This window comes from Kryptolebias marmoratus, linkage group LG16 (assembly GCF_001649575.2).
Source record: "Kryptolebias marmoratus isolate JLee-2015 linkage group LG16, ASM164957v2, whole genome shotgun sequence".
Taxonomy (NCBI): domain Eukaryota; kingdom Metazoa; phylum Chordata; class Actinopteri; order Cyprinodontiformes; family Rivulidae; genus Kryptolebias; species Kryptolebias marmoratus.
This window is the reverse complement of record NC_051445.1, coordinates 18,520,792-18,664,970: the sequence shown is the minus strand read 5'-3', so window position 1 is coordinate 18,664,970 and position 144,179 is coordinate 18,520,792. Positions and strand designations below refer to the sequence as shown.

The 144,179-nt window shown below is 38.2% G+C and overlaps 4 protein-coding genes and 1 non-coding gene across 8 annotated transcripts in view; 1 reads left to right on the top strand and 4 right to left on the bottom strand.

The window, feature by feature from the left end:
* The window catches only part of adcy2a (adenylate cyclase 2a), a 48,852-nt gene extending 20,737 nt beyond the window's left edge, over positions 1-28,115 (bottom strand). The window contains exons 1-7 of one of the 3 annotated variants that reach the window (XM_025004557.2): positions 27,896-28,114; positions 23,820-24,347; positions 23,674-23,723; positions 21,385-21,582; positions 12,034-12,195; positions 3,638-3,787; positions 24-172 (exon numbers count right to left, since the gene is read on the bottom strand). In XM_025004557.2, coding sequence (XP_024860325.1) covers positions 24-172; positions 3,638-3,787; positions 12,034-12,195; positions 21,385-21,582; positions 23,674-23,723; positions 23,820-24,189 — 1,079 coding nt within the window. In that variant the 5' untranslated portion in view covers positions 24,190-24,347; positions 27,896-28,114. Of the gene's footprint in view, positions 1-23; positions 173-3,637; positions 3,788-12,033; positions 12,196-21,384; positions 21,583-23,673; positions 24,348-27,895 lie in introns of all 3 variants that reach the window. The other 2 variants (XM_025004556.2, XM_017410030.3) reach the window with 2 other exon arrangements.
* A 22,336-nt stretch (positions 28,116-50,451) lies between these two features.
* On the bottom strand, positions 50,452-60,038 carry LOC108232203 (terminal nucleotidyltransferase 4A). Its single transcript, XM_017409826.2, has 12 exons — positions 59,029-60,038; positions 58,824-58,947; positions 57,267-57,313; positions 55,929-56,049; positions 55,686-55,793; positions 55,467-55,595; positions 53,237-53,450; positions 52,641-52,761; positions 52,450-52,553; positions 52,144-52,325; positions 51,818-51,955; positions 50,452-51,690 (listed from the first exon to the last, which is right to left on the bottom strand). The coding sequence occupies exons 1-12, from the start codon at positions 59,793-59,795 to the stop codon at positions 51,283-51,285; spliced, it is 2,463 nt and encodes an 820-aa protein (XP_017265315.1). The 5' UTR covers positions 59,796-60,038; the 3' UTR covers positions 50,452-51,282.
* A 1,564-nt stretch (positions 60,039-61,602) lies between these two features.
* On the bottom strand, positions 61,603-71,296 carry ice1 (KIAA0947-like (H. sapiens)). The gene is made up of 20 exons (XM_017409796.3): positions 71,092-71,296; positions 70,900-70,958; positions 70,170-70,281; positions 69,951-70,027; positions 69,828-69,865; positions 69,649-69,731; positions 69,477-69,553; positions 69,295-69,332; positions 69,093-69,175; positions 68,983-69,019; positions 68,735-68,791; positions 68,536-68,619; positions 68,079-68,419; positions 65,388-67,793; positions 65,078-65,240; positions 64,700-64,860; positions 63,885-64,075; positions 63,642-63,742; positions 63,454-63,552; positions 61,603-62,435 (listed from the first exon to the last, which is right to left on the bottom strand). Exons 1-20 carry the CDS (start codon positions 71,179-71,181, stop codon positions 62,254-62,256), a joined length of 4,479 nt encoding a protein of 1,492 aa, XP_017265285.1. The 5' UTR covers positions 71,182-71,296; the 3' UTR covers positions 61,603-62,253.
* Positions 71,297-72,018: 722 nt separating this feature from the next.
* trnae-cuc lies at positions 72,019-72,090 on the top strand. Its single transcript has one exon. It is a non-coding gene; the product is annotated as a tRNA-Glu (tRNA).
* A 4,371-nt stretch (positions 72,091-76,461) lies between these two features.
* On the bottom strand, positions 76,462-131,407 carry LOC108232201 (A disintegrin and metalloproteinase with thrombospondin motifs 16). Of its 2 annotated transcripts, XM_017409825.3 has the most exons (24): positions 131,055-131,407; positions 130,881-130,950; positions 126,911-127,269; positions 117,225-117,618; positions 115,036-115,238; positions 112,071-112,154; positions 110,999-111,158; positions 108,102-108,207; positions 107,660-107,797; positions 104,005-104,158; positions 101,514-101,609; positions 98,146-98,294; positions 96,958-97,130; positions 96,687-96,817; positions 96,323-96,446; positions 95,784-96,028; positions 95,577-95,703; positions 94,240-94,366; positions 79,840-80,044; positions 78,373-78,567; positions 78,194-78,250; positions 77,515-77,730; positions 77,258-77,405; positions 76,462-77,167 (listed from the first exon to the last, which is right to left on the bottom strand). In XM_017409825.3, exons 1-24 carry the CDS (start codon positions 131,145-131,147, stop codon positions 77,052-77,054), a joined length of 3,870 nt encoding a protein of 1,289 aa, XP_017265314.1. In that variant the 5' UTR covers positions 131,148-131,407; the 3' UTR covers positions 76,462-77,051. The 2 variants fall into 2 exon arrangements, with proteins under 2 accessions (XP_017265314.1, XP_024860361.1); XM_025004593.2 differs by lacking the exons at positions 130,881-130,950; positions 131,055-131,407 and having other exon boundaries at positions 117,225-117,614; positions 126,911-127,067.
* Positions 131,408-144,179: the final 12,772 nt, after the last annotated feature.

Here is a 144,179-nt window from a genome sequence, read left to right as displayed (position 1 = left end):
GAACAGAATAAGTATCTACATGCCTGACATTAGTGTGTCTTTGGACATAGAGGTTGTGAAAATTGTTTGTGTTCTCCATCTGGCCAAAGTTTGGTCCTTTCAGTCTCTGAATAATCTCGGCTTTCATCACACGGGCAATGTGAGCTGGCAGCAAAGACAATAAAAGACGCTCCTGAGGGCACAAAAAATAAAGCAAAGTTTTAGAAAGTTGCTCGTAAAAAATACAGACAAATTAGCAAATTATTAGCAGAGTTAATTTATAGAATATGCTGGTTTTATCATACAATAACACATTTCTGTAAATCATTTCCATCAGCTAGTGTCAAAGATTTATCAATATACTTGCTCAGAGTATAGACTTAATTCAGACAGCCTTCAGAAAACCTCAGATTTTAGGAGGCTATACCTAAAACACTACTTGAATACTTTTTACAGCTAAAATTTTGATAAGTTTATACTCATCTTTGTTTACATCACCCACACTTCCCTTAACATAGCCTCACTCAGTTCATTCAGCTTGAGTCTTTCAATTCCAAGTTATCCCTCGTAACCACTGGAGTGCCACAGGGCTCTGTCCTGGAGCTCCTCCTCTTCATCATTTACCACCTTCCCACATGACATTCATTACCACTGTTATGCAGATGACACGCAGCTCTTCCTTTTCAGCAAAGTCAATTCCTTCCTCCGACACTCCTTCCTTACAAAATGCCTTAATGAACTCAAACCCTGGTTATCTTCGAACTTTCTCAAATTTAAACAGTGGTAAAACTGATTTTTTCTTCATTGGTACAAAATCAACTTTATCCAAAACTGACAGTTCTCCCATATTAATAGACAATACCTTTGTTTGACAATACACTATACCTTGATAGTACACTGTCATTTCAATCCTCCCATCAATAAAATTATCCAATTACTATATTTCCACCTTCCCAATTATAATTACCTCCACCCCTCCCTTGCCCCACATACTACTGTTATCCTTGCTCAAAGTCTTGTTACCTCCTGTATAAACTACTGTAATTCTCTTTTTATAAGCCTTCCTCACAAATCCCTTAATGAATTTCAACTGGTCCGGAATTTGCCAGCTCATACCATCACCAGAACTCCCTCCTTCAGCCATATCACCCCTATCCTGTGCAAGCTTCACTGGTTACCAGTCAAACTTCGTATTGATTTCAGAATTCTTTTGAACACATTTAAAGCCATCCACAATCTCACCCTTCCATATTTGTCTTATTTAATCTCCTTATTGCCAACCCATCCCATTCCCTCAGATCTGCCTCCTCTCTCCAACTCACTGCTCCTTTCACCCGCCTCACCACCACAGGGAGTGGAGCATTCAGCTGCTCTGCTACCCGGTTCTGGAACTCACTGCCCCCAAAAATCAGAAACTCAGACTCTCTCCATCTCTTCAAGGCCAGACTCAAAACTCATATGTTCAGGATTGCTTATCCCAGTTGATTATATATTTGCACTCTCATTCTTATGCTGCTATATTTTCTTTCATATTCTGATGTTTTTATATGCATGTTTTAGTATTTTGATGTTTTTATATATAGGTGTTGCTGAGTGTCAGCAAGGCACCTACAAATAAAATGTAATAATAATATTTTTGAAAGGACAATGCAATCTCCAGCATGACAGATACTGATCATCTTACTTCATTATTATCAAGCCTCAGTATGGTCTATATCAAGGAAAGGTCTGTGGTCTATTGGTAAACAGTCTTGGATTTGTGCATATGATGAATTCACACAGTCTCACATGGAATACTCAAGCCAGCAATCTATGCACTGTACAGAAGTGCACTGTGGTTGAAAGCATGCAGCAAACAGCATATATTATGAGTGCACCGAGCGCTTAAAAGAACTGTCTCTGCACGGTTACTACCATCTGTCACAAGCAAAGCTGCGCCAGCACTCCAGGGCTCCTACGAAATACCTCACCCAAGGCATTTTAAGCTTTACTCATGGCAGTTCAAACAACAGAAACTCAAGTCGCCATAAGCAAAATCAGCTCCACCCCAAGTCTGGGCTTTCAAAACAACAGCTGGATACATGACTATATATCAAAATAGCTCCACAAAAGCTACAATTCTCAAAAAAACAAACAAACACATTTTCAATCAAGTAAGCACTATTTTAACCTTATCAATAATTCCAACAAAGCCGTGTTGCTTAGAAGGACCAGCATCAACACAGCTTAATTGTGTCTTTGTATTTCTGCCTTATATGGAGGCAAGGACATAGCACTTCATTGGATTGAAAGTACTTGGCTGGCTGCATATGAGTCATGAGTAGATAGATTTTCTACTACATGCAGTTTCTCAAGACAACACCAAAACAATTGTGAATGAGTGTAATTCAAAGTCTTGCACACAACAACTCACAAAGATTGTTTCAAGGGAATGATGTACAAATGGTTCTGGGCAAAAAGAAAGAATAAAGAGTAATTCTGAAATGACAAGAACGTGGCAAAACACACATTTTTATATCTTTGTTAATTGAGACTGTCATGGCCTGTGGGTTTTGGAATTTTGGTTCTTTGAAATGTCACACTCCATTTCTCCCGTTCTGATTAGCTTTGTTCTCAACTTTGTTCATAGCTGTTGCCCTGCTCCTGTTCTGTGTTTAATATTTCCATCCTGTTTCCATGTTGGGTTCTGGTCCGCTGTGATTTCCTGTTTTAAATTTTGCATAGTTGGTTCCTTTGTTAGGGCTGCATATGGGCATAATGGCTAGCAGTGTCGCCCCACAGCAAGGAACATGCAATTGGCATGTTTCTTGCTGTGGGGCAAAATTGATCATATTGTGAGTGTTTGCATGTATGGTTGTTCATCTTTATGTGAACTGTGATGGACTGGTGACTTGTCCAGGCTGTAGTCCACCTGTCACCTGTTGACTGCTAGAGATAGGCACCAGCTCCCCATGACCCTGAACAGGATCGAGTGGGTGTAGAAAGTGGATGAATGGATGGTTTCTTTGTTCATTTTAATTAGTTTTGCTTTCTGCCCTTGTCATACATCTGATCTCAATTACTGATTATTGCACCTTTGCTTGTTGTAGGATTCTCTTTTTTGTGTGTCAATCCTGTGTTGCATCAACTCAGTTAACTTGGTTTTCATCTTTTTTGTGGGTAAATAAAGCATTTACATTGGCACTGCTTGCCTGCTAATCCATCCTGTGTTCATTAGTTTAACTGAGACTTCAATTTTTAATCCCAATCAAACGCAACTGTCACGCACATCTGGCCAATCTGTAACACCCAGAGCTGACTGGTCTAAGTAATTCAAGTTTTACATTAAGCAATATAAATCAACAAGCATATTGATGGTTAACGTTTACAGAAGTAAATGCCTAAACAATAAAGTTGTTGAAATCTTGAATGCAAAAATTGGGAGATTAAGCAATATATTCACGGACCATAATGTCCAACAATCCTTAAATGTAACAAGGACTCTACAATACACCAATTCTACATTTGAATTTAAAAGAAAGTCACAATAATATCTGGAATTAATGTTTTATTGTAATTATGAGACAAAACTCAACACCATCATCTCCACCAACACTACAACACAGTCTCTGTTCCAGCCTAACTCTCACAGGCTCACGATTAGGAGTCATTACTTTACCTGTTGTCTCTTTTCGAACTCCAGTTTAATTGGAGACTTGATGCAGTTGCAGGTGTCCAGGTAAGTCTGTTTTAGTGCCAGCTCCATGAGGTGCTTGTGGTATGCCCCAGCCATGTTGCCACACACAAAAATGATAACATTGGCCAAAATCTGTGCAGGTACAAAAAAACAGGGCCAAAATTATTACTCATGTATATATATATATATATATATACACACATATACATATATACACACATATATATATATATATACATATACATATACACATACATATACATATACATATACACATATATATACACATACATATATATATATACACATACACATATATATACACATACATATATATATATACACATATATACACATATATACACATATATACATACATATATACACATATATATATATATATATATATACATATATACATACATATACACATATATATATATATATATATACACATATATACATACATATACACATATATATATATATATATATACACATATATACATACATATACACATATATATATATATATATACATACATATACACATATATGCATATATACATACATACACAAATATTGCAAGTAAAAAATATCAAACAGGTCCATTTTCTTGGCAACTCGTAAACTACACTTCATACATCTTGTTACTATTATACTGTCAAACTGAAGCCTGTAAAATTTGACATTAAGCTCTTGGATTATTACAGACATTAATACAGTCAAATTTAGCTTTTAATTGTAGGAATAACTTCATTTCTAATTTTTTTGTGTGTTTGAATTCTGAGCTTTATGACTTTTGGGGCAAGTTATAATTTAAAAGTCTTTACAATTAAGTACTTCCTCCAACTGCATGTCCTGTGTGCATTCAGTGTCATGGGACCACAAGTTGCCAGGGATCCAGGCCAAGAGATGTAACTGTGAGTCATCTGTTGACCCTGGCTGCCAAGCTCATCCCTGTGGTTAAGAAGCTAACATTGTCTGACTGGTAAACTAAAAAGGGAAAACACATCATGCTATGGTTATTATTAGGTATATTTATCACCTGCCGCCAAAAGATAAAAGGAGGATAATGATATTTTTATCTGGGTGCTCATTTATCTGTCAAGTTATTAGAATACCTTATGAACCGCTGGACAAATTTTACTGAAACACTCAAAAAGTAGTTACTGGATGCACGTCTACAACTGATTCCCTTTTGGAGTAAACCACATTCAAGGACGCTGCCGCAGCTAATCGACCTTAGCAAACACAAAAAGGACTATAAACCAGTCAGAAGTACAGAAATTGAGCTAACATTTGGTGTCAGGGCGTCATCTCTAACACATACTCTTAGGCCTACTTGCTTGAGCAAGATCTGTGTTTAAAACTTTGGCATTAGCTGTTGAAATCAACCCTGTTTGTCTCTGTAAAATATTTAATGAACCACTAGACAGTTTTTAATGAAACTCTCAGAAAGCAACCATTGGATATATTTACAACTGATTCAATTATTAACTTCTGGAATCAAACACATTTTAAAAGTGGCTGCCATAGCTAATCAACCTTTGCAAAACACAAAAAATGACTGACTCAGTATTACAGACAGAGGTAAATTTTGATGTGGTAGTAGCTCCAAGTCATCCCCAACACATACTTTAGGCCCTCACGAATCATGCAAGAGCTCACAATATTGCAGGAGCCCATGCATAATGTTATTCAAGGTTTGACTAAAATAGCTCACCTGTGTCATTTCTCAACAGAAAACGATCTTTGTTTAAACCTCCAGCAAGAAAGGCAGCAAATAATATGCATTTCTTTAAGGAATGCTAGGCCTTTAATCTTCATATGCATTGTCTTTTGCTTGAAACAACGGCAGGACAAGTCTTGGTTGCGAGAAAGAGGCCATCATGCTATGATGAGCTTAGTTTTACTCAGCAAGCTCACTGTTCACTTACTTGCAGTATCAACTGAGATTATCCATTCTCCACTATGAACAAGGTACTGAGCTAAAGTCACATTTTAACTGCTTTTGATACTAATCCATTCTTAAATATAAAAAATGACTAAAGTACAACTAATGAAAGTTGTTTGGAAAAAAAAGGCAAATGTTAAAAGTTTAGTATACGGTGAAAACAAAACCACAGGTGTAGGCAGCAAAGAGAACATGAGATTCTGCATTAGGGTTTCTTATAAACTGGTACCTTGTGTTAATCACACACTCATGTTTGGGGCTAGGCACTGGCAATCCATGCAGACATGGAACCAGTTTATAAAGAACTGGAATCAATTCAACCAAAAGCATGCATTTGGTGTAATTTTCCATCAAACTTTCAGACAAAAAATAAATAAAACAACCACATCCAATTACATAGAAATACTTACAAATGTAACCGTATTTGCTTACACTAGCGACACAGTGCTAATACTTGATACTTAAAACATAAAAAAAATGCCCAAAGGGAAACAGTCAAACGTTCAGCTCAGTTACTCCAGAACACAGACACTGTGACGAGCAACAAAACCTCTTAAGATAACTCCTTCTTTGGGTTACGTACAGGTTTCATTTTGGGTACAGGTTGCATTTATTATGACAATTCATTGCACAACTATCAGAGTTGAGTATTTTATGTATTTATTCAATACAATCAGGTTAAAGTTTAATGAGTATTAAATTTGAAGCAAACCTTTAAGAGATAGGTGAAGCTTTAGACATTCTCTTCTTGTATTGTAAACTGATCATGTAATGAAGTAGAATAATCTGATGACTTCATACTGCAGTTTATATTTGCTCAGAAATTTACCTTCATAACTTGTAGTTCTTTTCAGAATATATTTTTAACTGGCCAACAGAGTAGGTCAAACATGTGCTTCAATATGAGCCGACATCTGCTAGGTAAGGTGCCGGCAGCCTGCAGACCATCTCAAAGGTCACTTGTGTCAGTAGTAGTGTGAATTATTTGAACCTTGCTGGTATCCAATGAGAACAGCAGGTCTCTCAAGTCTTTAATTCATGCTGGTAGCGTCTAGCTTTACCAAAATAACTTTGCAGTAATTCGGAGATTGAAACCACCATCTAGTATACTAAGTGTAACAGTGAATGTTGAAGAATGATGGTTTTATTTTTCCCCATCAGAAAAATAACCACAAACACAAATACCAACTAGATACTAAAGATGATTGATAAATTTTAGCTCTCAATTACAGCATAGGGGGGACTGTTGTGGTTTAAGAGACTGAAAAAAAATGTTAGCATTACTAGAACTTTGTTTGTACTGAAGTTCAGAAATTTCTTACTTAGAGTTTGTCTTACAATGTATGTCTTGTTTAAACATGAGATAAAGTATTTAGTCTGAGAACACTGTCAGAATAGTTGGTCTTTGCAGAACAAAGCAGTAAACGGTAAACAAGAAAAAAAAACTGCCTAAATATAGCAAATTAAGAACTGTGGCATGAAGCTGATCTGTGCACAAATACTAATATATATATATATTCTTACCCAACACTGCTTAATTATTGTTCCAGAAATTAGGAGTAGGATTTTAAAAAGCTAAATAAATAATGTTGTTGTGTCACACACATGCCTAAACAAAGTTGATTTAAATATTTTTAAAAAGTTGCACCCACTCTACTCAAGGCTTTTACCTCTTTAATAATGATGTGGTGGTTCATTAAGTCTCCAATCAGAAAAGTGTAAAGTTTAATGGACTTGGAAAAGACTACGTGCCAGCACAAATTCTTCCCATCTCAAACTCTTTGGGCAATTTGAACGTACATTAACACACACTGAAGTGTAGATATTTATTTCACGCTATGAAGTTGACATCATTTACAAATCTCAGTTGCGTCAGTGAGTGTTGTTTTAGCTCCGCAAAACTGTCATTAAACATATCCAACTAAAGCAAGAGGGCCATTTCTCTAAAACAGAACATTCCACAAACTTAATAAAATGTCTTTACAGTAGCACTTACAGCAGCACCTACACAGTGAACCAATTTTGTATCATATTTGTTACGTATATTCTAATATTCTAATTCAGTGGTTTTCAAACATTTTAGTTTCTGACCCCCAAAATATCAAAAGAAAAAGAAAAAACAGAAAATTATTTTTATAAAAAGTGTTGCATTTGAAAAACAGACAACATATGTTGAAGATTAAGCCAATGACTGATATTTGACAGGCTAAGCAAACTATGAAGAGGTCAGATCTGTACTGATAATGCCGTAGATCAAATTGCAGCGAAGTAGACGACAACAAATCCACATACAGGAGACTTCATTTAACTGTGACTCGGTATCAATTACAGTAATGATGATGGCCGGATATCACTGAAGAGGAAAAAAAAAAGTTTTCTGCTATGAAGATTGCTTTTGTCCGTTTTCTTTTTTTTTTTATACACACACACACACACACACACAAACATCTATACATATACATACACTCTCATGGGAGAAATAGTTATGTTGATGCCCTTCAAAAGTACTTTGCTGTGAGATTAATTTACCCTGAAGTAGGTACCAAAATGAACTATAATCCTCTTCATTTTTATGTGTGTGCAGACATTTTTCTGTACTGCTTTGACAGTTTATACATCTTGATATAAACTAGAGAGAAATCAGTTGTCACATTTTAAATTAAACTTGGGAAAAGGTGTGATTATTTTTACCTCCTGTAAAGTCACTTCTTGCATAGTAAAAAATCAAATAGAGGTTATCCTGAATTATATCAAATTGTTCAGTTTGAAAGGGTTTACTCTAGTAATATGCCAGATATACTGAATCCACTGGGATGGACTCGTAACCTGTCCAGGGTGTACCCTGCCTCTTGCATAATCACAGCTGGAAATAGGCACCTGCTCCAATGTGACCCCAAAAGGAAAAAGCATGTAAACAAAATGGATGGATGGATATTGAAGGCAATTCTGAAATGCAGGTCCACACTCAATGTAAACAAAGCACTCTGCTGAATCCAATGAAAACCACTGGGAAGCTTATCACATGATTCACTTATATTAGGCCGGCTCTAGTCCGAGTAGGTAAACACATATGACCGGTAAGTTTAACGTTTGACCCATTTTTCAGTGACTTTGGTTCTTCCCATAGGTAAACAAAGGCACACAGTAGTTCTCATTAAATAAAACAATTAACTGACAATTCAGCAAGGAGAGAATAAATATTTCTGAGCATTTTCCTCTCAGCTTCTCTTTTTTTCGGGGTATCCACAACCTTAAGATATATTGAAGGACGCGCTCTTTTCTGTCACAGAATTTGTGCTGATGGGCAAACTGAGCTGAAGTGGTGACAGGAGATGACGGACACTGACCAGATAGAATATAACCCCAGGCTGTCCTTTCGCCAGCATTCAAAGGCCAGTTATACACAAACGGAAGCAGACAGACTAATAAATAAAATAAAAAAAAATCTAAAGAGCAGCTCTTTTTCTCGAAGGTTTTAAGAGATGGAGATAAAAATGACATCAAGATAAATAGGATAAATGATTGTTATTGGGCAGTTTATTTTGTAAGTCTGTTGTGAAAATATTTCCAAAAGGAGCTTAGATTTGTAATATTTTGTAAATTGTTTTTCAAAATACACAATTTATAAATCTATTTTTTATGAAATAATAGTCTACCTAACTAAGCTAAAGAAGGTATTTCCACAAAAGATGTTTTATTTTTATTTTTTAAGTTAGAGAGGTAAGTAGATAAGCCCTGTAATGGACCTGTCCAGGATGTACCCTGCCTCTCACACAGTGAAGGCTGGAGATAGGCACCACCTTCCCACGACCCGAAAAGGAAAAAGCAGGAAAAGAAAATGGATGGATAGATGGATGGCTGGAAAATAGATGAATCAGAAACTCAGTGGCATTTATTTCTATAACTCTATAACTATATATATGAGTGTAGTTTGCAACTGTGTACTGTAGAAAAATGCAAGAATTGAATTGAGACATAGCATCAGCAGATAAAAAGGCTAAATCTCTGATTGGATCGAGGACATTAAGTAGTTTGCGGGGAAATTCCTAGTTTATTTTGGCATCTTTTTTCAATAATATAAACTCAGCAACTCAAAAAGACAAAACAAGGTTTTAATTTTGGCAATTTCATTAAAGAAAAAAATAAATCAAAAACTAAAAGCCCTCATAAAAAAGCTGAATATTTTGGGTCAGTACTTTCGTGCTGGGCTTTTCCACAGCGATTACCACTTCAAATCCTCTTGGACATGTCTCCAGAAGCTTCTTAGACTCAGATTTAGGCAGTTTACTCCATTCCTTCAGGCAAATCATGTCAAGCTATAGAAAAGTTGAAGCAAGACTGACTGACTGATTTTGACTGATTAAAAATGCTCCTGTACTTTAGGGAAGGTCTTTTCAACTCTTTGCTCACTTTGTCCAAAATGATTAATTTTATGTCTGAAGACTCTTAAAGATTCTAATAGTCTATGTTCATAACATTTGTTAAATATAGGATGGATCAGTGCCTACCATAACTTTAATGTTTGTTTTTTGTCCCAGCAAGTTGTATACTTTGTATAATTATACACAGTTTGGAGCCTTTACCAGCTATAGTACATTTACCTATAGGACTGGAAGGATTTACCAAGTACATCAACCTAATTATACAAAAATGCTGAACCACAACCTTTTGGATTTGAAGCTTCAATTAATCTACAAAACTTGGTTTGTTTTAAAGGATTTCTGTTCTTCACGCCAAAAATTACTGCACTTTTACTCTAAAAGTGTTAAATTCTTGTGAACTAAAACAAGATACAACTAGCTATCATTTCAATCAATCAAATTTTATTTGTATAGCACATTTCAGCAGCAAGGCATTTCAAGGTGCTTTACATAATTAAAAAACAAAATAAAAACAGCATGTGACAATGAATAAACAGTAAGAAAGAGACAAACATCAAAAACCCGCACTCTAACCCTAATTTAGCCATAAGCAACTCTAAACAGGTGGGTTTTAAGTTGAGATTTAAAAGGCACCCAGTGTTTCAGCTGTTTTACAGTTTTCTGGAAGTTTGTTCCAAATTTGTGGTGCATAGAAACTGAAAGCTGCTTCTCCTCGTTTGGTTCTGGTTCTGGGGATGCAGAGCAGTCCAGAATGTCATTTATAACCCAATGCTTTTAAAAATTAAACTAGCATTCTTTGATAAAGCTGTGGTTAAAGCAGTCGCCCTCCAACGAGAAAGTCGGGGGTTTAATTCCTGGTAGTTTGCAGTCACGTGTTGAAGTATTCCCGGACAAGATATTTCCTTTCATTGCCTCTGATGTGCCCCATTGGTGTATGAATGCGATCTAAAGCACTGATTAGACTCTATAGATGATTTATTCAGATTAGCTTTGTACAGATGTAATTAAGTGCTGCATGAATGTGTGTGTGGATGGGGAAATGAGGGTACGAATCATGTTGTGAAGTGCTTTGAGTAGCCTGGTTTGCAAGAAAGGCGTAATATAAGTACAGTTTCTTTACCCTGAAGTAATGCATATCGCCCGGCACCTTCCATTTTAAATAAAGATCTTAAATGATCCATTAGTGCTCAGAGTATGTGTTAGGGATGACCATCAGCTATTATCACACCAGGTTTCCACTTAATATCTATGTCACTGAGTTATAGCCATTCTTGTGTTGGATAAGGCTGTTTTAGCTGTGGCAGCCATCTTAAATTAGGGTAATCAGTAGACGCACATCGTCCACATTACTTTGAGAGTTTCAATCAAATCCATCCAGTGGTTCATGAGATATTTTGCTAACAAACAAAATAAACAAGAGCGGACACAAACAAAGTTACATTTTTGCCCATCTTCAATGGTAGCAGGTGATAGAGATTCATTATTATTATTATTTCATTAAAGATAAAAGAAACAATCTGAAGTGTTTCTGTAAATTAGAAATGCCCCCTGATTTGGCTGTAAAGTTGATGTTTGTCAGTCTTAGATGCCTGTAATTTAGGGTTGTTCACTCAAACAGGTAAATCCTTCTCCACTGAATGTGATCACACGCAAATTGTTTGAAGAATATAGTAAAGAAATAAATTCTTTGCCAGTAAATAACAACTGCTAGAATATTTTGTAAGCAATTATTGCTGGAAAGAAAGTGACCTAAAAATCACTTTTAAAAAGGAAATAAAAAATAAAATGAAAGGAAACACTGATTTGGAGATAAATTCTTGAAAAAAAAAACAAAAAAAACATTTTATTCTGATTTTGTTAAAAATATTACCATAGCCGTTTTAAAAAAGTTATATAAAAAATGAAACTTTTACCTTTGTTTCTTTTTTTTAAAAAAACCTTTAGTCACTTGTGTACAGATGCACCCTGTGACAATTTTTAATTTTTAACAGTAATGTCCTGTCCACTATAAAACACATTCTTGAGGTCGGTCACCTTACCTGCCACACGACTGCCTCCATGTGAACAGCTGCTGTGGACAGGCAGACGCTCAACACAATGGTGTGAGAGGCAGAGGTCAGAACACTGGCAATGATGGCTTCCCGCATAGAGAACGGCAACATGGTGTAAACCACGAACACAATAAACAGGAAGAAAGACACCTGTGGAGAAAAAGACAATGAATAGAGTAAAGAATAAAAGTTAAAAACTGCAAAAAAATTTTAAAAAGATTAAAAAAATTAAAAGAAAAACAACGACTAAGGAAGAACATGATATCCAAATGCTCAATGGTGTAAAGAAGAACAAAAGAGATTTATTTCAGTGTTTTACAAAGTATGTTTCAGTGCAAAGTACTGAATAACCACTCCATTTTAGCACCGTTAGCATCCCCAGCTTGCTTAAAATTTCTTTACTGCAGGAAGCGAAAACAGGGATCTTCAGCTGCTGCATTTCAAATCTACACGTCTAACGTAACATGAAGTGCTCTTTTATGTTATCCCATCTCTACACATACTGCTTTTCAGTGCACCTCCTGCTGCAGGGTTAAAGTCACTCGTCTGCTGCCATGCACGAATAGAAAGAGGCTCTTGTAGGCTACAGCCAGCTGCCAGTTAACCTTTCAGTTTATTTTTTCAGGCCAGTGGGGAAAGCTGGGATCCAAAGTGAAGATAGTGAGATGGAGAGAGGGAAGGAAAAGGAAGTAAGAGAGGGAAAGTAATTGAAACAAAAATTCTTCTCTTCGTGCTGAGGGGCTGAATATAAACACAGCCACTTCATTTTGCAGCAATTATGGCTGTAAATGCTAATTTCAGCCCACTAAAGACTGTCTGATCCCCTGGAGACAATGCATGTATGAAAATGCAGACACAATCATGCCTGAATATAAGGCAGCTCTAAAGTGAATCTAAATTTTCTGTGCAGATGATCACATAGAATATCGGAATGCAGCAATTTGAAACTAAAAGGTATCAGTAAAAACAAATAGATTTGAAGCCATTCTACTGAAAACAGTAACTAAGCTCAGGACATTGTGTGGCTGAGTTGGCTTTGATCCATTTGTCTGTAGGTTGGCTCAAAATGCATTAAACAGATCTGAATGACTTTTTTTTGTATGTTTTTTAATTAGAAATTAGAGACGACCCACTCAGAAGTGAATGAATACTGATGCGGATACAAATCTTCATCTGTAATTTTTTTTAATAATTCAGCCTTGGTGGTATGCAGCCTTATGCTGCCTTTTAATTTTTTAAGGGATGAGTCATCAACATTTCTTGCACAGTCCTCCAAAAATGAGGACTTTCTTTCAGGTCCAATTTTTGATTATTGTCTAAAAGTCTAAATAGAGAGAGACTGCTACTATAGTAATAGTAAAAGAAATATTTAACATTTTTGTTTGTGTTTTTTTTTCTTATATCTAAAAGCCGTTTTTAAGTATTCCAATTACAAAAAACAAAACAAACAAACAAAAAAAAATAAACAAGAAAAACATCTGAAATTCAAAAGTAAACAGTTTTGATGCTGGTCAGGACAATTATTGCACTTTTAGATATAATATGCAACATCTAAAAATTTACACTTGTAGAAAGTTATAAGACTCAAACTTTTTGAATATGACCAACCTGTTATTTAGACATTTAGGCTACAATATACCCAGGAAACAGGTTTTTAATCCCCATATTAAATACAGAGTTGGACTGTGTTAACCTAAATCCAAACTCATTAGTGGTGGCAATTGCTACAAATTATTACTCAAGAACAAAATTTGCTTAAGGCCCCAAAAAAATCTTTTTTGTAAATTAATGCTCTGAAATCCAGCGCTTCTAATTCAATCATAAAAACATACAAATGAAAATTTGAAAGCTGCAAGGAAGAAGATGTTACGTAATACAGTATCGCAGCGGCACAGGGCTTCCCTCCGTATGGTTAAGAGACCCATAAGTATCTTCTCCTCTAGCACTTAGGTGAAGAACCCCTTCTTGTGGTCCATCCCAGTAAAATCAACTTTGCTTCTGCCCATGAATCATTTCCTTGATAACGACACTGAGGAAGGTTCATAAAACTAATTATGGAGACAAAGTGTCACATTACATCAGGCTTTTAGTCCACAGTCCGTGGCTGTGATTAGTTTACAGGTTAAATTTACAATGTGAAATGTGTGGGTGGTTAGTTTTGTGATCAGACGTTGTGTGTGCCTACCTGCTACTTAAAGGCAAAGTAGACAGATGCTCATTTCATTTACAGACATCCTCACTAAGTTGAGGTAAAAAGACAGATCTATTTAATCACAGTAAACATGTGTGATTAAATGAAACGGAAAAGGAACAATCTGCTAAATTGTTTGGATTGTAATTTTCTATCAATCATGGCATGTTAATTACTAGACTAAATTAGGCAAAAATAAAAAACAAGCCCTTCATTACATCAAATCCTGCATTTACCTTCTACTCTTCCTTTATTATCAGAGTCCCTGTCCTGCTGCCACATACCCATTTCTTCACAGTTTGACTCTGACAGGGACTTTCCTTGACTAAAACCTCCCTCTCTAATGAGATTGGCTGAATACCAAGTTTAAGTGCATCTGGCACATGTATCTGAGAGAGGGGAGAGGAAGCGGAGGAGAAGTGGCAGGGTCTAAACAGGTCTCAGTGAGAGGTAGAGGCTGGACTGCACAGATAAGCTTTTCTACTCGGCATTAGAAGATAGACTGCGCTTTGTGGGGAGAGGATAAGGACCCAATTGATTTCAGATTTTAAAATGGACCATACAAACTAACTTTAGGAGAAAAGTGACATTAGGTGAATCGATACCTCACTGACCATTTTAGCTTTTAGTGCACTGTACCAAAAACACTGACTTGGTACAACACTATCAGGTAATCCAATTTCACCTCACCGCTGTGAAAAGTTTATCGCTATTAGGATCATTAGAAAAGTATAATTACATTCTTGATCAGAAGTCCATTTCAAGTAATACTGTATAAGCACCTTGTTTTTCAGAAGCACATCATGAAGAAGAAACTGAAAAAAAGTCTTAAAGTCTCCATACTGTATATGGAAGACTGAAGCTGCTAAAAAACAAGAGAAAAAAACCTTGATTAATGGGACAGTAAATTAAGTCCACGTGTTTAAAAGGTGACATGAAGTACTTTTATTTTTAGATGTATTTAATAAAAATTTATACTGATAACACACTTTTTTATATTGTTATTTAGTTTTTATTTACAGGTTGAATCAGTTCTTATTTATATAAAATGTATTTATACATACATTTCTTAGCATTGTTCTCACTACTTTTTTGCTATATATTTTTGTATTCATCTTACTTTTTTTTAAAGTTATTGCATTTTTTAATTAATGTTATTTTTCCCCCTCTTTCCTTCCCAAGTATATATATTTTTTATTGTGTTATGTCTAGATTTCCGCATTAGACTCACTCACTGCATTATTTGGGAATTAAAGAGGATGTCAGTTTTTTTCAGTTTTGCAAGGAACATTTGTGCCTGGTCTTGCTGAAACCAAATTTTATCTGCTCACAGTTTGTGGACATCTGATTTTCCTCTTTAGAAGCTGGCAGACAGCTGTGGACACACTGAGTTTGTTCTAGTTACCTATGCTGCATAGACGTTGCGAAAATCTACAAGCTGTGCAAACAAGGCTCGACTGATGCTTAAGTTTTACTTTAAAAAAATTAATATACACAACATAAATAAGCTAAAACTGCATTAAGAAAAAAAAAAACTTATTCCTAATGAATGTGATTTTTGGTTTTCTACTTGGGGGACTGCTGCATTAGTAGGAGCTAAAAGCCTTGAGACTTAAATAACGGGCTGTCATTTGCACATGTAGTGTGCATTTGTTTTGCACATGTACAAAAAAACACTAAAGTAATTTTTCAAGTCCAAGTTAATATTTAAGGGCAGACAACACTATTTTTATTCATTTATTTACAAGTGGTTCTGTGTTAATGAAGTAAAATGAATGAAGAAAAACATGTTAGGGAATTTGTTAAATTTTTAAAAACACAGTTCACTATTTACAATGAAACCAACAAAAACAGATGCAGCATCTCGAGTCAAACTGTACAAAACCAGAATAGGACTTAGAAAAATGTCAATTATGAGCTACAAGGCAGATAAAGTCCAGGAGATTTTGAATTTTTTTTTTTTTTTGAAGGGGGGGTTACACAAAAAAAATCATGAGTGACACTTTTATATTTGAACAGGTATACTGTAGTGAGTTTTAAGCCTACATTTAGTCAAATGTAAATGGCTTGCACTTATATAGCGCTTCATCTAGTCCAAGGACCCCAAAGCGCTTTACACTACAATCATTCACCCTCACATTCACACACTGATGGCGGTAAGCTACATTGTAGCCACAGCTGCCCTGGGGCGGGCTGACAGAAGTGAGGCTGCCATCACACCGGCGCCACCGAGCCCTCTGACCACCACCAGTAGGCAAGAAGGGTGAAGTGTCTTGCCCAAGGACAACGGCTGAGACAGCCGGAGCGGGGGGCTCGAACCAGCAACCCTCCGATTACAGGACAAACCCCTACCTCCTGAGCCACTCTGCCAGCTGAAGGAGGACAACATTTTCCAATGCGCTTCAAATGATTGTCCAGCTCTTTGCATTTAGGTACACTTCTCATTCTCATCAAGGCGTTAGAAACATGATTTCTTTCATAGTTGATGAAATGTGATGATGGCTCACCTAACCTGTAACTGCTTCAAAAGCTTTAGTAAAGTGCTAAAGAAATGCCATTAGGTGTGAAGCAGTAAAAACAAATTTTGTGATCACTTCAATCCCCCAAACCTAATGAGATGCCCTGCATCATCTGTGACTACACCAACATTACATCCGTTGTGCCCCACATCCCTCACCCACGATGGAATCAAGTTACAAAACTCGGGCTGACCAAACATGTCATTTCGGGTTTCACATATGTAGTACATGCAGATGTGTTCAGCTCCTTGACACCCACACACAACCACACACACACACACACAAAACAACAACCACCTTTGACCAGCTGCGACAACTATCCTGACATCTCATTCTTGGACAGAGGTACGCAAGGTCAAGGTGGATGTTAATTTTTATGGAAAAACAAATGCTCCAGCATACATTTGTAAATAAATAAATGATAAATTAGCAAACCGGTATTTCACTATCTGTGCACGACAGCAGATGCAAGAATGTGCATGTGCACAAAAACAGGGGGGATCTCAGGAAACTAAGTTAAGGGTAACTGTTTTATCAGATGTGTATTGCTGCAAGAGCAACTCTGTAGGCAATCTGAATGTTTTAGAGCATCCAAAGATTAATACTTGCCCACAGCTTCTTCTTCCTGATAACTTTAACACTCAGTACAACTGACACGCATAGGAGGCATTTTCAAACAGGAACATTTTGTGTCCTATTAGATTTCTGAATCTGGTTTTTCCACAACCCTGATGGAGGAAATGTCTGTGACAACTTAGGTGCATCTTCACTGATGATTGATGTCTTTTCACTTTATACGTTTTTGGTTGCATTGGGACTGATCTGGAGAGATGAAGAAAGCAGTAATTTACTTTGCAGACATGTGGAGCTCAAAACCTTTGCCTAGTAGTGAATGGTATTTCAGATGGTAAAATAAATACATTTTGCACATCTGTTTTTTGTTCAATACCCTTCTTGCAAAAGCCATACCACTTCCAGATAAATCCATTGCAGATATTCTTCGGAACGAAGACGTTGTATAATCTTAAATTACCATCTCTGAATGCTTGTTAGCTCGCTTGGGGTCTTTACTTTTAGTTTTCTCCATGCTCTCTTTCCCCTCTCCAGATACGGAAATGCTACACACAGCATTATTGCAAGGACAGGGGATCAGCTTTCTGCTATAAGCTGAGTATTAAAAAAATAAAATAAAATAAAGTGTTAAAAAAAAAGAAATCTCAACTCTTAGTGAATACAATGAAGATGACTAAAAATTGTCACTATTTGTACTGGGTGGTTGCAATGTTGTAATTAATACATTTAAACATGGAAAAGGTTTCAGTACAACACAGATTTGAGACCTCGCCCACGCCCACCTCATCAGTTTAAATGTTTGCAATAAAACATATGAAGGCTGAGACTGGGTGTGCAGTAAAGACTACAACAAGCTTGGTACAGCTTCAAGATCCTGGCATATTTCTTCATTTTTTTGTGTGTGTCTAAATAACAAACCAGTACATTTTGTAATTTTAACATTTAAAGAAAAGTATTTACACAACTATGGACATTTCCTAAAGTTCAATGTCCGTGTTATTTGATATTATAAAGAACTTTTGTATTTGTACTTAAAGCTTTTCGTTTTTCTTTTTTGTTTTGTAGAAAATGATCAATAAAAAGGTAAACTGAAATCAAATCAGGAAAGAATGCCTACATCATTTGATTCTGTTTCAGTTTACGAACATCGTGTTTTGTAACAGTTAACTGAAGTTGGTTGTTTTTCCAAAAAGCAACAACTAACCTCTCAGTCATGCTTAGAGAGACTCTGAAATTGTTAGAATTGAAGTTGATGCAGGTATGCGCCTCTTCATAGGAGATAAATCACAAACTGCGTATTTGGCCAGTCTTGATGCAACAACAAGTTTTTTTGAAAATTCAAAAAATTTCAGATGCCTTCTCAAGGAAAAATCTGACACTACATCAGATCGAAGAAGAAAGTTCAATACAGCTCAAGTTATACCATGTCATCGAGGCCAGAAATGCACGGGTCCAAAACTCACATTTCTGTGGTCCATGGTTCAAACTAAGTAAATATAAAAGTGTTTATAGAAAGTAAAAATTGTTGTGGTTCCAGATTTGATATTTTTCCAACTCTGTTCTTAAGTTTATGTCTATTAAAATTACCCTCAATAAATGTTTAATTCAGAACACTGCTTGTCGAATAATTAACTCAGTTTGACCTGGAAATATGCAGATTTAATAAAACATGCACTGGGTTGTAGACATACAATTTTAACTTTTATTTTATTTATCCAGTTTTATAACTGTATTTCTACCCATTTATATATGCTATAACAGGGTCTCCTGTACTACATTTATGGGTGTATCACTCTCCACACTTTCAAACTTTCATCTTATTTCCTGTTTTGAGTGTTTAGCACCTTAGTGATATTCTAAATAGTTGTCAACCAGCTTCTGATAATTTTAAAACAACAAACTTCAGAGCTTGGGAAATGCATATTTCTTTCTCCAGCATGCAAATATAATTTTGGTCCTTAGGTCAGATAAAAACATGGGCAGAAATAGAAAATGTAATTTTGATGGTTTTAAAAGACAGAAATGTTAATGAAGCAAACATGTGAAGAAAATACATTTAAATATTTAAACTGAAACTAAACTTTCAGTAAAACATTTCTTAATTTTATTCACTGACTAGTATGTCTTAAGGGAGGCCTAAAAAGTAGCCTGGGTTATCAGCAAAGAGCACATGTATTATTCAAAGCTTTTTCATGTCTGACTGCATGAAGAGATGAACGGAGTGACTCACTTTTTTTTTTTTTCTTTTACCAATACATGAAGCAAGTTTTTCCATTTTCATTTATGGAAAATTAAAATAATGAATACAGAGTACTAAGATGGACCGATGTAAAAAGGCTATAATGAGTCACTTCTCTCAACCAATAAAATGGCAACAACCTCTTCAAAATGACAGACTGCAGCGGCTGTAAAAAAAAATTACGTCTATTGAAAAAGTGTTAATTAATGTGGCTAAGATGCTGCAGTAAAGAGCAGTAGTGGCATAATGACCTAACATTTGCAGTGCGCACAGAAAGTAATGAATGGTGAGGTGTGTGAATCAGTGCATCTTTAGCTACCTCTTTGTGATCAATGAGTCCACACTAGACATCCGTCTTACTAAGTACAGCTGAATGAGTGCAGATTTCAAATGATGAAGACCTAATATACCGTGGTGTTTCCAAAGAGCCCTCATGAAGGATGCAACTAAGAAACTACTGATTATACATCTTTATACATTTACTTTCAGTCGAGTCAAGATGTAATGTTACGAAACATTGCACTTATACACTGTATGGTACAAATCTCACGGGAGCAAAATTAAACTACTTCATTCAAGAGGCAAGAAATACTCTACAATCAATCTTAGTTAAGAGCAAGCATTTTCTTAACACAATTTCATGCTAGGCTTCATTATATTTTCCCATCTTGTGTATACTGTACAACATATTCATGTCACTGTTGTTAAAAGTAACAGGCAAAGTACTCTCAAAAAAAAAAAAAAAAAATTCTATGCATATTGAAATTGAAGAAGTATGGCATTGGCTCTGTGGGCTATAGTCAACATGCCTAGTATTGGCGAAAAACACCATTCAATGCAAGGACAATGATTCTGCATTTAAACAAATCTGCTATATATTCAAGGATTACTTCTGGTCTGCTAATGGCATTCTTTTCCTACCAATATTCCTACCTAATTGTCTATTTTTTTATTAAGTCGTAATATTCTATTTTGTGGCACTTTTGTACAGCCTCTCCCTACAAGCTACAGGCTACAGGCTACAGGTTAACAGTCACACCACAAAAAACTACTTTGAAAGGCTAGAAGACAAAGAGCTCTGAACAGACACAGCCTCTGAACTGCACAGACTTATCTAGTTTTATAATTCATCCTAATAAGCCCCATGTATAAAAGCATCACACCACAAATCAAACGTTGGGTTGTACGGTTCCAACAAGTGAAGTCCAGAGTCTGAAGTAGATTGCTGCTGTCATAAAACTCCACTCTCAGTGATTTATTAGCAGTTACTACTAATGGTATTATAATGCTTTTCACAACTGTCATATTCAAATTAGTTTTTTTATTCTGGCCAGGATATGCTAATATTTCTACATGAAGTGTCTACAGACAAACACCTGTTTAAACATAACATTTGCATGAACCATTAAAAAAAAACCCACTGAGATTAGAATTGTTCAACAATCCACTTTGGTTTTAACCTCACTCTAACTAGCTGTTGGCTCAATCTAGTCAGAGTTAAATGTTCTTTCTTCAAACTGAGGTTGTTCAAAGAGACATCTACAGCAGGTAAGATTATTTGCTCGAGAACACCACTTCAGAAGAGCTAAACTGTGCTTTAGGTTGTATGTGGGGAACAAACATTTTGAACCCCAACATAACAGTAAGGTATGGTGAATGGAGCATCTTAAAAATCGAGGCTGCGTTGGTGACTTAAGTGCAGGAAAAATATAGAAAGCTACAATGTTTTTCCTAAAGCTGTGAATAGCAAAAATGTGTATGTAATGAACCACCGCATGTATAACAAGTTGACTGCTTAATCATAGACGAGTTCTTACCTGATCCCACGGACAGACGATTCCTCCAGTAAACATAAAAAGGTAGCCCATTGCAACCAAGCAGGCCCAGATGACCAAGGAGAAAACACGCAAAAGCTTCTTGAAGACAGACTCAACGCAGACAAGTACAAACACTGCCAAGAATATAGCCAGTGCTGTGGGCACAGTGATGACAAAGGCCACATGGTCTGCAATGTTCTGAAAGGACAAAATAATAAAATATGAATAAAAACATAAGGAAGAAACAGAGGAACTTGAATATACAATTTGAGGGAAAAGATGCATCTTTTCAAAAAAATTAGAGAATATTTGAAGAGACTTATTTGCAAAATAAAAGTTAAAAGAAAAACTATTTTAGGTGATTTAATTTCAGGCATTTCATGAAGTTAAACATAAGAGAATGCTACAGTAAGATGAGATGCATACTGTCTGATTTTACTATATTTTATATAATCAAACTGGTGCAATGGAGGATGAAAAAAGGTCAGGACAAAGTGATAAAAGCTTCACAGCTACATTTAACTACGCAGACAAAGAGATTTGTTAAAACGAGTGTTTGCTGCAAATATTGGGTTCCTGCAAATTTCAGTGTTTTCTTCAGTTTCAAATTAAGGCAAGCAATCTGCTGACTTTTGCTCAGAATGAGTCAACATTCAGTGACATTCATGTGGCCTATCTCTGCAGACCGTTTCTCATAATTAAAAAGAATATGAATAAACCGATTAGATTGTCTTGTTTTAATTAACTGCGATCACTGAATTATGAAACACTGTTCCCATCTTTTACAGGAGTGAAACTGAAAGAGAAACATCACTCCTCTTTGCACTTGTGCTCTTTGTTTTCGTTGTGTAGCCCTCGCTCCAACCTACTCTGTCTCTTTCTCATACAGAGTCGATGCACTGGGACATGAGAGGATGTTTGTGACTGCAGAAAGCCACACAGAGTTTGTCTTGCCCAGAGCAGGCCTTCAAAACAGCAAAGGATTTAGGTCAGCCATCCAGAAGGATGGAGGGATGAGGGGATAAATGAAAGCCACAGAAAAAAAAAAGAGGTGGGAAATGAAAATGGAACAAAATTGTTGATGTTGATGATGATGATGAAGGGGAGAAAAAAACAATCAAACAGACATACACAGAAATACAATAAATATATTGTATTTTTATGTCAAAAAATAATTTATTCTTAACTAATTGTAATTCTGTCTGGTCTTAAAAGTACTCATGCTTTTAACCTGACATCAGCGCTCAACTTGTATTACAACTTCAGTCAACGCTGACAATTATTTAAAAAGAAAAAACACATTTAGGTTGTAAATGAAGTCAAAAGAATAAAAGATGTTCAATAACAGAAATATGAATAAGCAGGATAAAATTATTTTTGAAATTAGAAATTTCAGAACTTTTCAGCTGTTCAAACTATTCCTAATTTAATCAAAAACAAGGTTGCACCATTTATAAGGATTGTTGAATCCTATTTACTTATTCAAGAGCCAACAATACAAAAAGCTGCTTGTTTTTTTGAGTCTCCAGAAGTAAATAACTGCTTCTCTGCTGCTGTGTCAAGGTGCTCTGTTGTTCATCTTATCTGAAACTGTGTTATGGATTAATTCCCATTTATTAACAGACTGTCAAAAAAGCAAAGAAAAAAACAAAACACAACATCCTCCTTAAGCAATAAAGTGGGCTAGAATAAAGTTGTATTTGAAATTAGAACAAAAAAATAAACAATTAAGTCATTCACAATTTAAAGCAAATAAAAAGGTGCAATTTTGCAATCTACTTTGCAGAGTGCCTTGTTTTTACTGCTTTGCGTTTTAAAACAAAGATAATGTAATCCTGTCAAAATAGTGACAAAGCAAAACAGATCATGCTGCAGTTCAGTCAACCATCAGTTCATACAACAACTGAGCCCTTTATCCTCCTCCTTCATGTTAGTACAGTGATGAAGAGCACATGCTGTGAGACTCTACACAGATTCATATAACTATTGCACAATTGTGTGTTTGTGTATTATTATTATTATTAGGTAATTTTAATTGACAATGTGTATATACCTACAGTAAAAGTACATGAGCACCCATTTCCACAACTGTCCACACACTAAAGAGCTTCCATCCCCTATGATTCCTTACATATTTTAAAGTAATATCTCATTAACAGGGATTTGTAAGATATTATGCTGAAACATAAAGCCAGATTTTAGTTCATTTGTAAAATTATAATTTGCATAATGCGTGCGTGTGTTTGTGCATGCATGTGTGTTTGTGCATGTTGTGAATAAGTAGCTTACCAGCCCCGAAGCAAAGAACACAGTCAGCAGAGCCAGGCAGGCTCCCATCACTATGAGGAGCAAAAATACAATGAGAGGATGCTGCTGGGTCATACAGTAGTAGGATTCATAAAGCCAATCTGGGGATCTTTTTCTTTTCTCTTCACCTCCTCCTCCTTTATCCACTTCACCAGACACCCGGTCAAGAAGGTACCACTTTCTCCTCATTGCCTCTTGCCACATAGATCTTGAAGTCGAGAGGGACGAAAAGGAGGGAGGGAAACCAGAAGAGGAGGAGGTATTAGTAGTTTCCACCACAGAAGAAGAGCATTTGCTGTTCTGTTCTGTTCTTGTGCTGTTGTTCCTGTTGGGGACCCTGGAGTGAGAACTCCTGAGCTCCAGTTTGCTCTTCGGTTCTTCCTGTGCCTCCTCTCTTAAGTCCTTTAGCCGGAGACAACTGAAAGCTGAGGCTGAGTCAGAGGCAGAGTGCGCTGGCTGGAGAGGTGGCAAGAACGCATGAAGAGTGGAGCGCAGCATCCTTCTCTTTCTCCCCTGCCAACATGTTGGGGTGGAAAATGAAGGGAAGCACAGACACAGAGTGCTCTTTAAAGAGAGAGAGAGAGAGAGAGAGAGAGAGAGAGAGAGAGAGAGAGAGAAGTGGGAGGGAAGTAAAGGGAGAGGGGAGGGAGAGAGGACTAAGGGGGAGGGGAGGAGGAGGGGGTAAGGTGCAGGGCAGGGAGAAGTCGGCAAGAGAAAAGTATCAAGAAAAACAGGGCAGAAATTTAAAGATTGAAAATTTTGGAAAAAAGAAACATTTAGTATTAATATCTAAAAAAAGGCTGAACTAATTACTAGTTTTAAATTTTACACTCCAGAAACAATCACAATTTTTGGTTAAACAGAAAAAAATGACTTGGCATTCTTCAGTCATCCCAGTTCCTCTCTATAAACCCTGATGCATGACTCTATACTAGTTTTTATAGACTAATAAAAATAAAAACTGGCACCAAATATACAACAAAAAAAGAAAAACAGGAAAGATTTCCCTTCACCTCCTTTGGTTTAACTGCGTTTCTGAGGATAAGCAGCTGAGAATACAGTGAAAAACAAAAAGTAAATAAATAAAAATGTAGCTCCATGACATTTATTTAAATACCAGAAGCATACATCTGCATAGTTGGACATGCAGTAGAGTCCTCTTTAAAAGATTATTTTATTTGTGTGCTTAGTTTAAATTACTGCAACAACACCATACCAAAAAGGACTATACATGTAAACTAACACATTGAACATATTTGATCTCGCAGAGGAACAAAGTGTTTTCTGAAATTGAGTTTGAGGTTGCAGTCCAACAATTACTCCATTTAAAAATCTAAATTTATGTAAATAGTGACTCAAGTGAACAACTGACAGCATCTGGGGAGGATGCTCCCGCCAAAACGACTTCAAAAGATGTAGTTTTTCCATGTTTTGATTGATGAGCCGTTAAATGAAAAATCTGCTCCACAGAACGGTGGAAAGATGGATGCCACGACTGCCAAAGTCCACTTGCCAAACAGCAACAACACACAACCTTCCAAATAAAACTCAAGAAATATTGTACAAGCAGCACAACATGAACAGAAACACCAGCATAATCTCAAATATGCAATATAGCACTCTTAAATAAAAGAAAAACATCCACTATTCTAATTTGTTTAACACTATATACTGTATCAAGAGAAGGTGTATCTTAAGCAGCGCGTTAGCTTAGCAGATGCCTCAGGCTTCATACGCAGTTATAGGTCAGCAGTGCTGTGCAGAACATTGTTGTTAAACTGTGGACCATGGGCTTAAAGCATAAAACATACTTAGTGAAGAAAACAAACCATTGTCTAGCAGGAATAATTTAAAAAGCATATATGCAAAAACCTCAAAAAACAAGCATTAGTCTTGTGTACCTTTGCATACTTTAATGACAGCCCTTTATATGAGTGATAAGTTTGACTAGACACAAATATGTAAAATAAAAAACCTGCTCTGTAACAGCTTGAATCAATTATCACAATGCATCCTGTTGTAATTTTATTTAAAAAAATTTATCTCATAATTTCCATTGACTAAGGTCTTATCTAAAGTCCTCCCTGTCTCATGGGGGAAACTGGGTCTCAGTAGGAGCCCAGTTTGATCTCATTTTAATTAACATGCTTATCTACTTCTTTTATTTTAGTGCCAATTTGAAACTGAAGCCAATTATTTACAAACAATTGAGCCCTGCATTTTTCACACAACGACGCAAAATGTTCAATTGTAACACGGCAAATTGCTTTAAAATCTGATTTTTTTAAAAAATTTACTTCTACTTTGAGTTAATGGTTCAGATAATGAGAGTAGGAATAATTAGTTCAATATAATTATGAGAGCAGCCATAAAAAAAAGAAAAAAGTGTGACAACCCTTTCTTGCACTACATTTCCTCCCTTCGTCGTCATTGCTTTCTGCCCACTGTAACAGTCTTTTATTTCCTCTTTATTCTTGATTCAACATCAGCTCAAACCCTTCTGATTGTTACAGCATCATCATCCATATTATTAAGATCTCAAAACTCTGCGGCACAAGAAAACTACCCCCCCCACACCCACCCACCCGCAGAAAACCCTTCTATTGAACTGCCTGATATGCCTCTGAGCCCCGGCTCGTCTACATTATTATTTAACACATCTGTTCAATGGCCACCTAGTAGCTACTTCAGCAGGTCTTTAATCACAGCCAGACAGAATTACAGGCTGCGTCACAGGCTGCAACAACTTCCACAGCAGCAAACGCTTCTGACACCCATTGGTTTATTTTTAATTTTAAATATACCAAATAAAAACACTTGTCAAAACAGCAGCCAAAGTAATGAATCCTTCCAGTAGATTTGATTGCAGTCCAGGGTTAGGCTGAATGTAAAAAACCAAGGGACAGTAAGCACCCCTAAAACTCATTTTAAAAGGTCTGGTATGTAATGTTTAATGTTTCCTTTTGTAGCAGTTATTTATGTTAAATTAGCTCAGCCTTTTGAACACGCAAAACAGATCCCCCTGAATAAAGTTTGCTGTGTTACTTTTGAGATAACCAAAAATGGCAAAAAGAAAAACAACTCTATTCAACTGGTCACACTGCAAAAATTGGCACTAGATATTCCTAAACCCTGCACAAACTTCCTCCCCTTAAAACTAATCTGCCTATAATCAAATGATGAGCTCAAAAGTTAACATCCGTCCCTGCAAGAAAGTAACAAATCCATTCGTGCAATGAGACTAGAAGAGTTTAAAACAGCTTCAAATGTCTAAACGTTTTGTTTGGCGCTACAATATGTCTATGACTAAGGTTGCTAAGGACAGAAAAAGCTATTTTGAAATGACAAATATGGCTACATTTTGGACAAACAGTGCTGAGCAGTGCTGCGGGCACAAATCCCACTAATTCTATGCTGCTCAGTCAAGGATAGAGCAGCGCCGCTTTGAGAAGGCTTTTTTGTAGATATACCATGTTGTTCCTGTTAATTACAGCCCAGGACCCAGAGCACAGCAAATGTAACACATCTCAAAGTCAACAACAAAGTATCCCCCAGAATTAGTGCCTCTTGTGCCCAACACCAGGATGAATTCATTCATTTCTGAGCGTTCAGCTGTCAGCAGACGGTAAATAAAAGGCAGGATTTTTTTTCTAAAATTAACTCTAGTTGTGCCATGCCTTAGTGTTGATTCTTGTTTCACAGACCAATTAAAAGTTGTTGTTTTTTTTATATTCAAACATGTTATAGTTTGTATGCCTAAATTAGATCAGGAATAGCTGCTCTTGCACACCTGATACAAATTAATGAATAATTCAATGTCATGTTCAGCAGGTCTCCTAACGACTCATTAATTTAAATCAGGTGTGTTTGATTAGCTTCCAAACAACATCTGACAAAATGCAACTCAAATTTTCAGGCAGAACGGATCTATTTTTTTTAAGACAGCTTAAAATTAGCAGCTCAAAATTGCAACAAACCAAGCTGCGATCCAAGCTTGGGCTGCTAGCCTAAAGCAACCTGAATGCTAACAGCACCCGTTTAAACTCTCACATGCATTTCACATAACATAAACCCTTATTTAATTCCCCTGCTCATTCTGTTTCTAAACATTGGAATTTATTGTAATATTTCCTTTCCACCATCAAACCCTTATGGTTGAATCAATAAACAAGTTCTAATTGGAGATTGCTGCCTGCCATCTTACCTGTTTAGCCGCTGACGTTGATTTTTAGCTCCTATGCCCTGCTCGTTAAAACGCGCCTGCGCAAAAAAGTCACAACGACCAAATAATGATACAGGAAGCGTGTCTGGGTGAATACGTCGGCATTTTAGGCAACGTGACTGTTTCTAAAAAATATTTACGAGCTCTAAAAGCTTTTGCAAGACGGCTTCATATTAATTAACAGCAGTTATTCGGTCCGCAGACGTTCTACCGGAACTTTCCAACACGAAGGGCGCATGCGCCACAGAGCACACGGTGATTGGCTGATCTTAAGACGGCCTGAAATTATGACAGGATTTTTTGATCACAAGGAAATCAAATTTTTCGAAAAAGCAAACAAAAAAAACTAAAGTGTCACGTTTACACGGCGAGATAGTTGTGAGGTTTAATAGTGTTTTTTTTTAGAATTCAATAGCCACAGATTTTCAATAACTAGATAACCTCTTTCCTTTTTTAGCAACATCTTATTGCTATATGTGTATTCAGTTAGACAATTGCAATTTGTTTAATTCTATCCCATACACATGTCCCTTTATATAGTTGCGTTTTAAAAATATTATAAATTTGTCATTTTTTACATTTTTTTTCTACAGTTTTAAGAATGACTTTGCTATCTTTGGATACTCCAATAAAAAATAAAATCCTTTATTATCTGTGCAGAGAAACTAGCAGTGTAACACATCAGTGAGTCATCCTGAGAGCTGTTCCAAGGTTCTTACCCCCACTGCTTCCCTCGGTCACTGGATTGCTCTATTTGAAGCTACTGTTTTTGATGCACCGTTGATGCTTTTGAATAAAGTTGACCACATTACTCATTCCAGAACTAGAACCGAGTGTACTTACATTTTGCACAAGCACAATCACCAAGATCTCCTTCCGTGTACACATACGCATGTCAACCCGTGCCACTGAGAAAACGGAGACTTTCTCCTGTGCAAAGAACGAACTCTGCACATAAGTGTTGTGATTTTCCTTGTGACTGATGCACTTTCAAGCCCTGAAATCTAAAAATAACTACAAGCCTACCCTGTTCCTATTCCCTATCCTATTCTTACCTTTTTTGATTTCCAGCCAAATTAAAACACCTTTTTATGCCTATTTATATTAAAGATATAAGTCACTCTTTGCATCATGTTTGCTATGTGAAATGTGTAGGGAGCAAAAAAACAACAACATTTTGTTCTGTTTTCCATTGCTCAGTTTTTTATTAAAATTGTCTAATTATTCACAGTGTCTGTCTAGCCTAAGACACATTTCTGTTTGTGACATTCTCACTCAGCCCTGTTGCACATTTCATTCTCGATGCACTCTTGACAAGTAATAATGTGCTCGATTTATTTCTTTTACTCCAGTTCCATTTTTGTAAAAAGTTTGATTATGCCACTTTTTTGGCAAAACCCAACACTGAAATTATCCACAAAATGGCATTTTAATGACGATGGGTAAAGGCAAATCACAAAGGACAGTCATAATTCATCATCGGTGTTACTCACTGGATGCACAGATGTACATTAAAGCTTTTTGTCGTGAAATAATGCGACGGGGAAACTAAAAATAACAGAAACAGTCAACAACAGGGACAAAGGGAACAAAGGAAACCAGTGATAATTTACACTGTGGCAGGATAATGACAGACACAGGAAAGGTGAAGTAATTAGGCAACTAGGACCAGATGTGAGCAGAAGCCAAGACTAACTGAAACAAACAGGGAACAGGGCCAGGAAATAATGAAAGCAAGACAAAAAGACAACCAAACACAGAGGAACAAAATATCAAACGGTGGAAATCAGAATAATGAACATGAGAATAACGCAAGAATTCAAAGAACGTAGGAGAACGTAGGAGAAACCATCTTCTCTTTGCTATATGACACTGCACTTGGAAAGAAGCACCCATCTTTAATCATATAAGAAGTTAAATACGAGTTAGCAACAAAAAAGGAGAAGAAGAGAGATGGTATAGATGATTATCTATACCATCTCTCTTCTTCTCCTTTTTTGTTGCTAACTCGTATTTAACTTCTTTATCCGTCCTCTTTCTCCCCTCTCTGTATCTCTCTTCTCACCTCTCTCCTACTGGTTCTCACTGTCATTATTCTTCCTGGCTCTCTCCTTTTCTCATTTTCACGTGTGTGGCCTCCTTTGGTCTCAGCCTGATGGGTGATACAGGTGCATCCACCTTGTTGGCTGAAAACCAACCTCACACGGAGCAACTCCAGCAGTGGTGTTGTGAAATTCTGGATTGGCAATGCTGCCCTTTCTTTTAAATGAACCAGACTGCAGAGTTTGAACAAAATGGCACTAGATGAACTGATAGATTACACAAGGTGCCTTTTCACAAACTTCTACATTTTCTTATGAACTTACTCCAGGGACTAGTAACTTTTGAAGGCTCTTACTACCAGCTTTTTGTGGCCTTATAAAAGCAGGGAAGTGACTTAAAAAAGTTTTTTTTCCACAGTAAACTCTAAATAAAAACAGACTTGAGTTCATATACAATTAAAGGCCTTCCATTCCTTGAAGGAAGGCATATCGCCTGCCGCCTTTCCTGCCAGAGTTTGACTAAGGTCACCTTTTGTTGAGAAACAACAGATTTGTAGCCATTTTGATCAAACCTTGTAAAGGTCTTTATGTGTAATCTCATGCAATATAGCGAGATGTCACGTTCCCAGTGTGTGTAGGGAATGACTCTCAGCTATGAAGTTTTAGCTCAGTGACTGTGAAACTGACTGAATTACAGCATTTTTTTAAGGTAAATTGATTGCAGCTGCCAGCTTGAGTTGGGTTGGCACTAAGAGTTAATCAGACATGCAGGTTTATCCAGTGATTCATTCCTGAAAGTTTCATTTAAAATCCATTCAGTGGCTCATAAGACTTTTTGCTAACAGGCAAACAGAGTTGACTACAAGTAGTTCATGGCAGAATTATTTGTTAGTGCTCAGAATATATGTCAGTCTCAGCTACTACTACACCAAACTTTAGGTTATATATATGTAAATTATTTGTAAAATCTATAGCTATGTTTGTGGTTTTTAAGATCAGTTGGCCTTTACCTTTCATCGGTGGGTGGTAAATATTGCTTTACGCCTTTATTGAAGGGTCTATAACTGTGACCATTGACTCATGGCTCCATGGCCATATAGAAGCATCCCCTCTGGCACTTAAAATGCAATATTGGCTATAAATTATGCACAATGTACTATAACCCAGCGCAGAAAGGGTTAATGACATCAGTGGTCCCCAGCCCTGGTCCTCGTGCTATTTAGATTTATGTCTCACTGTCCTGCATGTTTTAGATGTTTCCCTGCTCCAAGACACCTGACTCACAGCATGTCATCAAGCTCTGCAGAAGCTTGCTAATGACTTATTCATTTATATGATGCGTGTTGAAGTAGGGAGACATCTGAAACATGCAGGAAAGTGGGCCCTGAGCACCCGGGTTGTGGACCACTCTCTCAGCCAATCAGAGAGCTCTAACACAGCCTGGCGAGCGAGCGTGACCTCATATGACAGTCAGACGCTGAGTGAGACACAGCGATGAAGGGATGTGCCGCTGAGTGCTTAAAAGCACAAGCTTGTGGTGCTTGTCTTCATGCATTAATATCATCAAATTCAAAACTCCCGTGTTCGTTCTTTCTTCTATTTATTTCACTGACTTATTTAGCAATTGACATACTTCTGCTTTTTTTAAATTTAATATTTGTTTACAGTGATTCACAGGGAAATCCGTGTCAAAAAAACTTTTTCATCAAACAGGCAAAAAAGGGAAATAGTTTACCACTTGGAAAATAAAAGAGAATAGAGAATGCCATCTGTGTGATAACAAAAACTAAACAGGCAGGGCACAGTCAGCAGAAATCTGGCAAATCAATGGCTCAGCTGCAGTGTCTGCTTCGAAACTGAGTAAATCTTTTGATGCTCTGAGAATGTTGAACATAAAAAAAAATTTAATTTCTTTTTAGAGAAGAAAAAGTAGCAAAAGGTTAGTTAAAAGCTAAAAGTAGCATAGGAACACAAAAACAGAGCAAACACTGTATGCTGAAGCAGATTTCTGCTAAACATTTTGATATATGAATGGCTAAAGTAGCACAAAGTATGCAGAAGTACTTAGACTATATAAAACATAAAAAAACAAATCCAAAAGGAGAAAACACCACCAAAATTACAAAATCAGTGTGTCTGGTGTGTAATAAGTTGTAACATGATACAGGCTCCCATCATTTTAGTACCACTTTTGGATACTTATGATTTTTAAATTTGATCGTGTTCAATCTTAGTGGTTGATTAAACTGTCAAGCTTCCAGTTTGCCAACCTGTTTACTTTGTTTTTAATCCAACTTTTCTGGCGCACAACGTTTCAACACTTTAAGATGACTCTTGTAAGTTAATTTTTTTTAAAAATCAGACACCTCAGATTCTTTTTTACTTCTGGGGCTTATTGTTAGACTGCTGTGAAACTAACCACACAAACCACAGGCTGAAGCAGTCATTTAGTTCTTGAATAAAATGACGGGGTCAAAGGTTTCCATTGTCAAAATGTTGCCTTTCATTTGCTGTTATCTATTTGAAGAAAAAAGGTTCTTCCAAGAAACCTTTCCACAGAAATGGATCCTTCTTAGTATTTCTTCTTGGCACACAACAAGGAGTGGCAAAATGACACCTACAGAAGTGCCGAAATGTAATTTAAAGTTCAGAGAAAATCACAGAGACCATTTGATCACATCAGCGGAGACACTTGTCAACATTGTTTTACATTCTGACCCATAACAGCACTACTAGATGTCCCCCATATTCGACTTCTGTTCCTCTTTTGATTCCAACCCATTTGTGAAGTTTCATTTTTGCTGGCTGCAGAATGAAGATGATGTTGGGGTGGCAACATTTGTCCATAGAAAGACAAACACTTGCCAAATCACTCAAAATTGCTAATGTGGTGGTTCCTGTTATGATTTTCACTCTGATACGCAAACAATGCCAACCAGATGAAAACAATATCAGCAAGAATACGGCACATGGAAAACAGGATCTATTTACTCTTTGGAAATGACTGACAACATGAAACAAACTGAATAGGAAAGATAAAACAAACACAATCTTTTCAGCATTGCAGATCAGCTTGCGCTGAATTAAAATTTCATGTCTTCTTCACAAACAACTCCAGTGGAAAGTTAGTTTGCAGCTGTATTGTTGTTGGCACACTAATTACCTCATTTAGCAAACTGGAGTAGTGGGGAGAATTTATAGTCCAAGTTAGGAGAATCGAGGAGGAATTGTTATGAAGGAGTCAAACAGGCGCTTATGAAAAAATGGACTTTTACCATCTATTATAATTCTAAAATAAAACTTTTTAAAAACAATTTAAGAAATGGGCTCTGCATTTTTACACCTCACTGCATTCAGATGAGATTGTTTGCTTTGTCACTTTAAACCTTTTTTTTGTAGGTTATAAAATCCAAAATAACAAGTCACAGCTGATCAACAAAAGTATACAGCTTTTATGCACACAGTCACACAATCACACACTGAAACACAGGCATTATTTTTGGTTTAACAACCTGAGTGTTTGTTGAAGTGTGGGATTTACTTTATTCTCCCGAATGGACAACTTTATGGATGGATTCTCTCACCGCTGTTTTGATTGTTTGTTACATTTTCTAATCAGAATTAACCAATAAAACATGTGTGAATTGCCTATTTTGAAATGAACTGTAATAACACTGTGTGTGAATGCTGAGTCAGCATATTATTGCTGTCTGACTACTTCTGCACAGTTTTTGCTATATAATTGTTTTATATTATTGCCATTAACATACCAAACATTCTTTTTTTTTTTCAGGTGATGGGTGCTATCACTTTTGGTTTTGTAACTTTTTATACTTTTCAAGAAAATTCACTTTAGGTACAAATATTTTTGTCATAGAAATACATTGCAATCTCCTCAATATGTTCACCAGCTTGTCCATGTGATTTCTGAGGCTGCAGGCAACACGCAGTGAAGTTACCGAGGTGTTTCTGCTGGGAACAACAGGAACTTGTGGCGGGAAACAATAAGGCGCTCCTCAGAACCACGAGGACGTGCAGAGACAGGTAATTTACTGTTGGCTCACCGTACTGTCGCCTTTACGTTAAACGCTTTGGATAAAGTATGACAGAATCCAGTGGAATCATGATTATATGATAAGATCTGATTTCATGCACTAGTTTTTGTGTCTAGTATGAGTGATCACGCAGACAACGTATTGTATTTCCTGCCAATACAATGCTGACATTTCACACGACATGACAATCTGTGGCTGCTGGGTTTTGACAGCAAGAAAAAACAAACAAAAGCAAACCACTGGACAATAAGAAATGCGTGAGGCCATGTGTGTGTGTGTGTGTGTGACAACACATTTCTGATGGAGCAGTTTCCTCCCAATCAGCTCAGAGCAACTTCTCCCCCAGTTTTCCGTTCGTGTCTCAGCGGTAAACTGTGCAAAGAGAAATGACCTCCAAAACGATGCGCTGAGCAGATTTAAAGCGTACAAAAGAATCCGTATTCAGTGCATTCAGGAGAGTTATCTTGTTAAGCTCCCGAGCATCATTGTCCACATGTTTTCTGTACTGCGAGAGTAAACTTGAAAAGGAAAATTAGCAGCTGAGTGCAGCTTAGTTTGGTTATATAAGGCTCACATCTTTTTTTTTCTTTTTTTTTTGTATAAGCCTTTATTCTTATCAGCCTCTGACAAACACGGTCTAACAAAAGAAATCGTTATTCTGTCAGTCCAAGCAAAGACTGGTGTATTAGGGCAATTCTGGGAGCTTTTTTTTCTTCTCCTTTCATGGTTGAGCGATGTTCTGTTCAGGCACCAGACGCTGATTTGAAGGTTTCGATGCCCATATCTAACATTGCCACAATTGGCCGTTCTATAAATGAACTGTTATAAAATGTTGCAAGGGACAAAGTTATTAAAATAGGAACTTTAAAAGAATTTACAATTATAATGATACATAAGGCATTTTGTTAGATTTTTACAATGTACCATAACCTAATAGAAAACAGTTACACAGAGTAGAGTCCCAGTTAACCAAGTTAACTGCAGAGTAGAGTCCAGCAATAAGTTTTTAGAGTTGTCTGGCTCCTGAGGTACCGAGCCTTAAAAGAGGGTCTCACATCACAGCACCTGAGGGGGATCATGCAGCCCCGGCAGAGGTGCAGGGATGGAGGAGATGTGAGAAGTGTGCAGGAGTCAGATTATGGAGAGCTTTTGATGGGACAGTGACAGGAGCTTGTGACGCTTTTTCATGAGTCAGAATGTAAAATATGAGGAAATTAAAGGTTTACTGAATATACGTTCTGTGTGTCCGGTGGGATTGTCTAATCAGCTGATGATTATAAATTACACAAGAAAATAGTTTTCTTTTCCATTTCTGAACACAAAACAGGCTGTCAGCAGAGCAAAGTAAAAATGTGAGTTGATGGAATTCTAGAAAACTGTAGAACTTCCTTATTAAGACTTAATGTTTTTAAAAGAATAGTTCAGATGTCTTGAAGTGGGATTCTATGAAAAAGTTATAAACACTTAATATCTTACCTGTTGTGGAAAGCTCTTTGAATGACCTCATTCTTGTGAACACTATTTCATTAAAAAAACCTTTACATGAGTGTCAGTTTTGCAATACAAAATTATTTAAATAGAATTCTGTGGGTATTTACAAATGCCTGAAGCACTTCTGGCAATAATATTATAATGTTTTTGCTGCCATATCTGTGCAATACATAACTGACAGTGATGTAAAGATGTAAACATTGATATTTGCTTGAACCAAGAAGAAATCCAAATTACATTAAAGTTTATTTAAGACACTAGCAATCCACTTTGGTGTTGGTGCTACTGTAACCAGTTATTAGCTTGTTAAATTCTATTTCTCCAAACTGAAGTCATTCAAAGAGCAATCCACAACAGGTAAGATATTATTAGTTGATAATCTTTCCACAGTATTGTACGCATTAAAATTAAACATATGCATCTTCTGGTAAAACGTCTAAAGTTCATGTAAAAGAAACTGCAAAGTCAAAGTGAAATAGAGCAAATAGAACAGGATCAAATGTCACGTGGGTTACAGTCATAAAGAGAGCGTGATGGAGCACTGACACATGCAAACATAATATGACATATCCTCAAATAGCCTCCTGCACGCCGCTGACAGTCTAGCATGAAAAGCCGAATGTGTTAATGAACAAGATCAGCAATTAAAATCTCGTCAACATTTAAGGGGCACAGCTGCCAGGGGTTATGGTGAGACACGTGTCAGCCTGCGTGAGAAGTTAAGAGGTGTTCGGAAAAAAAAAAAAGAAAAAAAAAAAACGCCTCGTGCGGCTTAAAACTATACTTGGCTTCTGAAGGCGGAGAAAAGCACAAAGTTATCAAAGTTGGATNAAAAAAAAAAAAACGCCTTCAGCCTCCAGCTTTAAACAGGAGCAGAAACTGAGGAGCAAGTCGAGTTCAGGTGAGTCATCCGCTTCTCTGATTTCCATGCTTCCATCTGCAGAGAACTGTTTTACAAAAGGCTTAGAAAGGTGTTTGTTCCTTTCAAATAAGACCTCAGACAAAAATACAACAATGTCCATCATAGGTCACTGACTTATGAATGTATTACACTCGCGCCACACAGAACCTCTTAAAAGTGGAACTTCATGTCAAGAGTCAAGTCACACACACACACACACACCCACACACACACACACACGCACGCACACACACACACACACATGCACACACACACACACACACACACACACACACGCGCACTTTAAAAGCTGTCCTTTCTTATCACCCATGGTCAGAAGTGTGATGTGTGTATCTTATCTTTTAATCTGTTTTCTTGCACGGAGCTGAGTGAATATGAAAATTATGCAATTAAAAGACATCACCCGCTGTCATAAACCCTTTTGTTTTCCAGTGTCACTTGAGAAAGATCTGGATGTTTGCCAAGAAAAATTAATCATCCAGCACACAATTTACCTGTCACTCTCCTCCATTATACTACGGCTGCAGGCTATTTTCAACCCAGACTTCAAACTAAAAATATTCTCTCAGCACTCAATTTATGTTATGATCTTGTCTTATCTGAGACCTTATGAACTTGATATAACTTTAGTCAAGATGGCTGCCACAGCTAACTGACCTTAGAAAGTATATTAAATGGCTTAAACTCAGTCAGTTTAACAGATATTAATAATATTATTAAAATTTGGTTCTGTAGTAGCTAAGACTGATTCACAACATATATTTTGAGCTTCAACATATTGCACAAGATCAAATATTTCATGAGCCACTGAGAAGAAATTAATAGTTTAATAAAACTTTCAGAAAATAATCACTAGATGTACATCTACAGTTGATTAACTTTTGGAGCCAACCCAGTTCAAGATGGCCAACTCAGCTTACTAAAAATGGCTACATTTCAGTCAATTCTACAAATACTGAACTACAAGTTGTTGTGGAAGCAGCTGAGATTCATCTATATCACATACTCTAAATGCTACATATTGTCAAAGATCTTTGCTTGAAACTTTAGCATTAACTGTTGGAGTTAACCCTGCCTGTCTGTTAGCAAAATAACTCATGGCCAGCTGACAGATTTCAATAAAACTTTCAAAAACTAATCACTGAATGATCATCTACATCTGGTTAACTGTTGGAGTCAATCCAATTCAAGATGGCTGCCACAGCTAATACACATTAGCCTACACAAAAATTTCCATAACTGAGTCAATTTTACAGATATTGATCTAAAAGTTTTTTTGATTGTCGCTGAGAGTCATTCATTACACATTTACTTTGGCTCTTTAGGAGAAGCTGTGAATGCAGCACTCATGTATCACATAAAGTAGTAAGCCCAACATGTTTGCTCACACTCGGTGTTTACACTTCCAGCCGATCCATCCTTCACAATGATTTAACATCATGTTTCCAGCTTGTTATAAAATCCTCAACCACCTTGAGAAATTCCTTTGATCTGCGTCAACTCCTGAGGAAAATGTTCAGCTGTCGGATGCAAGAAGCTTTACTATGTTTACAAGGTTTCTGCTGATTTCGGATGCTGTTTGATGTTAAAGTAGTTACTTTTCTTTTAGGGCTAAAAAAAAAAAAACCCAACATGCTGCAGTAAAGATTTGATGAGAGTGGAAAAGCTGAGTGGAGTATTAGTACTTGAGCACGAAAAGAGCACATTTCCATGACGGTTGAGGATGCTTTCATTCTATAAATCATAAATATCTCTAATGTGTGCAACAAAAGCAGGATTAAACTATTATATTTTTTCACACGCTTACCCACCCAATAAACACTGGCAGAATGTCACTGAGGAACTTTTATAATGGTGGTAATTCATTGCTAACACCATTGCTGAAACAGGTTTACAGGCGGACAGTGGCAGTGAGTGAAAGTCTGGTCAATCACAACAGCTGCCAGCTGTTACTGCCAAAATAGTGACAACTCAGTGTTGTACTTATCATGAATCGTGACCGATGCCAGTCGCCTAATGTTGACCTGATTGCTTTGATATTTTAATGATAAACACAATGAGCAGCTCCTGTAGGATTTAGTAGGGAAAGTTGCCTCCAGGTTCTGCTGATCTAATCCACTAATTAATTGATAATCATGAGTCTGATCACCTCTATAAAAGCAGGAGTTCTGACAGTTTGCTGGTCTGGAGCATACAGGTGTGTGTTAACACAGTGTCAATGAAGAAGGGCATCAGCAATGACCTTAGAGCAGTGGTGCTCAATCCTGGTCCTAGAGGGCCACTATCCTGAGTGTTTTAGTTGTTTTCCTGCTCTTCAGAAGGTCTTCAAGTTCTGAAAAAAGGCTGGTAATCACTCGATCAAATCAGGTGTGTCAAAGCAGAGAAACAGCTAAAACGTGCAGGATAGCGACCCTCGAGGACTAGGATTGGACACCACCGCCTGAGAGAAATAACTGTTGCTGCCCATCAATCTGGAAAGGGTTATAATGTCATTTCTAAACAAATTGAAGCCCATCTATGTACAATGAGAAAAAATAAAGAAAAAAACACAAGTGGAAAACATTTTAAAAAGCTGACAATCTTCCCAGGAATGGATGTCCAACAAATTCACTCCAAGGTCAGACCATGCAATGCTTACATAAATTACAAAAAAAACAAACTCAAGAGCTCCATCTTAGACTCTACTGGCCTCAGTTAGCTTGTTAAAGGTTAAAGGTCATGACATTACTATTAGAAAAAGACTGAACAGGTATGGCTTGTTTGGAAAGGTTGCCAGGAGAAAGTATTTTCTCTTTAAAAGGAACCTGGCACCACAACTGAGGTCTGCAAAGTTGCATCTGAATGAACCTCAAAACTTCTGGAGCAATGTCTTTTTGACAGGTGAGACCAACAGAGATGCTTACCCATATCTCACTTCAGCACATTTGGCAAAAAGCAAACACAAAATATGAGCACAAAAACCTCACACCAACTGTCAGGCATGGTGGTGAAGGGCTGATGATGTGGGCTTGTTTTACAGCAACATGTCTTGGGCGCCTTGCGCCAAGAACTCCTCCAAAGACTCCTAGAGACAAATGTAAGGCCATCTGTTCGACAGCTGAAGACTGGACCAAAATATTGGGTCATTGTGCAACAGAGCAACGATTCCAAACACAGCAGCAAACCTGCATCAGAATGGCTGAAAAAGAAAAGAGTCAGGATGTTGCAGTAGTCCAGTCAAAGTCCAGATCTCGGCCTGATTCAAATGCTGTGATGACACCTTAAGAGAGCTGAGCAGAAATAAATCTACAAACCTCAATGAACTGAAGAAGAGTGTGAGAGTTCCACAGAAAGTTCCACAGAACCACTTCCAGTTATCGCTGCTGAAGGTGGTTCTACAAGCTGCTGAATCCTGTGGCGTGTTTAGTTCTTCCATAAACAACTTTTCCATTTTGGCTTTGCTTCATGATTGATACGTAATAACATGGTGAATGTTATTGTGTTTTTGTACTCTCGAGGTCAGGTTTGAATAATGTTAATACCTGGTACAGATCAATTTATGTTATTATGTCCTGATACATAAATAAAACCCTAGAACTGAAAGGCTACATTCAGAGTTTTTCTTTCTCTTAAGGTCATAGAAAAGAGTGGGTTTTGCAGACATACAACAAATGTTGGAAAAAAAAAAGTAATTTTTATTTGATTTTCTCAGGCATTTTAAAATTAAAATAAATTCTAATTAAAAACATAGATATATTTGAAAAACTTTGATTCTACTTCTGCATATGTGTGCAACTTTTGAAGACCTGCTTCTGTTTGTGTTATATTAGCAACCAGATCAGCCAAAGCAGCCACCAACAGTCCCTGCTCTCAGGGATTACATCTGGTCCCGGACAGTTATGGTGCTGCTTCAGAAAAAAAATAAAAATAAAATGCACAATATTTCTTTTCTAATCATATGCACTTTGGACAAAAGCCAACCCTTTTATTGAAAACTGTGCGCTCAGACTGTACTACATCACCCCTCTCTCCTCCACACGCTCGCACTGTTTGACACCCAGTCCAATATTTATGCATGAACGCTGCAGCACGCGACGCATGATCTTTCTTATTAAATCCAAATCTCCCTTTGATAATCCACCCGTCCTGTTATTGCCCCGGGCGCAGATGTTTTGATCATTTTGCTCCCTGACTGTGCATCTGTCCCCTCCAGATTCCCTTTTTAGTCTCAGCTTTGCAACAACCACTCTGCATCCCTTCAGTCATTATAATAGCGTATCAATAAACCTCACACTTTTCTCCCTGTGTTTAAAAAATATTAATCAGTGCTGATGCTGTGTGCCTTGCTGCTGACACGGAAAAAAATAAGATAAAAATAATAAAAAAAAAACACTTTACTGTCTGCGGCAACTGTGGCAGAAATTCTTCTTCGGCATGCTCTTGTGTTTCCCATTCAAACAAATGTACACACACACACACAAATGCAAAAAAAAAAAAGAAAATTAAATCACATTATCATAAAAACCATTAAGCTCTGTCTATTTAGTTTTGTATAAAAACATTACTGCAGATGGTACAAATGATTTCTTTTAAGTAATTTTCTGGATCAGCAGGACTTTGTAGAGCTTGTTTGATGGGAGCGTTTGAAAAAGGTTGCGTAGTGGATGTGAGGCGTCCTCGGTGACAAGGGTGGCTTCACTGGTCATTGAGCAGAAGTCTGACAGGGAAGCGTTGAGGTGAGCCAGTTGTTGCACTTGATTGTTTAATTGGTCTATGCAACGTTGATTTCTGTTTTACGTCATGGAAGTTGAAATTTAAAATAGACTCAATCAGGGATTGGTAAATCGGTGTGCTCCTGCTGACATGAAAAGCCATTGTTGGGCCTTCTCATAAACAGGGAAGTGTGATGTGACAAAGACAGGTTTGTATCTATCTCTGTACCAAGGTACTTTAAAGACTCCACCTGCTCCACCTGCTGGCCCTGGGTAATCAGTGGCTGGAGCAAAGGTTCTGGTGTTTTGGCTCAACCCCCACAGCACAGCTTCTTCGATTTTAAGAAGATCTGTTCTAACGAGTTGTGGAAAAATGGCGGGAGGAGATCGTGGACTGTCTGCTGACAGCAGGACAGAGCATCAGGTCCAGTCAGGTGTGACACCAGAGCCAGGTCATCTGCATATTTAAGAAGAAACATTCCTTCACTGCTGCAGGAAACAGAATTTGTACAAAAAGAGAAGAGAATGGGAGCTAAAACACATCCTCGGGGGAATCCTGTATTTAAAACTGGTTTGCTTGATTTAAAACCTTTTAAAAGCATGTGTTGCAGTCCATCCAAAAAAATAAAATAATAATAATACTCAGACTTAAATTAACCTGATAATCAGGCAGATATTGTAGCAGGTTATTAATATCAACAGTGTTAAAAGCAGAGTAGGGTGTACAGAGTCCAGGATCTTTGTGACCATGTCTAAAGGACCATTGCCTACAATACATCTTGGTTTGTAAGGAAACTGTAGTGGATACAGTCTGTCTGGCACCATGTCAGTCAGGTGTTCACACAACACTGTCTCCATACATTTACTCAAACTGATGTTAATGTTTGTGGTCCTTCGGGTCTTTTCAATGAGTCTTTTTGGGGATTGGGAGTATGTGGGATTCCCTGTAGACACAGCCAGAGAGTGGTGTAGGGAGTTTGAGGGATCCAGTTGGTTGGAGTGCAACTGCTGTTAATTCTGCTGAAAAATCAGTTCAGTTCCTCCACAAAAAGGAGGTTGGATCCAGGCAGTCAACTGCTGCAGGCTTAGAGACTCTACCCATCGTGGTGTTCAGATCCTGCCGTGCTCTCCCTTGGGTTTCCAGAAGTTAACTTCAGTTTTATTCTGTTCTTTTATTTTATTTTTGCTACCACATTCTTCACGTTAAGCTCCTTTTGAAATTACCTCACCAGTTGCATGTCTCCTTTTAAAAAGGCTTTCCTCTTTAGAACTAGGCAGCTTGCCATGTCCTTGGATATCTGCTTTTTGTTATTTGGATAGATTGTTATTTGTGTGATTTTAATTGAGCGTGTTGGAGTTACTAGAGGTGTCTTTTGTTGCTTCATTTAACTTTTAGCAGCCACTGAAAACATTAGCAAAAAAAACTTTAATTTATTTTATTTTTATTTTATCAAACATTCTCATATGAACATCGCAACTCAAAGCATGACTTTTATGCAAATATTTCATTCTACATTTCAAAAATCCTATGTTTTATTATTTGTTGTCCCTTTATTTTTTATATAAAGAACTGCTTATGGGGTTCTGTTTTAAACCCACATATAAAACCCAAACAGTCATTTTAATGTCATTAATTGCAGACAAGAGCACTGAAGGGTGTCAGCTTCATTCTCTGTTTTGTTCACTCTTAATGTGTCAGTCTGTAAAGAAAAAAAGCAATGCATTTGAGACTGCTTTTCGGTTCTGTGACCTATTTCTTGCATATATGAGCAATAAAAACATACTATTCAAATGAGTGAGTGAAGTGAATAGAGGCACATTGTGCTCTTTTCTTTCTTGAATAAAACTGAATAGGCAAGAAACAAAAAGGTGTCCATCTGATGAGATAGGCACATGCAATAACAAGCTGAAGCACCGGCTAATCAGAAAGGGAATTTGGAAAAAAAATAAGAGCACAGCTGCAATAAAACTCCCCAACAGGTTGCAAGAGAGAAAAATAAATAAATAAATAAAACAACATTGACAGAAGCTACAAGGATTGCAGTCAACATTCTAAGATGGATTTATTTAATCATGCATGAAAGTGAATGACAGAAAAAATAATCAACATCTTTTGAAAAGTTCTGGCTAACATTCAATTTTATAGATATGCAAGACAAAAAAATATATAGCAAAGGATGCTGGAAAAAAAAACACAAAAAGCTTATGTCACTGTGACTCACTTGTTCTGTTCAATATTATATTATAGAGAATAACAGTCTTTGGCTATCATTTTGGTTGAGAGATTACAGACATGTTTCCTGATTCTTCTCTCTGACCAAACATAATGACTTTGCTATTTTCTCCCAGAATAAAGAAAGAAGGAAAAATAACCTCAAATAAAAAAAGTTAACCTATTAGTCATCCAGTGGGACATAGTAAAAAATGAGAGATGCAAGATTTTTATTTTATTGTTTTATAATTTACTTAAAAACATATTGATGGCCTTCTACAAACTGGTATTTTCGGTCTTGTTTCTGGAGTTCCACAGGGGTCAGCTCTTGGTCCACTTTTTCTACGATCTTTACATTTCTTGTGCAGTCATAAACAGGTTATGGTCCTTTCCAACATTCAAATGTGGATGACATATAGTTGGACATTTCCTTTTTCTGATAATCATTTTTGGTCACAAACTGAGCTGATGGTTATAATTTCTGGATGTGCAGAAAACCAACATCCAGCCAGAATAAAATGCCTGTTTTTAGTATAAATACCTAAAGTCTTTTAATAACTAGCTGCCACTCCTAAACAGAGCAAGTATTCTTGGGACACTGAGTTTAGCTTTGATAATCACACTTCCCGCATCAAAAATATATGTAATAATCTGCAAAAAAGACTGTTCTTGAAGCTGCAGAAAAACTAACACCCACTACTGGAAGAAAAAAAAAGGCTGTGTGTGAAGCACCTGAATACTTGTGTCTGTGGGTCATTAGTGGGTTTTTTTATCCTGGAAAATAATATAAATAGCCCCTTTTTTTAACAGAGGATACAAAAGGCCTCTTTGAGCTAGAGAAGAAAGAACACATCAAGTGAGAACATTAGACGAGTCTGTGAACAAGCCAGAAGCTGAAAAGGAGGATACATATAATCCAGGAGGTTATGGATGTTGGTGTGGAATCATGTTTCAAGTTCATACTCTACGCTGAAAATGGAAATTTTTTTTTGGAGTATTTTCTATGTAAACAGAAAATGGATGTGCATGATCATACGGTTTCAAAATTATTGGACTTTGACTTTAAAACCTTTTAAAATCTTTAAGTGAAACAGGAAACGGTGGTACAGTCTGCACCACATGTCCAAAAATTCAAGACTCTTGGACCAAATTTGGCCCATGATACAATTTTATCTGACCCATGAGATAATGTCTTAAATGTTTCAGGACTAGCCTGCTAATCCATGACAGATCACTGGTAGCAGCTAACGTTGAAGGAGAGGAAATCTGCTTTGAAATTCTCCAAAATCTGTTTGATTTTACCATAGAAAAAGCAAGTTTATGGTCAGATAGAACCGATCAGGCTTTTGCAGATTAACTTGCAGTCCAAAACAATGCCAGATATGTGGCCTGAGCTAATATGCATTAGAGCAACATAGTCTGCTTAAATTTACAATTAATTTTTATGTACTCTCCAGTAATTAAAAAAAAGAGTAGCTGTATGTTTAGATTTTACTTGAGGGATCTTTTTTTTCTGATTTGATGGACTGTGATAATATTTATCATTGAAAATACTGAATAACAAACAGCTGACAGAGAGCAAGGTTTAAGAAATTAATGCTGCTGCTGCTGCAGACAAGACCTCGATTCGTTAAACCATTGCCCACTCCATCTTACCATCACTCATGAACAAAACTCAGAATAACTTGATCTCCTCTTGAGGGAACATTCCACCTGTTTCAAGTTGAAAACCAAAGCTTCAGATGTACAGTGTGGAAAATAAGTATTTGATACACTTGCAAGTTTTTTCCGCCTACAAAGAATGGAGAGGTCTGTAATTGTTTTGTCGTAGGTACACTTCAACTGTGGGAGACAGAATCTAAGAAAAAAAAATCCAGAAAAACAAATAGAATGATTTTTAAATGATTAACTTGCATTTTTAAGCATGAAATAAGTATTTGATATAATGGAAAAACAGAACTTAATATTTGATACAGAAACCTTTGTTTGCAACTGCAGAGGGCAAACGTTTCCTGTAGTTCTTGACCAAGTTTGCACACACTGCAGCAGGGATTTTGGCCCACTCCTCCATACAGATCTTCTCCAGATCTTTCAGGTTGTCACTGGACAACATTGAGTGTCAGCTAATCTCCAAAGGTTTTCTATTGGGTTCCGTTCTGGAGACTGGCTAGGCCACTTCCAGGACCTTGAAATGCTTCTTACGGAGCCACTCCTTAGTTGCCCTTTGTTTTCTCCCTTACTCCACTGATACAACAGTGTGTCAGCTATCTCTGTTTGGCACATCTCAGGATCATCATCGCTGTCTTGTTGGCCACATTTTGCAAATTACATAATAGGAAAAAAATGTGCCTTCTATATGTCTGGCGTACACAACAAACAAGACCTGTAAGCAGAAACTTTGATCACATGATTATGTCCATTCCAGAAAGATACAAAAGAAGAGTCGTGAAGACAGGCAGGCTTAAAGAGCATTTGGCAGAAAAAAAGAAAAAGGCTTGTTAATACTGGTAATTATTAGAGGTAAGACTAAACATATGTTCCTACAACAAATCCCAGTAAGCATACCTGTGTTATGGGACCTCCTGACTTACATTCACATAAAGTCTTTAAACCTGACCAAGACATGGACTTGTAGCTTTTCAAAAATACATAATCTAGCCCTCAAGCAGCATTCAGATGTCCAACATGTCGGCCTCATTCATCATTAACAATTTTAAATAATTTCTCTGTGACACAGTTATTCTGTCAGACGCCAAGTAACACGAAAAGTGCCATGGAGTTCTTCCTTTAGGGTAAAATTTTAAATCAGGCCAGCTAGTACAGACAGTGAAACCACAGAGTACTACCTTTGTTCTCATACTTATTAGTTTTTCTAAATCCTTTGGTCTGGCCCAAGTGAGAACAAACAATAATGTTGCCCATGTATGTGTGTGTGTCTCTTACTAAAATATCTAATGAACCACTGATTTTTCTTTTTCTTTTTTACAAAACTTGAAGAAAGTCATAATTTGGGGTACACCTATGGCTGATTAACATTTAGAGTCAACCTGAATCAAGTGTAGACATTAGTCTACACAAAAATGGCATTAACTCAGTCAGTTTTACAGCTGTTGAACTAGAAACTGCTGTAGTAGTAGCCGAGAGTCATTTACAACACATACCCTGGGTAACATCACGGGAGCTCACGCATAATGTCATTTACAAGGTTGGACTAAAACGGCTACAACGCCATCATTTCTCAATGTAAGATGAGTTTAGTTTAAAACTCTGCCATGAAAGGTGACGGGTGATATGCATTCCTTCAAGAAATTTAGGGAGTTTCCTGACATGAGACATCTCCTTTGTTCTTTTGTTCTTTTTTTTTTTTTTTAAATTTGAACAGCTTCGTTTGCAAAAACTTGTTGTATATCACATTATGGAAGACCTGAGTGGGCTCGAATGGAAGGAAGAGCCAAGAGATTTAAAACAAAAACAAAAAAAAAACAGCCCAGAACTATTGATCTTTTCTCAGAAGAAACCTATTTTTAATGCCAGTTGGATAAAGATGAAAAAAGGAAAGAAAAAAAAAAGAAAATCTCAGCTTGTTTCATGCTGCCATGGTTTTCACACTTTTGCATTGTATTGATTGAGGAGAAAAGTCCCAAAAAGGCTACATTTCACCTCTCAGAAGTCAGGTCAAAGCAATTAAGTCTTTTTTTTTTTAAAGAGGTGACATTTAGCACAGTTATGTTCTGATTTCTGATACTTGCGATTTGGGGGGGGCTGCTGTGAAGCAACAATCCTGCTGCTGCAGATCTCAGAAGCCGGATTATTGCTGCAGGCGACTCCTTTCTCCCCTCAGGTCTCGGCGTACGTCATCCGTTTGAAGTGGACATGCAACTGAAGCTGCGGGGGTAAACAAGGTGTGCAGTAGCAGCAGAATGTCTCATTGGTGCATCAACATGACTGCCTCCCTGTTAGCGTGGTGGTTTTTTTTCCCTCTGCAGATACCCAATAATATTAGGCTCCGGTGCTGTTCTGTGCTCATCTAATCAGGATATTATATCCATCAGGACAGAGAGACAGCTTTTAACTATATTATGAGCTGTAGCTCTGCCAAATATTACTGCTGTGGAACCATCAAGGTAGACAGTGAAAGGAAGTTAATTTATGGCTCTGTTTCCCTTACTCAGCAGGTCTAAATAAAGAAAGGGGTCAAATAAAGGTTCAAAACACCAGCTCATAATGTGTGATCAGATCTTCTGTGATTTATTTTATTGAATACTTGTCATGTTCTACTCTCCCGGATGCTGCTGGTTTAGTGAAAACAGAGGATGTGATGCAGCGACAGCAGACCTCCAGTGCCCCCCTCAGACAGCAGGAGGGATTAATGTGCAAGAAAGGAAGCAATAAATACTTCTCAGTCCACGATCAACTACATTCCTGAATGTGAAGAAGAAAGAAGAACAACTAAAATAGGAGGCAGGACTCTGTGAAATACTTGTTTTAAAAAGTGACTCCATTTAAAAAAAAAATATCGATCAGGATCCGAGACCTGAAACTGAACATAACTGACATTTTTAACTAACAATAATCATAATTTAATTTTTAATAAACTGAATAATCATCATTTCAGGTGTTTTGCTTCTCCTTTACATAAATGAAAAGGGGGGTTTCTGATTATGGTCCCTTAAATTTTGAAAATGTGAATGCAGAATCAATATCAAACACATTGAAAGACTAAAACGACAGTTCCTAAAGAATTGCACAATTCAGTGTGACATCTACGCTGCCTCCGCTTTAAGATTTTGTCAGTTGGGGTCAACTCTGTCTGTCAGCGTATCGACAGGACGACAGGGCAGATTTGAATGAAACTTCCAGAAAACATTCATTAGATGTACGTCTAGAACTGAGAAACTTTTGGAATCAACCTGAATCAACATGGCCGTCACAGCCAACTGATCTTAGGAAATGCATATAGCAGGGGTGTCCAACCCTGGTCCTGGAAGGCCACTATCCTGCATGTTTTCCTTGTTTCCCTGCTCCAACACACCTGATTCAGTGGTTTAATCACCTCTTTGTGTTCTGCAGAAGCCTGTTAATCACCCATTGATTCAAATCAGGTGTGTTGGAGCAGAGAAACAAGGAAAACATGCAGGATGGTGGCCTTCCAGGACCAGGGTTGGCCACCCCTGCCATATAGGAATATATCAGCCAATGTTACTAAAATTTTGTAACGTTGCAACTCCTCCTAAAACAGTTACAAGAAGTCTCACCACAGATTTATCCAGTGAAACATTTCAACTTGTTCAAAACTGTCCACACATTTTTGAGGAAAGTGCATTTTTCAGTAATGTGTGCAGAAAGTAGTTTAGTATTGTCTCAAATACATATACAGAGAGTAAGACTATCCTGGAAATGTCTCAAAGGCAGCATATGTTACTCTGAAATACCATGGTACTTTTCTGCATTAATGCTGCCATCACAGAAAGACACAATCTGTCCCAGAATCCCAGTTATCACAAGACTTTTTTTTGTTTGGTACTATAAAGATTTAAGCCACATTTCCCCATGAGACCTTGCATTGTCATACTTCACAAAAGGTTTCCCCCCAAAAAAACCTTACCCTAGTGATTAAATCAGATTTGACAAATGATGGTTATTTATGCTGCATCGTCTGTGAGATTGGTGATAACATGCGTCCCAGTTACGTCTCTGCCCCTCACACACTGAAATCACTGCAGAGTCCATTAATCTTCAACATGATGTGCTGGAAAGGGGAAATATGCAGATAGTTTCCAGTGTTTGTTTAAAAGCTTTCCCCAATTTTATTACTGGCCGCAAATTGCCCGTTTAATTCATTTTGCAGTGTCACGAGCCTAAAATGCAGCAAATCTTGCCAGTAACAGATGAAATACAGGCAACTGACAAAACAGGAATTTTCTTGGGTTCAATACATCTTTAGGAAATGCAAACTGACAAGTCTTATATACCCACAAGTCCACTGGAGACAAATAAATTTTACATTAAACTGAAGATGTGAGTTTTAAAATGTTTATTTAAAAAAATAGAAAACTTACATTAAAAAAAAACAAGATATACATCTAAATGCGACTTGTTTACACGTTACAACCCATCCTTCACTTCACCGATATAACCTGGGGGTTTGGTGAGCTGCAATACAGTAACAAACCACATCAACATCTTCAAAACAAGGTGCTGAAAAGCTGGAAAAAAAAATTAAAAAGAAAGGGATGATGCCAAAAAAATACTAAGCTCGATTTGACGTGCAGAGAGTCAATATTATTAGACTTTTGAAACACCAGATTTTGGTTGCGGTTTCTAGCCTCCACCAAAACTAAAAAGTGGGAATCTATGGCATCCCGAGCTTCAGACCTCTTGTGGTTTGCTGTGTAAACCAAGTGGCTGTAAAATCTTGTTTTTAAAAATACAAACTTTAAATATAGCAGAGCAAAATCCTCAGAAATATAAGGACCTCTTATGATTTAGAATTTCGCTTATTGAATTAAAAAAAAAAAAGGATTTGACATGATGCCAGTTCTAACAATCACCGACTGTAAAGGTAATCTAGGAGGTGGCACGTATAATAAACACTATGTAAACCTTAGCAGTACAAATACAGGAAGCTCTGGTTATCTACCAAAATAAAAAAAATAAAATAAAAAAGAGAGCAAACTTGGCCAGTAATGGAAGTCAACCTTTTGCTTTAACAAAATCAAAGCATATATAGGCAAAAAAAAGACACTTTGCTGGTATAAATAGCACCAACTAGTTTTGAAATGACGTGTAAACATGGCTAATGGTGCTTCCCCCCCTAACCTGGGCTGTCAAGGGGGAAAAACTTAAACCTCTGGATGTTTAAGGTTTAAAATGAGATCTTTTGGAAAATATCTGGACAGATAGTTGGCACAATGTCAAGTGATCCCAATACAACAAGAAAATTAAACTGAAGTAAAAAGGTTGGCATTATTGATGAANGGGGGGGGGGGGTTGGCACATTTCTAATGTTATACCATAGCTCCCCCTTCTGGAAAATTGGAAACCCCCAATCACTCACTCATATGCACACACACCCCATCCCACCCACCCACACACATACAATTTGTCTAGGCCCTTGAATCCATCTATTGCACAGATCAATGCAGTAATAAAAAAACAAAAAAAAAAAACTAAAATTAAACTAAAATGTGAAATAAATTAAATAAAAACAAATAATTGCACACAAATGCAAACAAACATAAAATAAAGTGTCAATGTTTACAGTACAGAACAAAATAATAGTGTCAATGTTGAAAAACTAAAAAAAAAAATACTGTGATTAAAACAAGAAAACGGAAAAGTCTGACCAACACTCACATTCAAACAAAAATATTTGTACATTCAAACCAGTCGTCACAGTGTAAGCACTTGAGACATTGTCTGTTTTGTGCCGTCACATCCAAAACATTGTCAGCTTTGCGCTGCATAGGTAGAAAGGTAAAGCAGTGCTTTGCTTTAGTTTAGAGTACAGTTTGCAAGAAATACTCCAAACCTTAAGAGCTGTGATTAGAGCTGAGAAACAGATGCATTCAGGAAACCAGATGAGGCTAAAACCTGATGAGCAAAGCTCAGTAAGAAACAAAAGTTCAAGAGATGAACCATGTCAGCACTATGGCACATGATGTTTGAGACGTTCAAGTTGCACGGACAATCAATACATCACAGGAGGTGACGCTGTGGAGGAAGGCCCAGGACCACCAATTCATCGATCGACTTTGTGCTGGTGTGCATCCAGTTCAGAGGGAGGGTCAGGGCTTTTCAGAGTGATGGTACAAAATAAGCACAGTTAAGACCTGAAGCCTTTCGCAGGTTTTCAACAAGCAATGGGGAAACAGCTAGAGTTGACTCGTGAATGTCAACACGGTGGAGACGCTTTCACAACAGGACACGGCGAGTTCTTTAGCTCTTTCATTGGCTCTAGTTGGGAGCGGGGACACTGTCCTTCTTCCTGCGTCTCCAGGTGTTGCAGTTGTACTGCTGCTGGTTTCGGAAACTTGACACCACGTGCGGACTCTGGGAAACCAGCCTGTGCTGGGGACTAAAGTTGCCTTGGAGGTTACAGGCAGCTTGGTTCTGCTTGAAGCCGAACTTCTGCAGCTCGATGGAGCTGTGGGACTTGGATCTCATGGCGTATGTGTAGGTATGCTGCCCACCTACCTGAGGGTAGTGCAGGGGGCTGAGGAGGGGGCTCGTGGGCTTAGCGGGCTGAGGGACTTGTATGGCTTGCGTTGTGTGGCGGTGCACGGCACTGATGGAAGGAGGATTCTCGTGGTAGAACTGACAATCAGACAGAGTGGGGAAGGTGACATTTTCTGGAAGAGCCATCTGAACATAGAAAAACAAAAACAACAAGCAGTGAGAATCCAAGAATATTTTGTTTTGTAAGATATTAGCTGTTCATAATCACACAGAGCCCCAGTTCATAAGATCTGAGAAAACCTTCTGGTCTAACCTGATGCATGGCGTGGATAAAGTTTGCTGATTGTGTGGCTCCCAGGTCAGCAGCCATCTGGATCATCGAGTGAATTGAAGCCAAGGCCAGAGGGTAGAGCTGGATAGCAGCACTGTTGCTTTGTGGAGAATCAGACTCCTGGAAAGTATTTACAAAAAAAAAAAAAGACCTTCAAACTCTTTATCAGCATCGTGGTGTCTATGATGACAATATTCTGACGACAATCTTCGGCGTGGCAACAGAGTAAACTCACCGTACATGTAAATTTGTTATAGGCTCAGGTTTTACTTATGGAAAAAGGAAAGAAAACAATAGCGTGGCCTTACAATGTCACTTCCAGAGGAGGAGGAAGAAAGTGAGCATGCAGAAGATGATGACGAATGGTGCTGAGGGCTGGGAGGAAAGACTGGAGAAGGTGAGGAGGAGTCAGCGCTGAGGGGGGAGGAAGAGTCCCTTTGATCCTCAACCACCATCAGCCGGGCGAGATCCTGCTCACAGGCCTCCACATCTAAAAACCACACAGGATACTCGCACTGAGAAAAGGCTGCATAACTTGGCAGCTGCTGGCTCATCACTTCAGATTTAACATTCAAACAAAGTAAGTTTTCGCCAAAAGAGGAGCGCAAGCTTGCCTTGGTTCTCCAGCTTGGCACACTGCTTGGCGCCCCACTTCTTGATTGTCCATTCCCTGTAGGCCAGCACCTCGGGGCTAACTCTAATGATCCGACCTAAAGTGCTGCAACAAAGAAAGGACGATGATATGCCTCCAGAAAACTCCCATTTGTGAGCAAGAAAAGGCAGCAGTAGTGTCAGAGCAACCAACCTGTCGTACTCTTTGTTTGGATAAGAGCGTGCAAACACGCTGTGGCTCAGCACCATGTAGGCGAAGTCGAAAACTTGTTTCACCTGCAGGACTCCGTATGAACTCCTGCCCACATCGTTATCTGGGAGAAATAAGAACATTGAGATCACGCACCGGACAACCTAACGCTCCAGCTCAAAACACCATGTAGGTGTGGAACAGTTAAAAAAAAAAAAAAAAAATGAAAAAAAATAATTAAAAAAAAATCTCAAAAGCACTTCACATGTGCAGAGCGCAATTAAAAGGAAATTGAGATTAAATGCTTAAAAAAGGTCAAAAGCATAATGATTAGTTTCACACGTTCACACACTTGACATAATGGCAACAACTTCCACCAGAAATTAATGCTCCCGCTGAATTACAGAAACACAGGATTTGGCCTTTTTCACATCTTTTATGCTTCAAAGTTTAATATTCACATCTCCACTTGACTGCACTGACAACAGATTTTGGATGTTTTAGTGTTTTCTTCTGTAGTTAAGCCACATGCACATCATCTGATCAGAGGAGTGATTTGAGTGTAGTAAACATATTCATAATTTCCTAATAAAGCCGACCTGGCTGGACTGGATCCTCGATGCAGAGCATGGATGGCCTGTTTCCGTTCCCCATGGCTTTCAGCACGTCTTCCTTGGACAGGTAGGCGCCGTCGTTCCTCACCCGGATGCCCGTTTTCATGTAGTTGAAGTCACGACCGTAGAGCTCGAAGAACTCAATGAGCAGGATGCCCAGGTTAATGTTGGTGCGTCGCGTGTCAATCCGAGGGTGTAACTGATTAACAAGGCAGGGAGAGGGCAAATTTGAGGACAAATCCAGTTTAAAACATCCTGATCTGATGGACAGCACAACACAGCAGCAAAATACATTTAATGCTAATTATTTTAAAATAATTAGGTAAAAAACATATTTTCCTTTAGGGCAAGTTTGACTTATTGAACTATTTAAATATACTAATACAATACCTACATTTTAGGGTCCCATTTTATTAATTTATTTTTAAATTAATTAAACTTAACCAACACTTTCCCACATTACTCATTATTTAATGGATGGATCTGTCAGCTTTACAATAAAAATCTTCTTTAAAATATGCAGTTTCTGATTTCATTTAGCTGCAAATCACTACAAAATTATGAATCTACTTTTTTTGTCTAATATTTTGCTGACATACCAAAAAAATGCTTCAGCACATTTGAAATGTTATGCTACAACTATATTCAAATAAACACATGAAATTTTAAATTTGAAACAAATCTTTAGATTGCCTCCATCTTCTTTCAATTGTGTTTCAGCAAGTCTATATTCTTATGCTAATTATTAGAGCAAATGACTACAACCTCATTATTGGTTCATAGACAGGGATTTTTTAAAATTAACTAAATTTAACGTTGTTGTTCTCATGAGACAGAAGTTCTTACACCTCCTTCATACATGAATCAATCAGGCACAACATCTAAATGTTCAGTCAGTGTCCTGTCCTCCCAGAGTTAAAGAGCAACAGTGACACCTGGTGGTGACTGGAGGGACTTTTTGTCCTGTTGAAAATGTTGCTGTTGAACTCAACCTTGTCTGACTTGCTTGTTTGAAGGTGCCTCACAGTAAAAACCCTGATAAATATTTGCAAAACATGTTTTACCACCCGTTACTGAATACTTTTTCAATAAGAAAAAGTTACAAATATTAGCATCCCTGCCTGAAAACATCTGAAACGAATGGATTCGTTCACTTAATGTTGAGCTAAAACTCAGTTTTCTGGGTCACTAAAGCAGCTTTAGTTTAAAACAAGCTAGATCACCATGGCAACACTACCTGAGGATAATCCAGAAAGAAAAGTCAGACCTATTATAACCAATTAAAATTCTCTATATTAATGCCAAATTAACATTAATTAGTCAAATACCTCACAAAATAAAGTACTGCTTTTAGTCGTCAATTTAAAGCATTTAGATGTTTACCAAACACTGACATAAGAAATCTCCAAATTTAACAACAACAGTGTTGATTCACTGACAGTCTTTCATTATTTAATCTAACAATTTTAACAAAAAATAATTTGTTTGTCCAAACACTATTTTTCAATTTACCAGCTGACACGACTCAGAGAGAATCTGATATAAACGCTCATTAACCGGACACACAGATGGACCTGCAGGTTTATCAACGCTCCTACTTCATGCTGACTGAAAAGCTTTGCTGTTGGGCTCCAGTCAGAACAACAAACTGGGAGTTGAGCACATCAGCACCATAAATTCAGCACATAATATGAGCATTTCATATTGGATTTGCTGAAAAGTCATTAAACTGCTGATACTGGATTAATTAGAAAATTTGTCTCCATCTGGACATGAGACAAAATTCTAATTTTTACTTGAGCAAATCAGTGAAATGATTTGCACATTAATATGAAACAGACAGATAAATAAATCTTAAATAACTCAATTCTGAGATCAGGACCTAAATGACTTTTCTTGTCTTAATTATAGCCTCTGTATTTTAAAATAGCATTATTTGTTATAATTTTCACACTTTTGTCTTTATGCAACTTTGAATTCTTATGAATTATCAAGGTGATCAGTATATTTGAGACTGAAAAGGCCTTTAAATGACATGTATAATGGTAATTCTTATGAATATTTTCAGAACCTGAAGAAAACCTAAATTAACCAGATGAATGAAACCACCACTGTAGTGCTTGTAGGTTTCTGAACTGAGACTGCATAGAACTGGCCTGTATGATACCTGGCCTACAGGTTAACATCACACACTGCATGGCATGATTATGAGCACCTGCAGGAAGCTGATGGCCATCAGTATAAGGCTGTATGAGCTGATGCCTCCAGTAAAGACTTCATTGAGATCCCTCTGCAAAAGAAACTGCTTCAGGACGAAGATCAGGGGTGGAAGAACAGTGTACATCTACAAAACAAAGGAGACAAGGAAAAAATGAACAACAAGCGAACAACGCAGCGTTAGTACCACCTAAAAATATTGCTGTCTGAGGCTTACCTTTAGGTAGCTCTTGATGAACTGCGCTGCTTTGACTGCAGTCTCCACATTAAAGCTGATGTCCACTTTTACCTTCGTTTCATGGTCAGTGAGTTTAATAATGGGTACCTGATGGCAGAACAAGAATTCATTAAACAGAAAAAGCGCACGCCAGACAACATTTTATGGCTTTATGATGAGCTAACAGTGACGCTCTCTTTTAGAACAGTTATTTAAAAAAGGCGCTGGCTTTTGTCGACCCACCGTAGCTTTGTCCAGGACTTTGATGGGGTAATTGCCGGCCACATTGTGTTTTTTCAGGGCTTGCTCAAGTTCCTGCAGTGGCGGATGGTCCCAGTTTCCAAACACCACCAGATCGATGTCACTGTAGACAGAAACAATAAAAAAAGTGAAACATTTTTAAGAACTGTCGACAACCAAGGTTACATAGCAAACATCTTCCTGTTCAGTGAGCTGGGGTACGACCCAGCTGGAAGTGATGACAAGCAGCAAAGGAGGAGGGGTCTGCTTAAACCGGGAACAACTCGTCACAGCGATTCAAGCTTACTATGTCATTAACAGCTGACAACATAAAAGTAAATTAACGCCTGGGTGTACGTTCAGCAGGGTCACTAACTCAACCCCGTCAGCCACAGGGTCGGCGTGGCCATACGCTGCTCTCACGTCTGGACTGAGTGGGACATCTGGTCGATCTGCTGCTGCAAACTCCACCTACCCCACACCACGCTTTGGGACACGGTGTGGAGCCACTGATGCTCAGGCCTCAGAAAGCACATCAAGGTAGAGCCATAATGTTTGGACTTTTAATAACTTACAAGCCACAAATTGCATTCACATCCTTAGCTGCTGTGCTGCTCTTTGTTCACGTCGCAATTCATTACAACCTACTAAGGTCACATCAAAGGTCACATAACTTTTACAACTTTTTACAGCCCGTAAATTTGAAACCCTTTTTTTTTTACTAAAAAAAAAAATGACCATTTTAAAAAAGGTACTCAATGCAATAAAGAATGATCACCCAAAAGAAATTAAACAAAATTCCTCCCTCGTATCAATGGTTAAGGTGTTCTTAAATTTAAAATTTGTAAGCGAAACAGGTCAACAATTGTAACATGATGAAAGCGCTGTTTGGGATGGAGAAGTCAGACAATTTTGATGTAGTGCTGGTTTGTTTACAGTGAGTGTGGACCCTCATTTCAAATCTGCATATCAATATACGTGAGTAAACTCTTTTAAACGGCACCATTAGATATAGTTCAGGATTAACCTGGGTTTATGGTTGATTTCATACTTTGCAATGAGTACCTTTAACAAAATAACCGTGCAGACACCCAAATAAACATGAATTCATTTATACATATTCTTCTTGTCCGTTTCCTCAACAAATGTTAAACTTCGACCTTTTGCTGCCTCTACTTTGCCTCTTTCCACAATGACAAGCACTAAATATTATGATTTATTAATTCACACACACAAAAGGATCGATAAACCCCGGCTAGAATTATATATTAGGTTTTCCCACGGTCAGACCTACAAAACAAGAAGCCTGTGTGAGTTCAGAGTGGACAAAGCAAACGTTACCTTGTAGGAAGATACAGTCCTGTGCTGAAGCTGCCAAATATCTCCACCTGCAGACAACATGGTGAAATCAAAAGTTTAGTTTAACTTATGATACAGTTGAACTTTTAACAAGATGACCAACATGCTGACAGTGTCTCCATACTTATCATTAACTTTGCCAATATTGTAGCTTGAATACACGTGTGCTGTGAGATTTAAACTCAGTGATTGTTCGATGTCCTAAAACACTAGAAAGCAGCATGTATTAAAAAAAAAGAGACACTGATCAATGTGAAGAAAACATTATTAATACATAAGCCTTTGGCCTTATTCATTGAGGAAAAATCTTAATGTTTTTTTAAAAAGATGGAAAGAAATGCAGCAGAAATTTTTTTTAAAGGTCTAGTATTCTTTAAAGGAATGCATATCGCCCTCCACTCTTCATGTCAGAGTCTTAGCTGTTTAGGACAAACCTTGACTTCAGCTACCAACGAACAAAAAGTTTAGCACAATATGTGCAAAACTGACCGAATGACAGCAATTTTGTGCCCTCTAAGATAAGTTGGCTGTGGCGGCCATCTTGAATTGGATTGGCTCCACAAGGTAATTTGGTTGTAGAGGTACAAACAATGATTATTTCCTAATAGTGTCACTAAAAGCCAACCTGTTATGAGACAGTTTTCCGACAGACAACAGCTGACGTCACATGGTTATTTGCAAAATGTTAAACAAGGATCCTGCATAAGGAGAATATCTGTTGGAGATCGGTCTCTGCTCCTGCCGCACCGAAACTTAGCTCAAAAGATTAACAGCGTTATAGCCGCCGTTGTGTTTTCTAAGGTCAGTTAGCTGCGGTAACCAACCCATCTACTTAGTTGTCTGCCTTTCAAGCACTAACCCACAGTCCAGTGTGTGGAACCTCTGGTGGCCGGGGATGCTTCACAGAAAAACAACAAAACTGACATGAATTAGGACAATTAAAGAGGCAAAACCTGCTGAAGATAATTTTTTTTTAAGTAAGCAAGGCCCTAATGTGTACTGTACTATTACCCTTTTAAACAGCTCAGCTTCTCAGCTATGAACTCAAAGTGTGCTATGAAATCGCTCATCAGCATTAACAAAGTAAACATTTAAAATCACCAGCCATCAACGGCCACGTTTAGCTCTGAGGACTGGGGCAGGAGCGGTTCCAGGGCCCACACACTGAGTGGCACCTGCTAATGTAAAAAAAAAAAGAAAAAAACCCCCTCTATTGTGCCACCCTATTTGTAGGCTAGTTAACGCTGTATAATTCTGTACATTTTGTACAATGCAGAATGCCGTGCTCCTGGAGCAGCAGGTGAGGAGTAAAGTGTAATAATTTCATTGCATGATTAAAGCTGCAATCAAATTTGCTCTCCTGCTGGAATGTCACGTCACACCTTTACCACCTTAAAATAAAACAAACAAAAAAAAAAAGGAATGTGTAAATCCACTTTCACCCACCATGGCAGAGTAAAGATCAAACATCTACCCACCATCCCCCACAGCCATAAATCCCTGCAGGAGTCAGGTACCCCTCTGTCCGGCCACACTCACCCGTGCTGTGGGCCACAGATCTTTAATGACCCCCTCTATTCTGTTCACAACATCCCTCCTCATGGCCTCCTCTTCGGGTCTTGGGGACATGAAGTTGAAAAAGTCCACGATCTCCTCGTGCAGACTTGACAACAACAGGGGGAGGAGATAAATGCGAGCATTTTAGAGCTTGTGATCGGTATGTTGTGCTTGGTTGGTTTCTTACCCATTAATGCCCTGGCTGTAGCGCCTGGTTTTCCACAGGCTACAGGAGGAGTCTCCATGATGATGATGATGATGGTGGTGGTGGTGGTGATGGTGAGGGGGAGGATGGTGGCCATTGAAGCCGTAGGACAGCAGCGGGTTGAAGCCGTGGAAGGTGTTGGCCCGGTTCAGGTGCCTCCTGCGGCCGGATGAGTGGGACTGGTGGTGGTGGTGGTGGTGCTTGCCGCCTCCGGGCTGGTTTTTCACCCCGGTGGGGGTGTGGCCGCCGGACTGGAGCACGCTGCGACAGTGCTGCTGCTGGGCGGCGTGGAAAGCAGCGGGCGGCGGGGCCGGGTGCTGCTGTCGGACACAGTTCTCGTTCTGCTTGCGCTCGCCGAGGTGGGAGAACTGCCCGCCGTCGTCCGCCGCGTTCAGCGTGTCCATGTGGAGCGAGGAGCCGGAGGGCGAGGTGCTCTCGGCCTCCGAATCCAGCGAGGACGAGGACGGCGACAGCGAGCCTTTCCTCCGGACACTTCCCCGCTCCCCGGCGCCGTCTCGCCGCGGCAGTTTCCCGAACACAACCCCCGGCGGCGGCGATACGTGTCTGCAGCTCTCACCGCAAGAGTCCGCCGAGTTCGCATTCTGCACCGCGAAGTTGCGCTGCTGGTGAAGGTGGTTGTCAACGCCGGAATGTGCACCTAATCCCTGCGAGGTCCTCCAAAAATGCACCCACGGGGAATTGACCGGTCCCTTCTGCTCCGGCTGGATCCAAGCGGTCCTGAGATCCATTTGGATTCGAGTTGGCAGATAACCGTACCACGAAAAATGAACGCAACTTTGCAAATGAACACTTTTGCACTCCAGGACACTTGAGAATTTAACGACAGAGTGCCAATTTACTCGTTACCTTCGAGGATTTTCATGTCTGGAAACTGGCTTGATTTTGTCAGGCGGCTTAGGACGACTCCACTCCCCATGAAAGACGACGGCCAGTATGACGCACCCAGCTAGCAGCACGGATCAGCTTCTGCGCATGTGCGAGGGATTTAAATCTTTAGACACGCCCCTCGGCGCTGAACGGAGCGTCAGGAGCAACAGCCCACGCAAAATACAGGAAGTTGACTGTTAAAATAAAAGTAATTGAAAGCTTTGATAACTACGTTCAGAAAGATTAAATACAACCCCGATAATGATAATAATAATTAATATTAATAATAAATAATCTAAAAGCTAATACTAAATGTCTAATATATTATTACCATTACTATTATAATATTTTTCATCACTATTAACATTGAATTCTGAATCTATCTATCTATCTATCTATCTATCTATCTATCTATCTATCTATCTATCTATCTATCTATCTATCTATCTATCTATCTATCTATCTATCTATTTTTAAAATAGTGAGATAAAGTACGTAAATATATTTATTATTACAAAATTATATACACACACACATATAAAATGTTGTACAAACAGTTTCATTAGCCGAAGTGTTCATTTACTGCTTGCTGTGTCATAAATAATTGATATACTGTATGATTGATTAAAAAAATAATAATAATAAAATGAAGGGTTTTATTGTGGTGGCCCAACCAGGAAATAACAGCTTTTGCAATTATCTAAAATTGACGCCAATAAATCCGGGCAGCTCTCAACATAAATGTGTAAAATCTAGATATTACTTAAGTGTTTCTGTCTCAAAAAATGGAATTTCTAATAAACCAAAACAAAAGACTTAAAGTGAAAATGAAATAAACTGTTTGTGACTATTTTTTGTCCTGCCTGCAGAAGCAAGATGTGTCTGTGAGTGTTTGAATGAATGGGCTTGAGTGTTTCCTACTCCATTGAACTTGCCTATTTAAGGAGACATATTTTATACAGTTTTTCCACAAGTTGAAACATCTGAAAAAGTCTTAATGCAATATTTGTGATAAGGTATGGTCAGGAACATAAGATTAAAGGACAGAACCTTGTTTTTCGGTGCTGTCTTGAGGGCTTTTCTTTGCAGCCCTTTTCAGAAATATGACTTTCCTGATGTGTATTTCCAGTTCTTACAAATAACTCAATAACGTTACCTGAAAATAAGAGCTACACTGCCAGACATGGATGGATATTTATTTATTCTTAAAGAACATACTCATCAGTAGTTGAGCCATTTTGTATAGGTTTTAATAGCTTTATGTTCATAACTGTTTATATGATAATCCTAAAAATTACGGTAGTTTATTTTGGGACTGTGCATTCACTGACAATACAAAAAGTAGAAATTCAACCTTCTGGCGGTGAAAAAAACAGTGGAAAGACACCAAGATTCATCTTTTATTTCCTAACAAGAAAATCAAAGAGCAACACTTGCCATGCCCTGTGTGTGTGTGTTGGTGCAGTCATTTTGTTGGTATGCTATAAATCTGAAAAAGCAGTGAAGTATTTTCAAAAACCAACAACAGTGAAAATATTTACGACCCAATCTATTGTTGCCATGCAATTTCATTGTTGTATACTGTTGATTTTAAGCTCATTTGTTGTTAAAAGTAAATAAAACTATATTGAAATTGTTTGTTTTTTTTCTCACCACTGTCTCAGTCACATCAGAACATTTTGGCAAATTCTGTTTCATCATTCTGAGGTAAAATCTCAGGGATATATGGAGTTAAAGAAAAGCCAAGGATTAAAAATGACAAAAATAAAAAACATAATTTAACTTAGTATGTGTAAATTTTAATTAGAAAAAATAAGTCTTTGAAACAAACTGTACAAAACATTCACTTTTTCCAATCTGACTTGTTTAGAACACAAGTGCTGACACTACATATTTACAGTAGCTCCACAAATAAGGCTTTAACACACGTCCGTGTTAACAATAATTCACAGCGTTACCTGAGAATAGAAAAGAGGCAAGAAGTTATGCTAGTGCATTCCTTACAGGATACGGTTGAATAAAACTTCATCAAAAACTCATTTCTGCATCTCCTTTTAAAAACAGGTTTGCTACAATAGCAGTAAACACTGACTTATGAAAGACAGGTACATTAAAAAAAACAGACACTAAAGAAGTCTGATTTGAAACAATTGAGTTATAATTAAGATGCTAAAAATGATGACACTCCAGACTTCCTGTATTAGAATAGGCACAGATGGTACTTATAAGATAAACCACTGCATCTAAGGCTGTAAATTAAAATACTGAGGTAGCGGTCCTGTCTTTAAAATAGTCACACGCTGAAATCCTGGTACATTTTCAGCTCTTGACCTGTCTACTAATAGATGCTATCTGATTAATGCAGCTAGTGACAGCAGGAGGGACGTGCTGAGTCGTCTCCCCTCTCCACCCTGCCAGGGCATTGAGGGCTTGTTTAGGGTTACAGGGAGACAGGTCGTAGGTGCAGTAGACGGCTGCTAACTGGACCTCCCATGGTACACCTGCAGGCAGAAAACATGCTAGAATTAAAATGATGAGAGAAAATTTACTCTTAGGATAGCCCTTTGTTTTGTGTGTGTGTATTTTTTTATAGTTTCAGACCTATTTGGCACAATAAATACAACCCAAATATAGAAATGTATATATTTTAAATAAACTATTTTGGCTACATGATATATATGAGAAAAATATGGACTTTGTTTAAAGCGATAGTTCAGATCTTTTGAAGTGGGGTTCTGTGGTAACAATAACTATCTTACCTTTTGCAGACAGCTCTTTGACTGGCTTCTGTTTAGAGAAACTGAGTTTAATTATGGCCACATCAACAAGCTAATTGCTAGTCTGGGAAGGGTTAGAGCAAAATGGATTGCTGTCTTTTTAAACATCAGTTTTAAAACTTTGGAGATTAACACAAATATTTGTTTCTAAACATTCCCAGAGCCATCAATTTAGCATTACATTGTTCTTTATAAAGAATTCTAGGATTATTTACAAACGCGTATAGTGGCAGCAGTAGCAACAAGCTGTAGTACTTCCTCTGCAGTCTGGGACACTGTAGACAGCAATTATCATAATATTTATGATGAATATTTGTGTACTCCAAAGCTGACAGTGACGTAAAGGTTTATACAAGTTGCTTGGAAATATTTTGAAATTGGAGTTGTTTAAAGGTGGCAGCAACCCACTTTTGTCTTGGCTTCACTTGGACTAGCCATTAGCTCATCAATCTTGTCAGAAAAAAAAATCTCTATTTCTCCAAACTGAGGTTGTTCAAAGTGCTATGTGTACAGTTTCATAATCTTTTGACAGAACCCCACTTAAAAGTTCTGAACTACCTCTTTCCAAAACATATAGACAGACATACCTACAAATTTAAAACCAATATGATTAGAAAATTTTGATCCATTAGGGCAAACGTCTGAAACTGGAAAGACTACAAAAAAAAAAAAAAAAAAGAAGAAGAACTAAACAAAAAAACCTGTTTTAGATACAGTCTGTGTTTTGGCTGTAGTGTCATACCTTCAGTCTGTCCGTGTCTTATGAATGTGTTGATGATGTTAGCCACAGTGACCACAGAGGAAATAAAAGTCTCTTTAAGGCCCAGCTGACAGAGGCGGCCTGATGAAACAAAACCATCAAATTCACCACTTGTAGTTAAAATTACACACTTTGCTAAAAATACCAGAAATAAAGGAACAACAACTGACCTATGAGTCGGAGTACAGTCGCGACAGTCACATCTGAGACGGGTTTTTGTTGATCTCTTGGCTGTGTTACCCAAGTGTTCATTAATGGCCACAACTCATTGCTGCCAATTTAAAAGGAAAACGTAAGCACAGGTATACAGCTGCCATGCCAATAACTTCTTTAGTAGACAAAGGAAATATGACTAAACATGGAAGAACAAGGAAAGCTGACATACATTTTACAAACAAAACAAGAAAACATACCTCAGTACGTGTTCGTAGGTCCATTTCCATTTTTTGTGTGAACACAGAAGATGCAGTGTGAAAATCTGCTCCCAGCCTTCAGTTCCCAGGTCTTCTCCATAACGACTGTGTTTAGTAAAAGGCTGATTTGAACCTGACCGGAGCTCAGACAGTGTTCTGAAGATCAGCTGCTCGATGTCGCAGGGAGGATTCTACAACGAAAAAGCAGAAACAAGGTTTCAAAAGGTGCAAGCCACCTAATTTTAAAAGCCAAGATTAGGACATGTGGGCATGAGGAGATAAGATGATTGTATGATGCTATTAACTCCATCTAAACCCATTAAGATAATTCAAATGAAATGCATATATCCCTTCAGAAGTGGACCGACATCAGTGATTTTGTTGCATAAAGCTTGTTCACATTCAAATCATGTTTAAAGACAGATTTGTTTAGTAACAATAAACACAAAAGCAAAGCCAGTAGCTAAAAATATAAGCTGAAAATTTAACCTCTTTTACTTAGCATATATTATGTTTCAAATTTTTCAAAAATTCCTCATTTTATTAGGATGGCTTTAAGAAAATGCACCAAAAGTCTGAAAAGGTTATAATTATATAACTTAGAAACAAGCCCAAGTAAAAACATCCTAACAAAGATTTTAAATGAGATGCAGAAGTATGTTTCCATTTGTGAACTTGCATGACACCAGTGTGCTCATTTAGCAACTTTAGCACAATATTCCTGTATGGACACTTACTGATTATAGGCTTAAAAAACAGTATTAGATTAATATTATACTCAGATGACAAATATCAAACTTTATGTAAAAAAATACCTTTTCCCATCCAAGAAATGTTGAAAGGCAGCTGAGAAGGCCTTCTTGTGCTTTCAGTTTGGTGACGGTGTGAATGGCCTGGCACAGCAAGCTGCTGTGTTTAAGAACAGTGGGCCATGTTGTCACTATAAATAAGACTAGCTTGGCCGAATCTGGAACATCTGAAGGAAAAGACAAAAAACAACTAAATAAAAAGAAAATAATCACTTGAATTAAGTTCATGAGTTAGGAAGTGTAAGAAAAGAGATTTCAGGCTACATTTCTAACTCCATCTCATTGTTGCTTTTATTTTAAAATGCCAAATAAAAAAGCATAATAGCTGCGTTCTATTTGTGTCAATGTATCAAAGATGAGTAAAGGCCTTTAGTTTAATAGTACCTTCAGTAAGGATGCTGTAGGCCAGGATGTGAGCCTTCTCCCAGTATTTCTTCTGTCTACACACACCTGTGTAGACTCGGCAGAGGGCCTGCATGTAGTTTGAGCTGAGAAGAGTTTTCTCAGCTTTTAGTTTGTTCAAGATGGCCATAATTATATCATCAACCTGTGGATGAGGAGAAAATAAGCTAACAAATAAAGTGCACAATAAAATGTACAGTCAATTGATGCACAGACAAACAAACTAAACATCTATGGCTGTGAAATTACAGCCAAAGTATTAAATGTGTAAGAAGATTAAAGATATACTAACCAAGCTAGATTCACAAATCTCTGAGATGACCTCCTTCTCTTTATCTCTCAGAACAGGCTTCTTGGGCAGATTGCCAACATAAAGGTGGCTCTGGACAACAGGCAGCAAATCAAAGCATTGGTTCTTAATTTTCTCTAAAGCAGTAGGTAGAAGGTCTTGTTCAGCTGCTTCTGCAGATGGAGGGGTTGTTCTACTTTTGAACTGGTCAGTCCGTGGAGTGTGAGGTGAGGTGGTCTTTTCTCCACTGCTTGAGGTCGGAGGAGGCACGTGCTCATGAGCAACGTCAGCGGAACTGGTTTCAAGCTTTGAGCATTTACTCTTTTCAGGCTGAGGCAAACTGACGGCTGGCCTTTTTTCCCCCCTCATCTCGGTCTTTGTGAAGGCCGTCGAAGTGGAGCTGATGGTTTTAAAGCCCGACACCTGATTGTCAGATGTTGTGGGCAGCGTTCCACTCTCTGATGAACAAATGCCGAGGCCGACATTCCCTCTGAGAATGCTCAGAGTCCTGGCACGAGCTGAGAGCTCGGGATACATGGTGTCAAGGATCCTCATTGAGTTTTCCTGCGGTGGACTGGCGGAAGACGATGGGGAAGAATTATTTGCTTTAGTGGCCAAGCGACCGGGAACCGGCAAAGCATGTTTTGGAGTGGCAGAGCCGAACTGTAGAGGAGATGAGGGGACTCCGTTAGAAGGGGTGGGGCTGTTTAGGGAGGAGGAACTAAGCTGTTGACTGTTGGGTACAAAGAGGGCCTTGGTGGGAGTGGTAGGCGAAGCCACACAATCCATGGGTGAAGGAAATGACAGTTTTCCTATTGCATGCCTTGGGTTGATTGATTTGCCTGCCTTTGGAGGTGTGCTCAGAGGGGTCAGGACAGGAGGAAGTGGGGGACCCATTTCTGAGAGAACGTGCCCAAAAAACTCTGGTGTTTGGGCTGCAGTTGGACTTCCTTTCGAGCTACATTTTTCTTCATTAATCGTCTGTGAATTTTGCATTTCATGCACTGTGCCACACGTGTCTGAACATTCAGGCTGTCCCTCTGTGGCAGAAGCATCTTTATTAAATGAGGTAGTACAACGGGATTCTGTTTCGCCCCGAGAAAGCTCTTTGGCAGCCACCTTTTCCATCATGTCTCCGTGTGGATTGGGACTCTCTTCGTTTTTCACAGAATGTTCTGTGTCAGCATCTGTGTTAGATTTTTCTGGGTCAGTTTTCAAAATCTGCATTTTTACAGAAGGCAAAAGACACGTCGGACTCGGCTGTCTACATACAAGATGTGTATTTTTCTCCATAATTTTACAGTTGACAGTAGTTTTTTCTGGTGAATCAGAAACTAAAGGTGCACTATAAGAAACTACTTTGCTGTCCGCTTTCTCAATCTCAACATCCACTGTTAAATGAGTTTCAGAACTGGAGTCAACATATTCCTTGTCGGAAAGGAGCCCATCATCGTCCCTCTTCAACACTGGAGATTTGGTGAAACTTGTAAGTTTAGTGTTGGAGTCAGAGGCTACAACATCAATTTTTACAGTTTTTTGGGCTGCAATTCCATCCTTCTCCCCACAAACCTGGGTAAGAGCAGCGATTTCCAGGCTCTCGTCGAGATTTATATTAGAGACACCACTCGTGCTGTCACTGCTGCTTGATCGAGTGCACTCTGGCACTTCTGTATTTTCCTGGAGTTTAAATGCAGTGGTATCGGTACTGCTCTGACAAGAATCCAGATTACTTTTTTCAACTTCAAAGACAGTTTTTGTCAGACTGTTGTCCTTCAAAGACTCGCTGCTTTTTGAAACCACGACACCTTCTGTATCTCCTGAGATTTCAACTGCATCACTTCCTCCAAGCGGCTCTGCGCCATCAGCGCTGTCTCCTGTGGTATTGGGAGCATCACTCATGCTTGGATCAACATCCATATTTGTATTTTTGTCCCTGATATCTTGTTCTGCCTCTTCAAAAGAATTTTTAGTTTCAGCACCAATGCTGTTGGTATCCCCAATACAGGAATCTATTATATTTTCAGCATTTAATTGGGATTCCTCAGCTAAAACATTACTCCTTGATGTTGAAGGGGATGATGATAATGATGCTGTCTCTTCCTTTGACAATGTGTCTTTTTCAGAATGACTTTCTTCACAATCTTTATGGGGTTTGTTTGTCAGATTAGCAACAGCACATATCCTATTTTGTCCCGAGTCTTTTTCTTTGGAAACTTGTTGGAATTCCTGCGTTGTAACATCCATTGAGTCCACATGCTCCTCTCTCTGAAGTACAGATTTTGGACCGTCCTTTGATGGTGATGTGATGTTTAAGGATTCTTCTGTTTTAAGAATATGGGAATCCTCAGAGGGTCCAGCATGGGATTTCTTTTCTCCAATGGCCATCTCCGTAACTTCTGTCTCATTTTCCTAAAAGAAGTTTCAAAAGCAAATAAGTAAACAGCAAACAAATTAACTAAACCCCTACATACTAAAACTAACAAATAAAATTTTGTTTTACTATACATATTTGGGATACAATGCCATAAAAATTTGTACTCTGCAAGTTACTAAACACTCAAATGTTAACTTTAACTAGTAAACTTCCTTAGTATCTTTCATAACTTTTGGCTTAACATTACAAATATAAACACTGAAAGTGAACATAACTCTCATCCACAACAAAACAAACATCAAACATAGCCAAATTCTCACCAGGTCTGGTAGTGGAGATATGCAGGGAAGCATTGGCTTAAACAATTCCATTATTGCATCAAAAGAAATTTCAGGTCTGTTACTTTTGGGAGTTGAATCTTCAGATTTTCGTTGCCTTGGCGATCGTTTTCTCTTTTTGCAATCGAATGCTTCCTTCTTGCCACTCAAGCGCTGAGGAGACACTTGGTGTTTGGTGATGTCCTGTGCCTGAGGAGACGGTTTTAACGGTGAGTAACTGTTGGAGCCACCGATCCTCTGAGAAGCAGAGGGTGACATTTTACTTGGATTAGATTTCTGTTTGGTTTGTGGAGAAGAGGGAAGGACGTGTTTGGAACTAGGCTCTGAAACAAAACAAACAAAAACAAAAGGGGAAAGCTGAGAAAGTGTCACCTTGTAAAAATGAGAATTTTATCAATAATAACAGCAAAATATGTAAAAGGAGTTAATGATAACTCACCAGGCAAGTGGAACAGGTCTGCTGACTGCTTCGTCTCTGGCTCCACACACGCCCATAAACTCTGCAACAGCATCCGCACCTTTTCTGAAAAATTCACCAAAAAACAAAACAACATGAAGAAAAGTTCAATTTTAGTCTGCTTTCAGGATTAAAACAAACTAATCAAATACATTTTTACAAAGTGTTACCAACACCATACCTTTGTCTACTTTCGGCTCTCTGGGTGCACTTGTTTGAGTTGTTGTGCTCCTGTATTCTTGTTGAGAAACAATTCAAATGTTACTTAGATTGAAAACATATTTTAACTCAGTAATATAAAAGATGGTGCTCCTGTTGAACAGCAACTGTTCAGAGGTCGTATATTTTTTACAAATATAATGTCCAGTTTGGTTTGACTTCTTTATGATCCCACAAACAGTTTTAACCAAATGTTTAACTTGGTTTTACCTTTACATCTCTCTCTTTCCAGTTTCTTTAGTCTCTCCTGCAAAAATGCAAACACAAAGGGTCAGTTCAAAACTTTATTTAGTATGCATTTTTAAAAGCCCTTACTATACCTGGAGGTCAAAAATATTTTTCTCTAGCAGGAGCTTCTCCTTGGTCAGTTGGTCAATCTGATGATTTTTTTGACCAATTGAGTCTGAAATAAAGTTAAGAAAAACTTCTGTTAAGCAAATAAACCAGTAGCCTCACACAAACACAGATTCAAGACATCAGAGGATTATGTTCCAGACCAAGAAGATGATCTCTAAAACTCACGTTTAAGCAGTCCAACTTTGTTTTCAAGATTATCCTTTCTGAAAACAAGAATGCATAGATTGTTATGGAAAATAAACATTTACCAAAATAAACCTACTAAATATACTCCCAATAAAACAAAAAGAATAATGAAAATAAAAAATACATTAATGTAATAAAATAAAATTCAAAATAAGACTTACATGTTTGTCATTTGGGCATTCTCTTCCCTCAATTTTTCAGCTTTCTCCACTTCTGCTTGAGATTTCTTTAAAGATGCCTGAACAGATAAAACATGCAGTAAGTGACAAATAAGGAACACACTTTTGTCAAAAGTAAATTTATATTAGGTTCTAATAGAGCTTTTTTTGTTACCAGAGATTTTAAAAGATCATTTTCAATAGCAGACTTTTCTCTCCTCAGCTGGGCATTTTCCAGTGACTGTTTTTCTGTCAAATCTAAGAGTCAAAAAACGATCTTAAAATATTATAAATTGCTGTTTATAAATTTCACAAGTTTCTAAGGAGAATGTGCAGAATACGTGTGCAAATTACCATTCAAACACTGCAACTGGTCTTCAAGCTTCTTATTTCTGAAAGGTTAGGAAAAGTAACTTTAACAATTTGCTGAAGTGACAAACACCCCGTTCTAAAATCTAAATTGGGAAAGTAACTTACTTTGCTACAGTGTTGCTGTTTTCCTGCTTTAATTCTTCCATCTCTTTAGACAGCTGTTCATAAGCCTTCACAGCATGCTATACCAGTCAGAAGAAAAGGTAAAGTTGTTACAGCTATTTAAAGAGAAGTGGGTTTTGTAACTAAGCAACCAGAATAAGTGGCATGAAAAGAAAAAAGAAAAAAGAAAGTACAGCAATGTCCTGTGAGGACATAACATACCCTCTTTTCGTCCAGCTCTGCCTGTACAGAATCATAATCTGCAGTCTTCTTCTCCAGAGCAAACAACTGGATCTGCAGTTCTTTCAGCTGCTGTTGAAGCCTGACAGTGTCACTGCAGAGACAAAATGAGAGAAGATCAATTTACATACATCACATTTTATAATTTATTAGTCATTTTTTATTTTCATGTCACCATACAATCCATTGACATTGGTGGTTACTTCCATTTAAAATAATAACACCCTTGTTTTATCATTTTCCAGTCATGTGTTCTTATGTTCTTAAAGCCTTTATGAAAATATCTACACATCAAGATCATTTCAAAAATGTATCTTTAATAAATGATAGTGTGATGTCATTTTAAAATCTTACTAATGAATGGTAAACAAATTACTTTTTAAATTAAATCTTACGTTTGTTAGCTGAACATCATTGCAGTTCTTACATGAAAAAAGGAGTGTGTAATTAAATATTTTGTTAACGCTACTCATTTAAAAAGCTAGAAGTTAGCTAGCATGTTGGCAGTAATACCTCTCCGTTGGTCAGGGAAGCCAGTGTTGATAAGTGCAGCATCTTAGTGTGTTGTTTTAAAAATCTAATCAAAGAGTAGTACCAAACTCAAAATATTAGAAAATATTTGCTCTAGACTATTTTCGCACCTACTTAAACGGAGTTTGACAACATTCAAAAATAACGTTACCATGACAACTCGTCACTCGTTGATACTCACTCTGACACTGTTATCTTCTGTTTTAGTGCCAGGAACGACGATACATATTCTGTCAGGCTCTGTGAGAGTAAAATAAAAAAGACTTTAAAACAACTCAAAACGAGTGAATTCATGGTTAACAACATGCTCATTCGAGCGTATTACGAAAAGGTGAGCTTTTTCCAACACTGCTAAAAGACAAGACTGTCTGACCTGATGCAAAATAGAGCAGTTTTGGCAGCTTCCAACGGCCGCGTCCGCAGCAATTGCTGCCGTTTTGGACTGACTGTCTCCCGGCATCATGGTAGTACGCTCAAGTCCACAACTATCAATAAATAGCGTAAAAAATGACCACCGTTTCTCGGTGTCACATACTCAAATGGTTCAAAACAACATCACATTTTCGTGTCTCCCACGTTGATCAAGGACCCAAGAAGAACTGGACCGAAAGAGGAGGCTCTACGAATGCCTGTAGCAAATGTAAATAAAATATGTTAATTTCTGCTTCGTTGCAATAACATCTCAAAATATGCATGTATTCAGATCCATATAAATATTTTTACATAAATAAGCTGAATGCGTAATTTTACTCAAGCTAAAAGGTATATTTTTTAAGTCATGGAAATTTGTCTCAGGCAGTGTCTGTTGATGGCGGAAGGGCTCGTAGATAAACCTGCACTTTAGCTTGTATCCAGTAGAGGGCGGGCTGGAAGTAGTGCTTTGTGATTTTTTTGCACTAGCGAACTTTAGCAACAAAAGTAAGGGATCCATACTCCGCTTACTCATAGGAAAAAAATATTAATTAACTACATTGAAAATAGTTCTCTGTCTATGTTAAAAAACTCCACCAGCAAGCAACTTTAAACCGCTCTAGATGAAACCACTGCCTTTGGTTGTCAGGGTTAAAAATGGCTAGTTTAATTAAGACCCGGAAGGAAGAAGTTGCTTCATTACTCATGAAGATTTTAATGGGACAGGTTTGTTATCTTAAGCTCGAAGATTGTCACAGTTTTTTTTTTTTCAGAATAGCTGTAACCTAAAAGTTTCATAAACAAGACCAGATTCAGTCTCCCACAGCAACCATGTTCTTTTCTTTACTTGAAACCCTTAATTGCGTATTTCATGACCTATCATGCAGCGTCCCTGGTGGTCTAGTGGTTAGGATTCGGCGCTCTCACCGCCGCGGCCCGGGTTCGATTCCCGGTCAGGGAACATTCGTTTTTCTTCCAAGTCATCTTGTTTAAATTATAAATCGTTATGGTATTTAAAGTCATCGTTTTGTGGTTGAAAGCAAGTTGTATTTCAAAAATATAAAGTTCTAACCATTCTGAAATTCATTTGGTGACATATCCATTTTCTTTCTTAGTATTCTATGGGTTTAATTTAAAATCTTATTGTATAGCCAGTAGAGGGTGATGTTGGACTGGTTGTTTTTTTAACCTCTCTCTCTCTCTCTCTCTCTCTCTCTTTTTCTGTCCTTTAACATCCACACAAACACATCAACACAGGCAGATCTATTTCTATTTGGCTCGATTAAGAATGACTCAAACGGTACAAATTAGACATGCAAACATATTGAATTGTTGTCAATTTTGAGCAACTAAAAATGAACACTATTAGCTTAATGGAAGTTTTAAATAGCATAATTTTACCTGTCCGCAAATGTTGTGGAACTGAACCATTTTTACACATAAATCTCTGGGCTGTTTCTGTCCTGACATTGTCTGCAGCAGCTCAATTCATACGTGAACTCAGCAACAGGACATCTTTCTGTGAGACAGACATCAGCTGAAGAAGCCATGCAACTCATCAGTGACTGTTATCAGAATCCTATATACTGCAAAAAAAAAAAATAGAAAGCATTATTACAATATATGCATACCTGCCAGTTAACTGTTTGCTGTTTAGCAAAAACGCACGATAAACAGCAAACAAGCAGCTGGTAGATACATATCTGACCACAGCAGCTCGACCAACTAATTTCTGACATTTGTCTTCCTACATACAGCTCATTCAGATGATGTCAAGATAATTTTAAAAGATGAGTGCCTGTGTGAAAATGACTCATGGCTTGGTAACTCTGTCATACACTGAGCTGTGGGTTTTTGTGCATTTATTTACAACCTTCACTGCTGCTGATATTACAAAACAGACCCACATTTATGTAGTTCTGATTTAGATTGAGGACAAACTGAGATGGATAACCTTTAATCCATTTAGGCCAACAACAGTAATTTAGTCACTTTTAGACTATTTACTCCTAAAAATGAAGCTATGCTGGAAAAATTCAGTTTTTTTGTCACATATTTTGTTTCCATAGTAGTCTTGAATGGTGTGGCAGCAGGTTTGGATCCCAGTAGCTGGGTGGAAAGTTTGTAGGTGCATCCTGATGGAATGATAATAGGCCTGTAACTTCAGATGAACCTTTCTGTCTGAGTGCTGCCTCGAGGCTAAAGAACCACCTCTCTCCAAACAGATGCAGTGAAGAGATAGCCTGACTCCTTTAAAGTTGGAAAGGTGAGTGCTGTGTAAGCTTTTCTATCTTCCTGTCTGCCCCTCGCAGATAATCTGTTTGTGTTACCGGACATGAGAAAGGTAACATTTTGGATGTGGCCAGATTTGTATCTGCCACCTTTGTTATCTACAGGAAGCCATTGTCTGATCTGTATCTCTGTATAAACAAAATGCTTCAAACCTGAACATGTCCTTCTTGTGTGGTTAGAGCTTCTTTTGTTTTGTCAGCAAACTAACGTTAAAAAAGTAATTTTTTTTGGTTTTTGCATCTTGGAAAATCTTGCATACATTTCCCTTTAAAAGAACAAACAACACTCAGAGTTGGCCAACTTCAAGTCGACTACAGAGAGGTAGTTGAGAAAGATTAATGGCTTGTTCTTGTGCTTGTTTACTGTATACATGTCCTCTTCCCCTCTTCCCCCTCTACTCTCCATCTGACGGCCTCAGGACTGTGCCCCCAGGATTACCACAATGTTTTTTTTTTGTTTTAACCATCTGTGTCTCTGTGCCTAGCAATGAGATGACTAAAGAGAGGAGCCCAGACCCGATATGTCATAAGTGTTGAAATGGCTAATACCACGTTGGCATGACTGCGAGTCAGAGCCTTGGATTAGGTTTTCACACAGTTCACCGATTCTTTGTTTGAAAACACGTCATAAACGTTGTAAAAAAGTTTCCTCCTTGTAGCTGTGTTTTTTTTTTTTAAATGATCAGATTTTTGTTAGAGGGCGCTCAAAGTGGAACTGTGGCATCGTTCATTTTACAGCTCCATTTTATCCACTTAATGATCGTAAAGGGTTAGTTCAGGTGTTTTTGAAGTGGGGTTCTTTGGAAAGGTTATGAACGAATGATAGCTCACATGTTGTAGCTGTAGCTCTTTGAATTACCACAGTTTGGAGAAACAGAGTTTAATTCTGACCGGATTGACAAGCTAACAGCTAGTCTGAGACTAAACCATACCATACCATACCAGCTTTATTTACAAAGCACTTTAAACAACCACATGACTAAAGTGCTGTACAAAGGAATAAATTAAAGACAAAACAGTGGTCACACAAGACAAAATAAGAATAAAACAAAAGACATAAAACCAAGCATGATTATTCCAGCAGAAATTTTATGATTATTTTATGATTCTGATAAGTTTCCCATGCTTCTATTTTTTGTAAATAACTACAGAATTCAATAATGGGAGTGAAGTAAGGGTTTCTAAAATAACATTTGCACAAACAGTAGACAGTAACTTTGTTCTCAACTCTTCTCAGATGAATCAATAGGTTGCCAGTCCGGTCAGAATCAAATAACGAATCCAAGAGCTATCTACAACAGGTAAGATAGTAAAATTTCATCCCCTTTTTACAAAACCCCACTTGGAAAGATCTAAACTACCCCTTTAAGTCTCAGACAGTAACTCAGTGTATGAATGTGTGTAGAACGGTGGAGCTGTCGCCTCACAGTAACAGGGCTGCGAGTTCAAAACTTAACCGCGACCTTTCTGTGTGGAGTTGGCAGGTTTTCCCTGTGCATGTGTGTGGGTTTTCTCTGTTTTCCTCCCACAGACCAAAAAACATGCACGTTAGGTTAATCGACAACTCTAAGCTGTGAATGTAGCAGAAACGAAGCCGTGACAGCGTGAATGGTTGTCTGTCTGGTTGGTCTCCTTGTGGTCCTGTGATGAACCGGCCTCTTGTCCAGGGCGTCCCCCACCTCTCACCCAGTGGCCCCTGGAGATAAACACCAGCTCCCCACAACTTTGTACAGAGAATTGGGTAAAGAAAATGGATGGATGGACTGTATTTAAGTGGAACACTTAGTTATTAAGTAAAACCTAAAATCAGGTCAGAAAGCTGCAGGTTCCAAGATCAATATGTTTTGAGACAAAATGTGTTGAAGCAATGAGGAAAGCGGATTAGTTATCACAACTTAATGTTTCTTTATCACTTTCACTTTTCAACTTGACAAACCCGGAACTGCAAATTGATACTACATACTTATACTGCAAACTTTATTAGTCCGTTCTGGTTCACTCCCATTGAAGGGTTCAGTCTCTCGACGCTTGTTTGAAAAACAAAAAAACACCAAAACAATCATAAGAAGCCTGATCGAATACATCAGGTGGGTTTAAAATGTGCAAAACAGAGAATACACCTTGTGAGCTGCAGGCAGACAATAAAAGACGAAGACTAGAGTCGGGGCATGTTTAAACTTACAAACGTACAATACAGCTGTTAAATCTCAAAGTTACAAAGCGGAGTAATAAAACCACGGAAGCACAAGACAACAGTCTAGCCCTTATGATGAAGCTAAAAATATGGAACAACAGCGATAGGGATGCTAATAACTCGTGGAAAGGCAAACCTGTTGTCAGGGTGTGATGACAGCACCTATCCCAGTTGAACACTTCATCCAGAAAGAAATTCGACTGAGGAGATTACATTTCCATCTTGAGCCTTTTTCCATTTAGCACGTATCCGTTTACAGTTTAAAAGTTTCTTCTCTGCGGAAGACGACATTCGGTCACATTTAAAGTCAAACAGAATGACTTCAGGACTCACGCTGCAGCTCGGTCGCTGTCATGACGCACATGTGTTAATGCTGTTTGGTTTACATTATAAAAAGTCACAATGCAACAGAAAAAAATCATCACCTGCAAGTTCTTTTGTGAAATGTAATGCATTTCTGTGCATATTCAACACGTGACTTCCCTTGTATAACAACGTAGCACAAACTGGTGGCTTTTTAAATAACACACTAATAGTTACTGTTAAAGGTTTCCACTTAACAGCTGCGTTTTCATCTAAAGAAAACATTTTTTTTGTCATATTTTTTAATACACAACATTCAGCTAGGTTTAAAAATGCTATTTTTATGTGGCTTATTAATACAGTCTTCCAGCAATGCTGTCTTGTAAAGCAAATAAATAAAACAAACAATACTGTACATACGTAACACAATTCTTTCCTGAATCCTGAAAATACCCCGCTGCTTTCTGTAAAAATCAAAGTGACGAACTGTAGCACCAATATGTATGAACACCTGTTCACGCAACCTGTTTCTGTCTCAAAATAGCTCTCAAGTTGGTTAATGTTTTTTTTTTTTTTTTTTTAACGGCCTCTTATTGTACTGCACTTCAGGAGTTGCAGTTTGCCTAGCTGATTTTAGTTGGTAAAGCTTAGGGCAAGTTCATAACTATTTCATTGCCTACTTGAAGCATCCCTTTTCATCGTTGACCTCAGATTCACAACAAGAACAGCACAGATCAGAGCATGACACTTGTCGTTGTGTGGCAGTGCTTGAACCCTCGCCTGCAGTTGGTTTGCCACGAGAAGCTGCTGTTTGGACACACCAGTGCTGTTAGCTTTCATCAAGTTTGCAATTTTCATAGTTCCTTCCCATAATGCTCCACCTTACTTGCTCTTTTCTGATCACATTCCTTCAGTCTGATCAGATTCTCATGTCCAGATGTCCGGCATCGCAGAGAGAAGAAAGGGCTCGGCAACACTCTTGCACATCCATAGAAATGTTTTTTTGTTTTTTTTTCAGTGCTCACCACTCGCTTAGGACAAAAATCTCATCTTACCAAGCATGGACACCAAATATAGTCTTTTGACTATCTTAGCTACATATGTGCCTGTGTCAAAGACAGTCGCTCTGGATGATTATAGGTTTGAATTTGAACAGGAGTGGCAGCACTGCTTGCCATAGAACTTGTGGTTGCAGACTCCGTGCTGGGGCACCAGGTAGCACCAGTTAAAGTAATCCCTACAAGTGAGATCTGTGGAACAAGAGGGGGAAAAAAAAGAAAAGTAAACAATTTGGGAAATCTTATCCCTAATTTGAAGGCATCATGTAAAAGCTTTGGTACCTTTCTTCTCTGGCTGAGGGCAGAAGTTGGTGTTACAGGCCTGAGATGTTGGCGGTTTAGGACGGAGGCTGCAGCCGGAGGAAAGTTTACCCTGAACCTGACATTGGACCGCCCTGGTCTGAACTCCTCCTCCGCATGTTACCGAGCACTGCGCGAGGAAACAAAGTCTCTGTGATGGCGATAATCCTGTCAGCTGTCAAAACTTGATGCACGCCTAAAACAGGTCAGCTAGGAAACCCCACTTTGCTTGAACTCACCTGAGACCAGGGGGACGAGTTCCACTTTGGTGAAAGTGGAGCGCGAGGGAGCGGCGGCGATGGATAGGAGTGATGGGGCGTCCTCCAGCGATGCACTGGGGGCGTTGGGCGGGTCGGACACTCGGCCAAGATGCAGGGCCTCTGGAGCTCCACAGTGGGCTTGGGAACATGGAAGCACTTCTTGGCGGCCAGCTCTCTGTATTTCCCTGCAGTGTCCTTTAAAGTCCGACATTCAGTCAAAATCATCAAATGCCATCAAGAAGGCTGTCACAGTCTACTACACAAAAACAACTCTGTGTGTGTTTTATACTAAAGTAAGTGGCAGAATTAAAAACAAATCTCACAAAAACAGGGATTCAGGTGGATACGCATTCATGCTGATTGTCATAATGTTCACAATAAGTTGTTCAATACTTAGAAATGCCAATTCTACAAAACCAGGGGTCTCCAATCCTGGTCCTTGAGGGCCACTCTCCTGCATGTTTTACTTGTTTCCCTGCTCCAACACACCTGATTCAGAGGTTAAATCACCTCTTCATGTTCTGCAGAAGCCTGTTAATCACCCATTGATTCAAATCAGGTGTTTTGGAGCAGAGAAACAAGGAAAACATGCAGGATGGCGGTCCTCCAGGACCAGGATTGGAGACCACTATACAAAAGAAACAAACCAGATACAGACCTTCTCTGCACACTTGATGAGGCGTGCCTGATAGCCACGACCACATGTTGCTGAGCACTGCACATAAAAAACAGAACAAAACTAATTGATTTACTTTAACACTAAACTAAATACATATCATGCATACTGCTTCACCTTTACGGTTCACAATCTCTGCCCACCTTTATCACTGAATTTACCTGTTGCCACGTGGAGACGAACCACTGGAGCTTGCGTTGTTTCTGGCAGCGTTTGAGGAAGCAGGATTCCTGGCTGGCAGGTTTCTGCAGACCTGCACACTCGCCGTCTGGCAGCGTGCGAGTCTGAGCACCTGCGCCGTTGCTCGTACATAGAACGGTTCTCTTCTTCAGGCCGTTGCCACACTTACGGGAACACTGCAAATAAAACAAAAAGAAGAGGACGTGAGGACGTGAGGATGATGTGTTATGTTTTATGGCAAGACACTGCATGCACAACTATTATTATTTCAACAATTCAGACGTTTTTGGAGCATAGTTGTTACCACAACGGATTTGCTTTTAGACTAATTGACAAAAAGCATCAAAAATACATAGTTGAGTATACAACGTTTTATATACTAATCATTAATTCAAACCAGTGGGAATGCAATAGGTGTTTTTTTGTATGCGCACACGTTTGATATTCATAATTTAAAAAGATTTGTAATGCAAAACTTTTAAAACAAAAGCATTGCTTTCTTATTTAGTTTCGCAGTGATATCTATTCAATAAATGTTTAACTTGTAAGTAGTTTTCATAAAAATATGCCTTTTTGTCTTTAAGGCTGTTTTCTCCATTTTCCATGCACAATTCCTACACTGGTGGCACTTGCATACAACTAACATTTAAAAAAGTCAAGAAATTTACCCCTACACATTAATGGGATTTTGACAAAAAGAGTGAAACCAGCACTCTTCGGAGCTCTATAGCTTGGACATATTTTGGTGTAGAAACATCCTTCAAAGTTTGAACAGGTCAAAAAGAGTTAGACTTTACATTACTGTATGGGCATTTTGATTTCTTTAACAATGTTTACACAATCACAGTTTACATTTTATGATTTTGGGAGATTTTCCACTGAGATTTGTCCAACTGACAGCTGATGATGTCTCACACTAACGTTTGAGCTGTCTTAAACTTTTCAAACTTTTTGGAAAACAAAATCTTCTTACTCCCACAACTTTTTTTTTACTGCATACACAAATTATACATCAAAATATAGACATTTTGTATTTTTTTCACCCGGTGTGTCTTTCACTACTATAGGACACATGGTTTCCAAGGCAACGATGCACTAAACTGTGCCACAACGTACGAGAGAAAAAGGAAACTGGACACCAGTGTTCGGTGTGAAATTTTCGTGGCAAATGTTTAACAGTGAGACAAATTACCAAACACATCGTAAAGGAACTAAACCAGAACAAAAAGCGAGAAGTCTCAGTGGGATCATTCATGGTTCAGAGCTGCTGAGATCACTGTCATAAAAAGTGTTGAAGCCAACAAAGCAAAGTTCCACTTAACAGCACATGTAGAGAGGCCGAATGGGTAGCTTTATATTATTTCCCAGCTTTGCTTCTACAAAACTCTGTTCCTACATCAATAAATGGATTATTCTCGCACGATGGATGCGCTGCTTTACACGCTTACCTGTGACCACGGCCCGGCAGTCCAGACTGGTGGACAGCTGTGCGTGCTGCAGGCCTGCCTTCTAACTGGTGTGAACTGGGCACAGCCAGAGTCGGATAGGACATCTGTCTTGGTCTGGCTGCTTTTCTGGACACACCGGACCAGCCGCGCCTGCTCCCCTCCTCCACAGGTCCGGCTGCATGCCCCCCACTCTCCGACAGACCAGCTGGGACAACACAACACAAGCCTGCTGAGTAAACATTTGCAGCTCCTCCATAACTCATTCAGACAAGCCTGAAGGACCTCATGATAACTGTACATTTATAGCTGCTGTAGATGGATCCCCCATGTTACATCGAAGGTGTTTTTTCTTTTTCATTTTGGTGACCCATGTGGAGGTATCAGAGAAAAAAGGGACTAATTCCAAAAACGTGTATGTGTAGCTCATTTTATATGTCTATGTATAATAAACTAAATCAGCTTCATTCTAATAGTCACACTTCAGATTTGTCAGACTTCAAGCCCATTGGCTCTGCAGGGTTTTAGCTATTTGTTCATGGATGATGAGCAGATCCAAACAGCTGAAACACCAGATGGATAAGCTGTAACCTGAACCACATTTCAAAAACTTCAACCTCCCCGCCTGTCAAAACCTAGCCCGCATTACCTCTAAAACTAAACATCAACACATAATTCTTTTGTTAAAAAACCCAAAACAAAAGAAAAACTAACAAACAACTGAAAAACATCTTCTGGTAGAAGATATGGTGCATGTTTAGCTCCCTTCAGAGTGCAATTTCTCAGATTCTGACAGTGAAGTTTACATTTTTTTTTTTTTTCAAAGTCAGTACAGTATCATAAGTCAGCTAATCCCCAAGCCTTCTCGCTTCTGTAAAGTTTATTGAATCTGTTCAATCAGCTCGAACCTTTGTCACACACACTATACCGTCTTCCTCCAAAACACACCTTGATTTACCTGAAAGACCTCTAAAGGGTGCTAAAAAAGCAGTACTGAATCTAAAATATAACAAGAGATAGTCCATTTGGATTGGACTTAAATTTGTTGGGGCTTGTCAGAAGGAAGCATCATCAAAGGAGGATTTTATAGAAGATTAGGGGGCTGTAGAGATTAAAGTTTCAATATGTCTGCTCATTTCATACGACTCACCAAGTGAGCAGAGTCTGCACAGTTTGTGACATTTATGCTGACATTTTTTTGAGCTTTTGGCAAAAACAAGGGGCTGCCCCTTGTGGTAGTAGCCACAACTAATATGTGGTATAAAAACAAAAAACATTAAAGGCCTAGCATTCCTTGAAAGAATGCATATTGCCCACTGCCTTTTGTTAAATGAAGATCATTTCAAAACAGAGTTAAAACCATTTTGGTCAAACCTCGTAAATGATGTAATTTTGTGATCTGCAACATTCCAAGATCTCACAGTACATGTTGGGGATGATTGTCCCACTACCACACCAAGTTTTAGCTCAATATCTTTAAAACTGACTGAGGTATAGTCTTTTTTTGTGTTTGCTAAGGTCGGTCAACTGTGCAAGGTATTATTATTTATATCAGTTACATCATTTATTAATGTGTGTGTAACTTTCCGTGTTCTTCATATAACTTTTCCAAGTTCTGTATTCGGAATAATTTAACCAAACCTTTAGGGAATTACCTTCTTACTAGTTGTTAAATAAATGTAGTGGGGTAAAATGAACAATCATTTTGCAGAGTAGAATTATTATGCAGCAGAATATGGCAACTTCCAGCACAGGTAACTCAAAATTATATTTTGCTACTGTATTTGAGTAAATGTCCTTAGTAGACAAGTCCTTAATGTGATGGAACATGTAGATAAGATACCAGAGCTTCAACATAGAAGACTTGTGCCATGAATCTATCCCTATAATCACTTCAGAGGAACAGCGATTTACATATTAAAGCCACATCATCATGGAGGTGTTTTTGTCCTCTTGGCTGCTATGAGTAATGGTCTCAGTATTACACTCTCTGGACAGGAACACGAGGGTCAGATGTCCATGTAAAGATGGACGCTCGTGGCATTAATAACCTCTGACTAGTGTTAATACCTTAACCCTGTATGTATGCTTGAACTTTCACGCTGCCACTGTGAGATGTTTTTTTTTTCTTTGCTCGCCTTTGTGTAGACCCAAACTATGAAATGATACGATATCAGGTTATAATTAAAAGCAGGCACTGGAAACCTTTTTCCATGATGTAATGCACGTTTAGTCCAACGCACCGGGTGCAGACACAGCAAAATGAAATAACTAGGCCTCAAAATAGTATGACGTGCAGAGATGGACTGACCACCGCCAGCTAGTCCAGTCTAGCATGTTATGCTGCGGTCGACCCAGCATATGTTTCATATCTGCTCACAGTTTATACAGAGAGGGGTTATATGGGTTGTAAAAACTTGATGTGCTTTAAAATATCTGTCCAAGTTGTCGTGATTTGAGGTTTTTGAACCCAGGGATGCAGACAAACTTATGGTCTCTCAGAAAAAAGAAAAAAAAAAAGAATTATTTACAAAGTCCCAAACTCAAAATCCTGGCATGGCAGCACACCAGCCACATAATATATTTCATTTTTCTCTGTCACTTAAGACTAAATATTTTTCTTAATTAAGGATAATTGTTAAAGAATTTACTGCACTGTAAGACACTAAATTTAACCAAGTGATGGATCTCTTACAGGAAGGTGTCCAGCAAAACTGGCAAGAAGAACTTCAATGCAAAACTGAATTTGTCTAACTAAATTAAACTGCAGCTAAATGCAGGTTATCTCATTTAAACAAAATGAAGTAAACTGTAGTTTTTAGAGTCAACTTAATTCAAGATGGCTCAGTGCTGCACTCGAGCAAAACAGTCAAACTCCAACTATACCTGAGTCAAAACCAAACATGAAACTTGAGTTGAAACTCATAAAATAAATCATAAAGTCCAAGTTCTTGGTAAAGGCTGAACTAAATGGATTCAAATATGTGGGATTTTCAATGAACGAGCACCACAAACGTTGGTCACTCCGACAAAGAAACACATTTACGATCATACACGTAAAAATATGAGCTTATGAGGAAGAAATACAAAAAGCACACAAAGGCCAAGTGGAGAGGTTGCTCTGGTAAAGACATCAATTATTCTTCATGTAACAAATATTCTACATTGTAATTTTAAATGTAAAACTAACTCCCTATAGTTGACTGGGGAAAGAAAATCACGTACAGACATTTGTTAAAGTAAAGATGGTATGTTTTTATAACATTTTTGTTCATACTTACGTGTTAAAGCTACACCGTATGTCTAAACTCTTGACTAAAATCTGTAAATACAATATATGTTGATAACATGTAGCAGATAAATGTGTGTAGTTTACAGTGAGTACAGTACACATTCTTCAATAAAACCATCAGAAATTTACACAACATGACTTTAGAGACAATTTATGAATATTTTATAATTAGAGGTCTTGGATCCTCTGCAATGGTCTAAAAGCTTTACTGAGGAAAAAAAAAAACATACACTGACATCTCTTCATTGCAAATCAACTTTTAGGATTCATAACTGATTATGGAGTCTGTTCTTTATGTTTCCAATAACAATAACTGTATGAGATGTAGTAAAGTATTATTTTCTTTTCCTAATCAGTGATCTCATTTATTTTAAAAACATATTACTGAATGCAAAGGCCCTAAACTGACAAACAGTCTGTAGGTTAACTAACAATACATTTCGCAAGTGTTTACATGCACACTCTGTATAAACACAGATGCATGTGCAAGCACACCTAAGCAGCTAAAGCTGTAGATGATGAAGAAGATAAGCTCCACAAGTCGAGTGTAAACACTTGTGAGATTACTTTACAGGCACTATCACTGTTCCCTCGAGTCAGTGTAAACACACACATCCATTAGTGAGTAAATGCTGATCGGAGGGGTTTCTAACTTTCTTCTCGGCGGGATGTGTCTGAGGGAAAGGAAAACAAAGTGGAAAAGAGAAACTACTTCGACACGCACGAATGAAAAGAGGTCGCCGAGACGGTTTATGTGAAAATGGGGACTGTGAATCTAAAAGAGAAGTTTAAATGAAACGCAGACAGAATCAGGCTGAGTTTTGAGTGAAGCCAAAATGCCACAAATCACCTGCAGAGATTAGAAAAGCTGTGACAGGAGCACAACTTTGACTGAATGACGGCTCTCCCTGGCTGAATGTTGGGTGGTTGTGTGTGTGTGTGTGTGTAGTTGGACAGAGAGAAACTCCACATCAAAGAGTCCCGGCCATTAGACTTATGTTTACAGCTGAGACTTAAGCCACCCAGGTAATGCACATAACAGTGGGGGTCTGACAACAGTGTGTGTCTGTGGATGAGGTGGAGGGTGTCTCCCAGCTGACCTCAAAGGCTTCTCCTGTGCCTCTGTACGGTTTAACAGTGACGTAAAGAAATGCAAACCAAATATGCGTGCTCTCGTCTCCTGAAACATTTCGTTTCACATCTCCACAGCGCTCCATTTACCAATAAGAGCCAAATTAAATTTTCCACTGCGAGCGAGGCACAGAAACACAATACGCTACATGAAATCGGTTCATGTACAAAGAATATTCCTGCATCGACTTGTCAGGCTGCATTATTCGATCTATATAAGGGTGTAATTGACCAACATAGTTGAGGGAAGTCCATTATTCCTGCTTCAACACCACAATTAAAAAAAAAAACTATAGTAATAAATGAGTATTTAAAGCTTGATATGAGATTTTTTTAGAAGCAATATATTTAAATTATTCTAGTTGAAGAGTGTAAGAGGAAATATCAAAACTCACTGAGCTAATTTTAAGTTAACCCAGTGATTCTCAGACATTTCTAAGGTTTGAATGTTATTTAAAAAGAAACTTTTACATCAGGGCTATTCAACTTCCGTTGCAAGAGGGTCATATATAAAAAGTACTGGGGCTTTGAGGGCCACAGGCAATTTTTCAAAACTTTTTTTAGTTAATCACAACTTTGTTAAGGACAGCAAACATTTTGTCTCTTATGGCTTTAAGCTGTTCAGTTAATCTCAGAGCTACTTCCAGAGATGCTGTCATAACTCTCTCCTGTTTGGGGCAAACGTGGCAGATGGCCACTTGACTCATTGTGAAAAGATGTGAGCAGCCTCACTACTTTACCTTCTAGTTTTTTTTTGCAATTTTTCTAGAATACTCACAGAAGATGAGGCATGATTTCACATTTATTGTCTTTTCACATTGTATTCTATAATAAAGCCAAAGCTGCCGTAAACTCTGGTTCCTGCTGGCAAAGTAAACAAAATAATTTTCAGCTTCACTTGTTGCACTTGTTAAAATGAGATTTTCTTAATCTAATTTTTGTCTCTTTGCCTTAAAAATAGATATTTTTAAGCTTGTAGTGTGCTTAGTTAATGTGAATTGTGCTGTTGTCTTCTGTCTGTACTGCTGCCTTACCACCTTTTTCACAGCTCAGATGGCTGGGCCAATCAGACAACAGCTTACAGATGCATATGTTTACCCACCCCTGCCCACTTTGTTGTCACGGTTTACCAAAGATTGTTTGACAGATGCAATCTTCTACTAGCTTAAAAAGAGGCCCAAGGTGTGGAAGTAGCTTTGATATGTATTACATACGTATAGCATCATATTCATATTGAGATCCTGGCAGCTACTGCAGGTAAGATATTGAATACTGATAACATCTCCACAGAACAGCACAGAGGTAAAAATAACTCTGTCCCCCCCACACATCTGATTGGTAGTTGTGCTCTGAAACATGAATATGTAAACACAAATGTTGCATTATCACATGCTGGAAATGCTCAGGTCATATAATAGGATTTAAAATATTTCTATCTATTAAGGGAGGTCACAATATTTGGTTGAAAGCTTTGCAAATAAGTTGGACAGAGAACTTTGAGTTATTCATATTTTTTTTGATTGCATCCTGCACCAGAGTGTTTTTTTTTCTTTTTTCTCTGTTTTAATTAGGTCATCCTGTCAATTAAGGGCTTGTGGGTTAGAACCTGTTTTTGCTAAAATGTGTTTTCATTGCAGAGCTTCATAAAGCAAGTGAGAAGAATGTTTGTATTAAAATAAATCCTTAGTAACAGTAATTGCACAGTACTACAGTTAATTATGTCAACTGAAGATGAGTAAAGCAGTAGGCATTCTAACATTTGGCAAACACTTTTAACCAAAAGAGCCTAACAACTCTGACATTTTTCATCAGGGTGGGAATCATCTCATGTGCTGGTAGAGGTGTGCCAAGTTCACAGAAGCCAGTTTTTTTTTTGTTATTCTTTTATAAGCAATGATGAAAAATTTGCAGTGACTGCATAATATACAACATATAACTACACATGATGATACAATAAACCACAAGCTTGCCATTAGTACTTAAAATGTCTGATCTAACAAAGCTCAGGAGAATGTGGTCGCCATTTCAGAGTGCCTAATATATTTACATTTTCTTTCAGCATGACCACTACTCCAATTCATCTCTTTTTGTCAGAGAGTATGAGACAGCTCTCTGGTTGTGCAGCATTTTCCTAGGATACTTGTTCCAAAATGGAGACATACACACGCTGCCTAAGATGGAAATATTCAGCTGGTCGCAGTGCTCTGCAGGATGATAGAAATCCCCCTTTTCGAACAGCTGTTTGGTCCTATAAAACAAGCGCTAACTGCATAATCTAAAGGAATTCCACAACTTCTGTGCCCATTACATAATACTGACATTGTATGCTTCAGATTTTTCCCAAAGGGTTTATTTTGAAACAGCAGGTCTTCAACAGGTGTTGGGAAACCACCGGAGCAGTGCAGATTAAGAAAGAGATTACTCAAAAGCAAGACAGGGCATTCGGAAAAGAAAAATAACGACTGCTTTACTATTAAACATGACAACACGTTGTCATTTTGCACACTGATAACTGTCCTGATTATGCAGTGGGCCACAGTAAGGTTACTTAAAACTGAATAGATGAGAGGGTGACAGAGTTTGGGTCAGAGTAATGGGACACCACCACCATACCTCTCCTGCCCTGTCTTTTTCTCTAACTCTGTGTGAGTGTATTTGTGTGCCAAAAAGAAGCTGATAGCAAATCAAATATTTTTTTTTTACTGGCATCCCTAATTGCCTGCTGCCATTAAACCATTGGCTTTGAATCCCATTTGACATTGACATTGTTTATGTAAGTGTTAGCTTTTGTGCTCATTTTACATAGATTTTATTCTTGTCCATGTTTTTTTTTCATTTATTATTATGTGTTGTATTTATCTTAATTGTAATTTACTGCAGTGTATGTACAGACCTTTAGGATATCAAGGTGTTGATTGGAAATGTGCTTTCTCCCAGGAATGCTAGTTTCATCCTCAATATTAACATGCCCCTTCAGTTTTCTTTCTTTTTCTCTGGTTAACAAGCATCAACACAAAAGAATAGCAAGCAAAGTATGTTGTTTGTTTTTTATTTCACCAATGATGACATGATGAAAGCCTTGTTACTCATGTATTGCATGTTTGAACACTAAGTTTTAAAAGCCAGTGGACAAAGTGACATTTGGACAGACAACAACAGAATATTTCTTGACATGCACACAGTGCACTGACTGAGATGAGGTCAGTGTCTCGACTGGACCACTTTCTGCTCATAAATCAAGGCACCACTTGTCAGCAGTGTCCCTTTCATTTGCAAGAAGTTGGCTGATATTTCATACCACTGCTAAGGGTGTATGTGGGATTACTTAGAATAGAGGCACAGAGAAACTGAAGTCCTAACAACAGCTGTCAAAAACCTTTGGATATATTCTCGTTTTGTTCCTTTTAATACTGGCATCTCCATAAGTCTGCAACTTTCATCTAAATTGTAGTCCACATTGAGAAACTAACTTGCACATGATCTTAATCTTTGTATCCCCTAAACAAAAACTTTTAGGTGGCACGGGACAAATGTGTGCCATTGTGCAAAACATTTTGACTTTTCCTGTATTTAGTTTTCAGCTTCTGTCTACAACCTCAACAAACTGTGTCCAAATTAGGGATGGCGTCAATTAGATAGTGGACAGTACAAACAAAAAGGATGTGAAAAGCAATTTGCAGAAGTAATTTTAACAATTACCAAAATTTTGGTACGATTAGTCTGTCAGATACTTTATTGAAGGAATGCATATTTCTCTTGCATTTCATGCCAGAACTTTAAACTATAACCATCTTAAAAAATACAGTTATAGCTGTTTTTGAATCAGATCTAAAAACAAGTTATGCAATATTGCAAAAACAAAGTATGTGTTGGGGATGACGGTCAGCTACTACCACACCAAATTTTAGCTCAGTATATGTCAATTAACTGAATTATAGCTATATTTGTGCTTGCTAAGATCAACAGGCTGTGGTGGCCATCTTGAAGTGGGTTGACTCCAAAAATTAATTTAGCTGCAGATGTACATCCAATTATTACTTTTTCGGCATTTCATTAAAAGTCGTCTAGTGGTTCATGAATTTTGGCCAACATGACAGTCAAACGGACATGCAACACAGACACAGACAAAGTCAGATCCAGTATCACCCACTGTCACGAAATGCAGGAGATAAAAACTAAACAGTACAGCTAATTATCTGAGTGGCATTTTCTGAAGAAGGCTCCAAATCTCAGCTGAGCTTTTCTGTCTTTGTATCAGCATGAGATTTCTCTATATGTTCTGGCTTTCTTTCAGACTCGACCATAGGCATGAAGGTGTTTCTTTCTCGTTTAGCCTCTTTGATAGACTTTGACAGCCAGGATAGACTCCAGCCACCTGAAACCCTGACCAAGACAGAGCTTGTGTACTAAATAGATGAACAGTATAGTATAAACTCAGGAGAATTAACAATTATTCACTTTTACCATATGTTGCACTTGCTAAGCTTTTACGTGAGTTCTGCAGGTCCAACAGACTGGGTCTGCGTCATACCTTAGAAATGATTACTTCAACTCCTTATGCACTCAGGAGATCTCATGCCCTAACCACAGCAGCTGTTCCACAAATGACCTGCTACATCTCAGCTGGTTTCTGCACTAAAATTGACTAATATTTATAAATTCTGTGGTCAATAATTTGTAGTAAATGTTTGTACAACCTCAAAATGCTTAACAAACTTTTTTGTAGATTTTATACAGTTTCAACTTTCAGTATGTGGATATCAAAGTTTCAAGAGGACCAAATAATTCCATCATGAAACCACATCATTACCCACAAATATCTCACATTACCTCCCTCATTAAGACCACTGTTATCCCATGAGGCTCTTACACTGATATGCTTTCTGTCCATGACTTTACTCTACATGAAACTGTCCAGAGCAGCACAGACAAGGGAGGAGAATTCTTCATGTGTGTGTGTGCGTGTGTGTCTGGGTGTGTGTTGTGTGTGTGCTCATTTATGTCCTGCCTGTCATTTAGCAAACCACTCCCTATGATGTCTGCCTCATCAAACCACGCTGACTGATCCTCAGCCTCAGCCCTAGAGTGTCAGGGATAAACAGTGACCAAAAAACGGATTTTCTTTTGCCAAGATCCAGCAGAACCACACCCTGAAAACCACACAATCATACATAGGTCTTGCTCCCAATCCTGCTCTGTCATATATCCCCGTTTGTCAAAGAGAAACTCAAACTGACACACACTCATGACATTTTACAACATCAGGGAACACCTGCTTCCCCTCAGCAATTTTCAAAGTGCACTTCAGCGTGTCTGATCATCAGAGATTGGAAATGAATCAACATGTTGCATCAAGCTAAACTGCCCATGCAATCTGCATGCACACATTGCCACACATATCTAAAATGGTGAGAAGGCCAGCGCGATAGACTACTGTGAGCTTGCAACCTATTATGATGCGCCATGTGACGAGAATTATAGGTCCTTGGCCTGCAGTTTCAAACAAAAGCTTAAACTAAGTATTGCTGACAGTTGATGAGGTATCATGTTGGACTTGACAAAGATGCAAACAAAATGTCAAAGGAAAGTTTCTGATCATTCATCTCGCACATGTTTTTTCGGCCAGATGGTAAGTTATTTTTTTAATAAGAGAAAGGAAAAATGCTGTAATCCCAGAACAGGTGCTTCAATGGGTTAGAAAAGGGTGGAGAATACAGTCAGTTCTGCCTGACACCTTTCATTTGCTTTACTATCAGGAGACAGTATCTGGGAAGATTGGAATAGTTGATTCAGCCAATAAATAGCTCTTTCGACATTGCACGTCAAGAAATTACAGATGTGAAGGTGTTTCAGGCCAATAATACATACCAGTCAGAAAGAATGGGGTAAGGACAGATGAATAGTAAAACAAAAGACTAGACTTCATATGGTAAAGTGGGTGGGAGACAGTGGGATAGTTGACTAATCCTGAAGAAAAAATATGATTGTTGTAGAAGTCTGGTTGATTAGAAAAAGTATAATTGTAGTATGAAAATAGAATTGGAAAGGCAATAAAACAATTGAGTATTGAGGTAGAATATTTAATAAAAACTGCATAAGGTGGGCAAATAATGAAGCCGATATTGACTGTACTAATTTAACTGATGGCATAGTATTGGTATGAAAAACATACCAATGTTACTGCTAATACACTCACTGACAAAAAAGTTAAGCACTCAAAAGTATCCAATATGGACATACTTATTTAATAAATAATAATTTAATTTGCAAGTAGCTAGCACAATTAAAATGGGCAACAAAGGGAATAGGTGGTAGCATCACAACTGGAGTGATAGTCAGCAAACACAGAGGATGCCTTGCAGACTAATTACACAGTATTAACAGCACTTAACGTAGTTTTATGAGTCACATTGTTGGTTTGCATGAGGACTGATGGACGTATAGTGTCACTGCCTGGCATGTAGGGTGTACAGATTGTACTGCCTGACGTTGGATCTAATGGGTATGAGAGGGCACTCACACATGTTGTGTCAGCCCTGGTCACTGAAAACAGAAGACACCACAACAAGGGAGGATCACTGCACTGAGTGTTAAGCATTATAGAACCCCATGACATTTGCCATAATGTGTAAGGATTCATATCACTGCAGGTCACCTGTGGAAATGATTCAGGGGACCCTGACCCTATAACAGTGACATCCTGAGTGTACATGTCTTACCCTTTTTTAGACATCACTCTGGTCCAGTCTTTCAACAAAATAACGTTCGTCCATACACAGCACATGTCTATATGAACTGCCTGTATCATGTTGAGGCCAAAGTTTTCCCTAATCAAACATCTGAATAAGATACAAAGGCTGTATGGCTGTGTTCTGCACTGAATCATTACTTAAATTCATGCCTGAGGGGAGCCGCAGACTACTGACATGGGACCAGGAGTGTGTCCGTACTAACCACCCCATTATTCATTTGATTTCGTAATATTTGCTACACAGTCACATGACTTGTCATCATGTGCAGTTTAAATTCACAGATGCTTAACTGTTTCTGTCAGTGAGTGTAGATGGAAAATTAACAACAACAACAATAAAAGCAATAAAATGCAGAGAATACTTGTTATGCTGCCCATAAGAAATTCCCCCTGCATGTTTAGCTAGAAAACTTGATTCCAGTTATTTTGCCATAAAGCTGATCAACGGGCTCCTCAGTTTTCAAGGATGGATATGTACATATAAAATATTAAACTGATACAAATTTGGTTGTCACACAGTCTACAGAACATTAAACAACTGTTCCAGGCTAACCCTGAAATCCAAAGGGACCAAACTGATCACTTCCAATCCAGAAAATTTATCATGGAAATATGTGGGCATGCCAGAACAATTCAAATACTATTTATAGTGACATTCAGACTGAGAGCCAGTAAAAACCTTAGATCTTATATATCACTGAAGTAATACACAAACTTTAGACACATCATGCATGAGTAAAGCTAAACTGAGTTTAATGAACTGTGATGGTTTAATCACATAAATTCATTCTAACAAAAAGAATTGTAGCAATGCTGCCATGTTTTATTTTCAAAAGTTGTATTTTTGTGCACATATGATAGATTATTTCCAATGACCTGATTATTATCACTGATATGGTTTTCCCACCTACCTATTCTCATGTGCATTTATACTCCCCTTATTTTTGCTCTTTATAACTTTGTATTTTAAGGGTCCCCTTTTGCCTTTGGTTTGTGCTACTAATGACTTTTGTGTGTTTCATTTTTGTCTGTTTCTGAAGCTTTTTAAACTCAAAACCAGCTTGATGTCCTGAAAACATTAAGTCTGCTTTAAAACTGTCATTAAGACTGTTTTTGAGTCAAAATCAACTGACATGAGCCAAGCTCTAAAGCTGATCAGATTAACTGTCTTCATACCTTTCTCTCTACAACCAAAGTTAAATTTTGATAAGTTTTCTTCTGACTTTGACTTCATATCTCCACTCCACAAATTCATTGTCTATTGGGTTCAAGAAACAGACATTTACAAATAAGATGCTGAAGAAGCTCAAGTTAAAGCTGATTTATGTTTCTTATTTCATGCATGGAAACAGCTGGTTTCTGCCACCTTCTTAGCTCTCATACACTATGGAGATATTGTGTATATGAATGCTTCTGCCAGGTCTTTATGCCTGCTGGACACTGTCTACCACGGAGCTTTGAGATTCGTTACAGGCAGTAAACCTCTCACTCATCATTACACTTTATACTCTCTGGTTAAATGGTCATCGCTACACATCTGCAGACTTTTACATTGATAAACATTCATCACAGATCCATCCTCTGCCGAGTTTCATTGTATTTCTCTTGTTCTAGGACTTGTAAACAGCACTGTCGCAGACTTTTATGTCCTTCAGTGTTCCACAAGTGCGTCCTGAGCTGGGTAAGAAGGCGTTCTCATACTCTGGCCCCTCCAGCTGGAACACACTTCAGCAGGATCAGAAGCTGTCCAGGCTTGTTACGCTTGAGAAATTTAAACTTTTAATGAAAGAATTTCAGATCACATCTACAAACACTCGCTGCTGTTTTTAATGAGTTTTTGATTGTTGTTACTTTGATCAGTGCAACTTATATTTAAAAGAAATGAATATACTTGTATTTATAATTTATTCTATTTTCTTTTATTGATTGTATTGTTTCATTTGTGCATAACAGGTCTCATTGAGACATTTTTGTCTCAATTAGACTAACTTGTATAAATACAGGAAATGAAATAGGCATCCCTGCTGTCAATGAAACACCACTGAACATTTAGGGCATTTACAAACATCAGTTGGGGATGGCCTGGTGTGTCTGGTAGTTTGATGTTAGCAACAGTTTTTTTTGTTCAGTGAGTTGTGAAGTAAGCTCTTTGTCATGTGTTCGCTGCATGTATTTCATCAGGTTTCATCAGATTAGTATCTGGGAAATTTTGAGGTCATGAACTTCTTAAGACTCTTTGTTAGGTTCTTGAAACTCTTCCTAACTAAATTTTACAGGGTGCATTGTTGCAGTGAATGTCCTTGCCCTTGCACTGGGGTCTTTGTTGACCTGTAGCCTATGGAGCATCCATCTGCCTTCTCTGAGCCTGCCAGGTGCCCTACAGCTCAGGTTTCCTGCCTTCTGTGAGACTTGCTTTGAACCTAGAGCTTTGCCTAGCCTCTGCCAAGCTTCTGGCCTCTTGACTAGTCTTGTCTAAGCTTTATGAGCCTGGGCTGTCTTCCTAATGGAAGATTCCCTGGTATTTTAAGTATATTAGATAAGTGTTTACTAAGAAAAAGAGTTCTAAAGGGGCCAATTTTTCATTATTCTATATTCACCTGATGGTGTTGCTTGCAAGAGAAAATATGAAAATCAAGACTTGATCACAGTTCTTTTTGAAAGTAACTGAAAATAAGGATTTATCATTCCAGTGCTGATTGTTGGAACACAAGTGGAACAACTGTGACTGGAGCCCTTTTCAGAAATCCAAGCCAGATACTGTTTAGTTGTTCTTTGGTGTTCTGTGTAAAAGTACAGAGTTACTCCTCTGAGCTGGCAATGGATGAAGTCACAGAGCAGAGTAGGTGAGTATGTTTAAAGTGGATAGTGACAAATGTGCAGCACACCACTCTAACCAAAGGTGTTGCTGTCAGTCCACTAATTCTGTGATATACACTAACAACACAGAGCCGTCACTGTTTGGCATGTGAGATTTCTGAAAGAGAACAGAGGGTCTCAGAGATCTTGAAGGTGTCTCTTTTTCAACAATAAGACCCAACCGATGTATGACGAGGACTTGAGGTTTTATACTTTTCATCAAAATAACACCCTGCTTGAGAAAAATAAGATTTTTTTTTGCCTTTAACAACAGTAAAAACATTCATGGTGGATTTGTATAAATTCCTTCATAAAACAGTAACAGTTTTAAAATTATTGGATTAATGTATAGGAAAATAAACACTACACTGACCTGGCTGGGCATGGTTGGGTGTTGCAAGGCATCGCTCCAGTAGCCGGTCTGGATCTGGGATTGCAGTATGATGTGTTCACTTGCACTCTCAAGTCTTTGTAGCATGCTGACTTGGTGCTCATGTGGCCTATTTGAGAGCATAGATAATTAGTTACATTATCATTTTAAAGAGAAATGATCTATCAATTGGACAATAATGCTTAAACTAAACTGATAGTTCATGCACAAATTTCCTCTGCAAGTCTTAAAACACGTTTCAGGAAATTGGACAGTGTATGCCAACATTTAAAAAAGTTTCAGATTGACAAAAGAATACCCTCAACAAAAGAGGATGAATAAAGAATAATAGATATTAATCTGCAAGTGATCTCTCACAGAGACACTTCCCTTGACACATGTCATGAGAAGACACGATTTTGTCAAACATTTAAACAGTTTATTTTTTCCTTGAAACTGTATTAATTACAACGTATCTTCAAATGTTATGACTTGTGCTTTTGTGACCTTCAACAAAAATTAAATTCTGATAGTGTTAGGTGAAACGTTAATCCACAATTTGGTTAGTCTTTGGCCTAAGGCAAGGTCTGTCTGCACCATCTTCACTCAAACAGGGTCAGCTAGTCAGTCACACTCTTTAATAAAGACCCCAACCCCATCCCCACCCCCACCAACCCATCATGGCCTCCAATCAGAAAATGAAGAGATGGCGGTGGTTAAGGTGGACTGCCACCTAGAGGTTCAATCAGTGGAAACCCTACACTGGGTGCTTTGTTCACAATTATTAAGCAAACTCAGAGAATAGGCACCTCTACACTCATTGGTATACAACAGATGCAAAGAAAAGTGTGCATGTGCAAAGATACATGACAAGGCATACACACCGTTGTCCTTTAACCTCTGACCACAAATTACGTGCCCAGTCAATTACAACGGACTCTGCAGTTGTGGGTGTATTTGTGTGCAATACCAGGTCTCAGGAGTGACTTCAGTCACTGATCTCAGGGATGCATGTGTGTGCTTGCTTGCTGCTTGTGTGTGTTTAATAGAGGGTCTTCAGCAGAACAATAGGAGGTCCCTTCCTCTTCCTCTCATGTCCCCTCAGTAATGATGGGAGACACTCTCCTCTTCATTTAACCTACAGCTAGAGGCCTTATTACAGGTCAGTGTGGCCAGTTTGAGTTTAAGTGTTCGTCTCCTTATCTACAAACCATCCCCTCAATTTTCTGTCTGACCCAGATTAGGATTAAAGTGAGCCGCCTTTTTTCATCTTTCACAGACATTGTAACATGTTTTGAAAACTGTATATTTCTAAGCAAAAAGAAATCTATTTTCCGTACCTCCAGCACAAGTTGCTGAACACTGAGAGCGTATAATGGCCCATGTGTAATTGTGTTTGATCTTCTCATCAGTTTTCTTTAGAGTGTATTCCCAACGCACACCTGGATTCCAGCCCTGCAACAATATCTAAAAATAGAAGCACAAAATCTGTTAAAGTAGTAAATTATCAGTGACCAAAAGAATACCTGTTTTAAGTGATTGCTTACTTCTAGCACGAGTGTTTCATTTGTAGGGCCAGCTGATATGAGGCTCTCTGGTCTGTTGTATGGTCTCTTATACTCAAACATTGTTCCAGCGATTGGGTGTCGGCCTGGCCAATCCACCGTCCACAGGCCATTGAGGTAGTAGTGTCTCTTGGTGTCCCTGACTGCCAGGTAGGAGCTTGAAGTATTCAGTTCCATCACACGGATACTCCGAGCTCCTGCTGGAATGGTTACCACCCCATAGTACTCTGAGAAATCAAAAAGCATTCTTTGAACAATCACTTTGAGTTTCTTAAAATTTAAATTAAATTAAAAGAAATCTAAACTTCAAAAGTAGTATTGCTAAAAGGAAAAAAAAGCTTGTATCTAGAATACAAGAACGAATCCATAGCTTTTACAGACGTGACAATCATATTTTTTCCTCCCTTGTGTATGTTTGAGGCTTGTTTTGTTAAAATAAAATCATTTCAAATTTGTTTGACGTATTCTTACATAATTTATTTGGTATCATTGTCGATCTTAATTTGTAAAAAATGACATACGGTTTGTAAAATGCTGCTTTATGTACTGTCCTTTGTAGATTTTGCAGGTGGAATTGTCTCCTTTACACACTCCACAAACATCAGGCACAGCTGTGGAGCCTAAAACACGGTCGCAGCCCACTCTCTGTGAAAGGAAGGTACCATTACATTTCATGCCAGTGGGATTATGTACATAAACTGCTATATTACAGGACAGATGACAGTGTAAAAACAACAATCATTCACAGCGGAGGTGCTGATAGTTAACTTTTCAAGGAAATAAAAGAAGTGACTCAATAACGTGTAGTAGGTTCACAAGTCTTCACTCTTAAGATCAGTCTTCAAAAAAAGGTCAAAGCCAACTCTCTAAATTAAAAAAAATTACCTCACACAGTCCATCAATACAGACATTGAAGCTGTCTTTGGAACAAAGTGTCCCATCTTTAACTTTGCTGGCCAGGGCAAAGAAGAAATCATAACCTTCAGCAAAGCAGTAGAGCTTGCAAACATCTTGATCTAGAAGGGGAAAAAATGCATATGAACCATAGTAAAGATGCAAATTGTTTTCTACACTGCTTTGTGAGCAAAGCAATTCTTAAGTGCACGTGTTAGTTATTTCTTTGAGTAACATAAACTGAAGGGGCTCACACCCTCACCGTCAACTCTGGTGTATGGTCTCCAGGTGTAGTACCATCCTCTGAACTGTTTGCTGTTATATTCAGCGCACTGTTGTGCTCTGTAATCAGCGGTGTTGGGAGGACAATCCTCAGTCTTACAAAGCTTGTATGACCTCGACGAGCCATCACAGAACTTGCCACCATTTGCAGGTCTGCAAAGATAAATGAAAACGTTCAGCTTGTAGCTTAATGTTGCATGTTTAATATTCCGTATTTTTACTTGGCAAAATTCAAGCAGGAATTTAAAAAGAGCACTTTGGATTTCATTGCCCTGTCATGACTAGTGTGTGAGAGTATTGTGTGTGTGTGTGTGTGTGTGTGTGTGTGTGTGTGTGTGTGTGTGTGTGTGTGTGTGTGTGCGCGCGCCTTTGTCAGGGTAACTATCACAGGTGTATATCCTAGGGCTACCCTTAGAAAAAGCAACAAAAAAAAACTCCCTTCTATGGTTCAATTACAACTTTTATCAGCTGTAAAATCCCATTGCCACTTATCTCTTTCTCAATCTCAAGCTCTGTCCTTTTATATCTCTACATTTCATCTTTTACTTTTTTAACCATTTCTCTGACTCCACACCTCCCTTACCTCTTCTCAGTTACCTGTCTCACTCTCATTTCTTATCTTTGGCCTCATCCCTCTCAACCATCTGTCTTCTCCTCCATCTTTTCCTCGTCATCATTCTCTGTCTCATATAAATAGCTCACCTCTTGTCAGGATCGTGGCATGATAAAGAAGAGGTCCTGACATTTTGGGAAGAAGCCACTGACTGACTGATGGTGCTATTAACCCTGTTATTGATGGATGGGTAAAGAACTAAGTAAACCAATAAGTAATGAAGTAACCAACTTGACAGACCTTTATTTTAGTAACATACCTACATTATACACTCTTGGTCCTACACTGCACATATGTATTAGGGAAATAGATAACAATATTCATTTTGTAGTGGTAATGATTTCATTCCACCATTATCTCAAAATAACAAGGGGCCTTTGTTGAAAGATTTTTGAAATCTTTAGTTATTTTGACTAAGAAGTATTGTTTTTTTGATACAGACAAAGACTTTCTTTGTTTACAATTGCTAGAAGACTTTGGTTTTATATATTTATGTTTTCTTATTAAACACTGCATTGTGTCTTTATTAGGGACCATAACTGTGAATTTGTTTACCTGGGGTTGTTGCACTGTCTCTCTCGATAGGTGACTCCGCTCTCACAGCTTCGAGAGCAGATTGACCACGAAGACCATGAGGACCAGTGACCGTGCTGAGGCCTGGGGCCCTCGTCGCCCTGTTTAACACACTGACCCCTACGACACCACTGAGGAGAAAGAAAAAAAAAGAATAATGAATTGGTAAAGGGAGGAGGCAGAAGGATGGAATCCCAAAACTATCATGGTGTGTCAGGCAAGACCCTTCTTTCCAGATAAATGAAATTTGATCATGGACAATGTAGAAAATCTGTGGCGCAGTCACGGTTAAACATTAACTTATTAATAAAATTCAGGTTTTCTTTAGTTTGAACTAATGAACCATAGTTTTGAAAAAGAACAAAAGAAATAACAGCAAAACATCCCACGAACAAATACATATAAGGATTTGACATAATTTGCCTTTTTTATTGGTTGTTTCATTACTTTTTTATAGTGCAAATAAAATTTAAAAGTGGAGTGTCTGCCTTTTATGATATTTCACACAAAAAATAATTTAGCACTTTAGATTCCAAACCATATCTCGGTTTTGGATTCACCATTTAGCTTCAGATTTTCCTACAGAACAAATTAACCTGCAGTTTTTGCAGTAACACAAGCCTTTAAAGATAATAGAGATGGCTCAGTATCATAACCTCTTTTTGTACCAAACTGTGACAATTATGCCTTAATGCAATGTTATGAAAACTCTTCATTTGTGAAGTATTCAGTAAGGCAACTTGGCAAGACAAAATAAGGATTTATGTCAAATTACTTAAGTACTTGAGTTTCTTACAGTGCTCTGCATGAGATCATCTGTATGAGATGGGAAAGAATGTGTCACATAAATAGGACATATTATACAACACAACACTCAAAAAGGCCAAATCTATAACCAACTAAGCAATCCCGAGTTCCAAATTTAGCAGGACTTCACTTTAAATGCCCCAAGCTGCAAACACACACCCACACACACCACACAAAGAAACACAGACAGATGCCTCCAAATATTCTCATAGTCTTCGGCTAAGAACTAGAACAGCTGATTTCCTCTCTGGGGTTTTCCCCTCCAGCTAAGTACCAAAGATTCCTATCTGAGCCTGTCAATGTTTGTGTTTAGCTAATTGATTAAACCATCAAATTATTTATCTTCAGAAGTAAATGATGGGTTGTCAGGGGAGCAGGCCTTGGGGGAGAATCTTCTTGAAAGAAGAAAAAAAATAAGACAAAGCCAAAGCATGAATAAAGACCAAAAGTTGCTTTTTTTTTGGCCACAACCCCAATGGCTTACTTCTGCCAAATCAGCAACAAACCAGCTGCTCCTTCAGGTGAAAACAAAGAATAAGACACTGTTACTTCTATCAGTGACTGAGACTTCATTCACACTGCACAACAACTCCAACATAACAAAGTGAAGCTGCTCTAAAATCTTAGCTTGCATGCAAGTTTATAAGTTCACCTCGGAGAACAAGGATGGTGTCACTAAGTTCAAGCCTTTTGTTTTCAAATGGCAAGACTCAGTGGTATTATTTGCACCAAATAACTCTTAGAGGCTCAATAAATTTTGCTTTTATTATGGTATCGACTTAGACTGTCCATAGCCTAAAATACTGTCAGTCTTTGTCTCATGTAATTTAGGTCTGTGGTGTCCTTTGGAGGAGGAATGTGCTTCTCTCTGTATGAGACATTGCGTTTTACAAGCTTTACCCTCAACTAAATGTTACACAGTTCATTATGTTTCAGCAGCGCACGAACAAAAGAAAAACTCATGCCTCCAAAGAAAAATCTACTCTTGAATCAGTCTTTTAATACTGAGTGGAGAACTGTAAAACCGCCACTTTTATTGTTCTTGTTTGATTGGTGCTGCACTGATGGAAGACCCCCTCCCCTTTCCCGACTAAAACCACAGGACAAAGATTGCGAGAAGATCTTGTCTGGTGACTTTTATTAGAGGATCTGTTTTGGTAAAATGTTGCCATGAAACAGTGAACTAAAACCAGTAAATAAAAAAAAAGAAGAAAAAGTCCTGTTTTGATAAAACAAAGCATTCTCACGGTCATTTTAGCTCCTAAGATGGAACAAATGTTATTTGGCATTAACTATTAAAGGTATGGTTCAATCTTTCAAAATGGGGTTCTGTGGAAATGGATGGGAAGTGATCTCTAAATATTCAAAATCTAATAAAAAAGTTGCATTTGAAGAATTCACGCAACGGTCACAGGCGTCTTTTTTTTTACACTGGCTCCTGGTAGTGACATGTCATGTTTTCTAATGGTGCTTTTTTTGTTGCTGTGCTTTTTTCTTTGACAGACCCCCCACCCCACCTCCCAAAAGAAAAAAAAAATAACAGAAAAGTAACTTGGAGTGTTCCCAGTGTCTTTGTGCCATTGTTGTTTGTTTTGAAAGGATTATAAAATGTAAACTATGGTCAGAGGTGAGCTCAGCTTTTCTGACAGGATGCATGCATCCCACTCCATGTTGAGCCACTGGACTGTGGAAAATGAAGGACAGTCAAGATTCCTGGCTAGAAGGATTAGCGGTAGCACAAGTCTTTGTTTCATTAGAGAGTTTTCAGCTAAGGGACTGAAGTTGAGGAAAGGAACTTTTGATTTAACTGCGTGAACATGGTCATTTTTCAGTAAAAATGTTAAACATGCAATGGTCCTAAATAATAAAGTAAGTAGGAGGTTGAATAGTCAAAGGAAAATCTTAGAATTACCAGACAAACTTGAAGTGTTTTTGGTAAAAATGCACATTCCTTTATCTTACCTGTTTTAGATAGCTCTTTGAACAGCCTCACTTTGAAAAAACTGATCGGATTGACGAGCTAATGGCTAGTCTGAGCAAAGCCAAGCTCAAAGTGGATTGCTGCTGTCCTAATCAACTACAGTCTGAAAAGGTTCATGGAAATGCTACTTTGCACTACATTGTTTTTCTGGCAGAAATATTATAATAGGCCACCCAAAAGTGCCCCCAGACTTCAATGGAAGTGGAACCAGCTGTCAGTTCTCGGGTCTTTTGTTTACTCATAAAGTAAATAACTCACAACGAGAGCTATCTGTTGGAGGTAAGATATTAATTGTTCATATCCTTTCCACAGAACCTCACACAAGCCTTGGGGGAAAGATCCTTTTTTTCCAAACTTACCAAAAGTTACATATTCTGTAATTCCTCAGAGGCAACAGATTAAACAAAAATCTATAAATAAAATAAACAAAACCAAAAAATAAACTTTAAAAATGCTTCCTAATTAAATTATGTGATGCGACTTTTGAAGTTAAAAGAAAAAGATTGGGCATATAATGGAAATCCCCCTCATCTGATACAAGCACAAAGTTGTGTTCAGTCACCATGTTGGGACCGCAGGCAGAGCCTTCAGCAGCTGGCATGAACTTAGTCTCACACTTCCTCCCAACACGGTGGCACCACAGAGCCTTGCAGATATCCTGGAACAACATGAGAGTAAATAAGTGAGAGGGATTAATCAGGATCCTCCTCACAGCAGCTGTAAACCAAGCTCACAACTGGAGGAACATTTAATTCAAAACACTGTTAGTTTGCCTCCTGGGAGCTATAAAAACCTGCTGATGAAAGCTTGCTGAAACTGAAATTGTCTCAATAATGATTATTTGGCAAGCTTTCCCTGTGCAGCAGTCGCGTATCTCCAAAATATTTATGCTTCTGTAACTAGTATGACAACCAAGAAAAATGGTCCAAATTGTTTGCATTAATTGCTTTTGTTGAAGAGGGACAAAAATTATACAGCCTGTATGTTTAATTTTTTATTCTCACTTACCTGGCAAAACATCTTGAAAAAAAGACAAACAAACCCAGAACATACAAATAACAGGATTCAGTGGTCTTACCAAGCTTACATGTTGTCAAGACTGTGCTTCTTGGCATTGCTTAAAAGATTCCCATTGGAGCACCAGGTGGTTTCCCTGCTCACACTGCCTGAGAAACACAGCCTGCTACTTTTTAAAGTCCACTCTGTTTTCATCTCAATGACTTTATCAGACTTTGACAACTCAGTGCAGATGCTGACAAGCACCTCGGCCTCGGCTCACTACTGCCAAGAGCCACCATGGAATTCATCCCAAGACCTATTTGTCCAGCTGTTTTGCTTGCTAAGAACTTTTCGAACAGTGAAACTGCCTGACAGTGTTTGTAATGGAATGAGTAGATGCACACAGAGACAGACAGAAGGTGATGGAACCTGAGAAAGATAGACAAAACACCTACACACATTATTTGCCTCATTTTGGGGATAACTCATCTGTACCTTACTTCACATACCATGGAGAGTATATTTTGTCTTCTCTGGTGCTAACAAATTTTGATAAGACTTGCCAAAAAACGTTTTTGACATATGAACTTCACAGATGAGCCTGTTTCTTGTAAGTTTTTCCTCTTTCCTGCTTTGGGATCTTTCAGCCCTGTGCACCTTGTTGCTACCAAAGCACACAGACTGCTGAAAATAAACACAGATATTGCAGTGATTGCCAGACCTCAGGCATTTCTGATTGTTTCTTTCATTACTTTGGACTAAGAATCTGCACTGTTACTTCCTTGCAAACAATCAGGCAGGATGTGCGCAAATAAAACCAGACATAAAACCAGACAACTGGCGTAGGTTTGTAAACTGAAGCAACTAGAAAGTGATGTTTCTTTTTGTTTTGTTTTGTTTTTCAGGTCATGTACTGTACGTACACAGAATGCAAGAACACATTTATTGTCTTTATCTGGTTGGTATGATCTGGTTTGTGTGTGTTCACCATTGAAAACAGATTATTAGTGCTTAAATTAGTTTGCAAACAGATTATTTTTTCTTTTGTTTTTGTTTCTCAAAAATGCACATACTCACAAGGCTAGAAGTTCAGAGACAACCACTTTTTCTGATACCGAGACTAAAGACAAAGGTAAAATGTACAAAAAAAGAGTAAGGACATTGGGAAAGAAGAAAATTTAGTTGAGATGCATTAGCAAAAGCCTTGGATAATGACATACAAGTTGATATCATGGTTACATATCATGGTTAGGATGTAGCATGAAAAGGCAAAAAATAAGATGAATTTTAAAAATGTGCCATGACTTGTGACTTAGAAGGTAGTATACATACTGTCCATTCAACATGTTGCTCCAAAATTTACTTTATTAACATGCAATCAAACTATACACAGTGCTGCCTGCAATAAACATTTAGAATCGTTTCATTCTCAGTATCTAGGTGCCTTTTTAAATAAAATAAATATCACAGTTTCAAGACTAACAAATCTTGACTGACGCATTCCTCTGGAGAGGGTATGTGCCTTCTTTGAGTTTCAGGCAGTGTAATATAAATCGGATCCCCGAGAATCCCACAACCAACAATCTAATATACTTTTTACTGGGATTTAATTTCAAAATGAATTAAATTTTATATGGAATATTTAACACAGAGTACACTAAACATCAGCAGTTACAGGACAAGAGGAGAGCAACAAGAAGAGATTCCCACTGGCAAAGGTCCAGCATATATTTAGTCATCTGTCCCACAAGGATAGCATTATAACTCTTACTGTTTGTTTTGTGTCAGTGTGTGTGTGTCTGTTAGAGATACAGAGCCAAAATGTATGAGTGCATGTCATGAGGACATGTAACCCTAACCCGCTTCTCTCTTCCTCCCTTTCTTCTTTCATCCCTTTTTTTCCTCTACCTCATTTATCCCATCTCACTCTCTAGTTCTCTGCTTTTCCAATAAAACAATTTAGATTTATTTTTAAAGCAATCCAGCTCTTGGGTGTTTGCTAACAAAATGTATTGAAAAACTGCAGAATACACAAAAATCAAAGTCATCCTTACCTTCTTAAAATCAAGGGTGCAGAGTTTGGCCTTCTCCCCAAACTGCCACTTGCACTGTGTGTCTGCGTCGTACAACTCTCCTGGCAGCTTCTCTGGGTACCGATACTCTTTGACTGCTTTGGGTTCATCTGATAGGCACAAGGCCTGAGCAGTGCTGGAGATGGGATTAAACAGGAAAAGTAAGAAGAGTTCGAGAGTTTAGGGAAAAGGAAGAATAATGGCAATTGTATAGGCACTAAAATACATTTTAAAAGACAAAGAAGAGCAGTGATGATGAATAAGAAATGAAATATTTTCTCTAATATGAATTGTGATTTATAATAAGTGAACAGACAAGAGATTGTCACTTGTGCCATCCTGTGAAGCTGCTGGTTTATAAAAGACTCACTGCTGGGCACAAACAAATTCCACAAAAGCGAGCATCCACATGTTCCTACTGACACTAGGGGCAACCTTCAAGTGTTGCCACGGCAACATAACATGTTGCCAAACACAAAACCTGGGAGTGATGGCTTTCACGCATCAGGCACTCAATTCCGATCAACATAAAAGGTCTGTGCCCATATCGCTCGTATTCTAACACCAGCAGGGGGCTTTCCAATGTTAACTGATATCAAGGGTTTCTTTAACGCGATGTTTTACAGCTTAAACACTGCAGTCGGGGGAATATAAACCAAAAATATGGTGGAAAGAGCACAGAAAGGCAAAATATGATGGAATGGTCCATTCTGTTAGAGAGTGGTCCTGATTGCTTTAACAGAATCTGTGTGTGTGAGGGATTTTATAGGCCCTATGTGTCTACAGAGAACAGTAACTGCTCTGCAAGTGTAATATGCTGATGTTCTACATGATTCACAGAATAAGGATCCTGAAAAATAGATTATGTACACAGTGTAATTCAGTTACACACATCTGTGGTCATTTAAATAGGTAGTGTAGTCAAAGATGCACAGTCACTCAACTATTTTGCCAACATCAAATGCTGTTAACAGAACTTATTTTGTTCTGTTTCAGGATTTCATGACAAACTCTCTTAGCACATCTTTTGATATTTACTGAAAAAGGCTTAAGACGAAATGTTTTCCCCAAATTTTAGGCTACAGGCACATTACACAAGTTCAACATCAGCAGGAGATAAAAAGTGTGGGGCATGTAAAAAGGATCCATTGTTATTTAGGATTCCCCAGAGATCATCTGACTCATCTCTGCCAGACAGAAATTACTGAGCTTATTCTTTATACCATGGTTACTTGGTACATGACACACAATGACATCTGTAATGTGGAAAATGAAACTTAAAGGTCTTGACTACAGATCACAACTGCAAGACTGCTCGATTAGACATAAACTGGATTTCCTTACTTTTACTTCCTTCCTTTCTGTTAGGCTAAAGGATTACCATGACTGAGATAACTCGATCAGTTTTACAGATATTGGTCTAAAATTTGGTGCGGTAGTAGCTGAGAGTCATTCCCAACACATATTTTAAGCTTTAACAGATTGCGTAAGCTCTTCCGATATCCATGCAATCATGCACAACACTACAGTCAAGATTTGACCAAAATGTTGATACTTTGTCAATTTTCAAAATAAGATGATCATCTTCACATAAGACTTTGTCATGAAAGGCAGTGGGCGATATGCATAGCTTCAAGGAATGCTAGCTTTTAATTACATACATTTTTAAGCAAAAGGGCCATGTATTAAAGGAAACTTTGTAGGAGCTGTCATGTGATTTATTACTCTGAAATTATACTAAAAAGCTATGTTTGCACTGATCACGTTTTATATTCAGTCTGCTATGAATAAAACTCATTAGGGTAATGGGACTAAGAACATCTGTTTTACACTGAAATAAAACCTAATAACAAAAATCTGTGTGCATGTACCATTTGCTGCTTTGAAATAAAAGTTGTGGTTAATGGCATGGGAAGTTGATTTTGCATTTTGGAACTTTGAGGATAATTTCAGTTTATGTGGTTATACATTTTTCTGAAAGTTGTCTCTTTAAAAAACTCATGGCATGATCACAGTAAATTAAACCTAATTCAAAAGTATATATATATATATACTGTATATATATGTTGAATGTATCAAAATACTTTTGAAAAGCTAAAATATTGTTGTTGTGTTGTGGTTGTACTGTAGCCTCTTTCAAAGACATGTAAACCAGATCTGTAAATACCATATGATGCCACTTTATTTCTAACGCATTTAAAAGCAACGTAACAGCTGACCAAAGTGTTGTACGAAACAGTGTAAAAGAGAAAAGAAATGAAACAACATCAAAGCATTTTTGTATATTCAATATTATCCCATGAGTCAATTTATTAATTGTAAATTGACAACAAAAAGCCAAAATACCTTAAAATAACAATTATTGGCATTGTTAGCTTTAGCTTTATAATCATGATACATTAAATGTCACTTTTTAATCCCTCTCTGACATGGAGAAGTCAACAAACAATAAAGAAAAAAAATCGAACAAAAACCTACTATTATATAAAATACAGCATCATTTTAAGCAAACTGCTTAAACTACGGCTACCATATTTATAGAATTGATTGTGCCCATGTATGCCATTTATTTTAGGTAAAACAAAGCTTTTAAATAAAAAAACCTGATGAGACATGCAGCACCAGCACAGACCTCTTAGCACATCCAAGCACATCAAAAAAACATTTAGGAGTCTCATCTAACTTAGTCAGAGACATTTAACCCAGAATAGTTATGTATCAGAACATTTTATTGATTGGAACTAGGAAAATAATCTGCAGCTCAGTAATTTTGCGTAAAGAAGATCCAAAACACTCAGCTGTGCAGAAGTCCTCTCCACGTGGTCTTTAGAAGTGATGGGAGTTTAATTTGAGGCTGACAGGCCTAACAAGGTTGAGGTCATCCCTGCTCTAATAACTCAGGGAGGAAATATACGGTCTGTCTCCACCACTCTGAGATGGGAGACCTGACAGTTCAGTTAACACATTGGTAAATTTAGTGGAGGGCACTGACTCTGAGCTATCTAGTTTCTAGAACACAAACACCCCCCCACACACACATACACACATACCCTAGCACATTCACAGACACAGAAACACAGCCAGACATAAGGACGCTGCAGCAGTGATGGTTGTTTTCTCGCTTGGCCGAACAGACTGTTTGCTTGGAAATGCAGTCACTGCACAAAAACACATACTATTTTTCCTCCTGAAAACCTACACCAACATGTAGCTTGGCACATAATAAATATCCTTCCTGAAAATAGCACTCAAAGGTGAAAACCTGCACCCCATACCAGTGAAAGTAGACATTATTCTAGCTCCTTTGTCTTTTCAGTCTCTGTGTCACACAAGCAGGCAATAATTTGACCAACAGTTCTTTAAGTAGCACTATTTAGATGATAGTTTCATTATTACCTAAAATATCTGCCATGTTTTTTTTTTTACAACACATGCTTATGCACCTTAAATGTGCATTGTTTCCCGCATAAGACATAACAAAGGCTGAAAAGACGAGTTATTCATTGCCCAACAATACAATGAACTGTCACATAATGTAGCTCCTGAGTTCTAAAAACTAACAAACACTTTTCAACGGAAGTTACCCTTCATAAATCAAGTAACTTAGCACTGATTATCACTAAAAATCATAACTTACTTGAGAAAGCGGCTGAGATACTGACGACTGCAAGGAGACCAAGAGAAGATACCATTGTGACCGGCTAACGTGGGAGACATGATGTTGCCCTCTGACTTTTTGCAAACGTTTCCCTCACCATCATGGACCATTCCAAAGCTGGAGGAAAAAATGTGCAAAACATTTTTTTTATTATGACAGTTTTTTTTTCCCCCTCATAACATCGTCTTTTTCTAAAGGAACAGAAGACATCTTCCCAAAAAGACGTTTTTCATCATGCGAGAGAAACTTAAAAAAAAGTGCACCAAAGAACCCCATCATCAATTAGCAAATTCTTGTAAAGTACTTACATGTTTCATTGTTTAGCTTTATGTGCATGATGCACTTATTTATTTTAGCTAATATTATGAACATCTACATGTTTCATAGTTGTGCCATCAGGTGAGGTAAAAGAGAGCCCTACTTGTGTCCAGATTCGTGGGCGATGGTGAATGCCAGACCCAGGCCAGTGTCTTCATTAACGGTGCAGCTTCGATACTTGCTGCACATCCCGCTAATTGGCGCAAAGCCTGCAAAACCATTGTTGCACATTGTCAGTTTATTTGATGGGTTTTACGTAGCAAAGGTCTGTGGATGCAATAAGTGCTGAAAAGTTGTGTCTCTCTGCAACACAGCTTAGCAGTTCTTTAATCTCAATGAAAGCCAAGTCTCTAAAATCATAGGAAGAACGCTTGCAATAATTTGAACTGTCAGTGGCTACATGTATACTTAAAAAATGAGAGCATTGCATAGCAAAAATCCCTTCCATATGTTGAAACGAACCTTTTACTTCATACAAAAAAATTCCTCTGTCCCCACATCTTTCTCCTATCTCTCATCCTCTATTATCATTTTACTATTCAACTTCCCCTGTGATCTTCTCTGTCCACTCTCCTTTTGTCTCTTTTCCCTTGACACACATGCACACGCGCATGTACACACACACACACACACACACACTACAACCCGGGCTGTGAATCAGAAAGGATAATACACATGGGGCCCTCCCTTAACGTTTTTGTCCCACTGTCTCATGGAGAACTTATCCTTGGGTTTTACTTAATTTATGACTCAAAGTCATTTGCTTTCGAGTTCAAACCTCCCCTGAAGTAATGCTCTCGTGTAAATAACTAATGTGAGTAATGATATTAAACATAACCAGGCAGATTGACTGTGAGAACTAACATGTAGTTAATTTTCTGTGTCAGCAGGGAGGAGGGTCATATATTATATATCAGTTTTGAAATATGGGTGAAAACATTAAGGGATAGGGCTGTAATGGCAATGCAAATAAACGGTGTTATATAATGACTGGTTGTTCTAATGGCCGTATTACCTTGCACCTTTGGGAATTAGTCAACCGTAAGTTTTTATGACTGTAAATGGTCACGCACAAAAACACATTTACACACCTTTTAACAAGACCTTAATGGCAATGATTTAGGTAATGCTAGCCCTCACAGTTTCAGGTCAAAACTTGTGTCACAGCATTTTAGGCTAGTGTGTGTGTGTTCATTTGTGGTTGTGTTTCAGCATGTGTTATTGTCGGAGTGTGTTTATTGTTCACAAAAAAAGGTTCTCGAAGAGTGGAAGATAATAGGTTAGGAAATGAGGTGTTGTTAGATTGTTAGTTGGGAAATGCTCATATGAGTGTGTCTAAAATGCTACGCTCTGTCTCTTCTCTTTCACAAAGGGGTGGTGTTTATTTTTAAAGGGATATTTTGACTTAGTATAAAAAACTGAAGGAGCTCACATCTTGTTTCTGCTGGTTCCCTTAGGGGTAGCCAGAGTGGATCATCTGCCTTCATGTCACCCTCCTCCTTTGCCACTCCATCCATGAACCTTCTCTGTGGTCTTCCTCTTTTCCTCACTGGCAACATCATTAGTCCAATATATTCTAATATATCCGCTACCCTTCCTCTGCATAACCAAACCAAACCACCTCAGCTTTGTCTCCAAACTGCTCAACCTGAGCTGTCCCTCTAAAACTGCTGATTCCTAGCCCTGTCCATTTTGGTCAGTTCTAATAAAAATCAACATGGCTCTTGTCGATCAGCTTCCTACTCTCACCATTCTCACTTTCAGTCATACATAAAATCACACCAGCTTTTAAAAACACAGTCAGACAAAGTTTTTCTCTGTTTTGTTTGTATGGCAGCCAGCCTTTGTTACAGTTTTGGTGATGTTGGACTGCTTTGAGAATTAAAAAAAAAAACAGCTGACACTTAAAGGGTTCCACTAATAAAACCACTTACTCTATCTTCTTTAGCAACAACAAGTTTAGACCTATTTAAGTCAAAACATAGACAGCATTCTTTGTTGGAAACATGCAAAATGTTCAGAATGAGCTTTATTTTTATTTGCCTTAATGTTTAGTAAAAAACAAAACAAAAAACTGTTTCTTTATTTATGTTATAATAAGTTGTTTTGTTGTTTTTTGAGGCCTAGGACAGATTTTTTTTCCCATGAGGGTGTTAAATATTCAGTGTGTTCTTTTTATTTCTAAAGATTTCTTATCTTATTAGAGATATGTTCCTCAGACAATGTTCTTCACTGCTTTACATCTGATATTAAACTTCCCATTATTCCATAAGACTTTAGAAAAACACTGGAGAGCACACTGGAAAAGGAAACCTGCAGATCATTTAACATCTGGTACGGCTGGTGTCACCCGAGGTCACGCTGAGTGGGGGAGAGAAAAGGAGCTTATCCCAGACAATGTCATAGCAGGTTTCCAATGGTAGGCTGGACGATGCAGTGTCAATTACATTTACATTTGTTTAACGATGATATTTGAAAAAATAATGCATTCAGACAGATAGTGTCAGCTGCCTGTGAACAGCTCCTTTCCAGTCTGTCAAACTTCTCAGCACTTTTTTATTCAAAAACGGTTTTCAAAGCATTTCTTCAGCCCCCCAGAAAGCCCCTTCTGTTTTAATATTTTTCAAAGGTCATTGCAATTGACAATAAGAACAATCTATAATACCACAAAACTATGAAGCAGTGATAGTTTTTGAAATGTACTGTAAAAATTCCAACCCTATGTTGCAATGTTTTCACTTCTTATTATCTCAATCTCTGTCCTGCACCGCGTCATTGTATCCGTTAAATTTTTTTTACTTGCATTCTGAATTTCAGGAACTTGAGATTGCAACAAAGTGAAGATTCAACCCAATCTGCTGTCTTCCTTAGAAAGATAACTTTTACTAACTGTCTTTCTGCTATGTATGCAAATGTTTTTGTACAGTGTCCTGAAATGACTTTTGTTGTGAACCGGCTCTATATAAATAAACTGAATTGAACAGCGTGGTAAAGTCTTACCAAGGGTATCACAGGGTTCATTTTTCCAAGAGCAGATGTCTAGTCCCGTGAGGAGGATGGCGTGGTCATGGTGCCGGCCCTCTCTGCCCCCCAGAGTTGACTGCCAGCGGCAGAAGCTGTTCAGTGTGTGATCAGCATGGTGGTTGATCACCAAACCATCCTGTGAGGCAGACAGAGAAACAATGTTGTCTTTTAGAACTAAGGCTACCAGATTTTTGCGCACATTTTGGATCCTTGCTTGAACCAGAGTTTCCACGAAAATGGGATTTTCTTGTCTTTTCCTATGAAAAACGTGAACTAAGGATTCCTCTGCTTTGACTGATCAGTTCCACCTGCCTGAGCTGGTACTGTCCACTGTTCGGCATTGTCTTTGATAAAATCCCACATTTGCAAAAGTGTTTTTTTGCATGTCAAGTTAGTGTACATCTCTGAGCACAAGATAAAAACATTTAAAGAAAACATTTGTTATTTGTTGTTGTCAGGCACTGTCAATAATAATTCTGATAATATCTGTAATGGCAGAATTTACTATAGGGTAACACCTGTTGTTTATAAGTCCTGATAATGTTATGACTTCTGTTCCAAGTCCCATGGGAACCAGACTGACTTGCCTTTCTCTAACTCCTCCTTCTGGTTCAGTATTTCAATATCTTTAATAAAAGCACCTGTGTTGATTGGGAGAACCAGAGCTTTGATTTGGAGCTTCCCTGTTCAGAACTGCTCTCTATATTCTGTGCACATTATATAAATAAACCTGCTTGAGTGATTTCATCTGACAGTGCCTGGAAATTCATTTATTGCTGCCACAACATATCCCACTTGCTTTTGTGACATGCTATTTCTTGTTTTTAACTACTGCACTCCCAAAAAATATTGTTCTTCTGATAAATATCAAAAAAGCCATACACTTTATAAACAGAAAACCCAGCAGAAGTCTTCGGCAGTTAGGACGAGCCGTTTCTTCGAACGCTCATTCTCTGCGTTTTGGAGGCTCAGTGGAGGATGTACATCGTTATTGAGTGGAGGCTGATTTTTGTGTGAACATATGAGGACCTGACGCCTAGATCCTCACCTGCTCTTCATCCAAAAGGACAAGACCCACTATGATGATGTTGATGTTCCCTCCAATTGTTCCATCCTTGAACAGGCTGGAAACCTACAGAGATAACACAAACATTTAATGTTACTGATGCTGCTTTTACATACTTTTTATTTATCTACAACTGGAATTACATTAACAGTTGATGTTTGTACCATTCCACATAAAAATAAGGTCTATCCCAAGTAAAAAATATGACACACCTTGACAGCTTTGTAGACATAACTCACAAAGCTCTTTTGATGGTATTACTAAGGCCTGACAACCACAACTGCTGTTTTCAATTCAGCTTCTTGTACCGACATCTGATAAGTCATAACAGTTTATGTTCTCAGAGACGACTCATAATCTTTTGTTCCTGTTTGCTATCTCTCCGTCTCTCAGGCCTTGTGAACACATCAGGTGCCACTCACAGAACCTTTTTTCTCCTTTTATACTCTCATTCATTCCTTATGTTCCTCATGTTTGCTCTTACTTTGCACTGACACACGGGAAGATACACGGCTGTTGAAAAAAAGATGTTCTGAGGTCAAAGAGGGAATCAAAGCTTTGTGCTTTATGTTAAATGCACAATGTTTGACAGAGTGTCAGATTTGCACATCCTGCTCTGATCAAAAGAGTTCCAGTGAGTCACCATGTTTTCACTGCCACATGGAGGAAGCAGTTTCCATGGAGCTTCAGTGTTTTGGAGTACACAACGTATATTGTGTTTTTTCTTTAAATTAGTAACTACAAAATGCCCCTTTTTGAATGTCTTTTTCTGTCTGCCTCAGGGAAATCATAAATCTATGCAAATACTAGATAGCTTTATTTAATTACAATCTCAACAAATACCGCTCTGGAGTACGGGCAGGTGGCGTTAAGGATTTGTTGGTTTTTTTCTCAGTGAAACCCCATATTGTATTTATGTGACTCCTCAGTGGTGAGCTGAGACATTTCCAACTGGGTTTCTCACTAGAAGGCACTATGTTTTCAAAATAGACAGATTATCTTTGGATTTGTCAGTCCATCATTAAGTAGCCAAACGAGCGTGACAGAATTTGCTCGCAGATCATCTTAGGGGATAAGGAGGGACGCTGCGAGTGCTTCACCAGTGATCTCACTCACATATCAGTTTCATGTTTGCAGACGTGCTCTTTCTGATCACTACCCATGTCTTTTAGACTTTATCTCAAAGACATGGATATCAACTTACTAAAGCCTTAGTTATGGCACATCCTAAATAAACTGCGGCTGATGTTACTTTTTGTATAACAACACATCTTGATAGGAATCTTGAAATAACAGGCCTCAAAAAAGGAAAAAAAAAACACTGCCAGCTCATGATTGATGATCTGTAAAACACAGTATTTAATTGCAAAAAGTTCAGAAAATTTATGTTCATTTTAAATTTTATATTAGTTAAAAAATGGAGCCCTGACTTTCTCAGTCATTATAAGATTATTTTCAATTATACAATTATCCTGGTGCTTATACTATGATTATTAACCTCTTTGACAGGTTAATTCTCATTTTAATGAATAATTGTATCTTTTTTTTTTATTAAAGTCTTATGATTCTCACAAGGCATACCTTGATTTTCTTGGCAACACCTGAGGCTTTGACTAATTCAAGTAATTGTTGCCATCTTATAATGTTCTAAAGTGATGGAAACATTTCCCTCCCTTCCAGTAAATAGAAGAAAAGATTTACATTTAACTTGGTCACGGTAAATTTATCCAGTAGTCTGCTCAACTCATGAAGCATTTGAGCTCTGCTGTGAGCCAGAAAAGTATTCTTAGCAAGGTTATAAGCCAATAACGTTATAAACTAAGAACAAAAATTGAATATGACAGTATGTTTATTAATAAAATTAGCCACCAATCCAGCCATAACATTGTTTCCCAAAAAAGGTCCAAGACTTTTAGGGAAAAAATGATGGGCCATGTTAACTGCAGCTTGAGCAGTATAGGAAACAAAAATCTAAATAGATTAGGAAAAACAGTGCAGCACTTGATGCTCGTGTATTACAGTTTATATCTTCGGTTATTTAAAGAGAATTGGGCAATGAACGACAACACATTGTGTTATAAATGAGATATTCAGAGGTTTGTTTCATTTGAAGTAAAGCTGCACTGTATATTTAAGCTGTATCATCATTGCAGTATCAATGTGCACAATATCAATATTGCAAAGGATTAATAATTTACAAAGACAAACTGCTCTCCAAATTGCATGGTGGTGCTATTAGCACTGTTGTCTCACAGCAAGAGAAGGTTGCAGGTTTGACTCCAAGCTGTGGTATTTTTCTGCACACAGTTTGCCTGTTCTCCTTGTGCATGTGTGCACTCTAGTCCATCTCTGTGTGTCCCTGTGATGGACTTGCAACTTGTCCAGGGTGTACTCCGCCTCTCGCACAATGAGCGCTGGAAATTGGCACCCCTGCAACCCCTGCAACCCTGAATGGAACAAGTGGGTAAAGATAAAGGATGGATGGAAACTGTCCCTAGGTATAAATGTGAACAGATGTCTGTTCAGGGTGTTCACTGCCAGGCACCAGCTCCTGTGACCCAGGACAGAAACAAACTGGTAAAGACAATGGATGGATGAATAGATAGAAACTGGTTTCCAATAATATGTTTGGCAATCAAATGGACCCCTCTAGTGCTCTAAATGTCCACAGCTAATTTAGATGGTTGTGGCTGAAATGCTGAAGCACATGGTGAGTTTGGTGAGTGCCAAGATGATAGATGTGGATTTATAGCAACTGATATCATCATTGCTATATTCAACAATAACAATAACATATTGAGCAGCTCTAATTTGTAGTGCATCTAATGTTCAGTTCTCTGCAGCAACTAGATTCAGATACTTAGGACAATACACAGATAGCCAATTGGTAGCAGCCTACACACACACACACACACACACCAGCTGGTATGATATGTATTTCTCTCACCATGTTGAGAACAGTAAGGACATATGTGGTGATGTTCTCATGACCGTGGTTGTCCATCATCTTTCTGTCCACCACCACCAGTGTCTCCACATTGAGCTTCTGATTGTGTTGACTCTTCATCAGCACTGCTCGTTTGTGCCTGGGGATTAACTTGTACTCGTCTGGAAGAATAAAAACGTCCTCCTCTGGAGGTTTGGGCATATCTGTGAACATAGTTTGAGGCAAATAGAAAGAGGTAGAACAAATAAAGTGATTAATATAGTTGTTTTAACTGTTTACCGGTGCTAAAGCGGCAGCAGGCTTTCAAACATGTTTTAGAATAAAGTCATTTTTGGTGACTGAGGACAGAAACAGTGGTTTAACTGACACACCATCCCTTCCATGTATGATACTGTTTGTGGCAAAAATTTTAATAAGTGTGGAACCACAATATGTACTTTTCATTAGTAACAAGAAGCCATAAAATGATAGCAGAAAGATATAATGCAATGCAAGACAGCAAGGGCCAATGATAAGTTTTAATTTGTTGCAGGAGATATAATTAATTTATCTATCAATCTATTCATTTTGGTTACTTACATTTTGATGCAAGTTTTTTCAGTCAATTCAATTTAGAGTAGAACAGAATATTTTGCCAGTAGGTCATAAAAAATACTTGCTTTCCCCCCCAAGAAAGTTGCATAAAAAATATCAGCTCTAGTTTTTTCAGTTTAAAAAAAATTTCACATATAGACATAACCTTTAAAAAGCCAGCTTTGATATATATATATATATATATATATTTAAATTTGCATTTGTGAAAATTAAAGCACTTTCTCAAAACTATATTTGCATACTGACAGAAAGTCGTCTATATACCTGTCATTTAAAAAAGGCACAGCAGATATCAATTTGGCCCTGACTTTACTGCTCCAAGTCATCATTTCTGTGGTTCCAGGTTATCTAAACCTTCACCTTTTAATGCCTAACTGAGATCACCTTCAATGACCTCAGTTTGCTTAAATAGGCAGACAGCAGGTGATCAGTACCCAGCACAGGTGTTCAGTGATGTCAGCTCAGGGAAATGTAAACAGCACATGCAGCTGGGGTTCTGCAGGATTAGAGCAGTACCAGTCCAGTTCCTGAACAAGCAGTGTTAACAGACCTCAAAGTAATTTTCTTATGAACAATGATTTCACAGAGAAAACTTATTTTAAATAATTACCCCTAACCCTAACCCACAGATTAATACACTAATAAAGTCAACTGACTTGTAAACTGAGACTGAACTTTTTTGTCAACAAGAAAATTAATAAAGAAAACTTAATTTTCTGAGATGAATCCAGCAAGAACATCCACTAAACGATTCCCAATGTTTGAGTCTAAACGTTCCTTGCATCTTTAATTAAACAATTTCTGATAACTTCGTGCAGTGCTGTTTTCCTCTCAAATAGAAAAGGGATAATGATGCATTCATGCATGTTAACATAAACTCTGCAACCTTTATCAGATTTTATACATTTGCATGAACTGAACAAATACAAAGTGTCTGAAACATTTGCTGAGTTCCTATAATGTTTTGTCATCCTAAATCAATAATAAAATCTAAGAACTTATTTTAAAAGTGTTTCTTTCCCTTTGCACCAAGCAAACACACTCTTCTAAGGCCAGCGGCTAACAAAGTTCAACAGAAATGGTAATGAATGCATTTGGCACGTCATATGTGTTTTATTTTTGTGCATTAAGTTATAAGTGATGTGATACTTCCACACAGGGCCTAAATTTAATTTGAGAGCTTATATCTAGAAATTTAAAAATATTATGACAATGTGGGAATATGTCTAAGTGAAAACAATGTTATTTAAAGTTTCCTCATTTAGAAAATTACACAAGCCAAAAATGAAATCTTTAAATCTCTTTATAATCTAATTTTGCTCGTAAAAGTCAAACAGTATCCAAAAGCAAATGTCTCTTTAGTGAAAAAAAAATCTATATGACTAATTTTACCCTCATAATAACATGCAGCTACATCATCAGTGCCGAAAAAGGCTAATGCTGTGTTTTCCCAGTGCCTCTTTCCAAGCACTCTGTTTGACTGTTTACTTAACTTGTGGCGAGGAAACAGTTGCAGAAATGTTTAATGCATCCAGACAAAATGAGGAGTGTTAGTGTGCTGGTGGGGATTAAAATGAGAAATTGCCCTTACATACATTTCTTCCTTCTTCCACAGAAGTGCTGCCTTTGCTTGTCCCCGTGCCTGTAATCGCTGTGGTGATGGTGGGTTCCATGATGCTTCAGTGAGTCACTGTGGTCCGAGCTGTTTCTGTTGTCATGGGAATGAACACTTTGTTGTTTTTGTTTTAATTGATCTTCATTATCTGCTGTAGACTCTGTCTTTAAATGGAAACTTCTGTGGGAATCTGTCGATCTCTTCTGAAGCAGCCGAGGCTCGAGATGTCTCTCTTTTGTCCAGGTGTCTCCGACGTTCTTGTAGAGAATATGTGGTTGGTGGCTGTCAGGAGCTGTGAAGTTCTCCCTCCGTGCAAGGCTCCGTGCCACTGGTCTCAGGAAGTAGTCTGCATCCGGTGTTCGAATCAAACCTGACTAGAGGCAAAACAAAATGTCCAATGAGTCTGACTGCACTTGAGTTTAGGCTTACTTGAACATAAAATCACATTCTAAAAAACTCTTGTTCTAATATCCAAAAGGATTAAAAATACTGGATTTTAAAGCAAGAGTTCAGATTTTTGAAGTGGGACTTTGTAGAAAGGTTACAAAAAGGTAACCTTTCTACAATTACCTCAGTTTGAAAAAATGGAGCTTAATTCTGAGCAGATTGATGATGTTACAGCTAGGTCAAAACCAAAATCAACTGCTTAAAACAACACTAATCTTAAAAATTTTACAGTGGTTAATCCACATGTTATTTTATATACAATTACATAGTTGTCAATATCACAATACATGGCTTTTTGCATAAATTTCTAGTTATTTGCAAGCACAGATATTGGCACCAGCAGCAAGCTTTAGCTTTTCTGGTGTAGCTTAGGGCACTTTTAACAGGAATTTCACAATATTTCTACCAGAATGACTGTGATGCAAAACTGACACTGATGAAAGGTTTTACTAAAAAGCATTCCCATGAACTGACTTTGAAATTATTAAGACTGAAGTTGTTTCAAGATAACATCAATCACTTCAGTCTTGTCACGTGGACTATAGCATTAGCTTGTCAGTTCGGTCAGAATTAAACTCTGTTTTCCCATACTTAGGCAGATCAGAAAACAATTATATTCGGTAAGATACATATGTCACACATCAGGAGCTGATGTAGTCTCTTAAACTGAATGTAAACTGAGGTACTGGACTCTCAAAATGCCAACAATACCAAACCTGCTTCAGCTATTTGTAGAGTTTCTTGCTTCTGTCAGCAATTAGGCAGGACCTGACCTTTGGTCACAGCAAACCTGAACACACGAAACTTCTGTGCAGCTCAATTATGAACCATGTTTCTTCACCTTTAGCATCTGTTTTGCTGCTCAGGGTCAGCTGGTAGTTATCCGCTAAATCTAACTAGGATTTGTTTATACAGATGGGTTCCAGAGAGCTCTGGGGATCATTCTTGTAGACACAATACTTGTGTAAGAAATATTGTAAATACCCACATTACCTTACTATAAATAAATCCCTACATGATATTTATAATTTTTTTCTTGAAACTGCAGTCATGGATCATAATGCGTGTTTTTATTTGATGGGGGAAACGTTACCTCTAAATATTCTAAAACTGACTTCAGTTGATTGTCTCTCCATTCCAGATCATTTCTCCTTCTGCTCCAAAAACACACTCAGAAAATTCAGCTTTTATGTTCTATTTTTAATCAGATTTGATAAACCCGTCACATCCAGAGATTTGGAGAAAATTTCCTTGCTCTCTGCCTCTTTTCAGTCTCTTTCAGTCCCTCTAAACATGCACTACATCTATGCTGACAGTCAGCTGGCGTGGAAGGTTTGGACTTTTACCGCACTTGGTTATTTCTGTGGTTTTTGAAAATATATTTAATTGACTGCAGTCATTCCTCTTTTTTTCACTGTGAGGGGAGTGTGAGGTCTCTTGTTGCACCAGCCAAATATATATTGAAACAGACAGGATATGTCTGACCCAGAGTGTGCAGATTGTGTGCGAGTATATATGACAGTCTTAGCATTGTTAAACGTATGTTATTATGTGAGGGGGGAGATAATGTCTGCTGGAAATAATGTGTGCCTTTAGGACAGGAGTAGGCAACCCTGGTGCCACTATCCTGCATGTTTCCCTGCTCCAACACAGCTGATTTGAATCAATGGGTGATTAACAGGCTTCTGCAGAACACGAAGATGTAATTTAACCACTGAATCATATGCTTCAAATCTAACTGTTAATTTTATGCCCTTACTGTAGATCAGCTGATGTTTACAGGTGTTGCTATAGGGCGATGTTGAAGAATGCTGTCAGGAACGGTGGAGACAGAGGCGAACCCAGAACGCAGACTCATAGTTATAAACAGAAAACTAATTTATTAAACTAAGAAACAAAACGAAAACAAAAAAGCTGATGTGGTAGCAAAACGAAAAGAAAAACAGAGCATGAACATGGAGCAAAAGAATCGGGACAAGACGGCAAAAAACAACAAGCAACCAACGACAAACATGAGACAAAACTTAGACAATGGACCAGCGAGGTATGGAGAGAAATGACCGTTTTTAAAGACCGGTTTTAAAGACTGGGGATAACGAGGTGAGTGGGAACAGGTGGAATGATTGCTGAGTCGGGACAGGTGAAGATGGCCGTGTCTGACAGAGAAGTGAATGACTGGGGGAGAGTGAGAATGAACATGAACATGAGACAAAACGAAAAGCAAGTACAACCAAATAACACAAAATAAAACAAAACAAAAACCAAAGAACTAAAATCAAAATAAAACAAAAACAAAACCCAGAAAAAAGCCAAATCACCACAAATGCCTTGCAATAGTATTCATGTCTTTGACATTTTTCCTATTATCATGCCTTACTGTCTAGAAAAAAAATTGAAGTTTCATCTGCAGAACATACCTAACACATGAGTACACCCTACAAAATGTATCATTTGTTGTTCCACCTTTTGTAGCATTTACAACTTTTGACTTTCTAATGAGGTATACCTGCGGCTTTAACACATATAGCAACTCTATTTGTTGTCCATGTCAGGGAGAAAACTCCTTCTGTGACCTCAAGTTAAGCCACACCACAGATGGGCTTTGAATTAGTCATTTCAAAAAATTAAGTGTCCCCTGAAGAATGCTCGGAGTTGTCACATGTCCTCTTTTATCTGTTGGCACTGGTCACTTTCTATGAAAAAGAAAAAAACTAACTGCACAGTATTGTGATGATGTGCAGTAAAAATACCGTAACATTATTCCAGAACCTTAGTAACTTTTATGCAGCCAGAGCTTTGAAAAAAGCCAGATCCATCTTTGTTGATTTTAGTCATCCATTCAGAAATTAGTTCAATATGCTTCCATCAGGGCGAAGACACTCTTTGCCACGGTGTAGAACAAACCAGTTCAAGAAATCTTCTTTTCCATCTGCTATCAGCCTTTTAAATGTAATATGTAATTGTTAATGTGTTTGTAATTGTGTTGTTATTTATGTTCCATGTTATACTGCTAGCTGTAACTCTAACTACCCCTTGGGGGGGAAAAAAAAACTACCTCGAATCACAATTCACTGAAAAATGAACCTCTGTTTCAGTTTCAGTCCAGGGTCTCCATAAGTATTTGTCTTTATTTAAAAACATTCATAATTACTTTAATCTGAGCTCTTTTTACAAACCTAGTGGCAAGCATCCCTTCAGGATGATGCCGCCACCACCATGCTTTATTTAAAAAATGGTCTGAGAAGATCAAGATACTGTTTGCTGAATGCTTGGAGAGTCTTCTAAATAGCTTAATGTCTTTTCTTTTCTCAAGCAAAGTACAATCTTTTTGGCCACTCTCATACAGAGTCCATCCTAAAAACTAAAAACTGAAGCTCTATCTCCGCTGTGGACCTTTGGAGCTTTTACGGGTTACCTTTGATATTTTGTCTCTAATTATTACCTTCTTGCTTGTAAAGTGTTGTTTTAAAAAAAAAACAAAACAAAACAAATATCTGCTCTACCTGGACAGGTTTTAGTGCGGTGCAACACTGATTGTTGTTTCTGTGTTGTAAAGCACTTTGGATCGCCTTGTTGCTGGAAAGTGCTATATAAATAAATTTCACTTCACTTCACTTCACTGTTCATTTTCTAATAACAGTTTTAATTGTGTGATAAACTCAAATTCATCCGCCTTCATTACAACCCTTGATCTTGTTCAGGATCACAGGCTAAACCTTGCATAAAATGCCAATCCATCACAGGGCAACAGAAACAAATGAAACAGCCATTCCTGCATACAGTGACACCTAGGAGCAATTTAGAATCCCAGATCAATCCAATGTGAATGGTTTTGGACTAGGAGAAAACCAGAGTACCCACAAAAACCCACACATTCATTAGTAGAACATGCTAACTCCACACAGAAAGACCCCCGGCCAGGTTTCAAACCCAGGACCTTTTTGCAGCTAGGCAACGTTGCTAACCATCTGCATCACCCTGCACCCCCATGTTCAAATCATTATTCTAAATTACCCTATCCCAGTCTGAACTTTGAACTTGTTTGGAGAGCTTCTTGATTTTCCTTGGGCTGCTTGCTTTGTGGTGCCCTTTCAGGATGTAGTGTAGAGGACTCTAGTGGCTTTCAGAACAGATACACACATTCAGAAAATATGTAACAAAAAGAGTGTAAGTAAAGGAGCTGGACTTCAGAATTATCTCATTTTTGAAGATTATTGGCAGCATTAAATCTTATTTTTGGTATTTAAAACAAATTGTATACAGTAGTTTTGTTCTTATTTTTATTTTAAAACACTGTTTTCACTTTACCACATGTGGTGTAGGGAGGAGGATCAATTAATGAGCACGAACAAGAGGAAGGAAATTAAAGAGTGGATTACTAATGCATTAACACTTTTAACTGTTACTTGCCGGCCAATGGTCAAGAAATACTCCACTCGGGGTTGTTACTTTTCATCAAATGTGACAAGCGGTGCATGAATCCACATGGTACCCCTACAACACCCCACCGAAGTGCAATCACAAGCAATTGTCATCATTTGGTTTGAAGACACGATGAGGTCTATGACCAGAGCAGGGCTGCTGTCAGCTTTCAAAACTTCACATGCAATGCATTTATTCTGTCTGGGTGGCTGGTTGTGAGAAAGTGGAGGCTTAGGGCTTTTGGAGAACAAAAGAAAAGAAAAAAAAGAATAAAAGAATAAAAGACAATGTTCCTTCTGTTTTTCTTTTTGTCACATGGGGTCCTGTTTGGTGAGCTCATATTGGCAGGAAACCCAGATGGAAAAGACAAAAAAAAAGAGGAAATCCATAATAGCACAAGACAGCCATGGGGCTCACACCTGCAGCCTGAGGATGAAAATATTTAGCTATAAGTTGTCATAGCAACTGCCATATTGTGATATATATATTCAACAGCAGGTCGGAGTGCTGTGAGTAATCTGGCTGAGTTACCTCTACAAAACTGGAAGCAGCTACAGAGCTGTTAGATCAATATGGCCAGTGGTGCATTTAGTGTCACATTACTGTAATTCTGGTTCACTATTAAAAGTGATGCACGTCAACAAGCATAAACATCATCATAGTTAAAACTCAAAATGACTCTGACTGCTACTTACAGCTCTTTACTTTCAGCACCACAGAAATGTGTTAGATTTAAATAAAACTTTCAGAAAGTTATGACCGTATGCATAGCTATAACTGATTTCTCAATAGATTCAAGATGGCTGCCACAGCAAAGCAACTTTAGTGAACACAAAAATTGGTATAACTCAGCTAATTTTACTGATACTGAGCCAAACTTAGGTATGGTCATAGCTGAGAGTCATCCCAAACACATCCTCTGAATGATAAGAAAACAGGCAAGATATTTGTTGAAAACTCTGGTGTTGACTCTTAAAATCAACCAACAACTGAGAAAGACGCACTTTAAAAGCACAGCTAATAAATGCTTGTTATGCTAATTCTAAGCACAGATTGTGGATAACAAGTTAGGGCTTGAAAACAAAACAAAACAAAACAATAAAAACCAGAATAGACATTTTATGAAGAAACACGGGCCAGTGTGTTAGGAGATTAGGGCAGCAAACAGCAAAGTCATCAGATTACACACTGTGCTCTACAAGGTGCAAATAGCAGTCATAAAATGCTGAAACACTTCTTGGGAGGGCGCAAACAGCTGGACTCTCTGGAGTCGAGACTCATCCAGACAAGCAGCAACAGGAATAGGGTGGGCGGGTAAAACAGAGCAACGGAAACGGGGGAGGTGAGGGGCATTCAGTGCATTACAAGGTGCACCTGAATGTGAGCAGTACGTGGCTCTCTTATTTATTTTTCCATAAGATTCATGCTTTTCAAACCGTAAGCCTATCAATATAGAAAAATGATGCAAACTGAAATAAATTCATCCGATCTGTTTTTTTTTATCAGACAGTTTAATTTAAATAGTTTTTGATATCTGCACCTGATAAAAATACATACAATTTTTACAACTTTCTTGACAAATCTTACGTTGAAAATGGATGCATGGACCACACTGTTTGCTCTTCAAAGCCCTATCACATCAATCCCTTATTTAGTTTTTGGAAATCCCAGAGGTGGAACAAGTGTGCAGCATTCTATTATCACTACTGCTACTAGCCTGAAGGCAAGAAACATACCCGTCTTTTTACAAGAAGAATAAAACAAAACAAAACACATGCCAGTCGACTGGTTTGTAGTGGCAGGACCTTTAGCAAGTTTTTGTGATGTAAGGTTTGCTTGACAAGTATGAGTGAAATTAGGATGAATGAAAAATAGAGAAGAAATTGAAAATGAAAAACAAATTAAATATGAACCAGAGATTTTAAGACTAAATGTTTTTGGTGACTGTCTGTCTGACTGTCTGTCTGTCTATCCTAGCTTAAATTCACACTAGATTACTATAAAACTAAAAATAAAACAAAAATTGCTGTACCAAACTGAAACAATGTCTACGAAACACTCTGCTAACCCTAAAACACCCTCACCCCAATGAAAGCCTGACTAAAGTTCATTATGCAGTAACATAAAGTCTACGCAGAACAGGAACAGTTTTATGATCTTTCATTTCACATATGTGCGACTGTAAGGAGTATGAACCCATTTGGCAGGTGAGTTGTGAACTTAGCGGGACTGGCATGGTACTTTTGTTCCACCAGTTCCTTCCTTCTATGTACAGGATTCTTATATTTGGTCTCCCTACTGTCATCAAAGCTGGGTTGACCACTCTATGGGCTGCCAGAAAAGGAGAGATGAAAAGGGAACTTATTTTACAACATCGAACTCCCTACAAAGGGGGTTTCAGTGCTCAGGATGCCAAAGAGGGAATAAAAGACCCTTATAATCTTCAGTTCATTTTGATTTTTCTCTAGTTTTCTCATTGCCTCTGTCAGCCAGCCTTTGTGTGGCAGAGTATGTTTCAGTCACTCTAAGTTCAGACAGAAAATGTTGATATTCTCAGAGGAATCGTTATCCTGGAGCATACAGCAGCACATTATTTTAAGACAAAGTTCATGTAAATTTCTATAATATATTTGCTGATCGGTTAGATGTTGCTGTGAGACAATAAGAACGTGCAGCAAGAAACATTAGGGCATTTTTGAGAAATGGTTACTATCTTTCCCATGGAGTCTAAACATCTGACTGCTGATAAAGCTTTAGCAGGTCCCTAATTCCCAGCAGAAAAAGTGGAATTCCCACTGATGCACTACCCCAGCCTGTGCTAACCAGCATGACCCGTGAGAACCATGTTTGCAACCCTGGACTTTCCTGGTTTAATCTTTTATTAGGAACTAATCTGAAGACACACACATACAATCAAAGACAAAGAACCAATTCTCATGCACAATTTTATTTTTCTGTTATACAAATATAAACAGTAAATTAGCTAGGGAGAGCTGGGCATTTATTCTGCTAAAAAAACACCAAAAGACAGGCTAAGGTGAAAGGTAGTCATATGTGTGTGTGTTTTAATAACTGCCTTGCTAAACCTGAGAATAATATAGATGGGATTTTAAGACTGAGAGGATTAAATATGAATTCATAAAGTCCTTTGTTCTCTTGTTCAGTCAGCTAAGAGGGCTTGATAAGCAGTTGGGGTCTTTGGGTGGGAGGCAGGCCTTTCTTTGGTTTCCCAATTGTAATTCTTACAGTAGTGTTTTTTTAATGCTTATGGATCAGAAAAAGACCACCAAGGCAAGAACTGAAATGCAGCCAACTTTCTCTAAAAAGACAAACCAGAATAAGAGCAAAAAAATTGCATTTTAGCAGAAAATGCAGTGTGAATGCTGAGTGCTGAATGACTTTGGCTAAAAGCTAAAATTAGCTAGTTAAAAGCTTAAATTTGCAAAACAGTAGCTACAAACTGAAACCTACGCAAGAGTAGCTAAAAGCTACAATTAGCAAGACGGTCGCTGAAAGCTAAAAATGAAACAAGTAGGCTTAAGTAGAATTCAAAGAGCACAAAGTTTTTTAAGCAATTTCCATTCATTTCAAGGGGAAAAAACTTGTAAATTAAACTGAAATACTCAAAAAAAAGTCTAAAAACCCCCCAAAAGTCATAGCTGTACTGTCCTGAATGAGTTAAATGGTGACATATGAATAATCATATAGCTAAAGGAATGCTGAAGTAGCTACAGTCTGATCATTGCAATAAATCAACACAATTTGGATGTGGATAAAAGTGGAGTGACCATGTTTTGGTATCTCAAACAGAAGGCTAATATATTTTATTATTAATTATTATATATACTTTTATTCTTTTGTCATCAGTTCAGTCTCGCAGCTCAGTTTTAATGTGCTAAAAGTGAGTTAAATTATATTTACCATGAATAATATGCGCTCAGCTAACGTGCGATTGAGAACCTAAATAATACCGCTTGCATACATATGTAAGGAATATCAGATAACATTTTATATCTCGCTACTGAACTGCATGTACTATAGGACAATGAATAGATGCTTAGCCATCTGTTTAGCATTTCCCATTCTTACAAATCAAACGTGACAGGGTGAAATGCCTCACGTGTCCTCGCATTTGGTACTCTTGCAGGTTTAGGTTAAAGTACAGTAAAGACAGAATAAGTTAGGGAAATAACACAAATACCATCAAGGCTTGCCTGCGTTATCAGTAGAAATTTAATTCAAATAAAGTCGGCTGCAAACTTCCTGGCCACACTGGTTAGGCAGTTTACTGCTTGGGTGCTTTGTGGAGAGCAGCCTCACTGACGCAAAATAAAACTGATGACAGGAGCAATGTTTTAAATAAGCATACTTGTCTTTACAGTCACTGAGTTGTAGTTTTATCTAGCTCTTCTGGTTGCCTGTAATCTACCCCACCCACCCACCTTCTTACCTTTCAAGTTTTACCACTTCTCAGTGTTGATTTAGTTTATTCTTACTGTTAATTCAGAGTTTCTAATGTTTATACTATCACATTATAAGAATAAGTCAAATTTCTATGGCTCTCAGGATCTAAATTGCCTCTAAATCTGGTAGTGCAACTGCAGCTCTGCCTAAACAATCTAAATGTTTCCATAACTAAACTAAAAGAAGATCATCCGAGACACATGCTTTCAGTTGGAGTGACCTTCAAATGTTCTGACACAAAAACACACACCAGCTCCTCTAACTCGACTGATCTGCTCCCTCCTTCTTGCTCAGCTCCCTCTGCAACCCGATTCTGTGCATGTTCAGACTCACCATCCCCAAGCATGTGGACAGAGCCACCGAGGAGTTGACCCCCGACCTCAGTGACCCCTGGTAAAAGCAGTGGTCGTCTTGGTGGTAGGCCCTCAGGCTTTTGGTGCCGTTCTTTCCCAGGACCTGGATTGTAAAGCCAGGTGCGATCAGGCTCTGGGATGCCTCCCTCAGCTCCATGTGGAAGTCCTGACCCAAGCCCCTGAGCCGGAAGTGGACCGTTTCACTGCTGCCGCCGGTGTTTGACGAGCCAGCATCAGGAGTTAGGGACCTACGGCGTCTTCTGCGCTGGTGGTGCACGATTTCATGAGAGATGTACGCGCCTTGGTGGTTGACTTCATATGGAGTTACTATTTCATATTCTAGGAAGAAAACAGAATGACAAGCCTAAAATAACACAAGATAAAATGTGCATAGATGTTTATATGTGCAAATGGTCAATAAAACATTGAGTTAGGATACAGCCGTCTAAAAGTAATGATTTTCACACATATAAAAAAAGCAGAACCATGTGAAAGAAATAGGTGCCTTTTGTTACGCCTTTGATTTAAGGCAGCCAAAAAGGAATGTCTTGAAGCCAGCAACATATTTAGATACCTTCACAACTTTTTTTGAAGTAATGTGATGTTTTTTCCAGATATTTTGCCAGTGATGATGTGATCCTGTTGTGCAGCAGTAACTTAAATTAAACATTTCTGGTGACTACTCATCAGTCGTGCAGGAATTACGGCCTATTGTTCCTAAAAGAGCAGCTTCAGCCTTAGGATGTTGGTGAGTTTCCTCAAATGAACCTCTTGTTTTAAGTGCTTGCACAATATTCGTATTTGTTTTAAGATATTGAGTCATTCTTGATCAATATTTATATTATTCCAAAATCGTTCTGTGTTTGAATGACTATGCTTGTGCAATTGGTTCAGTACATGCAGGCACAATTAGCTGCTGTGGTAACTCAAACGACTCCAACCCATAACACTGTCACCACGAGCATAAGGTATGATGTGAGCTACATTTCGCTCTTTGTGTGTCTATGAATCACTTTGGAAAGATAAAAAGAAACTTGGATCTCAACAGATTAAAGTATCTTTTTCTGTTATTCTACAGTCTAATTGTTATGTTCACCAGAAAATCAACCCTTTTTTTTCTTAATTAGCCTCACAAATACCAATAATTGCTTATCTTAAGGACTTGCAGTGCTTACATTTTCCATCCTCTCTGTTCTCTTTGCATTGTGCAAGTGGAAATACTTTTGCATAAATGAGCAATCCTTACCATGAATGTAAATGTTTATTATTATTTAAACACATTACTAAAAGTGTTCAAGCAATTTAAGATTCAAGACTATCCCTTTGTGTTTTAGGTTGTTCCTAACCTAATTTTAGTGGTTTCAGCAATCTCCCTTGCTTTTTTTTGCTTTCTACAGAGCAATAATTTGACCCTCTTAGCACATTTTCAAGGTCAACACAATGCACCTTTTGAAAACAGGACCACTCACTGCATTAGTTAGCGTTAATTAGCTTAGTGCCGTCTAAATTAATCACTGCAACATTTCTCCATTAGCAGGCTGTTACCTAGCAGGCATCATTTTCTTGGTCAGGCAGTATATGCAGAAATAAAGCCTAGACAAACATCCAAGCAAAAACCTTACTGGTTTTATAAGTTAAGATGGAGAGATTGCGCAAAGAAAACTGCAGTACGCAACGTTATGTAAAGTGTGCTGTTCTCGTGGTCACTCTGCACTAACTTGGTTGCGTCAACATAATTTATTACAGTATATTAAATACTCAGCCAACTGTTCGCTTGGCTTCATCACATCCAGAATAAAAACATAGCTTTCCTTTCTGAAGTTGATCTGACTCATGGACGGGTCCAGATACAATTACAGGAAAAGGAAGGCTTCTACATCACACCAGCAGGCCTGTCTGTGGAGAGTGAATTGTGTTTGATCTAGTCATGTACAGAACTTCAAGCTGGATAATGGCACAGAGTGGCAGGTCACTAGCTTGGCCTACTCATACACATAAACTCATACTGGCACTTTGGCAAGAGAAAAAAAAATCTACAAATTGATGTATTAGGAGAAATTATGACAACACTTCAGAGGGGTTCAGAATCAACCCTGTGCTTTCTTTAAACATAATTTTTCCCAAGATGTTACGCGCTGTGCATCTTGTATAAAGTGTGTTCAAACACACACATGTCCTCAGAGGTGGATTATTAGTAGAACAGATTGTGTGCTATTGGAAACCTCCTCGTCTTTCAGTAAGTTAGGTCATGTTTTGTCTCTTTGTCAAGTTAAATTTCACAGTAATATTAGCAACCTCGAACACAGGCAGCCTCAGCTGATGTACAGCGTGACCTGCTCTAATAATGAGTAAATATAGAGCAGACACATGGCTTAGCTGGGAGAAAATCGTGCAGGCTGGCAGACGGTGTGTCATCTCTGGCCACGAGAATGCCTGGGGTTTGAACTTTGTCGTGTGGCGACAAAAAAGCCCCTGTCCAAACACGAAATGCTCATTAGCAGACGCATTTATTTAAAGCACCTTGTTTTACAACGACTGCATGTGTTTTAAGATGGGTGGCCGCGGAGCAAAACTAAACTCCAGTCTTGAAAATGTCTCGAGAGGGATTAGTGTGAGAGTTCGACTGCAAAGATATACAAGGAGGCAGGTAGTAAAGCCTGAAAGAAAAGTCCTTTCTATCTTTGTGGCTTTGCTCTGCTCCCTCAACACACATGCACACACACACACACACACACACACACACACACACACACACACACACACACACACATGTTTAGTGGACTGTCCCACTCCCACCCTAACTAAAAAAAACAGCTGCACTGACCCATGTTGGACAATATACAAACAAAGAGTCTGCGGGAACATATCTTTCTCGCTCTCACACACACACATGCTCACACACACATGCACATTCTGTCTGCTGATGTCTACTGAACTAAAGCAGGACTCCGCAGTTGTTAGTTTGTTAGTTTAGTGGCTCTTGACTACCATTAGAACTGATCAAACAGTAGATACTCTGGTTTGAAGTTAATGTCAGCTTGAAGACCTCAGTACAGATTCCACACACGACTGTTTAAACACTAATTACACAGAAGAAAAGGTGAAAAATCCTTTAATTCCTGTAGGGGGCTAACCCTTCAATTCTGTTCTGGAGCATTTGCAGAAATCTCCAAGAAAATTATTATTTTTTTTTGATTATTACTTTTTTGTTGTTGTTCTTCATGTGTGTCTGTTTCCTTTGTTAAAGTAAGCTCTTCATAGTAACACCACCACCAACAACAAAAACAGTGTGTGGAGGAGAACGCACAGCCAAAGAAACTGCTGACTCAGCGCTTGGATCCAAAACAAAGGACAAGTGAGAGTCTCTTAGACTCACTGAACCTCTTGCTTGCAGTAATAGTTGACTGAGCATCAGTGCACCATCGCTTAAGACTCTGATCACTCTCCTTTGCAATATTAAAAATATAAAAAAGTTTGAATAGTATATTTAGAAGTCATAATGTAAATTGTTTTAGCCTCTTTTTCGAGGGTTCATTAAAAACTAACACTCAATGTTTCTTAGATAATTTATTTTACCTACTTATTTTTTTTCCTAACATCATTATTATTATTATTATTTTATTTTTTTTATGGATTCCAGTTAGAGGTCTGTTGCTGGCCCATACAACATTGAGGCTATTTTCTGTCAGGTTGCGTGTCGCCCCCAAGCGGTGAAGAGAGGTATAGCACACAGCACAGGTGAGCGCTGTTTGATGCTGCGGGGCGTTTCAGTGATGCGTAATGGAAAAGAAAAAAAAGAAAAAAGAAAAGAAAAAGAAAACACTCTCATTCAGAAATGGTATCTGCATATACCTGTAGATGACCGTGCAGGGCATCACCACACTGAAAAGCTGCAGTTTTAATTTTTTTTAATGAAATAAATCGGACATTTAATGGAAGCATCGGCTTACCTGTGTGCGGAGGTAAATTGAGTGAGAGAAGAAGAGCCGATGCGCCTGCTTCAGGACAACAAGGTTCGCTCTGAATAAAATGGAAGAGCAAATGTGACATTTTTTTTTGGTTGTTGCTTGCTGTTGCAGTTTGCTCTTTGACAGTGTGATCATGCCTGAGACAGACGGACTTACTTTGCTCGAAGTGGCGGAGCAGAAGAAGTGCAACAAGACCAACCACCGCGTCCAGTTTCTCCACTGTGCGCGCAAAAGGCGCAGGAAAGCCATGTCTGCGGATCACCTTTGAGGCAGCTGAAGCCAAAACGAGAAACACAGAGAAAGACTCCCCCGGCAGCTTTTACATGAGAAGTCGGGAACGGGGCAGCGGCTCTGCTCCTTGTTAACGAAGCATCAACGAGTTTCAGCTGCGGGCTTCTTCACATTCGCCACTTTGGTCCCCATTCGTGTCCAATAAAGTGCCTGAACTCAAGTCCTGATCTCTCGGCAAGTCATTTTCTCTCTCTCCCCCCCACCACACACACACACTCAGAGAGCCGACTACAATCACCCCCCTCCCCTCACCCCAGCTCTCTGTCTGTCTCTCCCCAGTGACCCCCGCCGACCACTTTGACTCCCAATGAAATCATGTGATTGTCTCAAACAGGCTGCGGTTCGTCCTGACAAGAACCGACTCAAGTCGCACTGAGTCTGTTTTTTTTTTTTTTTTTTCCTCCGAGGGGGCACTGAATATAACACTGTGTGAGTGAATGCTGGGGGGAGCCATCTGCTTGTAGCCAATCACATTTCACACCTGTGTTTGGACGTACCCATTCATCTTGGGGTCCTGTCAGAGGACAAAGGGTCGGTGTAGGTGGAAAAAACACAAAGAAACTAAAAAAAGAACAGGAAGGCTTTTTTTTCCCCTTAATATTCCTAAAAAGTTAAGATTTTTTTTTAGATAGAATCAAACAGAATTATCATCTTACACTGAAAACATCATAAAACACCATGCAAAACATTACAACCAAGGCAATGTTAAAGCTCATTAAAGCTTTTATTGTACAATTGTTCTAGGTGTTAGTACTGTGACGTGCATACATCATAAAGTTGCTTAGATACCAGATATCCTTTAAGAACAGTTTGCCCTAAGTATTGATGCCATTTATTTCCAAAAGAAGCTTATGAAGTTTCATTCAGGGGGAAAGGGAATGTCACCACAGAGAGAGAGTTGTGTAGTGGAAAATGTCACTATTCAAAGCAGCAAGTCCTTCGGATGTAAAGATGGGCAGGTTTTAGTCTTTTTGTGAAAGACTGCGTGCAAATAAAGGTTTTATGAAACATGTGTGAATGAGCGGGAGGCAGGTGGATTAGTGAGGCTACAGGGGGCAGAGGTCACAAAGGTGCAGGACTTCAAGTACTTAGGGCCGCCTGTCCAGGAAAACGGGGAGTGTGGTAAAAAGGTGAAGAAGAGAGACCAGGCAGGTTGGAGAAAAGTTTCAGGACTGATTTGTGACAAAAAGGTGGCAGCAAAGGTCAAAGGAAATATTTTTACCAGACAGTGGTGAGAGCAGCTAGGTTGTATGGTTTGGAGACAGTGGGATTGAGAAAAAAGACACAAGACAGAGCTGGAAGTGGCAGAGCTGAAGATGTTGAGGTTCTCCTTGGGAGGGACAAGGATGGACAGGATTAGGAATGAGGTCCTCGGAGGTACAGCACAGGTTGAACGACTGGGAGATAAAGTTAGAGAGGTCAGATTAGGTTAGAGATGGTTTGAACATGTGCAGAGGAAGGACAGTGGGTATATTGGTAGAAGGATGTTAGAGATACAGCTGGCAGGAAAAAGACAAAGAGGAGATATATGGATGCAGTTGGAGGACAAAGAGGTAGTTGGCGTGAGGACAGAGGACGCAGAAGACAGAATTAGATAGAAGAGAACGACTCGCTGTGGCGATCCCTGAAAAGGGAACAGCTGAAAGAAAAAGAAGATGCAATTGCTGTACACAAAGTTGCCTTGGTTTTTAGGTCACTTATTGCTCAACAGATTGAGTCAAAGCAATAAATTGTCTTGGAGTCTGACAACATTTTTAAACATGTTTTAAATTGAATTTACCTATGGTGCATGAATGGAGACAAATCAACAAAATAATAACTAAAACTTTATCAAAGAAAAGGGCTGATTTGGCAGCAAATAACAAAACTACAAATCACGATAGGGAGCAAACAAAAACTCAACTACAGCCTAAACTCAGAGCGGGAACTGATGCTGATGTAGCAGTCCAATCTGATGATGAACTGAAGAATCTGTGGAGTATATAAGCAGGGTGGGGTTAGGACTGGAATCAGGAGCAGGTGAGCTTATCGAGCAGATAAGGTGCAGCTGTGAGGTATGGAGAAGCCAGAAATGAGGGAGTTAAAATAAGTCAGTTTAACAGAATATAGTTTTTAATTATTATTTTTATTAAAATCTAATGCATTAGCAGTACGGTATGTGTCAGTATCTTAAGCTGGTATTGTAAACACAAAGAAGATGGACAAAAACATACTGAACTTATGGAAAGTTCTAAAAACAGCCAGAAAAAAATTATAACTAGACCATAATGAACACAAACAACAAATAAAACTAACCCCAAAAACAAAACAATCATGGCAAATTTCTTTTAGAAAATTAAAGGCCTAGCATTCTTTTGAGGAATGCATATTGATCATTTGTTAAAGTTTTAAACTTTGATCGTCGGGTTTGGCAGTTGGTGGATGGTTGGACCCAAATACAGGCAGTACACAGAGGAATTCAAAGAAAAACTAATTTATTAAATAACAAAAAATTAAATAACAAAAACCAGATTGCAATGAATACGAGGGGCGAGACACGAGGAAAACAAGACAGCACATAAGAGTGACAATGAGCCAGTGGGGACGAGAAGAAGATGAACTAGTTTTAAAGGCAGATGGTGATTGGGAAGTGGACACAGGTGACAGATTCCAAATGAGGGACAGGCGCAGATGGGTGTGGCAGGCTGACAAATAATGAGCTAAGGGAAAGTGATTATGTGAATATGACAGGGAACACAAAACAAAACAAAAAACAAAAACAAATAACAAAACTGAACACAGGAACCAAATAACAGATTTGAAGAAACAATAAACTTAATACAAAATAAACTAAAAAAATAACTCAACCCAAACCCAAATCCTGACAATGATGACAAGTGAAGGAGTTGTAGTTGCTTCGGTCAAAATTCTCACTGAATTTTGACTCATTGCGAGATCTCGCAAGATCTGTTAGCACTCAGAATATGTATTGAGGATGACTCTCAGCTCGTACCACATCAAATTTTAGTTCAATAGCAGTAAATTTAACTAAGTTATAACCATTTTAGTGTCGGCTAAGGTCAATTAGATGAAGTGGCCATCTCCAATTGGATTGGCACAAAATGTTAACTAGTTGTAAATATATACCTAATTAATACTTTCCGAGTGGTTTGGATGTTGAGCAGTCTGTAGTGTGAATTACTCTAAGCTACTACCACACCGAATTTTAGCTCAATAACTGTAAAACTGACTTGAGTTTTAGCCACATTTGTGATTTCTAAAGTTGTTTAGGTACAATAGCCATCGTGAATTGGGCGGACTTCAGAAGTTAATAATTTATAGATGAACATCCAATGATTACTTTTTGAAAGTTCTATTAAAATCTGTCAACTGGTTCATGAGATACTTTGCTAATGCTACAGAAAACACACACATGTACACACACAGGCAAAAGCAACGGATTTCATGAAAGGATATTTCAGATTTTTTGAAGTGTGGTTCTTTGAAAAGATTTTTTTTTTTATCTGCTTCCTTCTGCAGGGCTTGCCTCACCAAGCAAACCCACACAGATGGATTGGCAATTGTTTTACGCCGGATGCTCTTCCTAACAGAAGCTGGGCTTGAACCCACAGCCTCAGGATTGCAAGACCGTGGCACTAACCACAGAGGTACTGCAGCCCCCTTTTGTGAAAAGATTAAGAACATTAAAAATCTTACCTGTTGTAGACAGCTCTTTGTACAGCCTCAGTTTAGAGAAATTAAGTGTAATTGTGACTAAATTCATGAGCTAATGGCTAGTTTAAGTGGGGCCAAAACCAAAGAGGATGGCTGCCATCTTAAAACTACCCCAATCACAAACATTTTCAGCTGTTTATCCATCCATCTGTTTTCTGTACCTGCTTCTTTTTTCCAGGTCACAGGGAACTGGTGCCGATTTCCGTCCATCACTGTGCAAGAGACAGGGCACACCCTGGCCAGGTTGTAAGTCCATCCCAGGGACACACACACATTCATGCTCTCACTCACACCTATAGACAATTTAAGAGTTACCAATTAACCAAACATGCATGTTTTTGATCTGTGGGAGAAAACCGGAGCACCCAGAGTAAACCTCTGTGAGCACAGGGAGAACATATAAACTCTACCCAGAAAGGCCCCAGGACAGGAAGTGATCCTGCAACCTTCTTGCTGGGAGGTGACAGCTCTAACCACTGCACCACTGTCAGCAGTTCATGTAAGTGCTATTCTTTAAAACTTTTACACTGATGTTAGTTTTGCATTACTTAGTTATTCCAGAAAAAAAATATTATGATATTTGCGTCAGAAGCTTTTTTAAAAAAAATTTCATTTCTTCCAAGCACTGGGCAATTAAACTTTCTCCTTGAGGAAACCACTGCAAAATTTATTTGTTATGTTAGTTCCATTGTGTCATTTGGAAACAATGCTTTTCAAAGCATCAGAAGAAAAAAAAAACTTTATTTGAATTAAGTCATCTGGAACTTGTAGCCCAAGTTTGATCAGGAGATTACACCCTGCAGCAGGTAATCAGTAATTTGTGAGGGTTTACAGTCTAACATGTGACATTTGACCCTGTTTAATCCACTCATCATTCTCCCATCTCCAACATATTTTGCAGCTGCACTGATAGGCAGCGTGCCAACGTCTCTTGACTTCCCACAAACATCCATAGAAGTGCTTAAAGTGTGGGAGCCAAGAGACTAGGAGAGCTCGTTTCATATTCTTGAGCATTTTATCCTCCACAAAAGAAAACCAGATGAGATTTGTGCTGTGTGGCAAGAGAAGTAAATGTGGGTTAGGTTTTACAGAGATCTTTTTGGCAGAGACTCACATTATATGCATCAGACTGAAAGGAGTCAGCGGTGATAGTAAATGAGTTTGTCAACAAAGCGTCACAATTTTTTAGGATTTCTTTTCATTAAAAAAACATGTAGAGTGTGCTTTCCTAACATTTTTTCAGCTTATACGTGAACGTCTTATATTAAAACTAGTCATTTTGTCCCACGCATGCACAGAACCGAACATGGACGCTCCACACAGAAAGGCCTCAGCTGCAGTGCTTGAAGTGGGCTGGTGCTCACCTGTACTCAGTACCAGTTAGTACTGCTCAGCCAAGATGTAAACTTTTATCTGTGAAACAGTGCTAACCACTAGACCACCGTGCAGCGTTCAGAATCTCCATTTAACCAAAAATGCATGTTTTTAGACTGTAGGAGGAAACTGGAAATGGTGAGAATGTGTAAACTCCTACAAAGAAGAAAGAAAAAAAAGTGAACCATGACATCACCTTCCCACCACAACAGGAACACTAACACCAAAAATGTTCTTGGGGACATCAGTGTTTTACCTTGCTTTACCTTGCTTTACCTTACGAATGTTTGCTTTTCCAGCAAAATGAATCCAAGCAATGTAGCTTGGGCTTTAAATACAAAACCTTAGTTAAGTGTTTCTGCAAGATGTAAAATCATGATAAGGAACAGAAGCTAACCCAAAAGTGGAAGAGTACTCCATAACACTCAAGCTGCCCCCCCACACACACACACATACACTAAAATGTGAGGTATTTAATGCATCTTCCAGATGGTCTTTGTCATATGTGAGACTTTGCTTTAAATAAAAAACTCTGTGGTGTTATCAAAGCCAAATGAGCAACTTTCCCCCAAAATTAAACTCCACTCGGATACAGTAAGTAAATGTGAAAACGTTGACATCCTCTGAATAATATGCTCTAAACCTATAAAACTGACACAAATAAAAACCCTGCCCAAGTCCACCAGTCCTGGGTTTAATCAGTGATAAAACACCAGAGAGAGAGACAAAAAAAAAAAAAGAAACAAAAAGCAATTTTTACCATATGTTTGGAGGCTCAAAATATTTGTGTTTTACAGTGTCAGCAGCGGCTCACACTGTAAAGCTTCCCATTTTTCTCCGACATCACACACACACACACCCTTACTTAGATGCATATGTGCACTAGTAGTGCAGTACTTGCCTTGGAGCAACGCAGCAACTGGTATGACATGAAATCATAAAGCAATACCCTCTGTGTGTATTTCTGCTTGAGCCATTTGTTCAGTAAATGCAGTGCAGCTGATTGGACAGCTGCCAAACATTTGAACTTTGTTTCAGAGAATCATTCTGAGTTTTACAGCAGGATGCTTTAGTATGGGAGGTGCTGGGTTAGAATATAGTGGCAGATTAAAAAATGAAGGAAAGAGTATAATGTGTATATGTTGTGTATAATGATGCCATTGATTATATTTACACCTCTGGTGACTAAATTTATCTGGCTGTTGGGAGTGTTCTGACCTCTGAACCACAAAGCTTCTGTATGCCTTTTAGTCTGCCTCCTGTCTGACAGCTTACTCTTCTGGCTGCCTATCTCTATCAGCTTGGCTATTTGCCTGACTGTCTGTCTTTGAAATCATCTGGGGATGTACAAAGACAAGGAACTGACACATAAAAGGAAGCTTTTTTCAGCACAGGTATTTTCTGACACACTGAGGCATGTCTAGTAAAGTTATTGGAGCAGGTAGATATCATGGAAATTACTGACTTAATCAACATAACTGAACAAGCATATACTTGATAGGCTCACAAATATGTGCAGATACATATCCAAACTAGAGATGGGATTGACAATTTGCCCTCCATGTCATTATAAAGAAAATAATTTTGAAAAACATTTCCAAAATTTTTCCCATCAGTGATTGTCTCAAAAAGTTGTAGAATGGCCAAAGCTCAGATTTGAGTCTTACTGAATTATCATTGATGGGTCTAAAACAAACAGTACAAGTTATGATGGTGAAGGACTTGTTAAGAATTGTCGACACTTTCAGGAAGCTGATGTCAGAGACTGCTGACAGTAATTATGGAAGCCATTTTTCTGCCAAAGTAATCAAAACCAGATTTAGGGCCAAGAATGTGCTTGGTTTTCCCCCAAAAACATTAGGTTTAGCAGGATTTTTGTTAACTCAATGAGTAAGGGAAAGGGAAGAAATGGCAACATTTGTTTATAGTTTTGCTTAGATTTATCATATTTAGACTTTTGTTTTAGATTAATTAGAAAAGACATGTCTTTTTTATTTCTAAAAAAAAAAAGTTTATGCATTATGTATATTTGGGACCCAGTAGATTGTTCTTCATGTAGTTTTATTTATTTATTTTTTGCTTTAGATGTTTCTTTTAAACGTTTAGAACACACTGAATGAACAATTTTGAGCCTTTTTGTGTTCATTCCTTGCTAACTACTTTTGTGTTTCCTTTCGAAAATAACTCCCCAAATATATTTGATAATAAATCAGTGATTATACATATATCACCAAATGCTGTCATAGATTGTTGCATTAACTTATTTTCTTATGAACAGTATAAACAGTATATCGTATGCTTGGTTTTTAGGGCTTCTTAGCCTCACTGATCTGAGCTCACACAACTTGTTTTTGAATCAGAAAAATTAAGAAAATGTATGGACTTTTTCCAGATGAAACACACTATTTATCACAGATTATATTGTGTCAAGGACATTGTTAATAAATAATTTCTAAATTTTTTAAAAGGCAAAAGAAGAACACTGTTTTGCGTTCTCGGTCAGAACTGACCAGCACAATGTTGTTAGTGAAAAGAGGACATTGGCCCATTCTTCTGTGTGTCATATGGACATGTTAGACAGCATATGATGGTAACTCCTTGTGCCTGGCAATTATATGAATTGGATATACACTATATTGCCCAAAGTATTCATTTGTCTCGTTCACACTCATATAAACTTGAGTGACATCCCATTCTTAATCCATAGGGTTTAATATGACTCTGGACCACCCTTAGCAGCTAAAACAGCTTCGACTCTTCTGAGAAGGCTTTCCACAAGGACCTTGCTTTGTGCACTGGTGTGCAGTCTTGTTGGAGCAAGAAGGGGCCATCCCCAAACTGTTCCAACAAAGTTAGGAGCATGAAATTGTCCAAAATACCTTGGTCTGCTAAAGCATTAAGAGTTCCTTTCACTGGAACTCCTGAAAAACAAACCTGCACCATAATCCCCCCTCCATCAAATTCTTGGCACAAAGGAATCAAACTAGTACCGTTCACCTGGCAACCACCAAACCCAGACTTGTCCAATGGATTGCCAAGCAGAGAAGTGTGATTCTGCTCTTGAGTCCAGTGGCGGCGTGCTTTACAGAACTGCATTGGGCTTGCTGTTGTAAGGCTTGGATGCAGCTGCTCGTCCATGAAAACCCATTCCATAAAATTCTCTATGCACTGTTCTTGAGCAAATCTGAAAGCCACAATTTGGAGGTCTGTAGCTGTTGACTCTGCAGAACGTTGATGACCTCTGTGCTTAATGAGCCTAAGCATCTGTTGAGCCCGCTCTGTGATTTTAAGGACGCCTACCACTTTGTGGTTGAGTTGCTGTCTTTCCCAATCACTTCCACTTTGTTATAAAACCACTAACAGTTGACTGTGGAATATTTAGTAGTGAGGAAATTTCACAACTGGTGGTATCCTATCACAGTACCGTGCTGAAATTCACTGAGCTCCTGAGAGCGACCCATTCTTTCACTAATGTCTGTAGAAGCCGACTGCATGCCTTGATTTTATACACCTGTGGTTGTGGAAGTGATTGGAACACCTGAATTCAATGATTTGGATGAGCGAGTAAACACTTTTAGCACTATAATGTATTTCAGCTGAGAACTGACCTTTCCTCTTAGGCGTGGCTGAAGACCAAGATATATTTCCCTTTCTTTGAAGTGGATGTAACAGCAACATTAGCAGGGTTCTTTTTCTCATTGCTGAATTGTTCCACATCAGTTGTCTTTTGGCCTGAATCATAATCTGTGTTGTCTTCAACTTTTGACACTTTCCTCTCTACAGCATTTTCCATGCCAGCTTCCTGGCCTTTCTTCCAGTCATCAGAGTCATGATCTAATAGATGGTGAGAATGTCCATATTAAAGACATAGAAAAATACAGAGGACATTCTTACTTTGGCTCATATATCTCCAAAAGTTTTTTTTTCTTTTTTTTTGTGATGTTTTTTTTTTTGTTGATGTTGTTTACAATGTCCTCCTTCAGAATTTATTTTTTAGTTATTCATAACCTTTCCATAAATAATAATTTCACAAATCCAAACTGTTCCTTTATATGCTTCAAAACAGTAGTGTTACAAATAAGACTACTATGGAACCAAGTGCTTGGCGAACCAAGGCATAACCTTGAAAGGTTTATTCAAAATAGTGCAATCTGTATCAGCAGCTAAGGTCAAAAATGAAATATTTTTTTGCAGCCAGCTTGCAAATGAAAAATATTTTTTAATCTCAAGCACCGTTGCAAATGAAAAATATTTTATTTCATAATTTTACTATTATGAAAAGTTTTCTGTTAGCATTTTACATCTGTAAACTAATTACTTCATCATGTCATTAATGGAAATTTCTAGTTGGCATAAACATTTAGTAGAAGTTTTTCTTTAGCTTAAGTTTACTTTATTATTTAGTTTGTTTCTCCTGGTCAGTTGAGCTTTCTTTAATTAGCCGTCTAACACTGTCATCATGGCACCCTGTGCGTGTGCTTGAGCATGTGCTCTCTTGGAAAGCACATGTGAGCTTGCGTGCATACTCACTTGTGATTTATCTGTGTGTCTTTGAATATAAATGTGAGTCTTTTCATGCATGTATGTTTGCACATTGTTTTGGTCTTCATGTGTGTCTGTGTGCGTGCACAGAGAGCTGACAGCAGCTAAAACACTCCTCCCTGAGCGTCACACAGGGGAGGCTGATGAGAGCTGACATGGAACAAAAACGAAGGGAGGTGGGAAAAGAATAGGAAGGTGTGAGTGGAGCAGGAGAAGATGGAGGTTGCCAGCTTCTCGCATGACTGAAGGTTTAGTTAGTCTTTGCAAGAATTCTGCACTCTGTCGAAGAATTCAGATACTTTTATCACTTTTATCTCGATCTGGTCCGGTGTAACCCGTACAGCTTGGATTTATCAGCACTGTGTATCAGTTTCCCCTAAACATTTACAGATGCTGCTGAAGTCTGGCTTTGGCTATGGGTTTACTCTGTTCCCTGTAATTCATAGTTTTTAGATTTCAGAAGGCAAATTGTGATTTTACTTTATTTTAGGCTACACTTTATGAAGGAAGAGACACAAATAGCTTCTAGTCAGGAGGAAAACAGATAAATAGAAATAAAAGGAGAAAGTGGCAGAAAAACAACATTTATAATACTGCAAATTTCTTTCAGCCTTTTTAGTTTGTGGGCCCCACCTCTCGCACAATGACTTCTGGAGATAAGCACCAGCTCTACATGGTCCAGAAAGAAGAAGTGGGCAAAGAAAACGAATGGATGGATGAATAGTTTGTGGGACTAAAATGCATTTAAATAAATGAGACTGTTGTGGTTTTTGGTTTTGATTCAGATCTTTGGATTGGGACTTAATGTGTTGTATTTGCTATTGTTAGATTATTTCCAACCACCTGAGGTCCTCAATCTTTTTTGGCTTTTTTTCCAGCTTGTCACTCACCACCTGTTCACTGTTTCCTATTAGAAACACCTGCATCCACTTACCTAATTACCCCCAGTTAGTATTAAAAAATCTAGTTTTCCATGAGCTGCAGCCAGATTGTCTGGCCTGTTTCCCATTCCACCAGCTGGAGATGATAAATCATCAGCTGTCCTGCTTTGTGTTTGCTGTTTAATACTTATGTACAACCTGTGTTGCTGTTGGTTTTTGACTCAGATGAGTTTATCCCCAAACACAGCTGAGATTTGCATCTTTTCTTTCTTTTTTTTTTTTGCTTACATCAAACCAACATTAAAATGCCTGAATATGATTACTGGTAGAGCAGTGTATACAATTTGATGGCGTGATGAAGTCGAAGATAAGTATGTAAGCGGCTGTGGTGTTTTCAGCAATATTTTGTAGGTGCCTGCTTCACTGCATCTGTGATCAAGCAGTTAGGATGAGGAAATTGGAAATAAAGAGATATGGCTATGAGGAATAGGAGGCAGCAGAGATTATGATGCAAAATACCTAAGTTGCGCTCACCCAGCCCAGTCACTAAAAAAATTAAAATCTTAGCATTCCTTCAAGGAATGCAAATTGCCTTTGGTTTTAAACTAAGCCCATCTAATGATGAGAAGGGATGGAGTTATAATTATGTTTGTCTGACCTTATAAATGACATTATATGTGATCTTATGTGAGATGTGTTCACTCTGAATAGGTGTTAAGGATGACTCTTAGCTCCTACCACACACAATTATAGCTCAATATTTGTAAGACTGACTGAGTTATAGCCATGCTTGTGATTTTTATAAGGTTGCTTAACTATGGTGGCCATCTTGAATGGGGTTGACTCCAAAAGGTAATCAGTAGTAAATGTAGATCCACTTTCTGTAAATTTTATTAAACTCTGCCCACTGTTTTATGAGATATTCTGGTAACACGGCAGACAAAGGTTCACATACACAAACAAGTGGCACAAATATTATTGCCTTTTCATGCCTAAGTACAATTTATTTTAACACATCCCACTGATAACAAAAACACTTCCACTTTTGATTTTCTCTTTTGACATCAGTAAATGTTTTGAAAAAGCCCGATTAGTTTTGTAATTTTTACAATCTTGAAGTGGAAACTTGGATATGAGATGTATCACTTTAAAAACCCTTCCACTGAACTAGATAATGCACTGGACATGGCTGACTCAAGATTTAGTCCTCCATAATAACCACTAATTACTGAAATTATTGAGCTGATATCAATGCTCGACATCAGTTGGCCCAAAAAGTGTTGCAGCATGGGAGGTCTTGTGTGGACCCTGTTTGATCCTGTATGCAGTTATGGATCATACTGGAATTTGACCTGACATTTTCCTGATTAATCTGATTTATAGTAGTAATCATCATGTTGATCTTTTGCTTTCCAAGTAGTGCTTCAAGTAATTAATCCAATCAACAGTTCATTATTTTAAAGCAACATTTGTCTTATGAAAACAGAGGCTCTGATGTATGTATGAAGCGCTGTAGTTCCAACAGAGTTAACGGTTGAAGTTACATGAACATTTGCATATTCTACATAAATTGGGGGTGTTTTATTGACTTTCTATAAAAGAGACCTGGAAGTCATGAAAGCAGCTTTTATATTTTATAAACATTCTTTTAAAAGTTGCCTCATTACCTACAGCTTCAAGGGTAAAAGGACCACAACTCCCAAGTTTCAGAGCTCAAATAAAAATGAAGGCCTGAAGAATTGTACTAATTACTGGGAGTCAGCTGTTTGTGATCACTGGGGCAGAAAGAGCATCTCTAGAGGGGTGGATCTTGAAAACAAAGTGGCTAGTCTTATGACACTCTGCAGGGGTGAGAGGCTGATGAAGTTCACCACCTCTGTATTGTGTAAGCAGCCCTGTTAAATGAAACTGCCTTCATTCTGGGCAGGAAAAGACTGCAAGCGTTTTATAGAAGATGGCAGTGAAACATAGTTGAGATGTGGGTTTTTTTTTTTCCAGAATTCTTAGTAGGTTCAATCTAAGGCATTTGGACTTCTTTTCTGAATTCAAAATGACCAAAATCTAACTTAAAGCAAAATAAAAAGGAAAAACCGATTAATATATTAGCACAAATATTTGCAATAAAAGTCTTAAACTCCACAAATCATACCTGAATCTTGCAGAAATGCAGGCTGAATGCTATGCCAGTTTGAGTGCTGCAAATGCCAATTTCTTCTCCTGTGCCGTACAGTAGTTTTATTTTACAGTGCCAGACCCAAAGAAAAGTCCTATTTCTCCAAACTCAAATATTTGCATGTCTCCAAATCTTCTGGGAGCTGATGTCTGGTTGAGAATGTCTGTGCCACACAACCCACCAGTGTCCATGGAGGAGTGTGAGCCTCCTCGGAGGATCTGCCAACTGGAGGGCGAGGAAAAGAACAAACCCCCTCATTTAGCTCAAATCTTATGCATTTTTTGAGAAGGGTAGTCTCAAACCTTC

Coding starts and splice junctions, on each gene's coding strand:
- LOC108232203 (XM_017409826.2), bottom strand. CDS start 59,795: ATGGATCTCAGGACCGCTTGGATCCAGCCGGAGCAGAAGGGACCGGTC. Junction 57,314..58,823: donor ATCTGTGGCCCACAGCACGG/GTGAGTGTGGCC, acceptor TGTTGTCTGCAG/GTGGAGATATTTGGCAGCTT. Junction 55,596..55,685: donor TCATCAAGAGCTACCTAAAG/GTAAGCCTCAGA, acceptor TTTGTTTTGTAG/ATGTACACTGTTCTTCCACC.
- ice1 (XM_017409796.3), bottom strand. CDS start 71,181: ATGATGCCGGGAGACAGTCAGTCCAAAACGGCAGCAATTGCTGCGGAC. Junction 70,028..70,169: donor CAGAGCTGGACGAAAAGAGG/GTATGTTATGTC, acceptor TGACTGGTATAG/CATGCTGTGAAGGCTTATGA. Junction 63,553..63,641: donor GACTGTACTCCGACTCATAG/GTCAGTTGTTGT, acceptor TTGTTTCATCAG/GCCGCCTCTGTCAGCTGGGC.
- LOC108232201 (XM_017409825.3), bottom strand. CDS start 131,147: ATGGCTTTCCTGCGCCTTTTGCGCGCACAGTGGAGAAACTGGACGCGG. Junction 101,610..104,004: donor GCACCCTTGATTTTAAGAAG/GTAAGGATGACT, acceptor ATGTTGTTCCAG/GATATCTGCAAGGCTCTGTG. Junction 96,029..96,322: donor AAAGCAGCATTTTACAAACC/GTATGTCATTTT, acceptor TTGATTTCTCAG/AGTACTATGGGGTGGTAACC.